Source organism: Rhinolophus ferrumequinum, chromosome 16 (assembly GCF_004115265.2).
Source record: "Rhinolophus ferrumequinum isolate MPI-CBG mRhiFer1 chromosome 16, mRhiFer1_v1.p, whole genome shotgun sequence".
In the NCBI taxonomy this organism is placed as follows: Eukaryota; Metazoa; Chordata; class Mammalia; order Chiroptera; family Rhinolophidae; genus Rhinolophus; species Rhinolophus ferrumequinum.
In genome coordinates this window covers 47,556,852-47,675,553 of record NC_046299.1, presented here as the reverse complement: position 1 = coordinate 47,675,553, position 118,702 = coordinate 47,556,852, and the positions used below count along the sequence as shown (strand labels likewise).

General features: G+C 42.8%; 2 protein-coding genes across 2 annotated transcripts; both read right to left on the bottom strand.

Moving 5' to 3' along the window:
- Positions 1 to 33,912: 33,912 nt before the first annotated feature.
- HKDC1 (hexokinase domain containing 1) lies at positions 33,913 to 77,955 on the bottom strand. The gene is made up of 18 exons (XM_033129678.1): positions 77,779 to 77,955; positions 73,169 to 73,331; positions 66,983 to 67,131; positions 66,765 to 66,884; positions 62,882 to 62,977; positions 61,706 to 61,805; positions 59,378 to 59,561; positions 56,373 to 56,528; positions 55,082 to 55,315; positions 53,956 to 54,260; positions 52,117 to 52,262; positions 51,905 to 52,024; positions 47,092 to 47,187; positions 46,807 to 46,906; positions 45,297 to 45,480; positions 43,245 to 43,400; positions 39,164 to 39,397; positions 33,913 to 35,066 (listed from the first exon to the last, which is right to left on the bottom strand). The coding sequence occupies exons 1-18, from the start codon at positions 77,839 to 77,841 to the stop codon at positions 34,919 to 34,921; spliced, it is 2,754 nt and encodes a 917-aa protein (XP_032985569.1). The 5' UTR covers positions 77,842 to 77,955; the 3' UTR covers positions 33,913 to 34,918.
- A 10,279-nt stretch (positions 77,956 to 88,234) lies between these two features.
- On the bottom strand, positions 88,235 to 113,950 carry SUPV3L1 (Suv3 like RNA helicase). The gene is given in 18 exon segments (XM_033131198.1): positions 88,235 to 89,617; positions 89,620 to 89,676; positions 89,679 to 89,869; positions 90,706 to 90,854; positions 92,647 to 92,823; positions 93,173 to 93,253; positions 94,829 to 94,998; positions 95,001 to 95,047; positions 95,745 to 95,838; positions 96,369 to 96,549; positions 97,538 to 97,629; positions 98,691 to 98,768; positions 101,297 to 101,408; positions 103,591 to 103,759; positions 104,899 to 105,013; positions 105,982 to 106,089; positions 106,668 to 106,745; positions 113,621 to 113,950. Coding segments are annotated over 18 exon segments (2,355 nt in total). The 5' UTR covers positions 113,895 to 113,950; the 3' UTR covers positions 88,235 to 89,435.
- Positions 113,951 to 118,702: the final 4,752 nt, after the last annotated feature.

The following is a 118,702-nucleotide window of genomic DNA, read 5'->3' as shown; positions in this document are numbered from 1 at the left end:
CTTTGGGGTTCTTTTGGTGTTCTATTCATTTACTAGGGTCACCCCTAGCCATAACAAAATACCACAGACTGGGTGGCTTAAACAACAGAAATTTATTTTTTCACAATTCTGGAGGCTGGAAGTCCAAGATCAAGGTGTCAGCAGGTTTGGTTTCTTCCGAGGCCTCTTTCCCTGGCTTGCAGAAGCCTGCCTCCCGCACACGGTCTGTTTTCTGTGTGCGCACATCCCTGACGTTGTTTTGTAGGTCCAAATTTTCTCTTCTTAGAGACACCCGTCAGACTGAATTCGGGTCCACCCTACAGACCTCATTTTAACTTAATTACATTTTTAAAGACCTGATCTCCAAATATGATTACATTCTGAGGTAATAGGGGTTAAGACTTCAAGATATGAATTGGGAGGTGGGGACACAATTCAGCCCCTAACAGGTTTCATATTAAAAAGCCATTGCTGGGGCGGCCAGATGGCTCAGTTGGTTAGAGCGTGAGCTCTTAACAAGGTTGCTGGTTCGATTCCCACATGGGATGGCGTACTATGCCCCTTGCAACTAAGATTGAAAACAGCAACTAGACTTGGAGCTGAGCTGCGCTCTCCACAAACAGATTAAAGGACAACTACTTGACTTGGAGCTGATGGGTCCTGGAAAAAAAACACTGTTACCCAATAAAAATTAAAAAAAAAAAAGTCATTGTATTTACCTAACTACCGTTTAAAAAAAGAAAAAGCCATTGCCAAATCCAAGGCTCACAAAGATTTATACCTACGTTTTCTTCTAAGAGTTTTACAATTTTAGCTGTTGTATTTAGGTCTTTAATCCATTTTAAATTAATTTTTGTATATGGTTCAACTTCATTCTTTTGCATGTGGATATCGAATTGTCCCAGAACCATCTGTTAAAGATGTATTCTTACCTCCATTGACTTGTTTTCATGCCCTTATCAAAAATCAAATGACTATAATTCTGGATTCTCAGTTCTGTTCCGTTGACCTGTATGTGGATCCTTATGCCAGGACCACAGAGTCTTGATTACTATAGCTTTACACGTTTTGAAAACAAGAAATGTGAGTTCTTCAACTTTCTTCTTCTTATTTAAGGTGTTTTAACCATTCTGAGTCCCTTCCATTTCCATATGAATTTTAGGATTAATTTATCAATTCCTGCAAGGAAGCCAGTAAGGATTTTGACAGGGATTGTGTTGAATCTGTAGATCAACTTGGAAAGTTTTGCCATCTTAATAACAGTAAGTCTTCCAATCCATAACATAGATGTCTTTCCATTTATTTAGATCTTCTTTATTTCCTTTCAAGTTTTCAGAGTGCAAGTCTTGTACTTTTGAAAAGTTTATTCCTAGGTCTTTTGTTCTTTCTGATGCTATTGTAAATGAAATTGCTTTCTTAATTTTATCTTTGGGTTGCTCATTGAAATGTATAGAAGTACGATTAATTTTTGTATATTGATTTTGTATCCTGCAACTTTGCTGAATGTGTTTGTTAGTTCTAATAATTGCTGGAGGGGGGAGGGAGGGTGCGGATACCTTCGGATTTTCTATATACAAGATCACGTAGGAATAAACTCTTGATACATGCAGCAATATAAAAACATTGAAGCCAGGTCAAAAGAGCACATGTGTGTGATTATATTTACATGAGGTTCAAGAACAGGAAAACTAAACTATGCTGATAGAAGTCAGAACAGTTTTAACCTCACAACAGGGGGTGGGAAAGTAGTGACTAAAAAAGTAGATTTTTGCGAGTGATGGAAATGTTCTATGTAACCAGGTGATGGTTACATAGGTGTATACAGTCATACACTGTATGATGACATTTCGTTAACGATGGACCACGTATATGACCGTGGTCCCATAAGATTATAATGGACCTAAAAATTTTCTATCACCTAGTGACGTTGTAACCATCGTAACATCATAATGCAACCCTTACTCATGTTTGTGGTGATGCTGATATAAACAGACCTACTGCGCTGCCAATCGTATAAAGTAGAGCACACACAATTACAGTAGTAGGCGATGCCATCCAGGTGTGTGTAAGTGCTCACTGTGATGTTCATATAGCAAAATCGCCTCACGACGCATTTTTCAGAATGTATCCTCGTCATTAAGTGGCGCCTGAGTGTACATGAGTTCAAACTGATTGAGCTGACACTTAGAATTTATGCATTTGACTGCTAGTAAATTATACTTTAATTAAAAAATAAAGAGATAACAATGAAATAAACTTTTAAAATATGGTGGACTAGGGCGGCCGGTTGGCACAGTTGGTTAGAGCGCAGTGCTCATAACACCAAGGTTGTCAGTTCGATTCCCACATGGGCCAGTGAGCTGCGCCCCCCACAACTAGATTGAAAACAATGAGTTGACTTGGAGCTGATGGGTCCTGGAAAAACACACTGTTCCCCAATAAAATTAAAAAAAAAAACTCTAAAAAAAATGTGATGGGCTAATATTATCATTAGCTAATTATCTCAAGGCCCTCTGTATACATAGGGATTAGCTCATCACTAGCAATACACAAAGTAAAGCCAGAATTTAAGTAGCCTTACTCTTTTATTTTATTTTATTGGCTGATTACTTACTATATCTGATCATATCTTTATTTTCTCTTAACCCCAGGATGTGGCTGATGAGTAGCTTGTACCAGGGCTAGGAAAATTGTCAGTGCTCTTATTTGCTCATTGTCCATTAGCTTCAACACACAGTTTCTATGCAGCAATCTTTCTAAGCTACTTGCTTATTTTGTGAGTCAGTTCAGTTAAAGCCAGATAACATGACACATAAAACTACTTCAACCAGACAGTTATAAAACGGTAATGCCTTTAAAACAATGCCAAAAATGGCCAGGAAACAAAGGAGGGAGCCACGATTAGCCCCTGCCCATTGTGTGAGACCCTGGGTATAGGGTAACACAAGTAACCATCTGAAAGGCTGACTAAGCAAGGCTACCAGTGTTGATTGGTCTTTTAAAAACTGGTAACAATGGAACTTGTAATGCTTTCCTCCCACTCTGAGGTGGATCACCTTGCACACACACCTGCTCTGGAGATCTCTCTATATTTTTCCCCACTGCCCCCCGTCTGGTTTCCTGAATGCCCAAGGCTCATGCTCCCTGTCATTGCCAGACAGAAAACTTAATCACATGACTCTTCAGTCTAAAAGAGGCTTTGGCCCACCAAGAGAGTTCCTTACCCAGACACCCAATGCCAGCCCCACCCAACTTCATCATAACCACCCCCCAACCCACTCCCCACCAGCAACACACCACGCAGCCTCTCCAGGATTCGTTTTATCCTTCAAGACTCTGCTTTTGCACTTGCTGTTCTCTCTGCTTGGAATGTCCTTCCTGGCTTTGCCAATTTCTTCTGCCATCCAAGACCCTCTACAAATCTCACCATCCGTCCAACCTTCCTTATCTCCACAAGACAGGGTTGATCCTTCCCTCACCTGGCACTTAAGGCACATGTCACCCTACGTTGTAACTCGTTTTTTCTTGGTATGTTGTGTTTCACTTCTCAGCTATAAGTCCTCGGAGGCTAGAGACTGCGTCTAATTCATTCTCGAAAGAAGAAGAATATAGCTTCTCAATCAGTGCAATGAGGAGCTGGATAGAGGCAGCTATGAATCAAGACCCAGGCTTGGTACCAGGTAATAGACCCAAATGCAGGAGAAATTGAGAGTCACTGTACTTTCCCCAGCAAGTTGGCTCTTAGAGACTCTACCTTACCACCTTCGCATGAAGCAACCTCCCTCAGATCCACTTTATTGTAAAATCAAAGGCCTGGTAAGGTACCAGCGTGGGGGATGGGAGGGAGGGTAGGAGACCATCATAAATAGCAAAGAAGACTCTCTAATTTGGACCATATGGGATATATTTCAATAGGAAACACCTGAAACTTGTCCATTTTCAGGTGCAGAGGGAGGGTTGCCAATTTCCTGGCATCCCTGATTCTACACACTGGAAAAGAGGGCAGAGACTGTTTTATTCCCTCTCCCAGAGTCTCTTGGAGTATGCCATATAGCTCCAAAGCAGGAGGGCCCTGTATTTAGCTCTGATACTTAGCATTTTGCTAAGAATGGAGATTAGTAACCAAGAACCCCTCAGAAAGCACCTGCCCTGGGGTGGGTCGGGCCCAACAGTGGGCCGGTTACAGGTAAGCATTCTTCCTTACCCTGGGATTGCACTGCAGGGCGGCTTGTCTTACTAAAACCATAGTCAGAGTTCCCACGGGACATTGCCATACCATGTCTCTCTTTTACAGAAAATGTTACAGAGGGAAATGCAAAGAACAGTTAGGTTTCTTACCTTATGTTGAGTAAGCGGGGGTTGAATTGTACTTTGACATGTTTGGTCCTTAAAGGAAGACAGGACAAGATACGGTGTTACAAAGGCATCTTAGCAAGTTCCATTCACGACATATTAATGCTTATAGCTAATCAATTAGGCTCAAAAAGTAAACATAATTACAAGTAATCTTGAAATAACTAAGCAAATTTTAACACAATTAGAGATTCTCTGGATGAAACTCAGCTGAGCTCAGACATGTCCAATTCATGAATTGATTCACATAAACATTTAGTAGGTGCTTACATAGGTGCCAGGCACCGTGTTAGGAGGGGGAGATTCAAAGATGAAAAACAACAGTGACTCTTCCTACAGGGAGCCCACAATCCACTAGAGAATACAGATATGTCAATAAAGAAAGCATAGCACTGGCTGAGCTATTAGAGGAGTGTAGGGGAACTATGGGTGTCTGTCCCTGCTGAACCATTGTCCCCATATGTCCCCATGATTGCAGAATGCAATGCTTCCCAGATGAGCGTGGAGGGAACATGGCCATCTAGCAGAGACCAACTCTTGCTGGGGTCTGGGAACAGCTGAATCATCACCCTGCCTGCCCTTTCATCACTTCCCATGTCTCACAGATTTTGGAAGCTGCTGCCTGCTAATCAAGAGAGGGGCCCATGCAGATTTCTTCATGATGGCAGCTGGGAAGGATAAGAAGCGTGTAGTAAATTTTTTGTTAAAAAAAAAAAGCAGCCACAACAATTCTCTTCCCTGTACACCCACGCGCTCCTGTAATCTCCAGCCACCGTGATCTGGGGTTGGCTGTGTGACTCGCTTTGGCAGAGGCTGGAAAGACACTTGTGTTTGCCCTCTCTTACTGCTTTTGGGATTCTTGCAACCATCACCCGCAGTGGGTGGAAAAGGATGGAACCCAGAGCCACAGAGCACAAGAGGCAATCTTACTTTATAAAGAGACTGAGATTTCTAAAAGGTTGCATAGCAGCCCACAGATGGACAGCCAGCAGTTCCTGTGAAAATCAGAGGTAAACCATGTATCCTCCCTGAAGGGCAGGTACCATCCTTTCAGCACTTCTTGTCCTTCCTCGCATAGGAGAGCTGCTCAATAAATGTTTGCTGTTCATAAACTGAAAAGCCATGCCCTCTTCTATGCAGGCCCCAGATCAAAGCAGCTCCGTAGAAATCATGATTCTAGGGAAGCAAGAAAAGGCATCCCACAGGGAGCACGAGTGACCAGGACAATTTACGCAAATTTTCAACCAAGGCCCAAACAGTGTAGGCCGTACATCAAAATTAATCTCCATGAAAGCAAACTTCCTGCTGAAAGAGTTCTAATCAAGCCTTGCAGATACTTACCGGCCTATGTGAGAACTGAAAGTAAGGCAACATGAAAAACATTATCTGGGGCTTGGAATAGCCAGGGAGCCGAGGAGAAGGAAACTGAACGGACCGTACAATTTTGGGCTCTGCTGTAGATTAAGAATGGGGATTCAATACCCAGAGCACAACATTTCTAAACTTGGAACAACTCGAAAAATAACTGTCCTTAGGAAGTTGTGGGCGGAGTAGCACACCTCACCTTCAGCCTTCAGTTTATTGCGGAGGTAGAAAAAGTACAGGATTAGGGCCAGGGAGACCTGAGTTAATGCCCTGGATCTGCCACTGACCAGCTGGGCAAACTTGGGCAAGTACTTTAACTTCTAAGCCTCAGTTTCCCCGTCTGTAAAATGGGAATGATCCCTACTTTTTGCTGCCTTTGTGAAAATGAAAAGAGATCCTGTAAAGTGGAGTGGCTGGCGCAGAGCAATCGCTTGTTACGTGGCAGTAGCTACAGTAAAGATCATGGTTGCAGAGAGGCACAGTAACTGCAATAACCCAGGGCTACTTGGGGGTCAAACCAATTTCCAGCTCCTGGGTTTCCATCTTGTGTCTGAGACCCGAGAGCCCGTGTTCCGCTCTCTGGACCCCCAAGTACCAGCCCAAGCCTGCTGACTGCCACGTGGCACCTGTGATACTGGCTGCTTTGTGCCAACCTCCCCAAGGCTGGCCTGGCCTGCTTTAAACTCTTGGTGGCATTCTGCCTGGAGCTGGCAAAGCGAGGCAGGGGCAGGCAGGGGCAGGTGGAGGCGGTGGAGACCATGAGCGGTGGCAAGGACATCTCCGACAAACCTCTCGGTTTGAAGGTGCCCTGCATTTCCCAGAGCAGGCAAAACTTTTTTTCCTGGTGAGTAAAACAGGGCAAGAGGGGCGAGAGGCATAGGAAGTCCAGGGGCCAAAGGAGTCTTCAGGTTTATATATTTAGTGGCCTCCACTTGCCACTGGAACCCAACCAGTTGCCTTGGAGTGTGCAAAAGAGACTGAGACTGAGCTCCGGTTGGCTGTTAGAAACGGGATCAAATCCAATTCTGACAAAGCCGCGTGCCTCTGGGCGGGACTTTGCAGAGCCGCCCTCAGAGATGATGAAGGGGAGAGTTTAAACCAGTCCTGCAGGGCTGAGGCGAAGCTGCCTGCTGCCTGCGGAGTGCCCAGGCTCCTCACCGCACAGCGGCTTCTGGAGCTTGCACTTTCCCTTCCCACTTCCAGATGCTAATGGAGAGCTAATTTGTCGTCCGCGGGCTGACCAGGGAAAAGTCTTCACCAGACCAGCAGGCCAGGCCAAAGCAGTGATTGGATTGAGATGTCGCTCTCAGTTCTGTCCCCAGGGCACTCCACAAATCCTGGCCCTGTGTTTGTCGTGGGGCTTAAACCACACTGTGCCTCAATTTCCCAAGCTGTAAAAAGGGAGCAACTATAGTTCTTGCTCCAGACGGGCCTTTGGAAGCACAGGTAATTTAAATTGAGCCAGCTACTCAGGAGAACGTATTAGGTTGGTGCAAAAGTCATTGCGATTTTTGCAATTATTTTTAACCTTTTCAACCGCAATTACTTTTGCACCAACCTAATAATTTGTCCTGTAAACCTTCTCCAGGGTTTGTTCAACATCCGGGGGAGAAGCAAAGCTCTCTCTAAAAGGCAAGAATGAGCTCTGCTTTTACATGGCAATGTAAAATCCAGCCAAGAGAGAAAAAGCCACACTCCTGTGTTCAGCACACGTTCTTGACTTCACAGCGTAACCAGCTAGGAAGTGATGAACCAGATGGGTTACGTGAGTGACCCCTGAGTTCCCCTTGGTCAGGACCTACCTGGCCCAGGTGAGAATTAACCTGCACAGAGAGTTAGAGGCCCAGTCTGAGGGGTTCCTGCCTTGTCCCATAACATGTCCCTGCTGTGCCCTTGGTCTGGGGTTTCCCTCCTATAAAATGGACCCCAACTTAACATACTGCCAGAAAGAATGGGCCGAGCAGGCCGTGGCACCTGTGACCATGTAAAGTCAGGGAAACGCTAGAGGAGATCTTACCAATGCACGCTGGCAGCTCTGCCCCATGGTGGGAGGACACCTCCTGGTCTGGGTCCTTTCTTCTCCTTTGCTTTCAGCAGCAGGGCCTGGGACTCCTGGAGAAAAGCAAAGCCCAAAGGAGGCGATATTAGGGGTTCTCGTTCATGTCTTCAACAATTGAGCCTAAGCCTGGATACTGAGGATCCTGGGCAGAGGGGAGATCGCTGTTTCCAGAAAGATCCATAATCCCAAGTTAAAATGATATAAGGATTCTGGCAGGATGTTATTCTAGAACAAATTCCCTGGAGCCTGTCTGCAGGTAGTACCCCACCACCATCTACAGCCTGCTCTGCTTAACATTTTTGCTGCGATGTTCGACTGTAGTCGAATGATATTTCCATGCCACTGACGGCAGCGTTCGACTTTACCCCATGAGCTCAGTGTTCTAGAAAGGAAGTTTAGGAAAACTGATGTACCTTTTTCTATATTTTTGCGTTTTTCAAGAATGAATACAAATAGGAGTATTTTATACTTTAATCAATTTATTTTAATAAAATGTAGCACCTTAACTGTATTTGCTTAAAAATATAAATATAAAAATGATTTTCTGTGGAGTTTTGACACATTTTGGAGAACAAACTTGAAATCAATTAATGCAGTTAAGATGAGGTCTAAAAAGGGGTAGTGCTTTGGGGAGGAAGTCAAATGGAAATGGAAATTAGTTGATCTCATCATAAATTCCTAACTGGGAGGGACACGGTGGGTAGTCACACCTGTAACTTCTCTAGTGAAAGCTTTTAAATCAAGCCCTGTCCATTGTTCTTGTGCATCTAGGTTAACACACCTTTGAAATACCAGAAATAATACCCCTCCAAAAGGGTGTTAACCCCCAAGACAGCACGTAATCTAGTAAACTATCCTGTATCCAATCCCTGCCTTGTTTTCTCCAATTTTCTATATATCCCCTCCTTAATTTCAAATACATAAAACAATCAGCAAAACAGTTATCCTCTGGAGTATTTAAGATCTTGCTCCATGGCAGGTTATCACCAGTTTGGGTCAAGTAAACTCTCATAAAAATATTTTTTAAAAAGTTGGAAATTAGCCAAGATAGTTTCAAAAGGCCAAAATTTCACAAGTCTGATCTTTATCACAGTGTCCTCCTTTCCCCGTTTAATTAGAAACAGGATAGGGAAGATCTCTGGGTAAAAGTTACTCTTCTATTTATAATAGCAATGCTAACTCATCACCAAGAAAGTCAGAAAATATAGGCAAGTAGTTTAACAAGTAAAATCACCTTTATTCCTAGAGAAAGAAGTTCTATTAACATTTTGGTATATATCCTTCCTGATCTTTTTCTCCAGAGAACTACACAACAATAACAACACAAAAAAACTGGATCCGTGCTCTTTTTGAATCTACTTTTTAAAAATCTCTTTTTAAATCTATTGTTTTTCCATGGAATAATACATTATGAAAATCTTTTCATGTCAATAAATATAGATCCCGACTATTTTATGGGTTACAGTGGGTAGAGATTTTATAATTCATATATTGAAAGGCTAACTCAAGAGTCCCTGTCCAATAAATGTCAGATATCCTAAGTTAAAATTCATTACATTATTAAGTCTCTGCCATATCCTGAGCAGCTTGCAGATGTTATGTGATTTGCCTAACAATTAGCATGTTGCAGCAAATCCAAAACCTCCCTACTATTTAAGGCCTTTTCAGCTCTAAGAGAGGAAGCGAAGAATCCAGCCTTCTAACACTAGCATAACACTGGGATTCAGGGGAATCCCAGCAGCTCAGGCTTGGTGAATTCTGCCAGAGTTGGTCTTGGCAGGATACCTGTCACCCCTAATATCCCAATCCCCACTCCACCCAACCCCCCGGCCCAGCTCAAAGGCATAAACAAAATTTGTGGGGAGTTTTGTTATTTGTTTACATAAACAAAGTTTAATTTAAAGCTCATACTTAATTCCTTCATCTGAGGGGTTCTGGAAGAGAGAAGACACAGAACTTCGTTGTTATATACAAGGTCGGACAATTCAGTTCGTGAACTCATCCTAGAAAAAGTGCTACATCCCTCATTACTGAATATCACTATGGTCACCTTCGAAGTACTCCCCTTGGGAAGCTATGCACTGACGCCAGCGCCTAATCCACCCTTCAAAGCAATTTTGGAACTCTTTTTCTGAAATGGCCATCAGAGCTGTCCTCGTATTATACTTGATGTCCTGAATGTCATCAAAATGTCTCCTTTCAATATTTCCTTTATCTTTGGGTAAAGAAAGAAGTCATTGGGGTCCAGATCAGGTGAGCAGGGAGGGTGTTCCAATACAGTTATTTGTTTACTGGGTTAGAACTCCCTCACAGACAGTGCCGTGTGAGCTGGTGCATTGTCGTGATGCAAGAGCCATGAATTGTTGGCGAAAAGTTCAAGTTGTCTAACTTTTTCCTGCCGCGTTTTCAGTACTTCCAAATAGTGAACTTGGTTAACTGTTTGTCAGTTGGTACAAATGCATAATGAATAATCCCTCTGATACCAAGAAAGGTTAGCAACATCATTGCAACAAGTTCATGAACTTAATTGTCAGACCTTTATTCCTCAAAGAACTTACAAGTATCAGTACTAGTCTTTTATTTACTTCAAATTGCACCCCCTCCCCAGTTAGAGGAAGAGCTTTCAGGGGGCAGGGACGTAGGTATTGAACACAGCCTCCAGCTGCTTTGTTAGAAGCCTTACTCAGTCCCGTAACAGCTTTTACTCTGGAAAAGTTACATAAACTAACTGAACTTTAGTTTTCTCAGCTGTAAAATGGGGTAATAACAGTACTAGTAGAGCCACATAGAAATGTGAGGTGTGTGTACGTAAATAGAACACTTAGAATAGTGTTTGGCACCTAGTAAGTACTCAATATATGTCATTTAACAATTATTATTGTTGATTGATTAGCAATTTTACTGAAATTCAAAATATTGTGAAAGCAAAAAAGGGCTCTTACTAAGTGTCATAAATAGCTTATAATTGGAAGCACAGCCTATTCAGAGGTGATTTAAAACAGCGGGTCCTCAGAAAGCATGCGGGACAATTTGTTGGAGTGAGGGAAGACAATATTAGAAATTTTATTTATGACTTTTTAAATTCTTGCCCTATAACTTTTTCAGGCTATTCTTTATCATGTATACATTATTTTAGTATATTATTAAATGTATATATTTTTAAATTGAGATATAATTCAATACTGAAAGAGTCACCTTTTAAAGTATGGATACAATTCAGTGGTTTCTAGTATATTCATAAGGTTGTACAACCACCACTACTGTCTAATTCCAGAACATTTTTATCACCCCCAAAAGAAGCCCTGTCCTTATCAGCAGTCACTCTCCTCTGGCCTCCTTCCAACCCGTCATCTACTTCCTTTTCCTCTATGGATTTGCCTGTTCTGGATATTTCACATATGTGGAATCATAAATGCATATATGTAATCTCAAAATAATTAAAATACATGTACTGGGGAATGTGTCTGCAGAAATACTTTACTGATACAGTGCATGACCGAAACGGTTTAACGAGCCCTGGCTGAGAGGGTAAAGCCTTCCTAGTTTTATCCCTGGCTCCTCTATTAGCTTGTTCTCCAGGCATTCACAGGAGGTAACGGCTCCGTCAACCTGTGCTAATGACACGCCAATAGCGGGCACAGTCCAAAGCAGAATGTGATCGAAACATAGTATGTATTTTGCTTTATAATTTATGATTTAATTTTGTTTTTATAAAATGATGTTCTACAAAAATGATAACTGTGAGGTGATGGATATGTCGATTAGCTGGATTTTGATAATCATTTCACAGTGTATATTATGTCAAAACGTCATGTATACAACTGTACATATTTAAGGTAAAATGTATACCTTAAATACATACATTTTTAACTTGTCAATTATAGTTCAATAAAGCTGGGGGGAAGGGAAAAAATAACAGAAAAAAATGATGTTCTAATTATGCCAGACAGGCTAACAGTTAAAATAGCAATGCAGCCTGGGATCTGGGTTCTAATCCTCGCTCTGCATTTACGGAATGTCTCTGCGCCTAAGTTTCCTTGTCTGTAAAAGGGGAGGTCATAATAGGCGAGAATTAATAACCTTTCCCCTTTACATTAGAATTTGGCCTTAGGTTTACTCTCTAGCTCTGTTTCCCTGGTTACCTGATAAAGGGTCCCACGTCAAATATATTACTGAGCAATATTTCTTATGATAAAAATGATCCTTGGTTAATAGATCACTTGTGTGTCAGAAGAACTGTAAATAGTAGATGGGATGTCATAGCTTTAGGCTCCCCTGACTGAGGTGACTTTCGTCTTGTCTCCTACATGGGGGCAGGGACATAGGTATTGAACACAGCCTCCAGCTGCTTTGTTCCCTTTGTCCCTGTGGAGTTGTTACAGGAAAATTTGGCTCCTGTGGGGCAGGAAGCTTTTAAGCAGAAGGAATCCTGCTCCTGCCCGGTGAGATCTGTCTCCTCTCATCTGAGCTGCTCTGCGTGTGGACTGCTGCACCAACTCGCTCAGAAAAGGCGCACTTGACATCGCCCTGTTGCCAGTCTGTGGTTCCTGCCTTAGAGCCTGGTAGGCAGACTGGGGCCAAGTGTGGCCTGTGGCTGAGATGCAGGAGTGAGCCCAACTGAGACCAGCCATGCCTGGCTCAGATCTACAGAACCACTGTGATACTGTGATTTACAGAAAGATATGTTTGGTCTTTGTTCCTGTTCTTGGCACACAGCTCCTAAAACCCTCGTGATTTTCTAAGCGATAAAAGCAATGGGCAAATCTTTTGTTATAATAAATATCATTACATTATCATTGTTCCATATTGTATTATATAATATTATAATATTATTTTGTCCTCAAATAGCTCCAGCTCCTAAAATAACTCCAGAGTGACAAAGGTGAAAGAAGTGTCTTGTTATTCATGACAAGCCCTTTTCTTTTTCTTTCTTTCTTTTTTTTTTGCTTAGGTAAAATGGATATGAAACATTACATGGGTTTCAGGTGGACAACATTATAATTCGACATCTGTATACACTACAAAGTGATCACTCCCAAAAGTCTAAGTACCACCCATCACCACACAATTGATCCCCTTCACCCATTTGGATCCCCACCCCATTTTTCTTCTGGTCAACCACCAATATGTTATCTGACTTCCTGTTTTATTTTCCTTGTTTTTTAGATTCCACATGAGTAAAATCATGTTATTTGCCTTCTCCATCTGACTTATTTCACTTAGCATAATACCCTCAAGGTCCATCCACATTGTTGCAAATGGCAAGATTTCCTTCTTTTTTATGGCTGAGTAGTATATACTTGTATATTTATTAGGTTGTTTCCATATCTTGGCTATTATTAATAATGCTGCAATGAACATAGGAATATATATACCTTTTTGAATTAGTGTCTTTGTATTCTTCTGGTAAATACTCAGAAGTGGAATAGCTGGGTTATATGGTAGCTCTTCATTTTGGGGGGAAATCCAAACTGTTTTCCACAGTGTCTGCACCGATTTACGAATACATCCCCACCAATAATGTATGAGGGTTCCCTTTGCTCCACATCTTCTCCAACACTTGTTATTTCTTGTATTTTTGATACTAGCCCTGCTAACAGGTATGAGTGATATCTCATTGTGATTTTGATTTGCATTCCCGTAGTTATTAGTGATAGTGAACATCTTTTCATGTGTCTTCCTTGGAAAAATGTCTACTTAGATCCTTTGTCCATTTTTTAATTGGGTTGCAAATTAATCAAATGTGAGGAAGGGATTGTAGGAACTTCCAATCTATAGCCAGTTGGTCAAAAGCACCGGTGACAACCTGAACTTGTGAGTGGCATCTGAAGTGGGCAGGGGGGCAGGCTTGCAGGACGGAGCCCTTAGCCTGAGGCTGAGGCTGCTATCTCCAGGTAGACAGTGTCAGAACTGAGTTAAATTATAAGATACCATAGAATGGCTTGGTGTGGGAAAGAAACGCCACAGATTTGGTGATCAGAAGGGTCAGAGCGAGTAGTGAGAAGGAGACACCTGGTGGAATGTTTCTTCCTTTACAATCACCAGCTGAGCCCAGTGTAGCTGCGGATAAGTGAGCCCAGGCTGGAGTGGAAGAGCCATGAACTAGGGGTGAGAGAGCTGGCCCTACGCCTGGGTCCACCACACGTTACCCAGATGCTCTCAGGGAAGATGCTTAGCTCTTCCAAGCCTCAGTGTCACCTGTGACGAGCACTCTCCTGTCTACCTCACAGGGTCATTGTGAAGGTCACACACAACTACTTGGATCCCTCAAGGGAGTTATTAGCATGGCCTGAATGGAAGCTGGCAGTGAAAAACTTTGTGGCCCAATTATCATTAAAAATGCCCTAAGAAGAAAGAGTTACATTCGCAGAGTACTAACTGTGCATCGAATTTCTTACACATTTTCTCATTTGATCCTGGTAACACTATTGTCAGGGGGATGATACGATCCTATTATAGACGAGGATGCTGACATTGAGAGGGGTATTGGAACTTGCCCAAGGTCATACATACAGCAGGACATGAGGAGACAAGCATGGGCTCAGATCCTACGGACTCCAGGCTCCGTTTTCTTTCCACTGTACATGCTGCCTCTCCTCCAGAGTCTGTGTCATGTCTTCCACTCCTAGAGCCTCAGCTGGAGTGGGGTAAACCCTGCGCTCCCCTGCTCTGGGCTCTCTGCAAGGAGAGCCTGCAGAAACTCAGCTGCCCACTAGCATTCAAAGCAGGTTATCAACAAAACCCACATGCATTCTTGCCTTCCTTTCTGATACCCAGGCAGCTTCCCAAGTCTAGATCAAAAGCTGGTCCAGATCACCAAAGCAACCTTACAGAGAATAAATGCTACATGTTTCCCACTGGCCTTTATTTATTCAAGTCCCCATAGATCTGTTGTGTGACAAGGTAAGATTACGCTATCATTCCCTTGTTCCGTAGCTCACACTACCTGCTGCTACCGAGGAGGAGACAGGACTAGAGGAGAGAATGGAGCCCTCAGGACTGGCCCAGAGCGCTCTGAAGGTCATTCAAAGCAGCTTTGCTTTCTGTCAAAAAGACTGTTTGGTCTAGAATTTATATCGAAATTGGTGGCATTTCCACTGGCCCACCATGTTTCCATTCTGCACGCACACCCTACTTCATGCTGGGAGCTGGCATTCCCCTGTCACTCCACTACCCTGGAAGCCCATTGGTGTTCTCTGTGGGACTCACACAGATCTCTCTAGAACTCCCTCTTCAGAATCTAAAGCATCTGTATAAACCAAGTATTGTCCTTCCCCAAAAAGCTGGCACAGGCACCACTATAATACAATTTCAAAATAGATGCTTCATTTCCTGTGTTATTTACCTACATGTAGGGATCCTGATATCCCAGCATTTTAATAACAGAAATATCCACAATTCATTTGCATCTGCTAATGGCTGGACTCCTTATCCGTTTCCAATGATGCTTTCTTTGTATCTATCGGTTTAGCATCTTTTTCAGGGAGCATGCATTCCCTAATCAACTGACTTCCCATCTCTCTCTTAAGCCACTTACTTGGAAGTAATTATAACTAGCATTTATTGAGTGCTTATTATTTGTCGGTCACTACTACAACTCAAGGCATTAATTCACAAGAATCCCTTATAAGTAGCATCACCCCATTTTGCAGATAAGGAATCTGACACTCAAAGAGGTCAAGTAACTTTCCAAGGTCATATAGCTGCTGGTAAGTGGCAAAGCTGAGATTTGAAATCAGGCTCGCTCCAGCTCCTGTGCTCTCAGTCACTGTATTACTCCCCCTCAACAGCACAGCACCAATTCAGACACAGAAGTTAATAGAGAAGGACCAATGAGTACTCGGGGGAAGAGGCCTTTTACAGTTTATTAAGCTATGATGAACACCAGCATAGCCTTTGCCCTTTTCTAAAGACCTAACTAACTAGAATGAGTTTTGGTCCAGTAACAAATCATTGTGTAACCCTGGGAAAATGTTGTCCCCATCTGGACCTCATCAGTGAAGTGAGTGAGTTTGAACTCCAGGATCTTCCTTTTGAGATCATGAGACTTGGCAATCTCCTTATTCATCTTCGTTTACAGAGAAGGACAGGAAGCCACTTAATGCAAAAGGCCAGGGAAGGTCTGGCTCAGGGGGGGTGACACCAGCGTGGTTCAGCCACCCATTCACTTGCCTTGGGATGATTTGAGACACCTCTGCTGGCTTGTCACTTGGTCTCGCTCTCATTTTTCCAAAAGTCCAACATATGATGTCCTTGCAATCCAACTGTAGATTCTTGGCACAAAGCAGGTGTGGGTGGGTTTCTTGGGTCTTTTCTTCCTCAGGAACAATGCTCTGAATAACACTTATTTAGTTGGTTAGTTGGAGTCCTAAGAACAGAAAGGGACAAAAGATGCATTTGTCATAATATCAAGAGCCACCGAAGGACTAAAGGGGGAGATCCTGAGTTGGCATCCTATAGCAGGAAGGGCACAGGCCTTAGGTTCCTAGTTAAGAGTATGTAGCTGCAGCCTTGTTGGCGTGGGTGGGGCACTTGGATGCCCTTGACATTCAGACAGTGCTTTATGGTTATGAAGTTCTTTGTCCCACTGAGACCTCACAGAACCGTTGGGTTGAGGGAAGGACAGGAATGGTGACGATGGTGAAGAGGATAATAAAGGTGACGATGACAATGGTAGCTCATGTGCATTGAGTCCTCATGTATGCCAGGCACTGTGCTAAAAGTTTCCTATGCATGGACTCCAGAAGCTTCCAATGTCAGGAAGTGGAAAGCGTTTCCACATGCTCCGGGAAGCTCAGCTTCGAGAGGCTACATCGCATGCTCATGGAAACGCAACAGTAGCAGAGCTGGGTTTTGAAGTCAGTGCTCCCCCATCCTACAGCTTTAGCTCTTTATTTTATAGGTGCAGTAGCTGGGGCTGAGGGCTAGCAAGTAGCTCAGAGCTAGTAACAACTCAGGCTTTAAAATCTGTGGAGAAATGAAAAGCCCAAGTTGGTAGAAAAAAGAAAGAAGGCAAACCTCTGGTTGGTGCTAGAGACAGCTAGGGTAAAGCTGAGAGAAAAGCCCCAGTGAATGTCTCAGGCCCCCTCCTTCCTTCCTCCCCCCTCCCGGAGGTGCTTCTCTGGAGACAAAAACCCCTGCTCTTCTACTATCTTCCACAATCCTGGGGGTGACCCATCACCATTCCCCAAGCCAACCACCTCGCCTCTTTCCTACTGTTCTTAAATCCTGCCCTCGTGGAGCCTATAGTCTCTAGGGGAGAGAGATATGAATTAAGAAATCACATGAATTAACAACTACAAACTGAGCTGTGTGTGGTAATTTTCCCAAAGGAGCCGTGACAGCTAATCCCAAAGGTTCGTGCAAGGCTTCCTAGAGGAAGTGACTTTGGATCTGGATCCATTGCTCCGGGTCAGAGTTTTCTTTGGAGGTTCCTAAGGAGGGACAAGTGAGCCTTGGTACTAGAGGAGAAAGCAGTGGAAAAGGAGGATGATGTGCCCTAATACTTATTAACCTGCCCCCTCTAGATTTGGGCCTCCCTGCGAAGGATGGCTTAGGTCTCTATCCTCTAGGGGAGTGGTTCTCCAAGTGTGGTCCATACAGCAGCATTACCTGGGAACTTGTTATCCACGTACATTCTCGGGCCCCATCCCACACCTACCAAATTGAAAACTTTGGTGACAGAGCCAACAATCTGTGCTTAACAAGCTCTCCTGGACATACTGTGACCTGCTAACTGAGAGCCATGTTCTAGATGCCTATAGTCAAGTGGATTCACTCGTTAAAAGTATAATAGACTTTGGTTCTCTCCCACTCTCTCCTGTTCTCCACATGGAAGAGAAATTCATAAATGGTATCCTGAGGGGAAGCCTGACAGGGGTCTGCCACTATCAGGCAGAGAGAAACGGGACAAGTTATTCGATAGGGGATAAAACACAAGGGCTTTGTGCCAAGAATCTACACAAGGATTTTATCAATTCAGAGATTAATTGCCCAGGAGATGAGACTCCAGGAGCTAAAAGCCTATTCTTTGAAAACTGAAAAGAACCTAGCACATCATATTCCACTCCTATCCCCATCGAAGACAAGATCCAGTAAGTGGTATCTCGCCCTTCAAAGCAGCCCTTTCCATTGCCAGCTGGTTATGTCCAAAGTGAAATCTTCCTTCCATTGGCCTTAGTTCCCGGGATTCAATCACTGACCAATCAAAGTGTACGAGAAGACCCTAGACTTATAAATGCTTTTATTAAAGCAAGGTGAACATAATAGAAACTTCAAGCACACGTGCCCTTCCACTGGGCCTGCTGTTGTGAGGGTGTCTTGGCAGATTAGTCTACATTTTGGAGAAAGTTAAGTCAAGATCACAGGAATTGGATCCTAATTCTGACCCAAGCCTCCCTAGCTCAGTACCACATCTCCTATGTGGTTTCTACTAAGTCCTGCCGTCATGATTTAGCTGGTGAGGAAGAAATTTTGTGGGACTGTGCATTGAAAGTGTCAATGCTTTTTCACAGGTATTAACTACCTCACAGATCAGGATCTACTTAGTTTCGGGAGGAAACAGCCTTCAGAACATGTTTCCTGTGCCATTCTGAGGTTCCTCATCACATCCAAGCAACTGTATGTTCATGCACACCTTCATTTAACCAATCTGCCTAGCGAATGTCCACCCTCCTTAGTCTACCTGCAATTGGGCATTACCCAATTTCTTCTTCAATCAAGAAACCAAAGTCAACCCTAGACAAGTTCTACTCCAAAGAAACATGCTAACAAAAGACCCAACTCAGAGAAAACAAAATGTGGCAGAGTATAAAAGGGCAGCTTAAATTCTCTTTTGCACTTGTACTGTCATGCTCTCCCAGCATCCTTTGTAACATGAGGACGAGGGCAGAGACGATTAGCCCATTTCAGAGACAGCCAGACCGAAGCCCCGGAAGAAATACAACACAGGGACGTGCCTCTCAGCCTAGTCATCTCACCACCCGTCAGTGTCCCCAGGCCTGGAGACAACATTATCTGGAAATGACATCAGCCCTTGAGTGACAACAGGAAACTTACCAATCAAAGCAAAATGTCAAAAGAAACTTACTATGAAAGGGGGCTGTGACACTTCTTGTTGTAAAGATGGTCTTTGGAGAGTCACATCAAGATAAAAGTTCACTCTTCTAAGGCTGGAATCACAGTTTCTCTGTGCTCCTGATGATGTGGGACCAAAATGTGACTTCATGCTCTTAAACTGGCTGTTCACCAACAGAGAGAGCGCTCATCTGCCCACCACCTTGTAACAACTGGAGTCAACTCTGTTTCATTTTTCAAAAAAACAAAAAAACAACAAAAAAAGACTGCATCCTACCACAAACAGTCCATTGAATTCCAGCCTCTTCACAGAGGAAGCAAAAGACTTCCTAATCTCAAGCACAAAAATGTCAGCTATGTGCTCCCACAGGGTTCCAGTGCCCTGGTGGCACAGGGCACCAGAGCTATCACAATAACCTCTCAGCTGATCTACAATTCAAGTCTCTTTTGTGCAAAAGTCCAGACACTGTGCAACAGTTCCGATCCAAACTTCAATCCCAGGACAGTCCAGCCTGTCCTTGCCCCTGAAGCTTTCCCTGACCTGACAGACAGACACAGAAATCTAGACGGACTGGGCTCTGAGGTTCAGAGACTGACCACATAGCTCTATTTCTCTTTGAGAGGAGAGAGGGATTTCCAGATGCTCCAGTGAGTGCTGCCTTCTGTGTACCAGGCACCGGAGGGAAAAGGTGTGGGTGAGTGGGGGGAAGGGGTGAGGGGCAGAGATTGGGGGGCAGAGTAGAATTATGAATCCCTCCAAGAGCTGATAGACAAAACACAGATTAAGCACATACGTATATACCCACCATGAGCAAGCCAGGCAGCCGTAAGGTGAGTAGTAAGTGCTTTCTAGTAGGTGCTTTAGGTGTCAGAGGAAATGCGGGGTGCTTCCAAAGTGGATGCTGGGATGCTGGCTAACGCGTCAGTTTCCCTGGAAAATGTCAATCTCCTGTCTTCTGTCCCCTCAGCCCTAATCTCACCGTCATATTTATTTTTGTGTCCAGCCCTGCCTTCTGTCCCTCCACAGTTCACTATAAAACAAATTTTTTATCAGCACTGTGATACATTATGAATCACATTTTACTTAGGCTTATAAAGAGCCATAAAAAAAGAAAATATGACATAAATCATAATCATTATCCATGAAGTATTGTTGTGAACAAAAAAATAGGGTTCTATGGAAAGCCACCTCACAGGGCGATCTGATCGTTAAGTCCCTAACTGGGCAGGTCACGGGGATAGGCCCCAGGCCTGTACCTTCTTTAGTGAAAGCTTTTAAATCAAGCCCTGTCCATTGTTCTTGTGCATCTAGGTTAACGCACCTTTGAAATACCAGAAGGAACACCCCTCCAAGCGGGTGTTAGCCCTCAAGACAGCACATAACCTTGTTAAGTATCCTATAATCCAATCCCTGTTTTGCTTTCCCCCACCTCCATGTAATCTTTCTTACTTCCCTCCTTAATTTTAAATACATAAAGGAAGCTACAAAACTTATTCTCGGGAGCATTTGAGTTCTTGCTCCCCAGCATATATTGCCAGTTCGGCTCAGATAATCTGTTATAAAAATTATTTAGAGGTTTGGATGTTTCTTATGGCAATATTGTTAAACCAAAAAAGCTAGATACAGAATAATGTGTAGAGTAGAATTCCATTTTTTTACCACTGCTACAAACAAACTATATCCATATATGTCAATCGCACCATATGAAATGTCTGTTTTTTTATAGTTGAAAAATGACGTAGTTAACAAAAGAGGAATTTAAAATCTGTTCCTGCCTCTCCCAGCATATAACCTGAGACAATCCGTCCTGCTCCTTCATTAGGGGCAGGAATATTTCAGACCCCAGTACAGGGGTCCATAAGTCCTGCCTGGGTGAAAAGCTGGGAAAACAGGTGAGGGTTGACTAGCCGCCCGCATCACTCACCCATCCCAAGGGCTGGTAGATGGTAATCCAGTGGCGTTTCCTCTAGACAATACTTCTCCCTAAGAGGCGAAAGGCCAATCCCTAAAACCCTGACGAAGGGAGACACCTGAGGCTAACAGGAGTATTTCACTGTGGATTGGGGGGGTGGGGGGCAGGACTCTCCATCTCAGAGCTTTTCTTCTCCCTCTCAAGGAACTCACTGGGACTGACTCAGGCTAAAGTCCAGCCTTAGGCTCTGACTCAATACACATTCCAAGAGAAAGTAGTGGGTAATCCTTGGGTGAATATAACTTCACCAGGCAAAACTAAGTAGACATCTGAGAAACAAAACTATCTGAAAAGAACATCAATGAACTACACAATATATACTATTTGAAGCAGAAATAGTATAATAGGCAGATTGAGAATATAAAATAAGTATGATAGATATCCTTAATGAGATAAAGGAGAGTCACTTGAAATAAGATATAACAATATTTAAAAAACTATTACATGTGGAAAACATAATATAGATAGCTGAAAAAATAACATAATAGAAAATTAGGCCAAAAAGAAAGAAAATTAGGCAAATATCTCTCAGGACACGAAAAATACATGCCATAAAAGAAAAAAATAATAAATTAGACTTTATTAAAATTTAAAACTTTTGCTCTTTGAAATACACTGTTAAGAAAATAAAATGCAAAATGTAACAGATGGACACAGCTGAAGAATGAATTTCTAAATTGGAAGATCAGATTGAGGAACTCTCCCAGTGAGCAATAGAGAAAGAAAAAGTTAAACCATATGGAGGATAGAAGTGTTCATATCAGGATAACAGGAGTCCCAGAAAAAAAAAGAGGAAAATAATAAGACAAATAGAAAATATTTGAAGAAAAAACAGATACATTTTCTACAATTAAGTGAAAACAAATAACCTCAGATTGAAAGGACCAGAGAGTACTAAACAAAATACATACGGGAAAATCTACCCCGTACTATAGAATGTCATAGAAAATGTCATAGAAAATTCCAAAGGCCTCTGGAAAGACAGAGTATATCACCCAAAAAGGAACAAGAACCAGACTGACATTAGGCTTCTCAACAACAACAATGAAGTAAGAAAACAATGGAGTTAAATATTTAATGAGTTAAAGGGAAGGATGCTTGAATCTAGAATTTTATAGTATCACTCAAATATAAGGGCACAGTGATATTTCCAGGCACATAACTACTCAGTTTACTACATAAAGGCTCTCCTTGAAAAGACTTTTGGAGAAAGCAGTCAAACAAATGAATGTTTATAAATAATAACACAGAAGCGAAGTTCTAGACAATGTCAACATGAACGTGGTGGGCTACAGGGCTGGGAGAGACCAAAGTACATAAAAGCGTGCTGAAATAGTTGTCTTCTTTAGAGAGATCCAAAATAGTAGAGTAGACAAACACTGTGCCTGCTTCCTTCTGTGAACATTAAAATTACAACTAAATTACAGAACAATCAACCCAGAGAACCATCTGAAGTCTGGCTGAACAGAAGTTTTATAACTAAGGATATAAAGAAGCCCCATCGAGACTGGTAGGAGGGGTGGAGACGCGAAACGGGCTGGCCCCAAACCTCCATGTGGCAGCTGAGAATCAGGAGGGATATCTCGGCCATGGAGGCTCCCCCCGGAGGAGTGAGAAACCCCAGCTCCACACTAGTGTCCTCAGCCCAGAGCACTGGTGCCGGGGAGAGGAGCCCCCACAACACCTGGCTGTGAAAAACAGTGGGGATTCCAACCATCCGGGTAGGATGGAAGGCTGCGGGAAACCCAGACATCCTCTTAAATGGCCCGAGCACTTACCCTCTCACTCGTAGGTGCTCACCTTGGGCTCTGGTGAAGGGACAGTAACTCAGGGGGTATTGGAGGCATTCGGGGACAGACTGAAGTGCTGGAAAGCAAGGGCTGGAGGACGATCACCATGTTTCCTGTGTGAGATCCTCTTCCATGCAGCCAGGTGCCATCTTTCCTGTGTTGAGCCCGCCCCCCACAGGCCAAATCTGTATCTGACTCACCTGGTGAGCTCTGCTGCTCCACCTTGCTGACTCCCTGGGACCCCATCCCACCCAACTCACCCCAAACCAGAGGCACTTTCTCCATGAGCAGCCAGCCCCACCCACATTGCACTCTTTCTTGAAAAACTATCGAAGTATGCAAACCCAGGTGGGCGGCAACTAGCCTTGGTGTGCTCTGAGACTTTTTCTGAGTAGCTCCAGGCTCAGCACTGGCACCAAACCAGAGTCTACATTAACCTTGTGACCACAATTCTTCCCACTCTGGTGACTCACTGAGACTCCACTTCACCCAATTCACGTACCGCACAAGGCTTTATCAGGGGCTGAACCTTAACAGAGTCGGCAGGTGGCAGCAGGCCATGGTGTATCCTGGCTTTTTGCAGAGCTACCCCAGGCCTGGTATTGGTGGCACCTGTTCACAGCATGGCCTTTCCCACATGCCTCCAGGATTAGCACAGACAGTGAACAAGTACAATTGCTTTATAGCTCCTGCTAGGTAGTCTCTGGTTGTTCACAGGTAGGAGGTGACCTGGGCCTCCCACTGGAGCCCCTTGCAAGAGGCTCCAGAACCAACATACTTGGAGGTTGACTTCAGATCACAGCAGGGCACCACCCAATTAGCCCCACAAGTGGCACACCCAAAGGGCGGTCTCAACAGGCACCAGAGCCTGCTGGAGTGAATCCCCCAGTGGAGCAAGCCCCACACACAGCAGCCTGTAAGCTGTGGATGTGGCCAAACCCCCCAGCCAATCAACCTGGGGGTCAATCCTACTCACTGATGTGCCAATAGCAATCAAGACTCAACTATAACAGGAGGGCACATACAACCCACACAAGGGACACTCCTTGAGCACCCAGTGCAGGTGACCTGGGAGACTGTGCCACAGCCCCACAGGGCACCTACTACATAGGCCCACCTGACCAAGACTGGGGGACATAACAGATCAACCCAATACATAGAAACAAAGAGAGGCAGCTAAACTGAGGAACAAAGAAATATGTCCCAAATGAAAGAACAGGAGAAAACTCCTAAAAAATAACTAATGGAGAACTAAAATGGAGGCAAGTAACCTACTAGATACAGAGTTCAAAACAATGGTTATAAGGATGCTCAGGGAATTCAGTGAGAACTTCAACAAAGAGAGAGCAAGCATAAAAAAAGACATAGAAACCATCAAAAAGAACCAGTCAGAAGTGAAGAATACTGTAACTGAAGTGAAGAATGCACTAGAAGGAATCACCAGCAGACTACATGAAGCAAATGATCAAATCAGCAATTTGGAAGAAAAGGTAACAGAAAACACCCAATCAGAACAGCAAAAAGAAAAAAGAACCCCCCAAAATGAGGATAGTTTAAGAGACCTCTGGGAACATGAAGCATAACAATATTCGCATCATAGGGGTACCAGAAAGAAGAGAAAAAGCAAGGGATTGAGAAGCTATTTGAAGAAATAATGACTGAAAACTTCCCTGACCTGGTAAAGGAAACACATACAAGCCCAAGAAGCACAAAGAGTCCCAAACAAGCCCTCACCAAGACACATATAATTAAAATGCCAAAGGTTAAAAGACAAAGAGAGAATCCTAAAAGCAGCAAGAAAAAAGCAGTTAGTTACCTACAAGGGAACTCCCAATAGATTGTCAGCTGATTTCTCAACAGAAACTTTGCAAGTCAGAAGGGATTGGCATAAAATATTCAATGTGATGAAGAGCAAGGACCCACAACCAAGATTATTCTAGCCAACAAACTTATCATTTAGAATTGAAAGACAAATAAAGAACTTCCCAGATAAGAAAAAGCTAAAGGAGTTCATCACCACCAAACCAGTATTACACGGAATGTTAGAGGAAATTCCTTAAGATGGAAAAAAAAGAGAGAGATCAAAATTATGAATAATAAAATGGCAATAGCTACATGTCTATTAACAACTACTTTCAATGTAAATGGATTAAGTGCTCCACTCAAAAGACATAGGAGGGCTGAATGGATAAGAAAACAAAACCCTTACATATGCTGTCTACAAGAGAATCATTTCAGATTGAAAGACAAACACAGATAGAAAGTAAAGAGATGGGAAAACATATTTCATGAAAATGGAAACAAACAAACAAACAAACAAACAAAAAGCTGGGGTAGCACTACTTATACCAGACAAATGGACTTTAAAACAAAGGTTATAACAAGAGGCAAAGAAGAACCCAGTAATCCCACTTCAGGGTATTTATCTGAAGAAACCCAAACACTACTTCAAGGGGACCTGTGCATCCATATGTTCACTGCAGCGTTGTTTACAATGGCCAAGATGTGGAGGCAGCTTGGGTGCCCATCGATAGAAGAATGGATAAAAAGGAGGTGGTACATATATACAACAGAATATTGCTTGGCCGTGGAAGAGAATGGCTTCTTGCCATCTGCAACGGCATGGATGGACCTGGAGGGAATTGTGCTGAGTGGAGTATGTCAGAGAAAGACAGATGTAATGTGATTTTGCTTATACATGAAATCTAAAGAACAAAATAAACAAACAAACAAAAAAAACCCCACAAACTCATAGATACAGAAAACATTTTGATGGTTTCCAGATAGGAGAGGGGTTGTGGGTGAGTGCAAAAGGGGAAGGGATTAAGAAGTACAAATTGGTTGTTACAAAACAGTCATGGAGAGGTAAAGCATAGGGAATATGATCAATGATATGGTAATAACTATGTGTAGTGCCAGGTGGGTGCTAGACTAGTCAGGGGGATCACTTCTTAAATTGTATAAATGTCTAACCACTATGCTGTACACCTGAAATTAATATAAAGTAATGTCAACTGTAATTGAAAATTTTAAAAAGGGGGGAAGGTGAAGGAAAATAAGAGGTTCAAATTTTCAGGTATAAAACAAATAAGTCATGGAGATGTACAGCATGGGGAATATAGTAATAACATTGTGATAGCGTGGTACGGTGTCAGATGGTTGCTGGATTTATCATGGTGATCACTGCTTTAGGTCTGTAAATGTTGAATAACTATGGTGCACACCTGAAACTAACATAATATTGTATGCTAGCTATATTTTAATAAAAATCTTAAAATAAAATTAAAAATAAAATAAAATACTTGTCTTCTTTGGGAGAAGATAATGTATCAACCTTCCATCCCCATCCAAAAAAGGGAAGAAAGGAAAAAAAGGAAATGTATATAAAAAGATTCATAGGTAAAAAATAGACTAAATAGACATAAAACTAAAATAATAGAAAAAATTCAAATATATTAGCAGTTACAGAAATGAAAATGTACTGAACAACAAAGATACTGACAAATGCCATTTATAAGAGGCATGTCTAATGCCTAAGGACATCTGAGTTGAATGTAAAAGGATGAAAAAAGATATATCAGGTGAATACTTACCAAAAGAAAGCTGATGAATTATCAGACAAAACGGACTGTAAAATGAAAAGCATCATTACACAAAGGGGGTCACTATAAGAATGATAAAAATTCCATTCATAAAGAAGTTTGTTAAAATTCTAATAAATTGGCCTCTAAATATTGAAAGCAAAAATTATTAGATCTATAGGAAAAAATGTGACAATTCCACATTTTAAGAGGAGATGTGAACACATTTCTCTCTGTCGTCAGGTCAAACAAAATCCACAAAGATATGGAAGATTTAAACAATAAAATCAGCAAGTTTAATCTAATAGACATATATAGAAGACTTATCTAATAGAAAACATATATTTATTTCAAGCACACATAAAATATTTACAAAACAAGCCTACGGGTTTCTAAATAATAAAGTATAGACCAGGAGCTAGCAAACTATGGCCTACAGGCCAAATCCAGCCTTCCATCTGATTTTGTAAATAGTGTTTTACTAGAACACCACCATACACACTCATTTACACATTTTCTATGGCTACTTTTATGTTATAGCGGAACAGACTGTGTGACCCCCAAGGGCCCTTTACAAAAAAAGTTTGCCAACCCCTAATATAGACCATATTCTATGAACAAGACACAATTGTATTAGAAGTTAATAACAAAATGATACATTTTAAAACTTCATAGTTTTGGAAATTATAAAAGTACAAACTTAAGACTCTTTTAAATAACTAATGAGTGAAATAAGAAGTCATAATGGGAATTTTAAGTATTTAGAACTGGTGCTTAGGACACAGAAGGTAGAAGCAGACCACTATACTCACTGTAACAATTAGGAAAAAAAATAAGCTGAAGAAATTATATTTCTTTTTAGAGGCACTGGAAAGCTATGATTACAAGGAAGTGTAATAGAACTAGTTTCCAAAGCAGAAAGAAATTTTTCAAGGTGACTGGAGATGGGTGATTGCATTCCTCTCTGAGGGCATTTGCTAAGTCTGCGCATGGGTTAGTAGAGATTGGACTTTCAGAGCAGAGGCAATCCCGTGCTGAGAGAGAATGAGAAACCAGCCATCTTTTCACAGCTCGACAAAGTAGAATCTGGAGAAGTCTCAAATACATAGTTGGTTTTTCTCACCTGCCAGGAGTCCCCAACAGGATTTTTGCTATTTGCTGGGCAGTAGAGGAAACTGGGAGCTAATTTAGAAATTCAGAGAAATGTTTCCTAAAATATTATTATGTTTGGGAAAGAGAAGTCTGCTTGAAGGGAGGGCCTGCGATAAACACAAGATAGGCATCACTCTTACAATATCTGAAACTAAAGGTAAACTGACACAGCTCAATATCAGACTGGATTGAAGAAATGAGTCCATCATCTTAGCTGCCTCAAGAAGAAAGGGTTCTCATCTACTTCAGACTCTACAGTTATTATACACAATTACTAGATAGGTACATAGATACATATTAGATACATATATCACACAAAGTAGTAGAAAAATGTGACTCATAAGCAAGAGAAAAAATAGACAATAGAAATAGTCCTATAGCCCTTCTGGGTATTTATCTAAGGGAAATAAAATCATTAGCTCGAAAAGATACCTACACTTCCCTGTTCACTGGAACATCATTTACAACAGCCAAGATATGGAAACAACCTATGTGTCCATTCAAGAAAATGTGAAGAGGGTAAATGGGGTCAAATATATGGTGATGGAAGGAGAACTGACTCTGGGTGGTGAACACATAATGTGAGATATAGATGATTATTTACTGAATTGTACACCTGAAATCTATGTAACTTTACTAACAATTGTGACCCCAGTAAACTTTAATTAAAAAAAAATGTGGTATCTACATACAACGGAATATTATTCATCATAAAAAAGATGGAAATCCTGCCATTTGCGACAACATGGATGGAACTTGAGGGCGTTATGCTAAGCTAAATACTCAGACAGAGAAAGACAAACACCGTATGATCTCAATTATATGTGAACTCTAAAACATAACAAAACTGAATCATAGATACAAAGAACAGATTAGTGGTTACCAGAGACGGGGAGGGTAGGGGAGTTAAAAAGCTTAACAAAAGTAATGGAAAAGTCTAGTAAAGTGACTGTATATAAGATCAATAATAAAAGTCAATTGCATTTCTTTGCATCAGCAACCAAACAATTAGGAACTAAATTAGGAGTAAGTCTATGAAAAAAGAGTGCAAGACCTATGTAGGAAATTACAAAGCTTTTTGGAAAACATTAGAGAAGACCTACATCAATGCAGAATCATCCCATGTTAATGGCTGGGAAGAAACAACACCTTAAAGCAGGGGTGTCCAAACTGCGGTCCGCGAGCCAACTGCGGCCCGCAATCCATTTTTAATTGGCCCGCAGCAAATTCCAAAAATATATTTAGTTTACTTAAATAAACCAGGTGAGGCAATACGTACTTCACCTCGAGTGAGTGGCCCGGCTGTTTGTGTATTTTACTGCATATGGCCCTTGGTAAAAAACGTTGAAAAAAATTTGGACACCCCTGCCTTAAAGAGACCATTCTCCCCAAATTGATCTATAGATGCAATGCAACATCAGCACAATTACCAATAGGGATTTGTTTTTGTTTTTGTGGAATTTAATCATTTATGCCAGTATGTCATCAGTAGAAAAAGCAGGGACTATTTTAAAAAAACAGAGCTTGCAAAACTATCTGTATGGGGAAAAAATGAAATTTATTTCTAATCACACCACAGATAAAAATATCATCTCCACTTAGACTAAGAACTAAATGTCAAAAACAAAACTAAAATGTTTTAGAAGACAAAACTGTTAAAATCTCTCTGACTTTGAGGGGAAGGAAAGATTGCTCAAACAAGACGAAAAAATGCTTACTTTTTAAACAAGGTTGAAAATCTTAATAATATTAAATTAAGAACTGTGTTAATCAAAACCTACAAGAAAATAAAAAGACAAAGTAAATGAGAAGATATTGGATGTGCCTAAAATCAACAAAGGACTAGATCCATAATAAATAAGGAACTCCTAAAATCAATAAAAAAGAAACAAAGAGCTCACTTAAAAATAGACAAAAGCCATGATTAAGCATTTCACAGAAGAAGGGAAAACATTTGGTCAGTAAACATATGATAAGATGTTGAATCTCAGAAAAATACAAATTAAAACCACAATTATAAATCACTACCCACCTATTAGAATGTCTAAAATTAAAATGACCAACCAATCCAAGTGTTGGCAAAGATGTAGAGAAACTCGAACTCTCATATACTGCTAATGGGACTGTAAAATGGTTTAACTATTTTAGAAAATAGTTTTGTCTAAAAATTTAACCAAACGACCTAGCTATTTCACTCCTAGGCATTTACCCAGGATAAATGAAAGTATATGTCCATAGAAAGACTTGTATAGAACATTCATAGGTGCTTTATTTGTCATAACCCAAAACAGGAAACAGCCCAAATACTCATGAATAGGTGAATGGATAAACAAACTGTGGTGTACCCACACATTGGAATATTCAGCAATAAAAAAAGGAACTTGCAACGACATGTGTCTCAGAATAAATATACTGAGTGAAAGACGCCAGATCAAAATTTTTTAATGGTGATGGATCTGTTCTTTATCTTGATTGTGATGATGACGTCATCAAAATGTTATCAAGTAATGGGGCCGGCCCGGTGGCTCAGGCAGTTGGAGCTCCGTGCTCCTAACTCCGAAGGCTGCCGGTTCGATTCCCACATGGGCCAGTGGGCTCTCAACCACAAGGTTGCCAGTTCAACTCCTCGAGTCCCGCAAGGGATGGTGGGCTGCGCCCCCTGCAACTAAGATTGAACACGGCACCTTGAGCTGAGCTGCTGCTGAGCTGCCGCTGAACTGCCGATGAGCTGCCACTGAGCTCCCGGATGGCTCAGTTGGTTGGAGTGCGGGCTCTCAACCACAAGGTTGCCAGTTCAATTCCTCGAGTCCCACAAGGGATGGTGGGCTGCGCCCCCTGCAACTAGCAACGGCAACTGGACCTGGAGTTGAGCTGCACCCTCCACAACTAAGACTGAAAGGACAACAACTTGACTTGGAAAAAAAAGAAGTCCTGGAAGTACACACTGTTCCCCAATAAAGTCCTGTTCCCCTTCCCCACCAAAAAAAAAAAAAAGAAATCTTAAAAAAAATGTTTAAAAACAAAACAAAACAAAAAGTATTAAGTAAATTATATAGAAACAGAAAGCGAATCTATAGTTACCTGAGTATGGAGGAGGAAGTAAGAGGTGGGAAAGAGAGATTGCAAAGGGTCACAAGGAAATTTTTGATGGTGATGGATATGTTCTTTACCTTGATTGTGATGATGATGTCATCAAAACGTATCAAATTATAAACTTTAAATATGTACAGTTCAGTATATGTCAGGGAATCATGTTTGCTGTTTCTTGACTCTAAGGGAACAGAATAATTCCTTTTAGAGAGAAAAATCCCCTTTTTTTAAGTCAATGGTTCTTTTTGGTTGGGAAAGGCAAGGGACCTTGGGCTGGCCTAGGGGTGTGTTGATACCACAGGAGAGTCACTTGCTCTGTAACATAAAGCAAGAGGAACTTTTTATTTTATGGAAGTTGTCCAGAATTCAGAGAAGAGGGGAATATGAGAAAGAAGTCTCCAGAGAAAATGGAAGAATTCATACAAGATGGTAGCCAGCAGAGCCTATGGAGAAAGATGGCCAGTGAGAAATTCTCTGGGGTGGGGATAATCATGGAACTTTGTTATCTGATATTCATGTTTAAATTGTTTCTTATTCTGTGAAGTAGTCTCCCTCCACAATCCTCAAACCTTTAGTTAAGTCTGTTCCAGACATTGGCCTTGAGTTAATGGTGTTTTAGGGAATCAAAGAGGAAGGGACAGTTCCATACATCAGCTAAAACAGAGAGAGAGGCAGCAGCTGCAGGAATTTTGAGAGCAGTTGAGAGGAGTGAGAAGCAAGCTGGAGCAAGCATTAGAGGAACTGGAGGATATAAGCATTCCCTTCAGGAATTGTTGAAATACTATGGTGGGAGATAGGCCTCGCTGTCGTGTGTGGGATGGAGAAGTGAGCCTTTTTATTTGAGAATTAAACTTGGGAACATCCAGTTACTCTTAGAACACACTTTGGGAAAAGCCACTCTAGTCCATGCTAGCTACCACAAAGGTGACTCAAGAGAAACTGAGCCTCACATATAGCCTATGACGGGAATGACACCCCCTGGCATCGTCCCTTGTGGTATTAGTGCACCCCTGCTCTTCAGGCCAATGCCTCAAACCACTGTCAATGACCTACCTTTCTTCCCATCTCTCTTTCCTTCTCACATTAAAAACAAAAGAAAAAACCCACGAAGATTTTCACTTTCTCCCCACTTCTCTTCCTGGCTGGACCAGAAAAGAATTCAACTCTTCTTCTCTAACTGCCCTCCTAGTTCACCGCAAATATGAGCTACTAAATCCCTACTTAGTCAACTTCTCCCAAGTCCCTTCTTACCTCTAAGCAAATCCGATTCACCAAGAATTTCAACTGAAACATCAAGAAAGGGAATATCAAGACAGTGGGGGTAGAGGGAAGTGGGTGTGAGAAACTCGTTAGCCATCCACATGTCTGGGAACACCACATGTCATGCTGATGTTCAGGTTGCTCATCCAATAATAAGATGGACCCCCTAACCGCAGCAACAACCATAACACGACTACCTTACACATGTACAAGTGGCTCACAGCTTATCCACTTGTCTACACATGTAGCTTGTGCAGTTCACATCACCTCGTTAGGCTGTTATATTATTCTCCTTTCTCACATGAGGAAATTGAAGCTCAGGAAGCATGCCCAACTCTTCAAACCACTGTCTCTCTACCATCTAAGATGCTATCCCTGAATAAGTGCCAAGTCCATGTGCACATTTCAGCCAGCAATTATTAACTTGGGCCGCCTTGGTTAAACCCTCCAGAGTCTATAAACTTTTCTGTGAAAAAAATTACTTCACTTTCAATCACCTCTACTTGAAATTTGGCATTTCCTTCCATTATGAATGTGGGCAACAATAGTGCCAGCAGCAACTGTGACTTTATCTCTAGGAGGAATCACAGACATTTTCATATCTGCGCTGTTGTTGTGAATGTCTCAAAACACTGTTTATACCATCAGGGCTTCAAAATGATGGTTATTGTTTGGTTTCTGCTGACTCTTGTTACAGAATGCATAGATAAATGAGCACATATATTACTGTATCACCATTTTATTATTCTAATAACTGTAATTCAATACCATTGGCTTCCTTGGTAATCCTAGGCATTTTATTTATGCATTTTAAAACATTATTCTGTGAGAAGGATTGCCAGAGGGGTTTGTGGTGCATCCTTCCGATCTAAAGGATGCAGGACATGGTTAGAAACTGCATCTTCATCTTGTTTCTGTTTATCATATTGTATTGCAGATATTTACATGTCTTTCCTTCCTTGCTAGCCTCTGAGTTCTTACAAAGCAAGAACAGTGTCTTATATTTCTTTGGGTCCTCAGTGCCTAGAACAGAACTTAGCATTCATTGAACCATCATTTATAGAGTATCTACCGTGTGTAAGTCTCAAGTCCCATTGGGTGAGGCACTAGAATGGAGAGATTCAAAGGAGAGCAATAATTCATTCCCGTGTTTGTTTGAGCATTCATTCATTCAATCATTCAATTATAGAACTGTCCAATAGCTACTCAATGCCAGCCACTGTGGTAGGATCTGCGGACAGCAACAAAAATGAGTCTTTCTTCTCATGGGCACCCATTTAGCTGATGGGAAGAAGAGAAAACAAGATTTCTGAAGACAGACAACTGGGAAGCAGGTCACTTGTTCTGCAGAGTTAGGGTAATGGGGAAAATGTAGTTCTAAAATCTATGCTCATTAGCTCTCTTTAGCCAAAAAGTTACAGGGAAAAAGTAACCATAGGACTAGATATAGATGAAGATGCTCTTCCCAAGAGAAAAAGTCTGTGGGGTCCATTCATAGGGAAGGTTTACCTTTGTGGTTGCTGATCTTGTTTAGCAAACTGAGAAATTAGTTCTTCATCAGCCCAGGTGTTTCAGGGACTGGCCTGTCCAAAGAGAGCAAGATGGATGTCTGCCCTCTCTGAAGTTCCATTGTGGTTCAAGGATTCTATGATGCTATCAATTAGTCAGAATGTACAGGTTGCCTGGATACCTGGAGGCTTCTTTCTCTTGTAAGAGACCAAAACTGGAAGGCAAAGAGGCTGGGCGACCTCCTCATCCTGCCAAACGTGCTGAGAGACCAGGTCGTGGGAGAACATGGTGGCGCCGCTACCTGAATCGCTGGGCCAGAGAGACCATCTCTCCAGGCGGATGGCAAAGGGAGAGACCCCAGCAGAACCAAGGGAAAGAGGGACTAGGAGCTGGAGCGGTCTTACCAAGGAATGAGAAAACTGGGGACAGATCACAAGGGCAACATGGTTTGGGGGTCACTAAGACAAAATCTGATCAGGTAAAACATTTGCCCAAAGAGACATAACTTCAAAATTCAAAAAGGATAAATTTAATAAAGTCATACAACCTCTCTCCAAAGAGGTATAATCTTAAAATACAACGCAGGTCATTTTGGTAAATCTAGGACCTGCCCACGGCAGTATTTCCATACGTGTTTACTAAATGTATGAAGAAGAAATTTCCCAGAGAACCTCAACTCTCTCATCCATCGCCAGTCCTGGCAGGTTTCTCACCCTTATAGATTGTAAGATCATGTAATGGAGTCACCGGAAGTATTCATTCAAATAAAATTTAGATAATCTGTTAAAGACATTGTAGAAGATATGCCGTGTATTTCCTCTGTTGGTAGGAAGTCTGGACTGGAGACATGCTCTCAGCAACTTCTGACTCTCTGTGCCCCTTAGTCCACGGCAGAGCCTGAAGTTACCAAGCGAGCCTCCCAGATGAAATATTAATACTTCATGCAAAGATTCTTGGGAAATCAAATATTTTTTATTCATTTACTGGATTTCATATAACCAACAGTCCTTCAAACAACAATCAACAGCAGCGACGCAAACCACATGTAAAATGAAAAACAGGTGCCCCAAACAGTGACACACATATTGAGACACAGAACCCTCCAGGGTGCTGACTTAACTCCCTTTGAGAGTGAAAGCTTCCTGCAAGCCTCCCTGGCAATCGATCCTTCTTCATCCTGGGGCTGAATACTCCAAAGTCTTTGTTCTCGCTTCACATTTGAAGACAACATGACAAGTTAAGGACAAGTTAGATTAAGTCTCCGATTTATTGCAGGAGTCCCTAGCCCCTGGAGCGTGCAGCCCCAAGTAGAGGACCCAACCGACTACAGTGACGGCCGAAGCATACCAGTGGGACCTCAGCCAGCCAGGCCCCATGGGCAGACCGCACATCCATTGCCAAGGCCAGCGACCACAAGACCCAAAGCCATAGAGAACTGACAGGTCAGCCTCAGCTGAAAGTTTTGCTGGAAGGAGATCTCTCGAGCCACACGCATGCTTTGATTTTACAAGCTGGCCCACCTTGGGCCCAACTATGCCACACAGAGATATCATTTACTGCCCTTGAAAACCAGTAACAAACTGCTAAGAATACCCAAGAACCTTGGGTTCTCTTTCGGCCGTCTAGAAGGTAGTCAGCCAGAATCTTGCCTGTTGGTCCCTGACCGCCTTCTCTGCCAGAGGAAAGGCTGGTCGGTATCCAAGGCTCCTCGGGCCTGACCCTGACGGGCTCCTAGTTCTCCTTCTGTGCCTGCTGTAACCTCTTGGCCACAGCAGTGATCAGAGCGGCTCCCTTTCCGCTCCCATCTTCTGACAGCATGAACGTCACGTCACAGCGAGGGGCTAATTCTTTCACAGTTTCCTGCAATATCCAAGAAAAGCTATGAAAAAGAGAAAAAAAATATATCATCAGCACTTATATATAGAATCAGCGTATTTATAAATGATTCCAATCTAGTTTGTTCCTTCCCGCTTGTTTCTCGAGGCTCTAGAACAGCTTCTTCAATAGCTGCTGTTACGTTACCTTTTATTGAGAGACTACTAATGCCAGAGACCATTCTAGGTGTTTTACATACAAACATCAAAGTGTGACAATAATAGTTTGAAAGTAATTGTTACTATCTTCACGACATAAATGAGTTGATGCTCAAAAACTAAGAATTTGTCCACATTTGCACAACTAGTAAGTTTATTAGGATTTGAACCAGGCCTGTCTTTTTCCAAAGCCCACTTTTTTTTGGTTCAAATTTTCCCCAAATTTTTATTTCAAACTTACAGAAAAGTTGAAAGCATAGTTCATTGAACACCTGCACACCTTCTGCCTAGACTCAACAAAGTGGAAATTTGGCCTTGTTTTCTGTATCCATCTATCCATCCATTAATTTCCCCCAAAGCACACAGTCGTAATCACAATACTTGGCCTCTCTCAAATCCTTTGCGATATTAAAGCCACTTGGATTGACACCCTGGGAACCGGTTACCAGGCTGGTCTGTGGGATCGAAGTGTGTTAACCAGAGGCTGGGCGTCCAGGCTTCGGGTCCTGGGAGCCGGGGTTACCATAACGGTACAGACGGCGGTCAGCTCTGGGGCCACCATGGCACAGCAGGTCTGAACCCAACGCTAATGCACAACCAGTGGGTAACTCTTGCCAACCCCTGAAGCTCCTTGGGGCTCTGCTGCTTAAGGGGGAGGAGAATGTTGGAAGTCTTATTGGAAGCACAGTAAGGATGTTAGCCCCAAACTTCCTGGCAGAAAGGAGAAAATGGCTTGGCAGTCACTGCTCAACCATGTCTTTTTTAAATGTGTAATTTAGTGGGGTTTAGTGTATTCACAAAGCCGTGCAACCAGCGCCACTATCTAATCCCACAACGTTTTTGTCATCCTAAAAAGAAACCTCACACCCATTAATAGTCACTTCCTATTCACGGCACCCCCCCCCCCAGGAAGCCCCCAACAACCACTAATCTACCTTCTATCTCTATAGACTTGCCTATTCTGGAAATTTAATATAATGGAATCCTATAATATGTGGCCTTTTGTGTCTGGCTTCTTTTACTTAACATGATGTTTTTCAAGGTTCGTCAAAGTTGTAGCATGTGTCAGTACTTTATTTCTTTTTAGGAATAATATTCCATCATTTGGATATTCCACATTTTGTCCACCCATCCATCAGTTGATGGACACGGGTTGTTTCCCCTTTTGGCTACTAGGAATAATGCTGCTACGAACATCACCGAAGGTTTTGTGCGAACATGTTTTCGGTTCTCTTACATACACCTAGGAATGGAATTGCTAGGTCATATGGTAACTCTATGTTTATATTTTTTAGGAACTGCCAAACTGTTTCCCACCAACAATGTATGAGAGTTCCAATCTTGTCACATCCTGATCGACACTTGTTATTGTCACTCGTTTTTATTATAGTCATCTCAGTGGATGTGAAATGGTATCTCATGGTTTTGATTTGCATTTTCCTAGTGACTAACGGTATTGAGCATCTTTTCCTGTGCTTACTGGCCATTTGTAGATCTCCTTTGGAGAAATGTCTATTTAAATCCTTGGCCCATTTGTTAATCGGCTTACTTGTCTTTAGTGTTGAGTTGTTTTAAGTGTTCTTTGTATATTCTAGATATAAGGCCCTCATCAGATACAGGATTTGCAAATATCTTCTTCCAGTCTGTCTTTTCACTTTGTATGGTGTTTAATTTTTACAGTTCTTAATTTTGATGAGGTCCGATTTATCTATTTTTGTTATTGCTACTTATGCTTTTGATGTCATATTTTAAAACATTACCTAATCCAAAGTCACAAAGATTTACATCTATGCTTTCTTTTAAGAGTTCTTTAGTTTTCAGCTCTTAAATTCAGGTCTGATCCATTTTGAATTAATTTTTGTTCATAGTGTGTGGTAGGAGTCCAATTTCATTTTTTTACATGTGGATATCCAGTTATTGCACCATTGGTTGAAAAGAATATTCTTTCCCCATTGAATGATGTTGGCATCCTTGTTGAAAATCAATTGGCCATAAGCGTTTGGGCTTATTCCTATCTTCTCAGTTCTATTCCAACGAGCTGTATGTTTATCCTTAAGTCAGTACCAGATTTGTCTTGATTATTGTCACTTTAGAGTAAGTTTTCAAAAAGAGAAGTGAGTTCTTCAACTTTGTTCTTCTTTGAAGATTGTTTTGACTATTCTGACTTCTTTGCATTTCCATATGAACATTAGGAACAACTTGTTGATTTCTGCAAAGAAATCTGCTGGGATTTTGACAGTGATTATTCTTAGTTGGAAGATCAATTTGGGAAGTATTGCTATCTTACTATTAAGTCTTCTGGTCCATTAACATGCGATGTTTTTCCATTCATCTAGGTCTTCTTTAATTTCTTTCAATGATGTTTTGTAGTTTTCAATGTACATGTTTTATACTTATTTTGTTAAATTTATTACTATTTTGTTCCTTTTAACACTGTTGTAAATAAAATTTTCTTTCTTAATTTCACTTTTGGAATATTCATTGCTAATACATAGAAATGCAATTGGTTTTTGTACATTGATCTTGTATCCTGAAACCCTGATGAATTTATTAGTTTCAATAGGCTTTGTGTGTGTGTGTGTGTGTGTGTGTGTGTGTGTGTGTGTATGTGTGTGTATTCCTTAGGATTTTCTATATGCCAAATTATGTCATCTGCAAACAAAGATAGTTTTACCTTTGCTTTTCCAATATGGATGTCTTTTACTTCTTTTACTTGCCTAACTGCCCTGGCTAGATTTACCCTTGAATTTCCCCTTGAGATCACACATTTTCATTCTGGTTCCTACAAACCTCTCCTTGAATCATGATTTCACTAATTAGAATCATGATATGAGACAAAATCATACACCCATTTGGAGGCATCATTAGAAGCAGTACAATGCTGAATAGCAATGGGAGAGTGGGCATCCTTGCCTTATTTCTGATCTTAACGGAAAAGCATCCAGTTTTTCACCAGTAAATATGATGTCAGCTGTGGGTTTTTCATAGATACTCTTTACTAGGTTGAGGAAGTTCCCTTATTCTTAGCTCGCTGAGTACTTTTACTTTGAAGGTGTTAGATTTTATCAAATGCTTTGTCTGCACCTATTGAAATGATCCTGTGGTCAAGTCTTGGTTCAGTGGAGAGACTTGCAGAAACCACAACAAAAATATGTGACCCCGAGGGGCAAACCAAGAGAAGATACCAGTCATTTTGGCCAATTAGCATCACAGGATGGCCTAAGCATCAAGGATTACAATAATAAGTTCATGTATACATTTCAACATGATTGGAAATGTGTATAAGCTTGTTAATACTTTTCCTGCTCACCCAAACAAAATGTAAAACATTAAATAAAAATAATAGCTTTCATCATTGAAGTTTTTGTGATGTGCCACGCACATTACACACACTATTTAATTTAATCCCCACAACCATCTATGAGGCAGGCATGACTTTTGTCCTCTCTTTACAGAGTAAGAACTGAGGCTCAAAGACAGTAAAAAACTGGCCCTAGGCCTGCCAGCTTCTAAGTGGTAGAGCCAGAATTCAAACTCACATTGCCTGTGAGGGCTCTTAATCCTTCTGTCCACTTCTTCTGGGCTAAGAAAAGTACAACTAGCTCCTACTTGTCAATGCTCTCTGTCATACACAATATTCAGTTCTCAGTAGTCCGCTGTGAGTTTGGGAGGGGATTTGTTAAAAACTGCATTTACTGAGCACTGTGTGAAGCACTTTATAGGTATTAACCCACGAAATCCTCAGGCAGCTCTATGAGGCAGAGGTTATTACTGCCTGCGTTTTACAGATGAGGAAGCTGGGGTTCATCAGTGACGACGGTGCATCCTCCCACGTCATACCTCTAGCAAGCACAGTCACCAGGGCTCAACCTTGTCTGCCAGAGTCACGAAAGTCCACGCGTGGCCTCGGCACCCTCCCACCCTGGCCTGCTCGGGCACTCACTGAGGGTGCAGCTTGTACAGGGTTCCGTCCACGCCCACAGTGATCGTCAGGCGCTCCAGCCCCTGGTCTTCCCTCCTTTTCTCCACGATGGCAGCCATGCCAGCACCACAGAGCTGGGCCGCCCGGCGGGACACAGCTCCACACACCTCCTTCACCACGATGCTGTCCTCACAGGTGCTGTCCAAGCCGAGCTGCTGCAGGATCCCCCTGACCTGCAGGAGGGCCAGCCGATCGCTGCAGGGAAGCACAGCAGGAAGTCAGGACCTGCTTTTTGGGGGCCCTGGAACCTGCCCCACGTGGCTCATAGACCCCATCCCTAGATGTCCTAGCAGGAGGGAGGAGAAAATGATCCAGACAATAGCTAAGCTGGGGGTACAATGCCTTAAAAGTTCTGAGACTTAAGAAGTTCTGCCATGCCAGAAAGTCATATCATCTTTAAAAAATAAAGTGTAAGCACCTCTTGGGTTAGGCATATTCCAATCTATTAGCTCACTAGGAGCCATTATTAGATTCAGCAACCAACACACCAGGTACCCATTTTTCAGAAGCGGAATGTGAGGTTCAGAGTGCTAGAGAATAGAGAGGGATTCAAACACACACCTTCTCACACCACGTCTAGGCTCCCCCGCGGAACACACCAGCTTCCGATATTCTGGCCCCATTCAGTTGGAGGCCAACTTTCCTTCCTTTTGACTTTCCCTGATCCTGTGCTTTCTCTTCCCAGCTAGACTACATTCTCTTTGAGGGTAAGATTGTATTCTCAATAGCACAGCACAAGGCTGTGTACATTCAGTAGGCAAATGAATAATGTATATACAATGTACAATTAGCATCTTAGTAAACGGGAACCTGCTAGGACCATAAGTACACGCAGAGAACCACCCTCCATGGGGACAGGTTAGCCTCGAGTCTAGACCCTGCTTATCTCACAGTGAACTTACAGAGCTCCCAAGCTAAACAACATGAAGTTATAGCCTTGACCGTCTCAGGTAACACTTAAGGAAGGAGAGTATTATAAAGAGAGAACAACTGAGAAACAACCTCTGTGATCAGACAGCGGATTCAATGGGTCAGTGGGGGTGTAGCCAGACAGTAGAACCCTTTTGTAGACCGTAACGATGAGTTTGCATGAGAATATTTAATGCTATGGACAATGTTTCTGATGCATTGAGTGAAAAAATAAATCATAAAATACTATGATCTTGGTTTGTTTTGGTTTTTTAATAATGTTTGTCCTTGTACAGAAAAAGAGAGCAGAAGGAACTCTGTCCAGATGCTGGTAAGATTACCAGTAATTCTTAGTTTCTTCATTACTCATTTCTCATTCTTCATTGTATAGGAAGAATAAAAGTGGGATTTTTTTTTTTTTTTTTTTTTTTTTTTAGGATATATAAAAATAAAACCAGAAATTCCTTTCACAGTCTAGCCCTTCACAGGTTACCTAGTTCTTTCATGTATGTTCCCTTACTCGATGCTCAGGACAATCCTTGGGGTTAAACAGCAGAGCAATTATTTATCTTATAAAGAAGAAACTTGGGGTCCAGAGAGGTGAAGCTACTTGCCTCAGGTCACACAACACAAACAAATTAAGTGGTAGAGACAGATCTTAAGCTAAGGCTCTGAGATTGTAAATCCAGGGTTCTTCCCCTGAGAATCACTGTCTCATCCATACAACATGCTTTGAAATGGCCCACAGTCAGCATAGCACCTACCATCTTCCCATTGGCACTAAATGGGTTTGATTTTCTCTTAATTCCATAAGGGGTTTTTGTTTTTGTTTTTAATGCCTGTAGAAATCAAAGCATCCAAAGCAGACACATTTTGTGTCAGAAGTAAATATTTCTGGAGGCACATAGCTCCTTTCAACATGCTTTGTCCAGGAACACCTTTCTTTGTATTCAGGCAAAAAGAAAAAAAAAGGCAAGGCAAAGATAAATCAATTTGCTTATCTCTTGCACACGAGGGAGACTTTATTTCCTCCCACAGCAAAAAAAGACCCTTCTGGTCACCAAAGGTGATAACTTTTAACTTGCACTTTTGGATATGATGGGTTGAAGACCAGACCAAAAAAAGGATGCCGAACATTTGCTACTCAGCACTTCAAAACTACAACATTGCTGCTGCTGCTGCTGCTTCCCCCATCTCCTCCTTAGACAGCAAGAATTTCTTTGCAATAGTCTATCTGATTTCCCTCATTAAGTACACTGTTTTCATTTATAAACAGGTTTTTTTTTCCCCCACTGATTTTTGGCTTGCAGGCACCTGGCCATAAAGACCAGGAGAATTAAATGAATGAATGCAAATTGAGAGAAATTCCAAAACAAAGCCTCTAATAACATCTGGTGCTGGTATGAAAAGCAGTGAAACTGACATTTGTACATTACTGGTAGTGAGGGAAACTGGAACTACCTTTTAAAAAAGTGTGTCCATAGGGAAATGCTTCTACTCCTAAGGAAATAATTCGTGAGATACAAATGACTATATGTACAAAAAGCATAGTTATGGTGTTACTCAGAAGTGCAGAAATCCATACATTACAAGCTAGACATTTTATACCAAAGGGAGAGTTCAGTCAATAATAGTACAGAAACAACGTTATGGTGACGGAAGGAGAACTGACTCCGGGTGATGAACACACAATGTGAGATATAGATGATGGATTACGGAACTGTACACTTGAAACCTATGTAACTTTACTAACCATTGTCACCTCAATAAACTTTAATCAAAAAAAGAAAAAAAAGAAACAATTTAACATAATGCAGCCACTTAAAATTATAATTACACCAAAGAGTTGATATGGGAAAATTTCTCTTTCTAGAAGTATCCCAGTTAACAAATGCAGAAGGAGTTGACAGCATTAAATTATCGTCATTTTACAATTTCTAGTGAAATCACAGATCTAGGTAATGAGCATTAATGACGCTAATACCATAAAAGAGAGACCGACAACTCAGTGTCACCTATGAAATACTGCTGTCCAAAATTCAACACCAAATCTAACATCTAGGTCTAACTATGAGTTTGAAGGAAATAAAAGGGACAGAAGAAAATGCTGGCTGCTGCAATCAGCAAAATCTAGAATATAGGAACCTCATAGGATAAAAGAATATAGTTTCTTCATCAATCACATTCCAAGGAGAAACAAGAAAGGGAGGGGAATTCTATTAGTTAAAAGAGATTTAACAAACATACCAAGCAAATGCAATGCATGGACCTTGTCTGGATACTGATGCAAACAACTCAACTGTAAAACCATTCTTTTTAGGCAATTCGGGAGGTGGGAACACTGAGAGGACGGTTAGGACGTTGAGGTGTATCATTCGCTATTTCACGTGTGGTGGTGGTATGGTGGTTATGCTTTTCTTAAAGAACTCGTATTTTACAAATATGTTTTGAAATATTTATAGATAAATTAATAGGAAATGTGGAATTTGTTTCAAATTAATCCAGCTTGGGGGTGGGGAAGTAGGAGCACACAGATGAACCCACTTTGTGCATGAGTTGATCATGTGGAAGATGGCAATGGACACGTTCGTTCACTTTACTATTCCCTCTACTTTCGTACATGTTTAGGACTTCATAATAAAAACTCAAGTAAGAACCAGAATCGTAAATGAAAACGCCCATGAACAAACACTGAATAAACAATATACAGAATGATATGTGTAAGTATGATTGCAATCACAAAAATGTTTCAAACATTCAAGCACTTGAAAGGGAATATAATATGCAAAATGAAAACAGCTGTATTTAGTAGTGCGCATAGGGGTGATTTTTTAAAAAGACTTTTATATTATGGGCACATTTTCTTTTCAAGAACAAGAGGATCATTTTCTAGGCTAAGCTAACTCTTGTGTAACAGTTTAGGAACCGTGAGACTCAGACTGGCTGCTGGCCCCTCAGCTGTGTGCACACCCCCGGGCTGTGGTCCTGATGCAGCTGGAGAGAGGGGGCAGCCCCGGGAGGCAATCCCCTGCTTGATCTCAGCCTCACTGGTTTTATTTTTAAATCTCAAACGTACCCAACCCTCACATGAGAGCAGCACCCCCAAAACAAGGTGAACCTGATCACACATCACCTTTCAATCTGGGACAGGAACTTGGTTTCAAAGATGCCCCTGGTCCGGAGACGTTCTGAAATCTGCCCACGGAAGAGGAGACCCTGCTTGGTCAGGTCAATCAGAATCTGCCGCACAATCTCCCCCAGGTACATCCCACTGGTCATTTTCTCATATCTGTTTGTGGAAGAGGGATAGGCTGGTGAGAGGAGGAAACTCAGTGCTGGTGAATGATTCCCAAAAACCAGTGCTGGTGAATGGTTCAAGGTTGGGATGTGGAAGGCACGTCTAGTTCGGAATGTTTCAGAATGCGCTGCAGGGCAAGAGAAAAGCAATGCCTAAGACAGCATGATGTGGAAAAGCCAGGTTTTGGAGCCTTTTGACCAGGAGCCAGGTCCCAGCTCCACCACATATTAATTGTATGGCCTGAGCGAGTACTAAGTCATCATCCACGAAACAGGGAGCAAAACACTGACCCCACAGGACTACTGGGCGGCAAGCATCTGGTGTACAGCAGGAACTAAGCAAAAGTTAGTCCCTCTCCTGGACCCAAAGCCAACTGGCTTTGTGTTACAAATCTGTTCTACTGAAGATTCTTGTTGCTTTATATTGGAAGAAATCTGTTCCACTAGAGATTCTGCTCCATGAGATGACACATTTAAACTGCACACACCAGGCGTGGTCCAAAAAATGTTAGCTTCCTTTTCCCTTTCTACCAGGCTGTGAGCAAAATGACAGAAGGAACAAGAGAGGAGAACCAGCAGGCACAGACAGGTATGTGTGCCGGTGTTAATCACAGCGATGCAGAGCTGGAGGTCACTGCCTGCAGGGTCAAATGGAAATCGGAGACTTCTGGGCTGGACTTGTGTTCTCTTAAGTGCTCATGTGAAACCAAGGAAGCAACACGAAACAGACAAATTATGGCAGCAAATTCAAATGTGCTGCCCCCTTAAACTCTCACTCCAAAATTGTGAGCCTCCAGTGGAGTCAGAGATACAACAAAGTCTGGAGGAACTCACTCATTGAAAAGAGCCATGATACTCAGATGCCCAGTCGTGGGACTCCGAGATAAGTTCCCTTCTTTTTGGAGCAATTCCTGCTTTAGCTGGACTTACCACAGCTCCCCTGCCTTCCAGCTACAAAGACAGGTGCCAAAGGAAGATGAGGAACCACCGGGGCCAGACTCGGCCTTGTCCGAGTCCCTTCGTGTATAGTGGTACCTTTCCTATCTGCTCAACTTCTCCACTTGGCTCTCACTCATCACAGTAAGTCTGTATTTCCACCTTATTTTATGTATTAAGACACTGAGTCTAGTTGTGACAAAGACAATATGGCCTGATCATACTACATGTACCCTCTGGTCCGTTACAGAAAAAGTTTGCCAACCCTGTTCTAATGGACAGGCCGGGGTTAACTACCAATCCCCAGTGAGAGAGCGCCATCCACCTCTACTCTCTCTCCTACTCAAGAAGGTATACAAGAATGCAAGTGAAAATGGACTCTTTTACTTTAGAGAATCATTCCTTATTTTCAGTATTTTCAGTGTGGTTGGCAATTGGAATACACCTCACAAGTGACTACGACCCATGTTGGGACACAATATCATGGCTGAGAACCACGATTCCCATCTTTCACCAGCAGCCACTTCTGACCCCAGAACAATAGAGGTCAGCAACCTGGCAGCCAGTTCTTGAAAGGCTGAGAATGTTGACTCCTAAACTGGACCTACTAGCAGCCATCCTGAGAGGGCCCACGGAGTCACCATGTCCTTGCTCTGTGACACCAGCCCACTGTGAATGGACTTTCCAACAGCCTCTGCCTCACTTCCAAAGCCACCACTAGCCCTTATGGTATCTTATGGTAATTAGAAAAAGGCACCTCTCTTTTCACTTATTAGAAAGTTGTCATAATATTTTGCTTTCATTCAAATAAGAGAGTTCACTGACATCTGACAGAGTTGTAATAAACATATAAAGCTGTAGTGTCTATGATGTGGAAATGGCATCCCCCGCTTAGGTCCGGTAAAGTCCTATACTGCACAACCTGCACAAGTGGACACATCCACCTTCTCACCTCTGTTTGCCAGGATTCAAAGAGCCCTCATCCACCTCCTTGTCGTATTGGGTCTGGATGTCATCTATGCAGCCATTGTCTCCAAATCCTCCCCACTCGGTGTTAATGCACATCTTCCCTTGGTCCCCTTCCACCAGCTCTATGTTCCTTAGCTCCTCCATGTAGCACATGTTGCTGCCTGTTCCTAGAAGGAATCATGAAGAGACTTTAGTCTTCCAGAGACACCACAGGCCTTAAAGAGCAGCAGGGCGTAGTGGGTAGGAATGTAGGCTCAGAGTCAGATACAACTGGGGGTGGATCCCAGCTTTACACTCCTTGCTGAGTCACATTAGACAAGTATCTCATCTGTCAGAGGTCCAGTTTCTTCATCTGTAAAGAGGAAATAATACCTGCCTCGTAGATTTGTTATAAAGAAAACAAAGGAGATGATGCCCAAAAGTTTCCTCCCCGGAGTAAGTATTAAGTACATGGCACCTGTGATACCATATCATCATCGTCACTGTCACTGTTAAGCAACAGGCACAGAAAGTGAGCTTCCAAGCAGTCACAGAGTTAGCAATCAGAGCTGGCACCGACCGTGAGGAATCATCCTGGATAAGCAAACGCTCGGCCTCTATAAGCCATCCTTTTCTCCTTTTTCCATGACCTGGCCTCAGAATTATTCCCAACACAACAGTCCAGGCAACTATTATATTCAATTAAACAAGTCTCACCTCTTTCCTCTCCTAGATCTAGCCCACCCCCTCCCACAGATGAGGGAACTCAAGTCCAGACAGAATTAAGTAACCTGCCCAAGGTCACAAAATGGGTAAGAGTTAGAGTGACATGAAACCTCTTACGTGGCATTGAACACACCTCAGTATGTTCCCATCTTCTTGGTCCACCTACTATTCACCTCCAGGAACCCCAAACAACTGAAACAACTTTCTCAGATTCTGTCATTACTTAACCTGTGCCTGTCACTTGGAATGCCCTTCATCCCTCTCCACCTGTTCAACTCCTACCTGTCCCCTCACTTCTTAGAGTCATCCCACTAGGATCCACCCTGGTCCTTAGTCACTGCCATACTTCTCCCAAGACCCCTAAGAGGCCTATCTTGCCTCAGGCCACTCCCTTCTCCTCTCTTAGGTTTCCTTCCAACTCGTCCCCCTCCTGTGCGCCCTGATAGCCACAAAAGGCCAGAGAACAGAGGAGGTATATGTTGGAGCCAGATCAAAATCCCGCTCCCTCAGCCCCAGGCCACCATGATCCAACTGAGGTCTCTTTCTTCCTGAAAATCCCCTCTTCCTATGTCACTCTCCTTCTTCAACAGAAAGGACCCCTTTGACTTGGGACCCTTCATGGAGAAAGATATTAAGTAAAGACTTAAAAATTAGGGGACCTGGAATCCCAATCTTAACTTCATTTCTGCCTTGGACAAAGCCGGCCTCAGAGCCTCTGAATGGAACGACGCCCCTCCCCTCACTATGTTACAAAGGGACCTCCAGATGTGACACGCCTGACCACGTACCTGCAATCAGGCCAATCTCACAGTTAGGATCTTCATGGGCACAGGTCATCATCGTCCCCACGGTGTCATTCACAACCGCGACGATATCCAGGTCAAACTCCTACAAAGGCAACAGTTCTGCTGTAAGTAGAATGGTCAGACCAAACAGGCTCAGGGAGGGCACGTCGGCCCTGTGTGTGGGGGCGGGGGCAGAGGTCAGGGTCACAGGGCTGGGCATAGGATGGCCAAGCAGAGGGCCTGGGAGAAAGGGCAAGGTCAGGCATGAGCCCCAACCCCACAGCCTACGTTTCTCCTCTTGATGGCTTCCCTGAGCATGTCCACCACGTCTTCCCCTTCACAGTCAGTGGCCTTAAAGCCTTTGGTCCACTCAATGAGCGCTCCCTGAAAGAAAGGAGGGTAAGTTCTTTTGAGCAGTAGTTTGAGGGATCACTACACAACCTCAACATCTAATACGTAGTTGACTGCTAGTCAGATGTGTGTGCTTTTGGCTACGTCCATTTCTGCAGCCCTAACCCTGGGCCCAGAGGCCTCCCGAAGCATGGTGCTCAGGCAGGGTGCACTGCCAAGTGGAATAATTGTCGCACTTAGTATTTATCAGGGGTCAACTTATGTTCCCTGGCCATGGCTGCACAAAACAAAGGTCTGGATCGTAGGGATCCCACTTCTAATTTAGCCAAGGACAGATTAAGATGTGATTAAAGATTAAGCTACAAAATGTTTATCAAAGCATTGTTCCACAGTAAAAAACTGGAGGCATCCTTTCATTCCAACAAAACGGATCTATCATCTTGTATTATACATCAATATAGGAAATGTTACACAGCCATAAAAACAATCGTGTTGTAAGAGAACGTTGGATGTTAGAGAAAGATACCATACACTGTTCACCATACACTGTTAAGTGAACACACATTAAACAAAAAAAGATGGTGAATTATTCTATTATTCTTTTTAAAAATCACACACACACACACTTGATTCTGACAAAAGTTCTGAAACAACACATATTCCAAGGGGTTGATAGTGGTTCACTCCAGGTTCAAGATTACGCGTGTCTGTATTTTCTAGTTTTCCTAAAATTAGCATGTATATATATATATATATATTTTTATAATAGGAGAACTCTGGAATAGGAGAGGTGGCCAGCAACTCTGATGGAAGAGCCCCCAACCTTTGGGCCGCCTCACCTGAGGCCTTCAGCCCCAGGCCCCCTCCTGCTCGCCACAGTGCTTGGGAAGCTGGATTCCCTTGGTCCTTTCCTGCTGGATGTATGTAGAATATTAGAGATTCACTACCAACGAAAAGTCTGTCTTATTAGTTGTCATTACACAAAACAATATTTTAAATTTAAAAGCCTCTTTTTTTATCCCCAAATCGGTGGTTTCGTTCCATTGGTCTCCCCCTCACTCTAAGCTGTGTCTTCATGAGCCCATCAACTTCTGGGAGAGAGAATCCTGGGGGCCCAGTGTCCTGGATCAGGAGGGGAAGCTGTGTCCTGGCATCTGCTGGTCGTTCAGGCCTGTGGACAGCTGCATGTGGCTCCTTTCCCCAGGGTGTACAGGTAACCCCCGTATCACGGCACTTCTATAACACGGTTTCGCTCTAACACAGTTTGAGAATTGGAGAAATCCCCAAACAATGCGGAGCGTAATAAGAGTTTTTAAGAGCAAAAGGTATCTCATTTGAAATTTTTCATTCAAGCGTGGATGTCATATCAGATTTGACTGTAGAATTTTAAAATTTATTAGAATTCTAAATCCATTTTGTTTGTGGAGTATTAAGTTCAGAGGATGAAGATATCTGGTCAAAAAGAAGACGCCATCCGTTAACAATGCTTAGTAGTGATGATGAAGAAAACATTATTTTTCTTTTCCATTTTTTTTAAGGACAGGACTTTATTGGGGAACAGTGTGTACTTCCAGGACTTTTTTTTCCCAAGTCAAATTGTTGTCCTTTCGATCTTAGTTGTGGAGGGTGTCGTTCAGCTTCAAGTTGTTGTCCTTTCAGTTTTAGTCGTGGAGGGTGCAGCTCAGCTCCAAGTCCAGTTGCCGTTGCTAGTTGCGGGGGGCACAGCCCACCATCCCTTGTGGGAGTCAAACCGGCAACTTTGTGGTTGAGAGGATGCGCTCCAACCAACTGAGCCATCCGGGAGCTCAGCGGCAGCTCAGCTCAAGGTGCCCTGTTCAATCTTAGTTGCAGGGGGCACTGCCCACCATCCCTTGCGGGACTCGAGGAGTTGAACCGGCAACCTTGTGGTTGAGAGTCCTCTGGCCCATGTGGGAATCGAACCGGCAGCCTTCGGAATTAGGAGCATGGAGCTCTAACTGCCGGAGCCACCAGGCCGGCCCCAAAAACATTATTTAATACATATTAATATGTTATACTTTTGGTGAAAATTGCTTTAATAAAGGTATTTCTCTTAATTACAAAAATATAATAGTATGTTTGTTTAATTTTTGGAAGCTAACCCCCTTTTTTGTACTAGTTCTTTGTTTCGTATAACATGGACTCACATAACACGGCATTTTTAGGAGCCTAACAACTGTGTTATTAATTAAGGGTTACCTGTGTTATTAATAGCAGCAATAGAGGAATGCATTGCCTTTGCAAAAAAACTAAAGTGTTCCTAATAATGATAAAGTCCCTTTAACTATCTCCCCAATCTGAGAGGTAACCTGTATTATCAGTCTGATATGAATACTTCTGGGCCTTTTTATGTTTAATGTATTTTTAAATGAATTCATTCCATGTGTGGACTGCTGGAATTTGTTTCACTCACTCAGTAATGTGTCCTCTAGACCTTTCCAGGTCAGTCAGTATGGATCTGACACATTCCTTCATTGAGCAAAATATTCCCCAAATATAATTGTACAGAAATTTTAAAAATTCACAAAACATACCTGTAGAATAAGTACTATTGTTATCTCCATTTTTCAAATGAGGAAATCAAAGTGCAGAGGGGTCAAATAACTTGCCCAAGGTCGGACAGCCAGGAAGTGGAGAAGCCCAGATTCAAATCGAGCAATGAGGTCCCAGACCCCTGCACGCTCGTAACTGTTAGACCCTGCTGTCTCCCAACGGGGTAGGAAATATGTGTGAGGCACTTGGAATGCTGCCTGACACAGAGCAAGCACGATGGCTGTGTGTGTTAAATAAAAATTAAGTGATGAAATGTGATTGATACACTATAGTTCATTTATTTAGTCTCCATTGCCAGACATTTGGGTGATTGCTCATTTTTCATGATTAAAAAGCAGTGCTGCAGTGAACACCCTTGTTCCTTTCTCCTTGGGCACGTGTTTCAGAAATGAAATCTTGAGAAGTAGATCTTCCGGCTCGTAGCGTTCTGGCATTTTTCATTTTGAGAGGTCAGCCTTATTACCCGATAATTCAGTCTTTTGAGCCCATTTCTCCCCATTCTCTGAACGACTGGAGTGGGGTGGGGAGGGGCCTGCTGAAGCGTTTGTTTCCATGGTGTTCTCAGAGCCCTGGAGAGCTCCGTTTCAGTTCTGATTTCGCACCTACCCCTCAGATGAGACCTGCATGCCTCGATTTCCTCATGTGAAAAATAAAATAGGATAGGAAATAGAGCCTAACACACACAACAAGGATAAGGATTATTTCTTGATTTGGGGGGGTTTTGATTATATATATGCAGGTTTACTGTGCATTAAAACCAAAATGGTTCACAAACACTGGCATCGAAAGTACGCCTTCTGGGCCCTGGGCCCCACAAGGGCAGAATGCGAGAGCCTGGGCTCTCAGAGCCATGTGCTGGGTTGGAGCCCTCCACCACCATTTATAAGTGTGGCAACTTGGACAACTTACTTAACCTCTCTGTGTCTCCATTTTTCTCAACTGCAAAATATTGATTAAAAACAGTGTGTACATGCACAATGGAATACTATTGAGCCTTAAAAAGGAAAGAAATTCTGACATATGCTACAACATGGATGAACCTCGAGGACATTATGCTAAGTGAAATAAGCCAGTTACAAAAGGATATAGTATGATTCCACCTATGTGAAGTACCTAGAGTGTTCAAATTCATAGAGACAGAAAGTTGAAAGGTGGTTGTCAGGGGCTGGCAGGGAGCGGGAATTGGGAGTTATCTGTTTAATGTACAGAGGTTGTTTGGGAAGGTGAAAAAGTTCAGAAGATGGATAGTGGTTAAGGTTGCACAGCAACCTGAATATGCTTAATGCCACAGAACTGTACACTTAAAAATAAAGTGGTAAGTTTCATTTATGTGTGTTTTACCACAACAAGAAGTGGTAAAAAGCACAACACCACAAAACAAAAACAGTGGATTAGACAAAATCTTAACAAATCTCTGGTACCATTCTTCTCAATATTGTCATGAGCTCTCTCTGGTTGACCTGCTGCGCTGACCTGCGTTCTCCCTGGAAATTCAGGAGTGACATTCTGCTTTTATGGTTTGGTTGGTGAAATTCTATCAGAGACAGGGAGCTCCATACTCCATGAGCTGGTGAATGGTGTTTTCATCCAAGCATTCCAAGAAAGGCCTTGTCATACATGTTTCTAAATTATTATGAATAATGTATTAAAATTATTATCCTTGATGTTCTTCTGTGTCAACTAAATAAGTGTCCATGTGATAAATTCCTTCTGAAAGTCTAATATCAAGAAAGAAAGGCATTTCTTCTAACGCACTGGTAAGCTTTTGTTCATCAGACGAGAAAAACCCTGCAAGCCATTGTGTTTCCCTGTTTACACTCAGTGCCCAGAAAGACACACAATACGACTGCCTGAGTGTTACAAGTGGATTTATCTGGTCGCTACCTCATTCTATCTCTCCACAATGTGACTTCACCTCTCTTTTAACAGTACTCTTATGCATGTGTCCCTATATTGTATACTATCCTCAATTCTTTTGTGAACTTCAATCCAAAAAATAATAATGAAAATGCAACATAATAAACAGAAAAAATTAAAATGGTTAAAATTCTGCGTCATGTTTCCCCAGTGGCCCTGAGCCTAAGGCCCCCAAATGAAATGAACACATGTCTCTTGAGATTCCGCTGGTGGAGGAGGGAAGCCCAGCGGGCTGGTGGCGAGTCCGGCGGGGCTGTCTTACCTTGTCGATGCTCGTCTGCCGGCAGGGGAAGGAGAACGTGAAGCCCAAGGGCAGCTGGGCTCCCTTGAGGCCCATGTAGTCCAGGAAGTCAGCGATGCACTGCACGATGTGGTCAAACAGCTGCAGGGAGAGAGTGCCCGTCATACGGGGCTGGCGGTGGCCGGGGGCGGCTGGCTGGCCCCTCGGAGCAGGAACCCCAGCCTGGCCTTTACCTCCTCGCCGGTCCCCTGCATGATCTCCAGGGGAATGGCAAAGATCTTGTTGTACATTCGCACCGACCTCCGCCCGCTTCTGATCTTCACCAGGAGGACGCGGAAGTTGGTTCCCCCGAGGTCCAGGGCGAGGAACTTTCCTTTCTCTGTGGTGGAGAAAGTGGGGCTGCATTCCACCCGCACACACACAGCAGGGACCCGTGGGGAGGCACTGGGAGGATGAGGAGGTGCAGAAATGGAGCAGACCGGAGCCTGCACCCGAGGGGCTCCCAGGCCAGAGGAGGGGGGTGGTCACGGAGCACGGCGTGGGAGCCCTGGGCAGGCACCTGGGGCCTGTCTGAGGCCAGCGTGACTTCCTGGTATGTAGTAAAGGCCGCACGTGACACTTATGCCCAAGGAGCCTCTGAGGCTGCGTCCGGGCCAGGCCACCCTGACTGCAGTGCACTCTGGGAGGTGATTCTGTCCTGTCTGTACGGCCTAGAGGAATTGTTCATCACTGGCATGAAACGATTCTTCCTGCTCCTGTTCTCCCCTTCCCAGACACCCACACCCACACCTGACTAATAAGAAACCATATCAAGTGCGACCCCCAATACCATCCATTGCCTCTCACTTCCCCAACGCCGCAGAGCATCACAGTCTGTTCTGGGAAGCCTTCACCTTGCTCTCTGCCCCACTCACTCTGTTCTAATCGCACTGGTCATTTTGCTATTCCTTGAATCAGTCCCAGCCAGCTCTCTTACCCCTTACCCTGCTCTGTTTCTCTTCATAGCCCCTGTCATTACACAGCATCATACCGTGCTTGTCGATTGTCTGCCGGGCTAACAGAACGTAAACTCCACAAGAATAAGGACTTGTGTTTTCCTCACTGCTCTATCATGTGCCTAGAACACAGCTTAACATATAGTAGGTGCTTAAGGAAAGTTTGAAAAACGAGGCAGGAGGATAAAAGGGAAGAAGGAATAAATAATTGAACAGTGCCTTTTCTTCTCTCAGTTTTTTCCCCCCTTATAGACTCAAAGGAAGATCTGGAGAAGATCTTTGTTGTTGAGAGACCCAAAGTACAGCTGTGTGAGTTTGACCATGTCATCTAATCTCTCTGAGTTTCCATTTTGACATCCATAAAATGAGAATCATTTTCTCTTTCTGTAACATACAAAATGGTGGTGACAACATAATGAAAGTAAAGGTTCAAAAGCCAACTACAAGACATAAAGCATTTCACAAAGGTTGTTATTTCTGGGCGAGGTTCATGCGGTTCAAAGAGGTGAAGTAACTTATCTATGAGTTTTTGTTTCTCATTTGTTTGTCTTGTTCTTTTGTTGATTTTGGTTTATAATAAATCATTAATTGCCATGAAGTAACTTATCTAAAGGACGGCCTGCACTGTTGAGTGGCTCCTCTTAGCTGATCACAGTGGACCAAGAAGAAGGATCAGGGGTTGTGACAGTCAGGGGCAGAAACCGATGAGAGAGGACAGCAAGAGAGGCAAGCCCCAAGGGAGAAGAGAAGCAGAGAAGCAGGCAGGAGCACAGGACAGGCAACTCCAAGTACCCAGGGGACAGCATCTGGGTCCCGTTTGCCAACAACATGGGGTACACTCCATGTTCTCAACTACACAGACACACACGTACCCTAACTGGGGTATTCTTTCACTGCAATTGCCTTGGATCAACCAAGGCAAATATATTCAGGAGCACCAACCGTCTACCCTACTCCCCTTCCCTCCATTACAGACAAGAAGTCAAAGCTCTTAAAACAAAAAGCCTTACTGGATGTAAGGACTTTTGATGGGAGCCCTGGGGGACCGTTCAGAGAAAGGAGCTGTGCAGGGCCCACCTGTGCCGTCCGGCATCCCGCACACATAGGTGGGCAGCATCTTGACCGTGGCCTGTGGGTGGGTGTCCTTCTTCAGCCCGTACTCCAGCTCCGCCCGCATCTTGTCCCGCACTCGCACGAGCTGCTCCGGGGTCAGCCGCAGCAAAGACAGCACCCTGTCAATCTGCTTCCGCTGGGCCTGCACGCGGGAGGCCACTGCCGTCACCATGGCGGCTCCCTTGGTGCTGCCACTCTCCGACAGGAGGAAGCGGACGTCACAGTTCGGGACCAGTCTCCTCACGACCTTGTGCAGGCGTTTGGGGTATCTGAAGACAGGGGTGACGGGAAAATAGGTAAGAATCATAAAGGCCTGGGCCCAGCCGGTGGGAGCAGACATAGGGTAGCAGTGGAACGGGGTCCTGGGAGCCCGCTAGGCCAGGGCTCACCCCTTTAGTTGCTAGACAGAGGAGAAGGAGAGGGGTGAGCAGGGGGAGGGGCTGGGGCAGTTGGAGCAAGTGGGTGGGACATTTGGGAGGCTCATAGAAGTGGCTATTTTATGGCTCATATGTTACCCAGCAGGGCATGGCCATGCATAATGTATTAGCTGAATAGCATCTCTGCCCAAAGGGGAAGGGTTCTTTCCCCAGCTTTTTCCAGGGTGTACCCACCTGACTTCCAATACACCTCTGAGAGCCACAGGGGCTTTCACTCTCCCGCTTTCTGGGAAATTCTCATTTCCCTGTGTTTTCCTACCAGTATCTTTCATATGAACTTGGAAACCTCTACCAACTCAATTTTTCTCCGTCTATAACTGAGTATATCTTACTTTCCAGTCTTACCACATAACAGATATTCAATACCAATGGATAGATCGATGACTAGATGGATAAACACACAGATGGGTGGCCTTGCTAGTCAGGCAACTGGCATTAGCAGAATATTTCTTTAAGAATGATTCCCCTAAAGCAACCCAGCCAGCTAGACGGATGTAGTCTCCAAATTTACCCTTTGCCCTATATTCTTAGAACTGGTAGGAGATGGAAGGTTCCCACAACCCAGAGAAGCATAGTTTAGAGAGAACACTGGGGCTCTGCTCCAGGGGAGACTCATTTGTGGGGGGGGGGGGGCACTGGCAGGTAGCACTCACTGAGGATGTATCTTGTAGAGTGTGCCATCCACGCCCACCGTGGTCCGGAGCCGCGCCAGCTTCTTGTTCTCCCGGAGGCGTGTCAGGATGGCTGCTAGGGCCGCTGCACAGAGGTTGGCTGAGCGGAAGGAGATGATGGTGCAGACATGCTGAACCGCAATGCAGTCGGCCTCCGAAGGCTCCAGGCCCAGATCCGTAAGGATCTCTCTTGTATTGGCAAGGCCTTCTTTATACCTGGCCAGGTGACAGGAATGAGGGGACCATACTTTTCCATTCCATGGGAGTCCCCCTCAGAGAACCAGCTTTCTCACCTCTCAGGATGGTGAAAATCAATAGGCTGGCACACAGTAATAGAATGATGATAATAATATCACCAATGATCACAGCAGCCACCATTGATTGAACACTCACTATGTGCCAGGCACTTGTCTAAAGACTTGACATGGGTTAGCTCAATCCTCACAACAGTTCTGGGGGAAGTACCATGTTCTCCTATTGTACAGAAGTGAGCCCTGAGGCACAGAGAGAGTAAGTAACTTGTCCACAGTCACACAGCTAGTAAGTGTGAGGGCCAGGATTTGAACTCAGGCAGTTAGAGTACATGGCCCACCCTTTTACTCACCCTGTAATATGCTGCCTTTTTCTGAAACTCAGTCCCTGCCAAGCTCTGCACAGACTCTGAGAGTCAGATGCCACTTAGATTAGGTAATCTAGTAAACGACAAAATCCAGGGTAATGCCAGGGTTTCTACACCAGAGGAACAGGACCCTGAGTTGACTGGGGTGAGCCCCCATTGCAGGGACCTGTGTATGAGGCCTCAAAGCCAAAGCTAGTCCCCCACAGTACCAGGTAGAGCAGGCTCTTGCTATAGCAGGAGTTCTTAACTGGGATTCCATGGGTCAAAGGATACCCTGGTATTATAAGCAAAACTGTGTGCAAATATACAATTGGGGGTAAAGGGTCCAGAACTTGAATCAGATTTTCAAAGGGGTCAGTGACCCTAAAAAAGTTATAAATCACCACTGTAGGGTGAAATAAGGCAGCAAAACATGAGGCAGGGGATGGATATCCATCAGCAAAATCCTAGGCTGATGAAACCAACAAGAAGCCACATCTGAGTTTCGGCCGGCTTTGCTGACCCACCTGAATCTGTGCCCAAGTCTGAATCATCCTGGTGAATGAGGAAGACCTGGTCCCTTCTGCGTATCACTACCACGAGCATAGCACACCTTGGCCACCCACCCCATCCCTCTGCAGAGTCAAGGTAGGAGGGACCCAGCCAGCAGCTTACTTCTCCATGAGAGCCACATGCCGTGTTTCAATCTTGCCCTTAGTGAGGAGAGTGGAGGATTTCTTGCCGCCAAACAGGAGGCCTGCCTTGGCCATCTTCAGTAAGACGAGCCTGACGAGTTCGCCTAAGTACAGGCCGCTGATCATCTTCTCAAACCTACAATTTGGTGAACAGATCAGTGGCAGCAATGCCTTTGGTTGTGCAGCATCCTTTCCCAAAGCCCATGAGCCATGGCCCGTAGTCAGGAGCATGAGTGGTGGGAGGGCAGGAGGCCTAGGTCCCTGTCCCAGCTTGGGGTGTCCTTGGGAGCCCACTTATCCTCACTGAACCACTCTCCTCACCTATAAAAGGGGAGGACTAAACCAAAGGAGATCTAAGATTCCTTCCTGCTCACAAAGCATTTGATTCCAAGAATCTTTATCTCAACCACCCCTGGCCATGGGGGTGCCATTCTCCCCTCCGAGTACTAACCAGGCCCAACCCTGCTTAGCTTCCAAGATCAGACGAGAACGGGCGCATTCAGGGTGGTATGGCTGTAGACAAGGGGGGTGCCATTCTCATGTTAGGTTTTAGGAATTAACCGCAGAGCCTTCACGTACTTTCCCAACCATGCCATGACAAACCCACATTTCAGATGCTTCCAACTCCTACACCATCCTTCTGCCCAAGAAAGATGCTGTGTCTGTGAGCAGGGCGTGGAGAGCCCCAGAAAGGTTCTACAGTCATGCGGAGGAACTATCCCAAGAGACCACCCAAACCTAGACTCTGAGTCTGCATCTAAGAAGAGAGATTACTAATTGTTTCTCAGGTAAACTATTAAATACAGTGTTTATTTTCCAGATATAATAGGGCACAAAATTACGGACAGCCTATTTCCTAACCAGTTTTATCTATTTCATTGTAAAAAGTCAGAGCATTGCAGAAACAGAAGACAAAAGAAAAGAAATCCAGGCTGACTTTGGGGAAATGGAATTTATTTTAAGGGAAATGGAGAGGGACGGGATGACAAAGCCTAAAAAGCAGGCACCAGTTCCTTGGGCTGTGACTGCTCTGTGTCACCAGGGAAATGGGTGTGTGCTGGGGAGCAGGCACATCCAAAGCAGAAATTTACTTTCCAGCTGTTCAGTTCTGTGTTTGAATGATTTCTGGGAGGTACTTAAAATATTTATCCACCAGGGCTTCTTGAAAAAAATGGCTGCTCAGTGCATAATGGCTGAAAAAATGCACAATGAGCCTGGAGCATCTTACTGCGCCAGAGAAAGTGATGAGAACATGTCAAAAGGACATAGGGACCAGCCTGAAGGGGCTTCTGCTAGCCAAATCTGAAAAAATTTGAACATCAAAATAAATAATGGTAGGAAGAAATTATAACCCATGAAATAAAAGTTTAAAAATCCATTAGTCCATATTAGTGTAAACAGATAAGAGGAGGGGATAGGAGCGCTCTTCCTTACAGTAGAATAACACTAAACATAGAGGGAATGATGGACTTAGAAATTCATTAGTGGAGGCTAAAACTAGAAACTGAAAGTTTAATGAGAAACAGGTATTTACATGGCCCGAAAGTATCTCTTCACCAGATACTTATTCATTACAGAGGAAATCGGAATAACCTTATGGTGGAGAAACCTGCTGCGTGTCCCCGTATCCCAGTGATTCACGGTGGCGTCCCAGTAACGGAACGAACATGTGCCTCCAGGTGTGACGCACTGAAGAGGACACACATCACCTGTGGGATAGTCCTGCCAAAAATGCCTCACCTGAATCTAATCAGGAGGAAACAGACAAAGCCAAATTGAGGGACATTCTGTAAAGTAAATGACTTCTATGCTTCCAGATCATGAAAAACAAAGAGCTACTACAGAAGTTTTCAAGATTAAAGGAGCCTAAAGAGACCAGCAGCAAAATATTAATACAATGGGTGATCCTGGATTGAAGCCTGGACGATTTCTTTTTCTTTTTTATTAAGGACATTAGTGCGTCAGCTGGTGAATTTTGAATAAGGTCTATAAATTAGATATTAGAACTGATTAAGTGTTAATTTCTTAATTTTGATTGCACTTTGGTTATGTTAAGGGAACGCACTAGTTTTCAGGTAATACACTCTGAAGTACCGAGGAGTGAAGGGATATTATATTTGCAACTTAGTTTCAAATGGCTCAGAAAAAATAATTTTATACAGACGTACAGAAATACATGTGTATTTCATATGTCTTATATATACATATACACACAAACATACAGAGAATGTTACTATTAAGGAAATCTGAGTGAAGGGGAGTTTTGTACAATTTTCTTTTCACAACTTTTTATAACTCTGAAATAACTTTTTAAATTTTAAATATTTTTTTGCATCCAACAGACACTTAATGAGTTGCAATAACGTGTAAGACACTATGTATAGAAAGGAAATAAAAATCACACGTGTAGCCTGCCTTCAGGGAGCTCAGCATGTAGACAGAACTGAGCCAAAATGGTTGTTCCCAGGCTGGGGCTGGGGCAATGCACATAATACCCCCTTAGTAAACAGTTCTCCCACAGGTGAGTGTGGGACAAGAGCTGAGAAAGGCTGCACGACACCTGAGGCTGGGAAGGAGTCACACCCGGTGCTGTGTGAGTCAGAAAGCAGGGTGGCCGGGAGGGCTGGAATGTGGCTGAGTCCTGCTTCCTCGGGCTGCACTGGTTTGTTACGTGGCCGCTCTTCCAAATGAGCCAAGAGGGCAGGACCCGAGTCACCTGGTTTCCAGCTGTTATCTCCCCTGCCTCACACATATGTGGTCCAGAAATGTGGACTGAATTTAGAATTAGGGTATGACCTAGGGGAAATCACGTCCTAGGCTTCCGTGTCCTCATCTGTCCCATGAAACTGAACTACAAGCTTTGCCTCAAAAACTCTTGTGATGGATAACTAGTCACCACGACAAAGCCTCCCAGGCCTAAAGTGTCCCCGAGTGCTTGGGTATGTCCTGGGGCTGACGCGCAGGTGAGAGCACGCAGGGACTCACAGCTGCTTCCCGGGGTTGAGCGAGCCGAAATCCAGATCCCGGTCAAACTCGGTGCGGATGTCCTCCAGGGCGCCGTCGTCCCCAAACGCCCCCCACTCGGTGTTGATGCACATCCTCCCCTCGTCGCCTTCCACCAGGTCAATATTGCTCATGTCCTCCATGTAACACGCGTTGGTGCCGGTGCCTGAACAAGGGGTCAGAATGAATATGCAGAGAAGGCAGTGTGCCTGGCTGGGCAAACGCAGAGAGGATTCATCTGCCTGAGAGTCCTGCCCAAGCACCACCGAGCGCCTCTGATCCATTCCCGGGACTGGTTCTCGCTGAGGGAAGCAGCTTCCTGCGGCAAGCCCGGGAAGTTCCTGAGACTTACAGCTGACATGTGGAGTCTCTACTCCTCAGGGTGTTAATAGTTTGCTGTTCTGAATGGAGTCAATTGTGAAAAGTGCCTGATGAATATGTATTGAGAGCTGACAAAGCACATTTACAGCAAGGAGGGTGAGTTAACCTCAACCTAATAGGTATATTTTTTTTAAATCACCAACCCACAGTAATTTTGAAAAATCCTTTCCTGAAGCTACTTAACCTCTTCTCTATTTGATACTAAAAATACGCTTTCCTCATGGCCTGCCACAAATTGTTCCTAGCATAAGCTACAACCTTATCTTTGACAGTGATTAGCTATCACCTAAGAAAGCAACACTCCATTATTCAAACACAAAATCACTCCAAGGAAATGCCTCAAACACTCGAGTACTGGGAAGTGACTGCAAATGGGCACAATTTGTTTGGGCCGATTGGGATGATGGAAATGTTCTAAAATTGGGTAGTGGTGATAGTTACAAAACTCTGCGAATTTATTAAAATTCATTGAATTGTACACCTAAGACAGGAGAATTTTTATGCCTCAATAAAGCTCTTTGTGTGTTTTTAAAAAAAAAAAAAAAGAAATTTTTTTTAAGCATCTTCCCCTGGTTGATACTCTGGCCTGAGGATTTTAAAGCCAGCATGAGAAATAAGAAATGCAGAGAAGCAGAATGTAATACAATATTTGGAAGAAGCTTTTCTCAGAAAAGCATGAACACCATTTAGGCATGGCACCCAATCTGCGGGTTACCTAACATTGTCACTAAGAGACACAGTGGACAGTAGCTGGATGCTGTGACTGGCAAGTGCTCATCTCCTTCTGAGGCGTGGGGCTCCAGAAATGGCAGCGCAGATGAAGGCCCTCAGGTATAAAGATCGTATGCTTTGGGAAAGTCGGGCTGAGGAGAACATGGTCAGAAATTAAGAAGAAGCAATTCAGAAAACTTTTCCCAATGGTGGTAAGGAACCGGGAGGTGGAAGGGTATACTCAAGAACAGCCTATGACTGCAATCCATAGCTTTATTGTCCCCTAAATAGCCTTCCAACAGACCCCTCCTGCAGAGCCCCTGCCAGCTCAGGGACCCCCCCACTGCACACCTCCACCGCACTGTCCCCTCCCTGGTCCAGGCCGCCACCCATCTTGCCTGCACATCTTGCCTGCACATGACCTCCTGGCTGGTCACCTGGCTTCCACTCTTGCCCCCAGTAGTTGATTCTCCACACAGCAGCCAAAACGAGCTTTTGTAAAAGTGCACACCCACCCCATTCATCCATCCCTCACTCGGGGTAGCAGCCAAAGACCCTACAGTGGCCGTGTCCGTTCTGTACAGTCTGCCCAGCCCCGTCCACTCCTCTCACCCGAACAGCCTACTCCCCTCAGCCTTCACTCACTTTAACTCAGCCCCCAGTCAGCCTTTTGGGGTTCCTCAAGCACTGGACTCCTTCCCCTCTCAGAGGCAATACGCTTCCTCTTTTCTTTGCCAGGGATTCTCTTCCTCTTGATCTCCTCTCTGCTCCCTCCTCCTCATCACTGTGGTTCCTGCTCAGATGTGACCCCTCAGAAGGCCTGCCCTGACCACCCTACCCCACTCATGCTCAGTCACACCACCCTGCTTCATTTTCATCCCACTAACCACCACCTGAAATTACCTTTAGGCCTTGTTTGGCCCTTTCACCCACCGCCCCACCAAAAGCTCTGTGAGTCCAGGGACCTTTGATGCTAACTCACCACTGAGAACCCAATACCGAGCACAAGGCCTGACATAACAGGCACCCAATGAACACTCTTTCAATGACTCGGTGAATGCGTGTGTTCATTTTTCATCTTCCTATGTTGTTTCTCCTAGATAGAAAGTACCAATACCCTTCCACGAAAGTTACTCAGAGCTTGCTGAAACTAAGCCCCACCCCAGCCCCTCCCCCACCCCTCCCCCCCTCCAAAAAAAGCAAGTCAAATTGAGTTACCAAGGATGACACCAACTTCACAGTAGGGATCGTCATAGGCGCACGTCATCATGGTCCCCACGGTGTCATTGACCAAGGCCAGGATGTCTACGTCGATGTCCTGTTGGAACATAAGCCCAAGAGGGCGTCAGCTGGTGGGAAGAAGACGTTAGCCCTTTACCTTTCCCCACGCAGGAAGCAAAAGCAGTGAAGGTGACTGGGTGAGATGATCACTAGATCTTGCCCGCGGGGCCTGCCTGAAAGATGCAAGGCCTTTGTCAAGGTTCAGGGGTCTAGGGGAAAGAAAGAGCAGGTGGGAGCTGAAGAGGGGAACCCATGCTCCTGCTTTGTGGTTGAAGGCCTCTGTGCAGTGGAAATATGCACAGTCTACCACAACTCTAGCCCTCATTTGAGGACCCCGGGGAAAGCGTGTTTATCCTGGGAGCAATGGTGTTTTCAGGAAAAAAACACCAAAGTCCTCATCTCTCAGGACATCTCAGCCAGCTTCAGCCACGTCCTCTCTGTAGGCAGCACCTTTCTGCCAAGTCACCCTGCGTTATTGCACCACAGTTCCCCAAAGCTTGGGGGAGTATTTCAAAGTAAAATGAAAATAATAAGAGAAAAACACAGACTACAAAGAAAACGATCACAGCGTTAAAGAGAAAAAAAGACTGGAAGGGTATCTATCAAAATAGTCCTCTTGCTGTCAGGGTAACAAGTAATGTGGGTTTATTTGCGTACTTTTCAGTGAGCAAGGAGCATGTCTTGCTTTTGGAGTTATTTAGATTATTGTAAAATTTATTCAACAAAAAGAGACATTCGATGAATAGAGAGTAGAAAGTGGAATAGAGAGCCAGACTTGGAAGGAAAAGAGCCCTTTTAAGCCTCAGAGAGGAGAGGTGGGGGTGGGGCATGACACACAGCATGGGGGTCTAACAAGAAGGCCTGAGGGCGCAGCAGCAGCTGTGAAGGCCCCAGGGAGGAGCGCCCAACTCTCAACAGTAACTGGAACAAGCTCCACAGACCAAGGGCCACCAGTGGGTTTATCTAAGTTGGCCACACCTGTACTACAGTGAGACTTCCCTGAGATCGATTCCTTCTCTGATTCTCCTTCCAGGGCAGGCACAGTGTGAGACGCCCCCTCAAGAGAAAGGGGCTAGGCCTGGGGGGCTCCCCATGCTGAGGCGAGCTCCTCACCTTGTGTTTTTTTATGGCTTGGGTCAGACGGCTCACTACATCTGTGTCCTGGACTCCCCGAGCCTTAAACTTCTTCGTCCATGAAAGCAGGACACCCTAGGGGACGAATTCAGATCCAGTCAAAACAAAGAAAGGTCTGAAAATGAGCTGCAAGAATTTTATGCTTCAAGTGCATGCCCCCCCCCCCCGCCCCAATCCGGCCTTCTCTTCTTTAAGCTGAATCACCCCAATTCTTTCAACATTTATTCACAGGCCTTTTCTGATAACTTAAACATCATTACTTCTCCCATCTGAGCAGTCTGAAATATGATACACAGCAGCAGAAAGAACAACTGCTGAAGAGTCAGAATACTTGCATTCACAAGCCATTGGACAAGTCATTCAACCTCTCTGACCCTCGATTTACTCATCTGTTAGATGGAAATGTCCCTTCCCAGCCTCTGTCACAGGAATGCTCTGATGGAAATACCTGGTATTTGGTAGATACATACTATGTGTACAGAATGCAGTTTGCCAGGTGCACAAAACAGAACTAACATGGTGTTAGCTTGTGGAACTCCCTCAGGATCTTAATTTCAACTTAGAAAAATGGTTCTCAACTTGCATCATCAATTAGTTGCTTAAAATCGGTGTTTCCCAAGAGTTTCGTTTCTAAAATAGCAAATAATCATAGAATTTTTTCAGACTGGAAGAGAACTTGGAGTTCAGACTTGACCAAGGCCACACACAGTTAAGAGTGGCTGAGCCCAAACTCACGAACACCTCGACCACACTCCCCCAATCCCCTCAGTTTATGGATAAAGAAGCTGAGATGTAGAAAGGAAGGAAACTGCTCTGGGTCTCAGAGGGAGTGAAGGACAAAACCAGCCTGGAAAACGTTTCTCACTCGCCAGTGAAGAGCAGCTTTTCCCTGTACCACAGCACCACCTAGTGGTAGCTCTCCTTAACTTCTGCTCTCATAGGCCATGGTAACATCCCTTCTTCCCCTGAGAGATTCTGGGGTGGCATCCCCCCAAAAGGTGCTAAGCACAATGTGGGACCGATGGGGGGGAGGGTGTATGGCGGAGTGGGGAATAAATGCTTGCGATGTACTGTTAAGTGAAAAAAAAGCAGTGCATACAACCATATATTTTTTTAAATTGTATATATAGCATAACATCCGTATTTAACATAGATATAACTGAAAGGAAAACCCAGTAATTCTAGTAGTGGGTATCTCTGAAGATTGGAATTAGAGGTGATTTCTATTTTCCTCTTTAAACTTTTCGGTTTATACCTTCTTTTCTCTACCTCTCTCTTTTTTCTTTCCTACCTTGAAGAAGCACTACCATTTTATCAGGAACACACACATGCACACAAATTTCTCTTCGGCTAAGACTTTTCTGTTCCCTCATTAAAACAACAACAACCACAACAGCAACAAAGTGACCTCCTTTAATGCCCATGCCCTGATGTGTAATCATTTTTAGTTCCACAAAGGCACCCTCCACCAGACCTCGAAGGCTTCCCCCTCCCACCTCCTTCTGCACGCATATGGCTGATCACCCTCGTCTCCAAGAGCCCTTATTTTTGTGTCACAAAATCTACACCTGCAGCAGAACCATGGTTAAATAGCTATGCCCACACCCAGTTATTGTTAAGGCATTTCCTTGTAGCTGAAGCTATTCTACTTAATTTTAGTCTTCACTAAAAGGGAGTTTTGGGGAAAGTTTTATAAAATACAAGCAATTCAACTAGACTTTGATGAGAAAAAGCATTTCTCCCTTCGTTGATATAATCAAGCACCATGCTGTAGTCTAAATGTTACCAGAAAATCCTCACTGGAATACGATTAAAAAAATGGGCCAAAATGCTTTCAGGCACCTGCTGGCATTTTTAAAAACATCCTAGAGCTGTGTCTTTCTGGAAAGATGGTCTGGTCCAGGAGTTAGTGAGCATGGGCTGAGCCACTCTTGGTCACGTGGCCTTAGACAAGGCTCTTAGCTCTTCTGAGCTTCAGTTTTTCTCAAATATAAAATAGAAATAATCTTACCTACCTCATATGATTGTTTGGGGATTTTAATGAGATAATACACATAAAGAGTTCAGCAGAGTACAAGATACAGTGTCAAAATCTGAGGTACAGTGTTTTTTATTATTATTATTATTATTATTATATTATTATTATTATTATTATTATTATTATTATTGAAAGGTGCTGGTGGATACTTGACTTAGGTAAATGCCGAAATCCTGGATGGACAAACCATACACTCACCCTCCATTTATCAAGAAAATATGCAAGTTTGATTTTCAACTCCCACAGAGCTTGAGAATTTTCTCCCGTCTTCCTGGGGTCTCTGTTCCTCAGCTCCAGTAAGAGGTGTTTAACTATTTGGTGAATCTGATCTCCAGGCCTGATTCCTCCTCCGCCTTCCACTTCGACTCCTGGGACCTCTGCTCTTCTAGCCAGCAAAGATGATGCCACTTCAAAGCAAAGTGCCACCTGGCCTCTTCTAACATTCCCTGAAACCTTCATTATACTATTTCCCCCAATCCTTTCTTTATAAACCTCAGCCCATCCCCTGTATAGACAGAGGATGGCAAATTCCCATTCAATGGAATCAGTAAATGATTGATTGTACTTTACAATTTCCAGTTATCTGACACCTGGGAAATACAAGACGTTGTGCTAGAGACCCTGGGGGTGGACAGGAAGAACAATATAAAGCAGTGCTTTCCCTCCAGAAACACCTGCAGAATTGGGGACAAGGCGCAGAAGCTGAAAGAGCCGAGTCACTCACGTGGGGACAACCCTCCTAACCGTGCAGCCACCATTGATACAGCAGGCCCGCACTGGGCACTTGCAGATGTTTGGTCTCAGCCCCACAAGTGGGTGTTATTATCCCTGTTCACAGCTTGTGATGTACAGTGAAAGCCAGGGCTCAAGAAGTTAAGTAACACGCCCAGGGGACACAAGTTTTCTGAGCCACGATTCACAGCCAGGTCTGAGGGATGGGAAAACCCACTTCCTTTCCACTATCTGACACCCATAAGTGGCTCAAGCCATAATATCCAACACATCCCAAGTTGGTGCATGATATCAAGGTGGTCTGTGCACTGACTGCCAGCTGGGTGTTATGACCTGTACGCGCAGTTGGAGACCACGGGCCACCACCCCAGACCTGACTCTTACCATAAACCCCAGGACCCAGAAAGCTCACTATCCTTTTATATGGTCCCTTATTTATCTTCATAGATTTACAAAAGAATCGGGTTTTTACATCTACGTTTACACATTGAAATTGGAGGCACACCGAGATGGCAGGTGGCACAGCCAAGATGGCAGGTGGCACACCCGAGAGTGTACACCCAGGTGTGGTGTCTGCTCAACAACACTGTCATTCCAGGGCCCCCCCTCCCCCCTGACTCCTCCTAAGGGCTCACCGTCCAGGTGAGGTTCCCTGAGCTTCCCCACTCTGCTTACTCTCATCTGCTGTCAGTGGTTCTGCCATATGGTCCCCAGACCAGCAATATCCGCTATCACCAGGGAACCTGTTAGCAAATCTCAGGCTGCACTGAGAAAGGAAACCCCATGTGGGGCCCAGCAATCTGTGTTTATCAAGCCTCCCCCGCCGCTGGCCCCCCAGGGGGATTCCAATGCAACTGAGGTCTGAGAACCCCTGAACTCCGGGGCGAGAACCTCACTGTTCTCCTGTGCTGTGCCCTGTGAAGTGCAAAATCAAGGCCGCTGCGATAACAAGTTTTATGCCTCACATTTCCACCTCATCAGTTAAAAAAAGAAAAGGAAAAACAAGCCAGAAAACTGCTGCTGATCGCTCCTGTTCCCAACCTGCACAGACTCCAGTCTTGCAGCTTCTTCCCTCCGCACCACCGGCCTTACCTCTTCCAATTTAGTCTGTGCGCATGGAAAAGAGAAGGTTAGGCCCAGGGGCAGTTTCTTGTGCGTCAGCCCTTTGGTCCTCATGAAATCCGCCAGACAGTCAGCTACGTATTCAAACAGCTGCAGAAGCAAGAAAGCACGGGCCACTCATAAACTATATGTCCAGGCCTTCCGACACCCCACCCCAGCCCCGCTTTGTAGAGCCCCTGCCCTGGTACCTCGGAGCCAGGCCCTCGGATAATTTCATTGGGTGTCGGATAGAACTGACTCTCCATCTGGACGTTTTGTTTCCCCTCTTCAGAGACTTGCACCTTCAACACTCGAAATTTGGATCCTCCTAGATCCAGGGAAAGGAACTCCCCATTTTCTATTAAAAAACAAACAAAAGAGTTATTTACTGAGGGTATGCTATACAGCAAGCTCTGCGTTAGAAGCTGGACATGCAAGAGATGTCATTAAGTCTCACAACCACCTCCGAAGCTAGTACTATTATCACTTTGTGAGGGGTGTAAATGTCTAATCATTATGCTGTTTTGTACACCTGAAACAGAGAACAATCTGATGGTTGCCAGATGGGAGGGGGTTGGGGGTGAAAAAGGAGAAGGGGATTAAGTCTAAATTTCCGGTTATAAAATAAGTCATGGGGATGTAACGCACAGCATAGGGAATATAATCAATAATATCGTAATAGCTACAGATGGTGTCAGATGGTACTAGACGTATCGTGGTGATCACTTAATAACGTATGTAAATGTCTCATCACTATGTTGTATACCTGAAACTAAAAAATATTGTATGTCAACTACCACTGAAAAATAAATTTAAAAAAAAAACATAAAAGAAAAAAAGCCAGGTATCATTCTGTGTCCTTACTGAGACTCCAGAAAGCAGCCGCTGCCATGCGCCCTCCCCATAAGGGGCAGAGCTGGGGCGTGACCCAAGTCTCTCTGACTCTGCAGCCTGAGCCCTGCCCACGGGGCTATGCTATAGGGAGGAAACGTGTTCCTTTGGAGAAGGCAAATGTAAATTCAAGGCAGGTAGTATTAGAGATGGGCATTGAGCAGGGAGTCTATCCTCCCTCCTCAGGAAGAGAGAGCTGGTACTCCAAGCACGGGGCTGAGCGGGGAGCTGGGGTGGCAGGGAGGATACTCAATATGTGGGGCCAGAGTCACTCCCAAGTGAGAAAATGTAACACGACCCAGCCCAGCGCAAGACAGATGCTGTTAATAAAAAGGTGGAAACGATACACACATTGCAGCAAGGCCGCCCACCCTGATGACGTCAACTCAGGCTCCAGACAGAATTCCTGCCCAGAACCCTGCCAGGACCTTTGGCGTCGGTCACAGATATGGGCTGGGAACTCAGGTGGGCAAAGCCTGGAACCAACAAGTGTTTGTATAGAATGTACAGACCTCAAGAGTGGCTACCCGTACCAGGCATGCTTCATGCTATATGCCCAAGGTGTGTGTAAGGGAAACTCCATGCCCACAAACCTGGGATCCCAAGTGGCCTTGTTTTGTACTATGTGACCCCCAGGTACAGCTAACTTGGTGGATCTAAGGGGCCCACTGGCCATTCAGATTCACTCTTTACAAAAAAAAAAAAAACATAGAGGGAAATTGCTAGTAGGCGGTAAAATCGGAAATGGAAGCATCTTGCAAGCCGAGGTCAGCAGGGCAGCCAGGGTAGCCCCACGGATATCGCCGAAACCATGGAGGCGCAGTCCCTGAGTGGACCACAGTTCCTGCCCTCGGAATCCCACGGGATCAGGTGTGTCTCCTTTCCGGTTATGTGTCCTTGTACAGAAACCCCCAACCCCCTTTCTTGACCTGGCTCAACTAGGTTTCTCTGTTCCTGGCAGTCACAGAGCTACAAGCAGGCGCTCCTGGTGCTCTTCAAACTTGAATGTGCACGTGGATCTCCCAAGAATTTGGTTAACACACAGACTGTGATGGAGCGGAGGTGGTGCTTGCGAGTTTGCCTTTCTGAACAAGCTACCAGGTGCTGCTGCTGGTATGTGGACCCGTCGGAGTAGCAAAGGCTTCGGGTCCTCATTTACAGACTCAGCCAGCTGGATCTTTTGTTTCAGTGGAAACGTCTGGATATTTTGTTTCTGTGGAAACATCTGGAAAGTGAGATGCTTATCTCCCTAGGTCAGCCCCAAAAGGAGCCATTTATTATTCCAACAGGGAATACAGGGACCTACCTAATCCTGAGCAAATTTTGTTGGCACATGATGATGTAGCAAGCAAGAGATGTTTTCACAGATGTTACCTTGTTGCATAGGAAGTACCGTAGGGTAGATCACACAATCCATGTACAAATATTTACCGAGCACGACTCTGTGCCAAGTAATGTGCCAGGTGCGAAGGGTGCAAAGACAGAAGACTTTGGGAGCCCATCAGACGTACGGGCAAGTAAGTCACTTCCACACAGTAGCGAAAGTGCTCTGATCGTGGGAAGCACACGGAGCGGGATCAAAGTCAGAGCAGGAGTAAACAATCCAGAAGGGACGATACCGAGCTGAGTGCTGAATGAGAGAGAATCAGCCAGCTGGACAGGGGAGGGGAAGGGTGGATGGATCCCAGGAAGAGGAAACTGAGCAAAGGAACCAGCTCACACCGGGGTGGACGGGTGGACGGGAGAGGGCAGAACCTGTGCTTCTGAGGAAGGAGGGAGGTGTGACAGAAATGAGGCTGGCAGGTAATCTCAGGGTAAATTAGGAAGGATTTAGAAAGCCGCCCCACCCCCAAGGAGCTTGGGCTTTATCTGGAAGGTGAGGGGGAGCCACAGAAAGACTTTAAGCAAGGTCCGATTGAGATTCTGGGAAAACACTTCTGGCACCCCGCAGGCTAGACCAAAGGATTTTAATAAAAGAGGAGGCTGCCGTGCACCCGTGCAGACGGGAGGTGTGTACAGACCTGGTGTGGTGTCAGCATGCACGCATTTGTTCCTCGGGCCACCAGCACCATTGCCAATCACCTCGCCCCACCAGTGACTCAGGGCACTATTCATGGAAACCACGCGCTATGATCCCTTCCATGACTCTGCCGCCAGACAGAAAACTCATGGGAGCCCAGGGGAGAACCTGCCCGGAAGAGGGCAACAGCGGCAGTGGGACCATCAGGGTCTTCACAGAGATGATTATGACCTCCCACCACAGGGATGTAGTTACAGCATGGTGACTGTAGTTAATAACACTGTATTGCATATTTGAAAGTTGCTAAGAGAGTAGATCTTAAGAGTTCTCATCCCAAGAAAAACATTTTGTAACTGTGTCTGGTGACAGATGTCAACTAGACTTACTGTGGTGATCATTTCACAATATATACAAGTGTTGAATCACTGTATTGTACACCTGAAACTAATATATGGCATATATCAGTCATTTCTCAATAAAATATAAATTAAAAAGAATAACAATTAAAAAGAAGAAAATGACCTCCCAAGAGGGTGAGATTTCCTGGACAACCTGCCCACTGTGGATGCCGCTCCCCTGACCTCCCAGTGGCTCCAGGCTGCCGCGGACACTGGGAGTTTCCTCCTCCTAAACCACGGCCAAAGCTTGTGCCTCTGGCCCTTCCCCACCCGCTAGTGCATCGTCTGGCAAAGGCACATACGTTTGAATGTGTAGATCCCTGGAGGTTCAGAATCTCCGGGGGAGACGCCTAGGAAACCATGTGTTTAGGAATCGTGCCAGGTGAATCTGATGCTCAAGCAGGTATGGGACCCCTGCGCCTATCAGCCAACTGCCTCGGGGCTCCCCGGGATCACCTACAAGGCTCATCCTCCAGGAGGCCCAGGAGGCTGCCTGGAGAAAGAGGCCAAGAAGGGAGGCAGCTGGGGTGCGGCCCCCAGAATCAGTCCCCTTCCCAGTCAGTGGACACTTCCCTCGTGATGGTAAAGGAGATGGCACAAATGGTAACAGTTGTCAGGTACTTTGTGAGCACCGTCAATGGCAGCTCCCCGACTGAAACACTGGGAGGCAATAAGCTCCAATAGTTTACCTCCTCTCAGGTAGGTTCCGGTGGCAGGAGGGGCAACTACAGAGAGCGGGTGCACTCAGAGGGTTTCTTTGGAAACTGCATACATTTCTGAAATGGAGGCCCTCCAGGATTAAGAGAGTGCTATTTGTTTGGTCTTGTTGGTTAGTAATCATGAAATTACATCACTAGCTGGTTCACAGGAGCTACAGCAGACTTGGGACAACATTTCATAGATTTTAAAACACTCCTTCCACATGACCTCATCTGATCCTAATGACCCTGCGTGTCGGTAGGACAAACTGGCCACGTCCCTTTACTGATGAGGATAGGTGTACCGTGGTCCTGGGACTCCCCACGGCCACGTGGCTTCATAGGGACTCTGCCACAGGATCACTGGTAAGATGCATTGTGTGATGAGAGGCTTTGAGGAGACAGTGAAGAAAGGAGGTGGCCTAAGGAGGAAGGAGTTTCCAAAGCTTTCTGAAGCAGCCAGGGCCAGGAAGGCACATCTGGCCCAGCATCCTCCCAACCATCAAAGGTCACCTCCCCTTGCTTCTGGGGACAACCTCAGCAGGAGGCGCCACGCACAGAGAGCCAGGAGGACTTCACCCTCCCCCCGTGGCTCCCTCCCTCCCCCCACACACCCCAGGACTCCACTGCTTCCTCCAACTAGCCCTGGATGACCCGTCAAGGACCACAGTCCCCTCAGCACTCTCAGAACAGTGTCAGGAACCAGGCGAGATTTCAAAGCAGGACTGTCTGTCTCCAAAGCTTCTGTTCCTCTGGGGTGGTACACTGCCTGCCCTGTATACTACCCACCAGCAACGGAACAGGTCTCTCTCATCAGTTCCCAGGGGCCTCTCAAACCGCAGAGCCAAGCTACTTTGACCCAGGCATTGTCCCAAAGGGACCCGGAACCTGGCTAATCTAACATAAGGCCCCTGAGGGCTCCCCAAACTTCAGTCCCTCTTCCTTCAAGAGTTCCTGAGCTCTTGCTGGAGCCTGGATGGAACACTGGGACCCTGACCCTGGGGTAGCCCCTTGGTCCTCAGTTCTTTCATCTGTCCTGGGGATAAGAGGTACGCCACGGGGTTCTTACGGGGATTGTGTGGGACAGTGAGTCCCTAGCACCCCTTGACTACAGGAAGCGCCTGGTAGATACCAGTTCATTTCCCTCCTATGGCTTTTCCCAGGGGCTGAGAATGGAGGAGTTGGATGAAATCTCACAGATTCCTTCTAGAGTTCTCTAGACTGTGTAAGCAAGATAGTGGTCCCCCAGAGTTGTCCACATGCTAATCCCCAGGTTTTGTGAATAATACGTTAGTTCATAGAGCAAGAGGGAATTAAGGCTGCAGATGGAATCAAACTTGCTCATCAGTTGAACTTGAGGTTGGGAGATCATCATGGATTATCTCAGAGGGCTACATTTAAATGTGGAAGATGCAGAAGGGACTGAGTCAGAGAGAGATTTGAAGATGCTACACTGCCGACTTGGAGATGGAAAGGGGCTTGAGAGAGGAATACAGGCCGCCTCTAGAAGCTGGAAAAGGCAAGGAAACAGATTTTCCCCTCGGGCCTCCGGAAGGAACCCAGCCCTGCGCACACCTTGGTTATAGCCCCGTGACACCCACTCCACAGCTATGAGAATAAATTTGTTTTGTTTTAAGTTGCTGTGTGTGTGGTAATTTATTACAGCAGCAATAGAAAACTAACATATAGGCCAACTCTGTGATTTTACAGGTAGAGAAACTAAAGCTCAACATTTTGCCAAAGGCCACCTAGGAATGGCAGAGCTGGGCCGGCCTAGAACCTAGATGTCTTGAATTATCATTTAATATTCTTTCTCTTATATCATGCTGTCTTCCATTACTTACTATTGATAGCCTAGAACCTAGATACCTAGGCATAAAATGCCATTTATTAGCCAGTCAAAAACCTCCGGGCCTAGCATGCATCTGGCACTATGCCAGGGGCTCAGAACACGGGTTGGAGAAGCCCCAGCCCAGCCCTCCTGGAGTACTGGTCCCTGGGGAGACGGTCACACACAGCAGGGTGATGGGCACTGCCAAGTACCTGATCCAGCACAGGAATGCTTCCCAGAGGGGGGAAGTGGTCTCTGCACTGAGATCAAAAAGCTCCATTGGCGTTCACCAGGGGAAGAATGCTGGGATGTTCCGACAGGAGCGGGAACAGAATGTGCAGGGCCAAGGCAGGCAGAGAACAAGCCAGGTACGTTGAAACTTTGGTTCAAAACTTTTGGTATTGAGTCTGATTGATGCATCGAGAGCTGGAGGCGGGGGAAGGTGTGGAGAAAGGGCTGGAGCGATAAGCCAGGGAACAGGAGCAAACGTCAGGTACCCAGCAGCTAAGAAGGACCCGGGAGAATCAGGACCCCTGGAAGCCCCCAGCCCTACTCACCTGAGCCATCTGGAATGGCCCTGACAAAGGTAGGCAGCATCTTCACCGAGGCAGTAGGGTTGGTGTCCTTCCCCAGACCCTTCTGCATTTCAGCCTGGAAACGAGTCATGATGTCCAAAAGGGTCTCATCAGACAGACGCATGTGATACAGGAACCTGTCCACCTGGAACAGACACCGGGGTGACCAGGGTTAGCTGCTGGGGGCACCTGCCCTCCAGCTGAGGCTGTAAATTCCCACTACGTGGGGACAGCTTCGTGATGTGGATTCCCAAAGGTTCTTTGCCTGACCCCTTATCAAGCTGGGGACGAGGTGGGGGTTAGAGGAACAGAATGGAAGGCTGGGGTAGGTGAGAATTTATTCCTCTAAAGTGTAAGCTCTTAGGAAGAACCGATTCCCCCATTCTTATGATGGGTCAATGAAGGGGCAAAAACTAAGAAAGATTTAGATTTTCTAACGCCCAGTTCAGAGCCCTCACCCTTGATGCACTGCTTCTCTGCTAGAAAATACTAGCGATTAATGTATCTTGAACCTTGAATTCCTAAACATGTAAGCTCTTTCGTCCAATGATGACAGTATATGTCCAAACATGTTTCCCTTTGTTTATGAGCTGCTAGGAAGCTCAGAGCTAACCCCATTTCCAACTGCAATCTCTAAAATCTAGTCCTTTAAATTTCCATTTTGTTTTTATCTGAGGCTGCTCTAATTAAGAGGAAGTTTAATTTTTAATGCCAGCACGAATTGCTATTGGAAATCAGTGGATATCATTCAAGTAACCAGAAAATTGAGGTACAGGACCCCCAAGTTATAAAAATCACTATCAGTTATAAAAATCACTATCTGTCCACTTGAAGGACATATGTCACATCAGGAAAAGCAGAACAGCTTCGTCCCCGCTGCTAATCTTTTGGTGGGGGCAACCTGGATTCCAGGGCTCCCTGGGGTGGATTATTGACAAGGGCTGGAGGAGGGCCAGTGGCCTAAGTGCCCTGTATTTGCCACCTGTGCTTTGTATACTGAGGGGCCTCTCTACCCACCCAGGTCACAAGAAGGCTCCATCCTAGCCCGTTCCTGGAGGAACGCTCTCCCACGCTTTTCCCTAAGGCTAAGAACATACATTACAGACTACAAAGTGCTTTCATGCCTGTCCCCTCATTTAATCTCAATGATATCCCCTTGAGGCAGCCAGGTAAGACCAAAATTCTTGTCCCTGATGGAGAGACGAGGACCCCAGGGCTCAGAGTCATTAAGCAGCACTAGGGGAGCTGCAGGTAAGTGGCAGCACAGGGACTGCGGGACCCCCCCAACCCCAACAGACAGACTACACCAAAAGTGCAGGGGACACACGACCTTAATCACAGGGCAGGTGCCTGGCCGCCAGCTAGACCTAGAGGACGGGCAGCCCAGCGCAGTAGGGGCCAATACAGAGACCCAAGCCAGTGAAATGGCCATGGTTCCAGGGACTTGGGGGCAAGAAAGAAGCCAGAAAAGCATCAGAGAGCCATTAATAAAACAGGACAATTGGGCTGTCAGCACATTTGAGAAGACAGTATGGAACCAGGTCAGGCTTCACTAAGGGCTTCCTGTTCATCCTGCATTTGTTCATGACTAATTGGTTGGCACTGCTGCTCACACAGAGAAAGCTGATGACAGGGAGGTGACCCAAGTAATTTGGGCTTGGGAAAGGCGAGATGTACCACACAGGAAGGAAACTTCCTCCTTAATCACCCAACGCCTCTGAGACAGTGGCCCTGAGCCGATTGCTCATGTTCAGGCAGCCCCCGAGTATAAAGAACCTCTCTGGTCATCCCCATAGGGTCCTCCCGTCTGTGTAAGTAATGGCTTTACAGCTGCTTGGGTCATTTGTGAGCTGCAGTTTAACAAAGTCATTCAGGACTTTGTGTTACCGCTCCCACTGCTTCAATAAGTTAAAGTTATGCAAAAAGAATGTCAATTTAGCAGCAGTTTCTTGTTTATTCTTTGTATCTTGCAGTTCCTGGTACAGTAGCTAGAAGGGAAGACTGAAACGTATGTGGGGACAAAGGAAGAACATCACTATATTTTCAATGCAAATAGGAGATCTGGGGCTTGTGTAGCCAGGCATACATGTTGTAAGCCCTGAGGGAGGGAGCTTGAGCTGCAGGAGCCAAGCAAGCCCGCTTCTGGAGTGGCTCCCAAACCATGCATGGCACAGCTTCTGAACAAAAGAGCCAGCAGGCAGTGTGTTTAACATAGGAAGGGCAGATTCTCAAATGTAAGCTCAGCGTTTACAGAATTATGGGAGGTGGGAGCTGCAAGGGACTCAGAGATCACAGTCCAAAGGTCCCGGTTTATGAATCAAGAGTCATAAAAAGGGTCAACTTTTGGACCCAGTGATTTCACTTCTGGGAGCCTTTCGGAAATAATCCCAAAGGTGGAGGGCATTAAATACATACCAATGTTTAGCAAAGCAATTTTTAACTGTCAAAAAAAAAAAGGCATTAAAAAAGTTAAATTATGGCATATCCAAATTGATTACTAGGAAGATATTCACATAATTATAAAGAAATGGAGAAATGTACATAAGTGGTTACAATATAACGATAAATGAAGGACACAAGTTCAGAATTGTATACACAATATAAATATAAATGTAAAAACACACACTCTGAGAAAAGGGAGCGGTGGGATTAAAGGTAACATTTCCACTTTTCGTAATGTTGACTTACTAGACTGTAAAAAGGACACTTTGAAAACCTAACCGGTCCTTCTCTTACAAGTGAACAATCTACAGGTCAGTGGCCAGGCCCACCCCAATGCTATGAATAAGTCAAATAATATCAATATATTAAATTGGAAGAGAAGCTGTCAGAGTAGTTTCTCTCTTCTTTCTTTCTTTCTTCTTTTCTTTCTTTTTCTTTGTTTTATTCTGTATGGTTTTTATTTTAATGTTGGTATAGAGAGATTTTAAAAAATTGTTCCAGGGTCTGATAGCAATCCTAGCAGTCAAGTAAGCTCAGGATCTTGGTAAGTCTAGAGACCGGAAGCACAGGAACTAAGAAGGGGACTGTCTACCTGACACCAGAGGGAGAAGGAGCCTGTGCCTTTTGACCAGGTGTGTTTTCACCACTTGGAGAAGTGAATGAGCCAGTGTTCTCTGAACCTGTGACTCATCCCAGCAATCCATAAACCAGCCTCACATACTACCCCAGATACCGGCTGGGTCACTTCCTTAAGGTGGCTACAAAGTCTTCCGGACCAGCCCTACTCAGCTCCCTCTCACAGGCTTTCTTGCCCGTCATAGGGAGAAGGTAGGTCAACCCTAGGCCTTGACAAAGGCTGACCCTCCAACCAGAAGAACCTGGAACAGATCAGTGGAAGCTGCATTTTCAGTCACAGAGGCCTCCTGAGACTGCACCTGGGCTGGTGGACAAACACGTCCACCTGATTCTAGGGTGTAACAAAAATTAACTACCACAAAGAGGCCCAAGGAACGAAAATTAATTTGCAGAACCTCAGATGTCAAGGTTTCAAAGACCCCCCCTTGGGGGTTGGAGAGATACCACACAGGTTGCATCTTTACCAAGCAAGCAATAACAGAAAGTGAATTCTTAAGCAGTGCTGTAGAGCATGTTTCCACCTCCTTAAGAAGCCAGTAAACGGCTCTGGGAATCTAATCAACAAATGTAAATACAGGTTACATCTGATTGATTTATGATATTTTAAGATTTGCTATAACTTCTAACCCTACTCTCTGATGAACAGGATTTAGTGGAAGTTTATCCCACCGAGCATGAGGGCTGCCAGGGACCATCTCCTTTTCTCTCAGTTTGAAACACCAGGAAGCATCATGGCACAATGGAAAGAATGCAGGAGCAGGAGTCGGTGACTTTGGTTTAATATCCCCAGGGCCACTTTAAACATCTGGGTTACCTTGGCTAAGTCCGCCTGCTGGGAGGACTTCCATTGAGAGACAGCTCCTGTATATTGGGAGCTGGTATGGCTGGAGTCGCAGGCTGGGTTTCTTCCAAGCTGCCAGGAGGAAATGCTGACGGCCCCCAGTTGAGCCTCAGCAAATTTTAAGCAGCCCACCTTGGCATGAATTCTGTCGGTGAGTTTCTTGGGCAAAGTGGCAAAATAATGCACACCATGACTAGCATACCCTTGGCAAACAGCACACGCCAATCATAAGTACTTCGATTACTGTACATAAAAACTCACCTCCCTCTTGGTGCTACATGTATATTCTTTCAAGCACATGAAAAATCACAGGACTTACTTTAAAAGATCTCAAAATTTCTTTTATAATGATTCTCCTCTCTTCTGTAGCCTTCTCCCCAAACATGCCTTACATCAAATAATACAAATGGTTTCTAAAGGCTTTCATCTCATCCCCTTGCCACTCGGGGATCTGCCAGGAAGTTCTGAGTGAAATTCCAGGCTCAGGACAATATGCAATGCCCAGCCTGCGGGAGACTTACTTCCTCTTCCCCTTCTGTGAGTTTTGTTTCACCGTTCCTGTGCTCCCTCTATGTTTTTAAATAAGCTCTCTTAAATCCTTGCGAAGAACGCAAGGTATCAGGTCTGTCAGTGAAGGGTGAAGCACGCATGTCTCAGCTTTGGGAGTCCTTACCTTTTTGATCTGATCCTCCTTCATCTTGGTGAAGTAAAACGCCATCAAGTGTACCGCAAACATTTTTCCCAAGTTTGGTTTCTCCTGAGATGGGCCGAGATTTCAGGGCCGTCTCCGGAGTGCTGCCCACTTCCAGTTCAGGCTGGAGGCCTGTGGGGAAATAGATGCTACCGATTACATACTTCCAGGCTGCTGAGGACAATGATTAAACTTCGCCCCCTCTCTCTGGCCCCTCCCTCCTGCACACTTGATTGTCTAGTAGGAGGCTCAGGATGGTAGCTGAGAGTTGGTGGAGGGGAGGCAGGGGATGGGTTGTGCTTGACTCTGAGACTCCAGTGATACAAAATCTTGTTGCTAAGCAACACTCTCAAGCCAGGGCTCCACCAAGCCCACTCAGCCGAGGAAAATCTTCTGAGAAGTTGGGTGTTAAACAATACCAACTTTCAACCAGCTGAGCTGCTTTGCAAATGTCTAGGCTTTTCTCTTTAGCCCTTTTCTCCTCAACCCAGCAGTATAACTCCATGACTCCCTGCTCCTCTGTAGCACTGTTTTAATTAAGACTAAACATTGCCCTGGTCGGGGAGATTTCAAGAATGCTGGGACAAATGGCTCTGTTTGTGACAGATTAGATCTCTTAGTTAACAGTTCACGGTAATGGAAAATAATCGATTAAGGTTTATCTATTCACAATGTTAAACCAGAAAACCTTGATTTCACAGGTAGTGATCCAGAAAAATATAGGCAAGAGAAAGATTGAACTGAAATCAGCAGGACTCATGGGGAAGGAAGCTGCTGCTGGAGAGAAAAATTGGAAGTTACAGGTAGGAAATGCCTCATGCTGCGAAGGTATTTGGTTTACTCACTTGATTATCTCCCTCATCACACGTGATGTGAGAAGGACCCAGAAAGGGGCCAATGTGTGGGTACAATAGACCTTCCATTCTTTCCACAGTCATTGGTCAGCTAACAAAATCAGCAACAATAACAATGGTGTTGACAACAGCAGCTAACACGGATGGAGCACTTACTATTCCCATTTTTAGATGAGAAAACTGAGGCCCAGAAAGGTTAAGTGACTTATTTGAGATCACAACACTTGTAAATGGTACAGTGAGAACTCAAATCCAGGAGTTCAAGTCCAGGGTCCAGCTCTTAACTAATGCATAATATTGCCTCTATTCTTTCTCCTTGCAATAAATGCTCAATTGGTAACTATTAGTAGCAGCAGCATTCTGCTGAGTTATTATCAAGAATTCCAACTACTCGGAAAACTATGTACAGTTTAAGGAATTCTTGGCCATAACTTCCCAAATACTAATGAAATGCTTCCTAAAATGTTTTTGGTTTTTTTGTGTGTTTTGTTTTGTTTTGTTTTGTTTTTTAAAGATTTTATTGGGGAAGGGGAACAGGATTTTATTGGGGAACAGTGTGTACTTCCAGGCCTTTTTTTTCCCCAAGTCAAGTTGTTGTCCTTTCAGTCTTAGTTGTGTCGGGCGCAGCTCAGCTCCAGGTCCAGTTGCCGTTGCTAGTTGCAGGGGCACCGGCAACCTTGTGGTTGAGAGGACGCGCTCCAAACAACTGAGCCATCCGGGAGCTCAGCGGCAGCTCAGCTCAAGGTGCCGTGTTCAATCTTAGTTGCAGGGGGCGCTGCCCACCATCCCTTGAGGGACTCGAGGAATTGAACTGGCAACCTTGTGGTTGAGAACCCACTGGCCCATGTGGGAATCGAACCGGCAGCCTTCGGAGTTAGGAGCATGGAGCTCTAACCGCCTGAGCCACTGGGCCGGCCCCTAAAATGTTAATGAAGGTTGCTGGGCACCCCAATGTTTCTCGCTCCTATAATTCACTTCCTCTTCGATAGGAGAGAAAAAAACATGTTTTCCTGCCAGCTTAGCAGCCTCAGCTTTGTTTCCTTTCCTACTGCACGATCTCATTAATCAAAACAATTACCAAACAATTGCCTGGTGAGAGAACCTTCAACAGTGGTCTCCCCAAAAGACTGATTCTCCAATCAGTGCTCTTTTTATCCCATCATCATGTGGTTCAGCCACCGGAAGTCTAGTTTAAGCCTACGCTTGGTCAAAATTACTCCAGGTACTTTTATAGATTGATATCTGAGAAATAAAAATCAGACACTGTCTCCCAGATTGAGAAACCCAACCCTTTTCAGTCTGTTTACCCCTCAGACTATGAACTCTCTTTTAGCTCCTTTACTTTGTCTATTAGACAAGCAAACAAAAGTTAACCTTCGGTTGGTGGAACTATTCAGTTCCCCAAAGCATGTGGACTTGCTGGCGTTCTGAAACAAGCGTGCTATGCTTGAGTCTGCACAGGCTGAGGAAAACATCCCGGGGCTGGCTGCCCGCCCACAAATGATAATGGTACTTGTCTTAATTCCTCCATTTAAAAAGTAACCTGTGTGGTGCAGTTTGGCTCCAACTGTCATTGATTTATTCAACATAGGGATAAAAGGTTACAATGGCCAGTGGACAAAAGGACACAAAGCCATAACCAAAGGTCTCTGCAATCTCATGGTTGCTTATATGTGCCAGATAGGCAGCATATGGAATTTTAATCAGGCAAGTGACACTCGGCCACTTTCATCAGTGACATCATTCCATTTTTTTCTAATCAGATCAACATTGTCGACTGGACAAATAATTTTCCAGGTAGTCCACCAAATGAGCAGTTTATCCGGGAAAAGAAAAAGAAACAAAGCCACCGAGGAGTATGCGAACACACATTTCCCGGACGAGGTCCAACACGCCACACATGTGCAAAAAAGTCCCGATTCCAAGATGGCTTCTCTATTTATTAGTGTCCCTCCCGCTGGAAGTTACCACAAAGTTTAACAGGAAGTCAGGACTAGAGAGTTAACAAGGGGGGGCGCCCAGCTCCACCCATAGTCCTCCCAGCTCTATGGTTAATTATCTTACGATGCCAGTTCACTTTTATCAGTATCCACATTACAGGTGTGAGCCTACTAAACCAGGAAGCTTAATGATTATGAAGACCATATGCATTTGGAGTCATCTAGCTCAGCCCCCTCACTTTATTGAATAAAGACAAAAATAATTCAATTCTTTTATCATTCCTCATCTGACTATTCTTGTCTAACCCTTGGAATTTTTACCCTTATCAAAGCTCTATGTATGTATTCAAGGATATTTTAGTGTAAGTATTATAAGCACTTGGATTTTCCTTAAGAATATCCATTTGAGGGTTGGCACTGCCAAGGGACATTTTAGTTAACGTGTATTACTCATCTGGCCCAAATCTTCCATGTAAGAAAGGAAATGCTCTCACCTCTATACACGTTTCCATAGAGCGCACCCTTTAAAGGAAGTATCTGCTTTCCTTTAATACTGAGCACGGTAATACTGACTAGGTAAGAGGACTGGAAGTCCAATAGAATTTACCGATTTATTTAGTAAACACTTGTATAGTGTTTACTAGGTGATTTACAGTATGAATTCCCACAGCAACTATCATTCTCTCCATTTTACAAATGGAGAAACTAAGGCACAGAGCGAAACTGGTACATGGTGGAATAGATATTTAAATGTGGGTGGTGTAGCTGCAGAGTCCATGCTTAATCACTGTGTGACACCGGCTCTCACGAACCTGGAAGCATGTTTCCCCTGGCAAGTGCACAGGCCCTGGGTTCCCACTCTGCCCTCACTAAAGAAGGCCCCAAGTTCATATCTGTAAAGGGTTTGTAGCTACCTCAGTAGTCATTATGAGAATGAAAGTAAATGAGCTCACATAAGAGAAGGCATGTGGCCCACAGTGGGCAAGCTAAAAGTATCCCTTTAATCTAAGCCTTCACCTGCCTTGGGACCCTTTCTTAAAACTGCTATTTCATCTCATCCTATTAGGATAAGAAAACGCATGCAGCCCTTTCAGTATATTCAGTAAAATGTAACCATAAACCATTAGAAGGTACCAGTTCCATTTACTGGAATGACAGGAAGAGTTGGGAATTTTATAAATATTCTATTCCTGTTACTAAAAAAAAAAAAAAAAAAAAAAAAAAAAAATAGAGCTCAATTCTGTCCCATATTCTTTTTAATGGTAAGTCCAAAGTTAAGTTGTCCATAATATAAATCAGTCCGACCTGCTGGTATTCCACTTGCTGCAAAAGAAGAAGACACTGTTAGAGAGCAAACTTCCATTAGAAGAGTCAATGCAGAAACTTCCAAATCCTGCCCGTAGTTACAGTTACTATGGTGTCTCCATGGGAGCAACCACAAATGAAGCAGAAATGTTAACCTCCGCTAATTTCAAAAGAAAGCTACTGATAATCTTTTATAGGTTTATTCCTGACACAAGAGAAGACAGGGAATGCTCATGAGGAAATCAATTGTACACACTTATTTTTTATCCCAACTGTACATTAAGAGCTGTGTTTGCAAAATACATATCAAGGAAAGACAAGTCATACAAGGAAATGTGGCTTTTAACATTTTTTGGAGTAATTACAATCACAATTGCACAAAATAGAAAACTTCTAAAAGCAAATGAGACTTCTGGTTAAATGTAGCATAAACACACTAGGACAAAGAGAAATGAAATAGTGATTGATAAGGGATTTTAACATAATTTTGGAAGACAGAAAGCTAACAGAAAAGTAATGGCTGAGCAGAGGAAACACTGAAACCTAACAGCTTGCAATGATTCTGTTGAGAATGAGGGATGATATTTGTAACTCTAGAAATGTTCAGGAATTGGAGGCCCAGATACCTCTGCAAAGCACTAGGAAACACCCGAAAACAGGAGATTGGCTAAAAGTCTATATAAAAAGGCAGTTAGGGGCGGACGGGTGGCTCAGTTGATTAGAACGCAAGCTCTGGGCAACAGGGGTGCTGGTTCGATTCCCACATGGGCCAGAGTGTTGCACCCTCCTCAAGTAGAATGAAGTCAATGAGCTGCCGCTGACCTCCCGGGTGGCCAGATGGCTCAGTTGGTTGGAGAGCGGGCTCTCAACCACAAGGTTGCCATTTCGACTCCCGCAAGGGATGGTGGGCTGCACCCCCTGCAACTAACAATGGAGACTGGACCTGGAGCTGAGCTGCGCCCTCCACAACTAAGACTGAAAGGACAACCTGACTTGGATGGAGCTGATGAGTCCTGGGAAAAACATACTATTGTTCCCCAATAAAAAGTCCTGGAAATACACACTGTCCCCCAATAAAGTCCTGTTCCCCTTCCCCAATAAAATTAAAAAAAAAAAAAGCTAGTTAGGCCACAGTTAGGCCACAGGTGTGCCCCTCCACCTAGAGCAATGAGTGACCACCAACCCCTGCCCCTATAGGAGACTGGGCATTTATTCTCTGGAGAGATTGAACCCAAAAGCCTCTGGACTTGGGACTATCAGGCACCATGTAAAGTGAGACTGAGAGACACAAGACTGAAAATAGGGCCAAAGTGAAAACTTCAAGCTGAACAACAAGACCCCAAACTACTTTTTTCTGTCTGGTTTCCACCAGCAGACATCTAGCTGTATACAACCTTTCCTCCCTCACTGGGAAGAGTTGGGGGACCTGTTTTTCCTCTGGTAAAACTAAATGGCCTCAGAGAAAAATTTAAAAACCTATGGATATGGAAAAGGCAAAATAATAGAGATAGTAAGCATATCGGTGTTCCAGATGTTTGGAGAGGGGGAGGGTGAATAAGCGGAGCACAGGGGAGTTTTTAGGGAAGTGAAACTATTCTGTACGATGCTCTATCAGTGAATACATGACACAATACATTTGTCAAAACCCACAGAACTTTACAGCACAAAGAATGAACTTTAATGTATGTGAATTAAAAAAAAAATATTTAGGAGACCAGGGATGTAATACAGACTGACAAAAGAACCTAACTGTATTACAAATGTATGAAATAGCCTCTCTGAAGAGGATGGGAAGATGCTGACCTAATAATCTTGGAAATGAGTGGAGTCAGCAAGACTAAAGGTAAAAGGAACTGTACGTAGCACTGTGGCCTGGTTAATAAAGCTGTTTCCCCCAGGAGCATGGCTGAACAAATCTGCAACCACTATACATGTACACTGGAATTGAACAATTACTGGAAATGAAGGGTGGGTAGTGGGAGGTAGGTTTCTCACTGTTGGAGCGGAGGGTGACATAAAAGCAAGGGGAGGCTAGGATGATTTGTGTCACTGGATTAGAGTTGAGAACATCAGTATAAACTCATGTTTAGCTTAACATAGAGATGTATACATACATAGATGTAAATATTTGTAGATATGTGCATACGAGGTCAGACAAATAAGTTTGCGAACTCATCCTAGAAAAAGTGCTACATCCCTCATTGCTGAATATCACCATGGTCACCTTCCAAGTACTCCCCTTGGGGAACTATGCACCGACGCCAGCGCCTAGTCCATCCTTCAAAGCAATCTTGGAACACTTTTTCTGAAATGGCCATCAGAGCTGTCATAGTATTACCCTTGATGTCCTGAATGTCATCAAAATGTCTTCCTTTCAATATTTCCTTTATCTTCAAGCAAAAACAGAAGTCACTGGGGGCCAGATCAGGTGAGTAGGGAGGGTGTTCCAATACAGTTATTTGTTTACTGGCTAAAAACTCCCCACAGACAGTGCCATGTGAACTGGTGCATTGTCGTGATGCAAGAGCCTTGTCGTGATGCAAGAGCCATGAATTGGCGAAAAGTTCAGGTCGTCTAACTTTTTCATGCAGCCTTTTCAGCACTTCCAAATAGTCAACTTGGTTAACTGTTTGTCCACCTGGTACAAATTCATAATGAATAATCCCTCTGGTACCAAAAAAGGTTAGCAACATCGTTGCAACAAGTTCGCAAACTTAATTGTCAGACCCTGTATACATAGGTTAATATACTCACATGTGTTTCCTTGCTCTGCCAGCTAAGAAACCCTAGAGGCAATGACACCCAGTAGCAATAAGCACATATAGTGCCCAGATTTCGGTTTCTAATATCACTCTGAAAAGAGAGAGAGAGAGAGAGAGAGAGAGAGAGAGAGAGAGAGAGAGAGAGAGAGAGAGAGAGAGAGAGAGAGAGGAGAGAAAGAAACCAGGGCCCCTTGGAAAAATGGCTATTCTAGACTGGGGCAGGATATATATCCAAGATGGACTAAAAGAATCTTGTAGTAGCAGAACGTAAGGAAATACTAAAACAAACAAACAAAAAAACAACCCCAAACAAACCCATTTTAGAGTTCTTAATTAGTTTTGAGCAGTTTAAATTCAGCTAATAAGATAACAGCATCTAAGAAATACTATACTAGGGTTGTCTGTCATTGAAATAAGGTAAGACGCATACAAATACATTATTAACTTTGCTATAACAATATATGATGTATTTCGTTGGTAAGGGAAAAAGAGTATTAGCCTAGGAAAACACAGAAGACAAACTCAAAAGTTTTAAGATCTAGGCAAGATTTAGAGTTAAAAGAATATGTGAAAATGCATGAGTTCTAATATTAAAAATTCACAGGAGGCAAGAATTGATAATTCAGCTGAAAATCATTTATATGAATTTGTACTGTAAGTAAAAAGTCATGGAATACGAACCAGGTAGTAATGAAATTGAAATTAAATTGCTGTGCAGAATTTCGGAGACTAAGTCATAGGAGGCTTTTTTTCCAATTGCGGTTTGAAAGGTTAAAAATAGTTGCAAAAACCGCAATTACTTTTGCACCAACCTAATATTATGCATTCCTTTAAATACTTACACGTACAGGGAATTTTATGGATAGAATGTGATCAACATCCATTCATTTATCAATTTTAAAAGGATCACAATGAGTGATAAACATATTAAGAAAATAAAAATGTAGCTGTTAAAAGAATAAGGCAATTTTTGAACATTACAAATTATTGAAAGAACTTTAAAAAAAAATGATCTTGAGGGGCTGCCCGGTGGCTCAGGCGGTTAGAGCTCCGTGCTCCTAACTCCGAAGGCTGCCGGTTCGATTCCCACATGGGCCAGTGGGCTCTCAACCACAAGGTTGCCGGTTCAACTCCTCGAGTCCCGCAAGGGATGGTGCGCTCTGCCCCCTGCAACTATGATTTGAACACAGCACCTTGTGCTGAGCTGCCTCCTGGATGGCTCAGTTGGTTGGAGCATGTCCTCTCAACCACAAGGTTGCCGGTTTGACTCCCACAAGGGATGGTGGGCTGCACTGCCTGCAACTAGCAATGGCAACTGGACCTGGAGCTGAGCTGCGCCCTCCACGACTAAGACTGAAAAGACAACAACTTGAAGCTGAATGGCACCCTCCACAACTAAGATTGAAAGGACAACAACTTGACTTGGAAAAAAGTCCTGGAAGTACACACTGTTCCCCAATAAAGTCTAAAAAAAAAGTGATCTTGAGCTGATTACAAGCCCTTGAGAAAAACCATTTTCCAGCAGGGGATTATCAATTTCACCACAATTTATCAGTGTGTGCAATGGCGATTCACAGTCCCGGGTTACAGGACTTTGCCAAGGCTCTGTGAGCATCAGGAGCATTTCAAGGGCAAGGAGTGGATAGCGAGCATGTGATAGACTCTTTGGGTAGATTCTAAGAGTATAGCCTTAAAGGAGAAGTTCAAAATTCCCTCCTCTACCAAAATTTGCCCAAAATAGCTTCTGTAATTCAGTCCTCAAAGGCTGATTCTACCTACTTCACGAACTTTTTTTTTCTTCTCTAGCATCTTTTTTACCATAAAGACAACTACTGTTTATCAGTTCTGTGTGGAAATGTCTATGTTCAGTGATGGGTTTTTAGATAACAACTCAGAAACATGTTTATAAACACTGCTATCTCTGTTCAAGTTTATGTATTTTATAGCTGTAAAACAGAGGGAAATAACTAGACTCACTTATTCATTTGCTTGTCTTTTTAGCAAACCACAACTTTTCATTATGTCCTAATGGGTTTGCTTTTGTTTCTTTTTTTAATTGGGGAAGGGGAACAGGACTTTATTAGGGAACAGTGTGTACTTCCAGGCCTTTTTTTTTTTTTTTCCCCCAAGTCAAGTTGTTGTCCTTTCAATCTTTGTTGTGGAGGGCGCAGCTCAGCTCCAGGTCCAGTTGCTGTTGCTAGTTGCAGGGGGCGCAGCCCACCATCCCTTGTGGGAGTCAAACCGGCAACCTTGTGGTTGAGAGGACATGCTCCAACCAACTGAGCCATCCGGGAGCTCAGCTGCAGCTCAGCTCAAGGTCCTGTGTTCAATCTTAGTTGCAGGGGGCAGAGCCAACCATCCCTTGCGGGACTCGAGGAGTTGAACTGGCAACCTTGTGGTTGAGAGCCCATTGGCCCATGTGGGAATCGAACCGGCAGCCTTTGGAGTTAGGAGCATGGAGCTCTAACCACCTGAGCCACCGTGCTGGCCCCTAATGGGTTTGCTTTGAGGTGGATACACATAGAATGACCGCACCATAATTAGACTCCCAGTTCTGAGCTGTAAGACTTCACTGATTTGTCGTAGTTTTGTATGCTTGTGAGTCACAGTAAGTCATTTTTCAAAAGGCCCCATTTAATTTTGTAGATTTACTCTCGTCCAAATATAATGTACAAAGCATTACAAGTCATTGGTTATTATTCCTAACCAGTTATTGTACTAACCACATTTTATTGAATTACCCAGCTCTGTACTGACGGGAACTGAGGTCAATATCTAAGTCTCCGTTGACGCTCCATGTTGATGTTCAGCTGAATCCACAATAATCCAAACAGGGCTTTCAGGCAAGTACTTCAAAACCTGTTAGAAAACTGCAAGAAAAAAAAAAGTTGTATTTTGGAAGGGTTGAGGACATGACTTGAGTGAAATATACGCCTGGGACTTAGCTGACTCAGAAGCCCTCAATGAAAGATAAATGACATGTCAAGCTTGCATAGAAGGAAAATCAGGTTGTTTTCATAGTGAGTTTTAAGCACTTTGCAGAGAATTATTCAGGGCCACTCCAATTATGTTTCACTTGATTGCATTTCTTTAGTCTCTTCTTGCGCCTAACCACAGAGCTTTCTGTCCCCCCCAAAGGTGAAAGGTAAACTATCACTATTTATAAACGCTCTAGCTCAGTGCTCAAGCAGCCCTTCCCTTACAGCATTCCCCACCCCCACTCTTATCTGAGGCCTTACCAACATTTAACTTGCCGAAGTTTGCAAGTCTTGTCTGTCTGCTCTGAATTACTAGCTTTGCCCCCCAAAATGGAAAAAGTGGGAGAATTAACCCTCTACGTGATATACCTCATCACTTAAATACAATGAGACCAAATCCATTATCTAGTTCAATTCGTGGGTATTTCTTGAGACCATCTGGGCAAGAAAGGACTATGTCTGCTATGATGTAAGTCACAGGGGAAGACAAACTCTATGAACTGTTGTCCAATGCAGAATATCTAAAGAAATATGCCCTTCCAGGCATTTCACTACTGTTTACCCACAAGCAAGGAAGAAATATAGTCAGTGCCACCTGTTCAGCCTTTATTTCCACAGAGGCAAAGGTTACAAGAATAAAGCTTGACATCTCAATTAAATGAAAAATCATATGAACTCAGAACTACCAAAGAAAAAGGTAGAGAGATGACTAGCTTGGCAAACTTGGCTGTCCCTTGACCCAATTTCCGAAACCAATTTAATCCCTAGTCTGAAGTCAGACTGGTTAGCAGTTGCTCAAGAAATTAGTTCAGTTCTTGAAATCAGCTAAGAGCCCAATTCACAGCCCAGAACAAACCCCAACTTTCAGTTTCACTGATGAAACACTTCCTTATACACCAGGTACTGTCAAATGCCACCTCATCACATTTAACCTCCCAAATAACTCTGTAGGCATTATTGTCCATCGTCTTCTGATAAAGAGACCAAGCCCCAGAGAGGGCAAGGTCACTGAGCTGGTAGTGATGAGAAACTGAACCCAGGTCTGTCCAACTCCAAAGCCTGTGTCTTTATGCTCCTTTTAGCTGTCTCTAAAGTGTGCTGAAAACTTTGTTGGACAAGTAGAGGCCACTGTGCATCAGACTGGCCTTTGGACACAGAAGACCTCTGCATCTAAAACAGCCCACTGCTACCACTTGTCGTCACTCTCTTCCCTTATTCTACTTTATCCTAGCAGTTATCTCTGAAATTACATCCATTCATTTAACAAAGACTGATTGTGCTTCTACTATAGTCTAGGTACTAAAGAGATTGTAGTCAATAGACAGACAATCTCAGCCCTCACAGAACTGACAGTATTGAACTTATTCCTGTCTGTCTCCCATATCAAAATCTCCATATGTCTTCCTTACTGCATATTTCCAGCACCTAGAAGAGCCTCTGGTACATGCAGTATTTGTCAAAGAATTCCATCCATGATATCCTCAGCAGCGGTGTTGGAAACTGGTCACACAATTCATCATACTGATTTTATTCCCATGCAGAGTTCCTTATAGTGCATTATCTTAGTTCTATACTACAAATGGCCATTAGCTAAAGCTTTAAATAAAATCCCTTAAGACATTCCGTATATTTAAAATGTAGAAACAAACAGCAGTTTACTCATTTTTAAAAGTTCTTTTTTCTGGGCAAAACAAAAACAAAACAATAAGAGATAGCCACAATACTACAGTACACAGTAAATGCAGATAAGGAAAAACAAGGATTTTAAAACAGATTTTATTTCCAAAAATAAAAATAAAACTAATCCGAATCAGGTTCCTTCTTCTTTCTTCTTGTCCCTTTTGAGTAAGTCCCAGATTCCGTTCTTTCTCTGCCATACTCAGTTCGTCGTGTCAACCACTCTTTTTCTAGCTGTTTCAGCATGTCTGCAGTAAGGAGTCCTTGCTGCACCAATCTGGAAGCAAGGGATTTCTCTGCTGCACTGGAGTGGGCGGTACCGCAGCTTTACTCTCCAAAGTTTTGGTAAGACGCATCCTTCTAGCTGGCTCTTTAAGGTTCCCGACAAACGAGACTGGCTCTCTGCTGACAAGCTCTCCAAATTCAATAGCTTATGTGTCTCTGAAATTTTAATCAGTTTGGTGATGTTGTGTACACCATCTTGGATAATACCATCTAGTTCTTTCTGGAGGTCTCGAACAAGGCTGGCATCTGGAAACATATCTATAAACCGATAGCTGGGAAAAAGACATTGTGTTATATAGCAACAGTTCTTTTTCTATAGTCGCTAATCTCAATGACAGAAACATATCATGACACTGATTAATTCCAAAATGTTAAGTTTTTGCAAAACCTGTCCAGTGCCTTTGCTCAACCTTTATTTCTGCCCCAATACACCTGAGGAATATGTCATTATGAAGATAGGGCATCACTCCTATCTTAAGTGGTTCCAATATGCTCCCCTAGTGGGACATACCCCTCTTTTTGAGAAACCACTAATCTAGAGCAGTACAGCAGGTCCTCAAATAACATCATTTTGTTCAACATCATTTCATTATAACATTGATGCAATACTAGAGGAACTTAACTCTTGTTTACATCAATCAGCCCACGGTAAAATTGGTTTTGTTATATACACTTTTGCTTAAAATCTCAGAATCTATCGCAACGTTGATTGAGGACTTACTGTACTTCTCAAATGTTAGTGTGCAAATCAATCACCTGGGGATCCTGTTAAAATGCAGAATTTGATTAAGACTGGGGTGGGCCTGATATTCTCTATTTCTTACAAGCTCCCAGGTGACACCAATGCTTTTGATTCAGGAACACCCTTTCAGTAGCAAGAACCTAGTGGACCTTCTCATCTACCTATCTTAACTAGAATTGTAAGAGGAACTTCTTAAGTCATTTTTGGAAAGAGAATAAACCAGGATCAACTGCTTTATTGACAATAAACATAGAGTACCCTGCAAATATGTGCCTAATTTGAAAGAGCAAAAGACCATCTATAAAACCTTTAACTTGCCCTATTACTTATAAAACTGACAGCACAGAAAAAGGAAAAATTTGATACCTTAGCCACAGGTAAAGATCCAAGACATCATGGACAGCTTCAAGATCCATGAGGTCTTTAATATTCTTAGGTGGAAGTAATGGCCATTTCATATATCGGCGTAACCACGTGAAGGTCAGGGGCTCGTTCCTGCTATACTGCCTGGCAAACTAAGAGAAACAGCAGAAAGAGTTTGGTATGAGAATCAGAATTCACTTAAGTCTGTGATTAGAAAACAAACAAACAAAAAGAAAGAACAAAACATTAACTATGGTTGTGTTTCAATAGGCAGGCTGGTTTCTTTCCTTCTTTATACTTTTCTATTATTTTTAAGAACATTTAATGTTTTATAAACCTACTTTTTAAAAAAGGTGGGGAGATAATGTCCTTCTTTTTGCAAAACCAGGACAATACTAAGTGCATCAGCAGTTGTATAAGAACTAACTTTCCAGGGCCTAAATAAAGTCTGATAACTTTTATGATTTAATGTTCTAAGTTCTGGGCAGAAAGTACCTAAGACTCTCATTTCTTAGTAATGGTCCTATAACCTCTAATATGAGCTTCATTTTCTCTATCTTATTAATGTCTTCCCTTATTATAAAGAAACTCTTTGAGGTGGCTTGGTGCAAGGCTGGTCATGAGTCCATCAAACCAGTAAAAAGACTCTGCCTCTTTCCTAGTTGTGTGATTCCGGCTAAGTCACCATCGTGTGCTTCAGCTTCTTTGTCAGTCCCGTACGACCACCATCCCACCTGCCTGAGCCGCAACACACTGCTGGAAAATGTGCTCTGAAAACCATGCTGCCCCCCAGACAACATCAGGCATATTACACATCACAACATACTACGAGACAGGAATACATCCATGTAAGACCTTCTAAGCAAGAGGTTAAAATCATTAGCATCAAGAATAAGCTGATTTCAAATGGTTCATTTCCTAATTAAGGATAATTATCTCTAAATGTTTAACCTAAGCAAGGCCAATATTTCAGAGAGGGAGAGCAGTTTTAGACTAATTGTGGTAAAATATAGCAATCCTCCCTTATCCTTGGGGGATATGTTCCAACATCCCCAGTGGATGTCTGAAACTACAGCTAGTACTGAACCCTACATATTCTGTTTTTTCCTATATATATATTCCTACGACAATGTCTAATATATAAATGAGGGACAGTAAGAGATTAACAACAATAACTAGATTAACAACAATAAAACAATTATAACAATATACTATAATAAAAGTTACACGAATGTGGTCTTTTTCTCTCAGCAAACTAGCACACATTTTTTTTCCTTCCTCACAATTTCACGGGTGTAAAAGATTTCGTTATTACTATAGATCTTAGCAACCTCAGCATATGGGTTTAGTGGGGTGAGGAGGGCACCCCAACAGGGTAAGGGCCCAGGAGGAGAAAGGACACGGTGGGGAGCTGGAAGTTCAGCTTCTACTGTCCTTCCCTGGCCCCCTTGTTTGGATGAACCCTATGCTTCTCAGAGGTCAGAGATTTATACCCCCATTTAAGTTAAAAGAAAAGAGACTGAACCCTTGACACCAAACTCATGCAAGACAGCAATCCCTGGCTCAGTACCTTATAGTTTTTAAAAAATCTGAATAGTATTGCCACCACTAAGCCCCCAATCCCTGCTCCCTTCCAAAAACTATTACCCAATACCAATAAGGAAATAGTGTATCATCATGCAAAGAGGTCCCCATCCCTTGAAAATAATTGTATTTAATTTTTGTTTTAGCTTCTTCACAAAAGCTACCATATATGCCCAAATACAAAGTAAAGGTTTCTCCTTTCCCAAAAACTTATAAGAAGAGTCATTTACATTTAAGTTCTTCTTACATAGTTATCTCATATTAAAAGGTATTCTCCAAGTGTTTTGAGTAACAAAGTATTGTTTTGGGGAAATACATCAACCTGGAACAACTTAAAATACCATAAAAATAAAGGCTTACCTGTAACAGTGAAGAACAGACAAAAGGCTGCTTCTTGTTGATAGGGGCTGTGCAGAAAACATACCTCACCCGTAGACTTAGTGGAATATGCTGGATCAACTCTGCAGAAAATTTAAAATCATCCAAATTGCAGACAAAATATTGGCCATCAACTTGTGAAAAGTCTACAAAAATATCCTAGAGGGAGGGGGAAAGACATATTAAATTACTGGACTGCCTAATTGGGCATGAACAAAGTACTCAAGTCTACAAAAGACAATCTCTTTGATCCATATCAGACTTCTAGAAAGGCCTGCTTTATTCATTGCCTCCTCAACCTAAGAGATTCCCCCACGGCCTTCCCAACCTGAAATACTCAGACAGAAGTTCCAGGAGATTTTGAAAGTTTTCGCTTTCAATATGAATTTCATAAATATTAATAGCAAATTCACAAAAACAGACCATCCATTCACGCCCATAAGGTTAACCAGTAATTGTCTGACATATCATTTTTTTAAAAAAGATTTAAAAGGGAATTTCTACTTACAATGAGATTAGAAAGCGTTGTGTCAGGGAGATGGTAGGCAAACATTTCAATCTGTTCAGCAGTTGGATGAAGACCAGCTGCCTTTAGTAAAAGAAAAAACCAACCATAAGTTCATTTTTTTAAAAGGATAAGTTTTCCTAAGTTATTTCAAGATAAAGTCCTATATAAGAATTTGAGTAAAATGGAGACGAGCATCATCGTTTTCCTATTACCAATTAGGAAAGCTAATGAGATGATTACGTAAAAGTAACCAATTATACCCACTGAGTAATCAATCTTTCACCTCCATTTCAGTTATAGTTCTAAAATCTATAATGATCTGATAGAGTACCAACATGCTTTCCAGGGTCTCAATTCTTTCCACTGAACAAAAATGAATAAGGAAAACCTAATTGCTTTAACCAGCACAATATAACTGACATACATACATACATAAGTACATGAGAACATGTCTAAACTGGAAGTCAGTTATCTTTTTAACTGTATATTGCAGTGTTAAGAAATGGGGTGCCTGGTTAGCTCAGTGGGTTAGAGCATGGTGCTAATAACACCAAGGTTGCTGGTTCGATTCCCCGTGTGGGCCACTGTGGGCCAAGCAAACAAAGAAATGCCTACAGGTAAGAATAAGCTAGAAAAAACAGAGAGAAGGAATGAGAAAGAGAAAGAAGGAGAGTGATATGAGTCATGGTGGGAGGGAAGAAGAACATGAGCACAAGAATAAGGTACACAGAAGGCAAATGGGGGTGTGTCATTATTAACCGCACTCTAACAAAAGCTACAGAAATGATTTTAACCACAGCTTTTCTCAAACAACTTTTTTTTGAGAAGTTGTATTATCTCATTTACATTCCCCTTTACCTAGGGCAGGGGTGTCCAAACTTTTTTCAACGTTTTTCACCAAGGGCCATATTCGGTAAAATACACAAACAGGTGTCCAAACTTTTTTCAACGTTTTTCACCAAGGGCCATATTCGGTAAAATACACAAACAGCCAGGCCACTCACTCGAGGTGAAGTACGTATTGCCTCAACTGGTTTATTTAAGTAAACTAAATATATTTTTGGAATTTGCTGCGGGCCAATTAACGATGGATCGCGGGCTGCAGTTTGGACACCCCTGATCTTGGGCCACTGAAAAATGAGAAGAGCCACATTAGGTAAATTTTACAGGCAACTTTAAATTGTTAAGTTAGTTTGTTTAAAATACGTACATTTCTTCCTCATTAACGACACTAACCAAAACTTAACCTTGTCCTCACTGACTCAAAGCTGTATTGCTTAGCGCTGTTTTGGCCCCACACTCAAGGGTTTCTTCTACATTCAAACTTCAGGCAATTTTTCAGTCTGCTGACATAGCTGTGTGCCCACCTGAAGCAACTGTGCCCCTATCGCCACCTGCGGCTCAATAATAGGAAGAACTAAAGGGAAATCAGGTTTACTAAACATGTTCCATCTGGATCTTTCATTTGCACACCCTTCTCAACCAGGGGGTCTCTCTCTCTCTCCAAAGCAACAAAGTAGAGCTTCCTTGACATGATTTTCATAGCATAAAATTTTTCTTTTGTTTCCAAGTGTCTGAGGCAAGTTTGGAGGGTAGGTGAAGAAAGGAATGACAGTCCTCCACAGAGAAGTAATTAACATGCTACATATACCTTACCCTTATAGGATCCACAGGCCTATTCAAAATTTCCTTTAATAAACGGAGGTCTTCTCGATGCATCGTTGTAACCTCTCCTTCTTTATATTTTGAACTGAATCTACCAGCTCTGCCAGCAATCTGCAAGGCTTGAGAAGTGGTAATTGGTTCTATTTCCTTCTCTCCCTTTCATTGATACTCGGCTTTATAAGGGAGTAAAAAATAATTCGTCTTATGCTCCTGAAATAGAAGTAAAAGTGATCTCACAGACAGTATATGCAAAACCCTCCATCGTTGGATCATTGTAGAAATGACTCTGATTCTACGTTAGGCCTATTTGCAATCTTGCCCACTGTTTTCAAAATAAGGAAAAAAAGTTTGTTGGTAATTCTTTTTCTTCCCTTTAAATAGTATTTTTTAACAACTGTGTAAATTTACTAAAAATCATCAAATTGTACATTTACAATGGGTAAATTGTACCGTATGTTAGTTATCCCTCAATAAGGCTACAGAAAATAAACTTTTTCACAAAGAAACCACATAAAGTATTCTCAGGCTGCGTTTAAAAGCTATTAATGGCTTTGAATCGTTTTTTGAGTCATTCCCCAGAGAGGAGCATTTAGGCTTAATACTGGTCCCCCTAGAGATAATGGCTAGCCCCACAAACATAACAGGCACTCACACACTTGTTGACTGAGAAACTGAAAATAAAGTGAGATAATGCACAGGTTACCAGCAGCAGGGAGCAGCACTCACAGTCCTCGTGCTACATGACATTTTCTTTTTACTCCCGTAACAGACAGAAGCTACACAAATCTCAGCTCTATACTGTGATACCCGCTCTCCTAAATTAAAGGGTTTGGTCTAACACCAACTATAAATTTTTAAATTGCCATCTAACCCACTGAATATCCATGACCGTTAACAAATGACTTACAAGTTAAGTCCCATGCCAATTGCGTCCGTAGCAACCAGGATTTTGCAGGGATCATCAGGATCGTTAAACTTTTTTGCTTGAGCAAGTTTGGTCCCTAAAATAAAAACAGTTTATGTTAAATCAGTGTTCTCAATTTTTTACTATTTCACACTAAGTAGATCTTGGAAACCTTCACCTCCTACTCTCCATTTTCATGGATAAAACCCTTATTCTTTCAAACTTATTTCTTTATATCCTCTAAGAGCCACTTATCCTTTATTTCCACTCCTTTACATATCCCCCCAGAGAGCAACACAACCCCCACACTAGCCTTATCATTTCTGAGGACACATATTAACAGGTTTCAGGACTACAACCTGAAGAATAGTACCAAGTTCATATTTTAATGACATTTCTGTAAGAGAATCATCAGCTCAACATTTATAGTCTAATGACAAGAGCTAGACATAATTAAAATTCTTCTATCCTCACCAAGATGAACTAGAGAAACATTTATTTTATATGACTTACAACAAATTACTAATATATCAAGCAACTTAATTCAGTATCTTTTACTGTGTTTTCTATACATATCTCAACAGAATTTCGATTTCAGATTCTGTCATGATGAAAGCCAACAATTACCAGGTGGGAGGCTGCCATATATAACAGCTGATTCCAATCCCCGAATTTCAATCTGTCGACTCACAGAATAAATATCATTCTTGCTAAAACAGACAATGCAGTCCCCAGGCCGAAGGTTGTCTAATGATTCTAGAGCATGATCCAGCACAGAAATGGGGGTAAGCCTCTTATAGGTTCGAACCTTTAATAAAGACATGATATTGTAAAATAACACACTTAATTCAACTTCTTGTGACTAATAATTAAGTGAAAAACTTGCAAAGCATTTAAAAGTAGCTAAAAACTGATAAGTTCCAATGTTTTTCAAGGGAAAATGCAGAAAAATATTTATTTTAATATCATAAATGTTACTTTCATTTCTCATTGGTATTTCTAAATTTATAAAAGGTTAAAGTGTTTCATAACTTTTCAAAGCACTTTCACATATATTTGATTTTCGTGGCAACTCAGTAAGTTCAGAAGGGTTATTAACTTATTTCCATTTTATAAAAGAGTAAAACAGAGTCCAATAAAAGACCAGGTCTGATGAGGATTTTTCCAGGTCTACCCTTCTGTGATTTGCCTACGAACACTAAGCTAGTAATAGCAAAACTAAGAAAGACTAGAATCCAGAACTTCTTCCTCTACATTTCACTATTTCTCTCTGAAATATGAGCATAAAATTAAAGTAATGGACCATTTTAACAGTATTTCTTCATCTTACTATAGAACACTAGTAAAGAAAATGAAAAGTAGGATTAAAAGAAAACCAGTTACTTCCGATTCTAGGAATTTGAGAAAGGGATACAAACTATCTCTAGTAATTAGATGTATATCAAAGGCCCCAATTATGCAACATTTGAGACTTTAAAAACCACAAACTTTTGCTGAACCCCAAACTTCCAACACTACTGATTTATTTAATTCTAAAGCTATCTGCTCAAACTCCAGAAGGTTTTTGTCAGGAGAAAATGAAGACTTTGCTGCACTTTTGGAAGACGCAGGGTGTGATGGCCACTCGGTCAGAACTTCAGCTCATGAGGTTCAAATATCTATGATCTAGTCAACTACGAGGAAACGAAGCTTTCTTTGTAGTCAAGCTCTGATTTTGCCACTGTCTGGTGCCTATGAAGCCCCTGCCTGGGTACTCGGGGCTGTTTGCTGTGCTGTCTTGAGAACGAAGCATGTACCTCTACTTCCTCCCCCGTCGTGTACATCAGCTCAGTAACCAGGTCAATAGCAGCAGCTTCTCCACATAAATGGACTTCTTCAGCACAGAGTCCTGTTAAAGGCAAAATCATAATTTTTAAAATTTTAAAGATATAAAATTAAATGTGCAACACTACATAGCAAAAATAGTTTGTTACCTTTTGCTTTACAACTTTACCAAATGTTTTCATAAATATTATCCCTTTTAATCAAACCTCCAAACAACTTTCTAGCGGGCAAAGATTATCTCCATTTTTATAAATCTCAGGGCTTTTAAATTGCTTTGGCCAAGGTTCAGAGCGTGATGCCAGCCAGGACTAGAACCTGGCGTTTTATGATTAGTACTGAACATTAGTCCGATACTTGTGCTTTCCAAATTAGGCTCCGTGGAATCACTGAGGTGCCTCAGAGGCTGGGTGCTGGAGGGTAGGAGGAAAGGCTTCTTTATCCCGTAGCAGATACTCTTTCATCGATTTTACATTATAGGCTTCAAAGAACACTCTTGTTTGAAGAAAGAGTTCAGCTATTTGTTCTTAAATTTGAAAACACCTGACCTACAACATGCTGATAAAAAATTCACTCCAGTAACATTCATTCACGTCTGTGGACCTCAAGAACTCCACTTCCAGGAGCCTATCCTAAAGAAATAATAAAATAAAATAAAAAGCTATGGCCACAAAGATTTTTATTGCAGCATTATTCATAATAGGGGAAAATGTTCAACTCTGTAGAAAAAAATCATGGAGAATATGCAATATTAATATGTGGTACAAAAAATGTCTAAAATAGATCTGAAGAAAGCAAGATACAAAATTATAGTCACAAAACACCATATGCGTAAGAAAAAAGACTGGCATGAAACACACCAAAATCTTAATAGTGGGTGTGTAAATATGGTGAGATTTGAACATTTTAACTTTAATTCAATGGTTATGCTAACTTTATAACAGGAAAAACAGTCTTCCCATTATAAAAATAATATATGGAAAATAAAACTCACACTTAGCTGACTTTTTTGTTTGATGTGTCGAAAAGAAAGGACCTAGCTGGCTCTACTTGGCAATGTCAAGCAGATAAATGCATCTCAGTGCAGATGTCACAAAGCACAGGTGTTACAGCATTAAGACCACCAACCTAGAAGTGCTCTGGTCCAGGCCCATCCTCTGGCTGGATCTTTAATCATTTGAATTTCATCAATCACAGCCACTTCATCTTAAAATAAAAAGTTACTGTGAGCAATATGATCTACGCAAATAGTATTATAAACAAATTACACCACCAAAATTCAAGCTTTCATCACCACCATAATCATCATCGTTGATCATTAAGTGCTTCTTTTCCGGCAGTCTTGTTCTAAATGCTTTACAATGACACTCATTTAATCCTCACAACAAACGTATGAGGAAAGTCATCATCATCTCCACTTTGAGGCCCAGAGAAGTTAACTCACTAGCCCAAGGTTACACAGTATGTGCAGTTAAGTGTAAGATCAAAAAATATGAAATTCAAACCCAGGCCATCTAGCTCCAAAGTTTATACCCTTAACCACTCTGCTGCACTGCCTCCCAAATTAAGCAGGTTCATTTGTCCTATTTTCTGCAATCTCAGAGGCAGCCTGAAGAATCTGCCTAATAAAAACTAACACACATATACAGCAGTAAAAGAAAGTATCTATGCTTCCAGGAACCAGGAGTATACAGCCCTGTAGTAAATGAAGCATCTCTACCACAGGAACCCAGACAGATGCTAGGAGCAGAAAGTAGAGTGCAAAGTGTAATTACCCGAGCTCCAGCTTCTTAGGAGTTTTAAACTCATCACTACAGCAAAAATTAGTGCTTCCTTTTATTTTCTGATGCCAAAATGCTTCCAACCATATTATTTTATTCTAATTTATTTTAAGTCATATAAATTATATTTTAATTTTCTTCCCAAAATACCAAAGAGCTAAGAAGAGCACATTAAATTTAAAAAATTTAATATGCATGCAATGACATTTAGAAAACAAAAGAAAGCTAATTCTATAGAGGGTGCCAAAAAAATGTATACACATTTTAAGAAAGGAAAACTGCACTAAAATTGTAATAATATATACCAATAACAAAAGATGAATACAAGTCACGTTTGACTTCTGCAATTACAAGAGGTGCTCAAAGTGGTTACCATCAGTTACCATCAGAAGCGTCCAGACACTTCTGATTAGGGCGAACTAGTGCTTGAGCAACGTTGACCAAAGTGTCCACTTGTATACATTTTTTTGGCACTCCGCACCCCGGTATACTGAAAAACCATCTCATTTAAAATTACTTATCACATCTGAGTATATGCAAACAAGATTAAAAAAGAGAGAGAAGGGGGAATTTTTATTTATAAACTTCTGTGCTATTTGAATTTTGACATGTATTATTTTATAATGAATTAATTTTTAAAAATCTATGCATTTACTCAGAAAGATGATAAAATTTAAAAAGCTACTAAATAGTATATAATGTGCTCTGACACATAATAGTACACAATGTATAATCCCTATTTATTTAATATACACACACAATATGCAAATAAGTATATGCATACACAATACAAACACAAATGCAGGAAAAAATCTGAAAAATATACACCATAGGGTTAACACTTCTTGATTCTCAATGGGTGGGACTGGGAGATTATGTATTTTTTTCCTTTTCCTTTGTGTTTATTTTTATGTTTTCTGTATGAAGATATAATTGCTTATGCAATAAGAAAAAGTTAGTTTTCATTTAAAATATTTTCAAAATGACTATTAATACAGACTTTATACAACCTAAATATCCTTTAATAGAGGAATGAGTAATTTTAGTCATAAGATGGAATACTATATAATAGTTTAAATGAATAAACTTTATATATATATATATATACACACACATATAAAATAAGACTAGAATAAACAGCAAGTTGGAACAATAATACAATAATCATGTAAATGTTTTAAAACACAATCTAGGGGATATAAAATACAGTATAGGGAATATGATCAATAATATTATAACTGTACAGTGTCAGATGGGCAATAGACTTACTGGGGCGATCACTTTGTGAGATACATAAATGTCTAATAACTATGTTGTGTGTACACCTAAAACTAAAATAATATTATATGTCAATGGTAACTGAAAAATAAATTTTTAAAAATTAAAAAATGGCTCCAGAAGAATAAATATATATAGTTAGAGAGATAGAGATACAGAAAATAAAGTGTCTACTGGGGAACCCAGGAGACATGTATATAGGAATAGTTTGTGTTGTTCTTGTCACTTTTCTGTAAGTTAAATTATGTTAAACATTTAAAAATGAATCAATACATAGAAATTTTTTTTAAATTAAAAAAACTCCCACAATCTATAGTATTGATAGCTAATATATATCAGTGATATAAAAAAGACAGGAAAAATATACACCAAATACTTGACAGCAGTTGGATCAAAAGAGGGGGGAAAGAATTGAAGTGAGCAGTCGTACAAAGGTAATGTCATACTTGTTACCATTATAGTTCTTATAAGAGAAAAAGGGAAAGAACATTCAAAGGTGATGGAGAGTTTTGGGCATTTATAAGTGATAGGAGGTATTGGGTATTCATTGTATTATTCCCTTATTCACCTCAATTTAAAATTTTTTTCACAATAAAAAACATTTCATATACTCATCAGCATTTTAAAATTAAGAAAATACTAAACCATAAAGCTTTTTAAATGGTATATACGTACAAGGAGTTGTGACACTGCACATCTCAACAGTACAAGCAACATGGGCCGCCTGCTTCCCATCTAGCCCTACTGTCACGCGTTCTTCACCGGTTACCAAGTCACATGGTACACCCTAGGATGAGAAAAAGAAACCTGGATTATTTTCACCTTGAAAACAACAGCAAAAAGTTTTGGATGTTTACTAGAGTATTCTCTCCATTACCATCAAATTTATTTGTCTAATAGCTGAAACAAAATATTTCCAATCCTTTAAAATTTTTTTTTTTAATTTTTACTTTCTGCAATTTTATTCTTTCATTACCAAACTTTTCATATTTGTAGCTAACAGCCTCAATGCCGATTCTGTTTCAGTCTTTTTTTTAAAGATTTTATTCGGGAAGGGGAACAGTGTGTACTTCCACTTTTTTTTTCCAAGTCAAGTTGTTGTCCTTTCAGTCTTAGTTGTGGAGGGCGCAGCGCAGCTCCAGGTCCAGTTGCCCTTGCTAGTTGCAGGGGGCGCAGCCCACCATCCCTTGCGGGAGTTGAACCGACGACCTTATGGTTGAGAGGACGTGCTCCAACCGAGCCATCTGGGAGTTCAGTGGCAGCTCAGCCCAAGGTGTCTTGTTCAACCTTAGTTGCAGGGGGCGCTGCCCACCATCCCTTACTGGACTCGAGGGATTGAACTGGCAACCTTGTGGTTGAGAGCCCACTGGCCCATGTGGGAATCGAACCGGCAGCCTTAGGAGTTAGGAGCATGGAGCTCTAACCACCTGAGCCAAAAGGCCGGCCCCTAAAAAAATTTTTTTCATAAAAAATAAAATAAAAGCTACTCTCTTATATAACTTAGGTAAACTTGGAAACACCTCAAGCCAGCTGACTTCTCAGATAACAAAAGCATGAAAAATTGTAGCAGTTTCACTTTTTAACTTTGTACGTTTCTGTACTTTCAGTTTATTAAAATAAAATGAACATGAATTGTTTCTATATTCAAGAATATTATAAATAAAATTTAAAAATGTAAAGTCCTCCTAATATAATTCCTTGAGAAGGACCAACATCAATGCCAGGATATATATTACAGTGATCAATCACCCTGTTTCACGCAGCATTGAGGGGTTTCCCAAGACAAATGATTTTTGGTGCTAAATCTGGAAAACTCCAGGCAAACTGGAACAGCTGGTCTCCCTAGTGGCCTGAAACTAATCATGAGGAAACATCAGACATATACAAATTGAGTGACAGTTTACAACACAAATAACCTGTAGTAGTCTTCCAAAGTGTCAAGGTTATGAAAGACAAAGGCAAACTAAGAAACTGTCCCAGATTAATGGAAACTAGAGACATGACAATGAAATACAGTGTGAGACCCTGAACAGAATCTGGGGGTGGGGCGAGCAGCAGGGAAAAGGGGAAGGGGAATGTTGCTGTTGTTATTGGACAATTGGCAAAATTAGAATATAGGCTGTGGATTAAATACTAGTATTCTATCAATATTAAATGTCCTGCTTTAGATAAATACCCTGTGATTATGTAAAAGAAAGTCTTTGTTCTGAGGCAATACTTTAAGTATTTATAAATAACGAGGCAATTATGTAAGCAAACTACACAAATTATTCAAAACAAAAAAGAAAGAATGCAAATTACCTACCAAAACTGGGTAATCTCACATTATAAAGTCATGATAACAATGAGCCAAATTTTGGCCTGTTCAGTAAAATGATGCCTCAGACCACAGGGCATTCAGGCCTTTTCAGGTCTGAAAAGGTGGCTTTAGTCTTTATCATTGGTTCTAGTTGAGAGTATCAGAGGTCTAATTAAATAAAGGTAAATTAAACATTGTAACAGAGTAGTGGTTGTAACTCTGAGGAGGCAAAAGGTGTTCAGAGAGCTTCAAATGGATCAATTAATTTTATTTCTTAAAAAAGTAAATAAAACAAGTATGGCAAATGTTAGAATCTGATGGGAGTTGGCTAGTGGGTTTAGCTTATTTGTGTTATTCTCTGCATATCTCTACATGTGAAATATTCTGCACTCTAATATTTTCACATTTAGTGTCTCTGAAATCAAGACACATCTTAACAATTGTTGGCATGTCACAGTTCAGTTAGCAGTATCTTTTTCTTTCTCAGTTGTACATAAAACAATAGCACATCTTACAATTGATGGTTTCTTAGGTGCAATGAAATATGGCAATTTCTGCTAACGGTGAATTACTACATATGCCCTTCCCTGCCTCCCATCTTCACTCTTACCACCCCCCCCACACACACAAAATTAACAATACAAAGAGTGAATATTTGGTAATAACTGACAGCAGCATTAGTCTTTTCGAAGATCTCATGTGCCAGTAATTTTAAAGGACCACAATACACTCCAGATTTTGCTGACAAGTATTTCTGGATTGCGTGATAAGTCTTTCCACTGTTTGTGGGGCCTGAATGGAAGATTATCTTCCGCTGTATGGCTCTGGCTTCTGGGTACCTAAAAGATGAATAGGTAAACAGCTTAATCTCAAAATCCATCTTGGCCAAGTTATCAACTAAAAAAAAATTCCAATGAAACATCCTCTTAACATGCACAAGATAACATATTTGAAGAACTTAAGTGAAATGATGAGTTTCATATCCACACTAAAATAATGGCTGCTTTCTAACATTTACTAACTAGAGGACAGAAAACTCCAAATGCAAATTAATTTCTTGTATATTTTCCTTTTCCTCAGGGTTTACTTAAAATAAGTTTGAACTGCTATCCGCTCCATAGATACATTCACATCATTTCCACAGCTCTAAACACATGACCCTATAAGCAAACATTCCCAGGCTTCTGAATTTTAACGTATACAATATAATGGCCACGTCTTCTGCTTCTGGCCATGATGGACTTGCCTTCCCACCATAAAAAGTATAAAACTAGACTAAGTAAACAGCTGCTTAGGGACATGGACAACAGGCAGTGCAGGACTACAGGCTCTGAAAGAAGACAACACTTGAGATGAGCCCTTCTGCACCCCATAGGGCACAGAGACGTGGAACCCAAGCACTGTACAATAGTCCCCGAGCTGAGCAGCAGAGATCAAGTTCAGAGTTGCTGAAGCAGCTCGAATTTCCAGGACAGAATGTGGAAGAGAAGACAAGGTGCAGTGGAGGGGAGTCTGGAGGTCTGTGTGGGAGTTACCCGTTAGTGGGTCCTTGGCCAAGGGCTGGGATGAATATATACAGGCCCCAGGAGAGGACGGCTTGCTAAGGGTTTGAGCAGAAAGTCTCAGTGAGGTGCCTAAGTGCTAGGAGATGTCGGCGTTCCGGCCACAGTACTGGTGAGAGAGCTCACTAACACCCTGTCTGAGACACCAGACAGGCCACACCTTGTAAGGACAACACCCTAAGGTAAGGGCTGCTCTAGATCTGTAGTAAAAAAACCTAAAACCAAGCTGGATCAGGATCGAGGGGAGAGACACCAGTTAATTTCCTGCCAGGATAAACTGCCTGATTTTCCAGGGAAAACAATACAATCTGTACTCCTTATGATTTAGCATCCAGCATTAATAGAAAAACATAATAATCATTAATCTCCCAAGATTAGAAACTTAAAATTTCAAATCCACAAATGAAGACACTAACCAATTAGGAGGTATTCTTAAGTCACTGATTTTACGTAGATCATCCTTACATTCCAACACTGGAAACATCTGCTTCGCGTGTCTCAAGAAAAATGGAAATAAATCATCCACATGAGCTGGAAAATAAAACACTGTATTAACATGTGCAATTTACATGTTATCCATAGCTAACTTAGTGAAACCTTTTTTCTTAGTGAGCTAAGTTAGAGGGACACTGACAGGATAAAACGAAAAACCCTGGAGCGAGGAACTGTACCCTTTCCTGAGATCCTGCTTTGTCTTATGTTTGCCTAATTTCACTTCTATTTTCTAAGGAAACAGAAAATTGGCTCCCAACCACCATGTTCTACTCCTTCCATGCAAACAGGTAAAAGATCAGCATTGTTGAAAGTTAAATTAAAACTAAAGAACCTGGAAATATACATTAGAGAGGCCTGTGGTTACTGAAGAGAATTGCGGGTGCAAAGATTTTTTTACACTACAGAGACCACGGCAAGACAAAACATGAAAGTGAACTGATTCCCCAGCAAGAAGTCTCCACACCTAGTCGTGGGTCTGAGGAGGCTGGGCAGTGTCACATTCGGCCGTGTACCCAGGCTCTACCTCAGCACCCGGCAGAGCGTAAAGGTCTAATAGTTAAATACATTTAAAATACATAACCAAGGCCAAGCTGCCCACAGGATCAAAATAATGATGCTCTTACCTTTTTTTATTTTATGGCAAGAGCTCTTTTCCTGATATGAGGAAGAAGCCAGTGGCAGAAGTAGATGGAATCTGCTATGCATTAATTCTATCTTGTGTGAGAGTTCATTTCACTATGTCCTATATTAACACATAGTGAAGAGCAGATGGTGACAGATCAAGTCTACGTCCAGTCTCTGACACATGGGTGATTTAATAACTAGCTCAGGGACCCACTATAAAGCAAAAAGGATCTAGACAGCCTTCTAATCAAGCATTGAATTATTTACAGAGAATATTAATACGGCCTATTCTAAAATAAATTAAGCCCTGACTAGAGAAATAAACATGAAACAGAAAGTATGTTCAACAAGGATTTTAAAAAGTCGTTATAAACACTTGCCTGCACTGAAGCAAATATCATTCAAAATAATGTGAATGTCCACATCCAGGGAGTGAGACTGCATGATATAATTTCTAAAGCTTATGAAAGCTTGGTGGAAGAGACGAGCTACAGGAAACACAAAAGCAAAATAGGCAGGGCTTAGTTTTCGTTTCATTTCTCACTTTAAAAGGTACATATACAAATCACACCTAACTCATCAAGTGTCTTTTTTTGTTTGATAGTATAGCTGGTTTATTATGATCTGGGCTAAAATTGAAATTCTAGCACAACATGAAGGAAAGCTGAACACACAGTTTCTTTGCAGTGTGTCTGGTTCACCAGGTATCTAGCCAATCTCCTGCCCAGACAGAAGCAAAGTTTAGGGATGCCCTGTTTCCCCGAAAACAAGACCTAGCTGGACAATCAGCTCTAATGCGTCTTTTGGAGCAAAAATTAATATAAGACCTAGTTTAGATTATATTATATTACATTATATTACATTATATTATATTATATTATATTATACCCAGTCTTATAGTATATAAGACCCGGTCTTATATAAGAGTAAAATAAGATTGGGTCTTACTTGTTTTCGGGGAAACACAGAATGCACGTATGTCCAGGCCACACAAGGTGCCACACAATACTGACAAAGCTGTAATCTAAGTAATAAAATATCTCTAATGGAACGTTATTAGCCTTACCATCAAGTCCATAATCAGCACCCAACTTCTGAATTTCTTTCCTCTTGTAAAACTTGTCTAAGATCTTCTTTACTTCATCTGGAAGAAAGATATCAAAGTTTAACATTTGTTTCCCAGAAAGAGAAATGCCCAAAAAGCAAAAGAAACTTGAAGTCTTAAGACTCAAGGTAGCAGTCTACTGAATGTTACAAGAACTTAACGGTTTTGGGTGATCACAAGCTCTTTATGGTTTAAGAGTGAGATGAAGTGACTAGAAAGATTATAAAGTCAAACTGCAATATTTCTGTTATACTGCAGAGGTATAAGCAAGGTGCTACCGGATGAGATATCGCCCCTAGCCTCCATCAGGCCACTTTTAGATAACCATGTTCTGTTTTGTTTACTTACAACCATTCTGAACATCTAAGAGTGAGCAGCTAAAAGGTGTCTAGAAAGACAACCAATACTGCAAGGACCAGATCATTATGCTTTTATGCAAATGATTAAAGGAGCCAGGGATATGTTTTAGTTTGAAGATGATTTTAGGGAGAACAGATTACTTATTTTGTTCTAGATCGCAAAACTAAAGTCAGTGGGAAGTGAGGGAAGCAGATTTCAGTGGAATTTATATAAGAACTTCCTAACAATTAGAACAGTGGAAAGGGATTGCCTCACAAAAGTGCCAGCTCCTTGTCACTAAAAGTACTCAAGCAAGGCTTAGATGACTGTATTTCAAGGGTGACAGCAGGGAAATTACTGTGCTGTAGGAAAGGTTGAATTAGATGCCTGCTGACGTAACATGCCACTATGAATCAAAAATGTTATAGGTGAAAATATTTGAAATCAATCAAGCTGAGATTGTATTACCATTGTACATGTTAAAATAGTACTGCATTATTCTGTAGAGATGAAACATTTTACTGATCCAGCCTCACACTCTGCATTTCTGGGAAAGCAGGCCAAAACTAAAGATACGGTCTTTGCCCGTGAAACACAAAAAGTAGCCTATATTTCTACCTCCCACAAAAGTACGAACCACATTTTCATGCTACAATACATACAACACTCACTGAAGAAATTAAGCTTGAATAAAGCATCCCACTAGCAAAAATTTGTTCTGCAGAATGAGGGAACTTCAGAATCCTGGTTTAGCCACTATGTTTGCCCACAACTGAATGCTATACAGACACCTACGCCCTACCACAGGCAGTTATCCTGATACTTCTGGGTTTCTGTTACTTTGTATCCACCGGGGGCAACAGTTTCTCTGTAGCAACAGTAGAAAAATCAGTGACAAAAAGACTATAATGAAGCACATGCAATTACTTGGGGAAATTCTGCTAACCTATAAACTAATAAAAACTGAAGACATCAAATTTATTTAGAACTAACCCATTTCCTATAATTAAAACATTCCAGTGTTATGCAAGAATCACAATATTTTACTCAATTTTAAATGCTTAAAAAATATGAGGTTTCTCATGCTAAGTGAAAGATAGTCAAGAAAGGCCACATACTGAATACTATTTATATGAAATATCCAAGCAGAAACAATGTGGATTAGTGTACCATGGGCTAGGCGGAGGGGAGTAGGGGCTAGGGGAATGGCAAGTGATTGCTACTGGGTATGAGGATTTCTTTTCGGGGTGATGAAAATGTTCTAAAATTAGATTGTGGTGATAATTGTACAACCCTGCAAATATACCATTTAACCAGACACTTTAAATGGATGAACTTTATGGTATGCAAATATTTTAAAGCTGTTTTAAAAAATGAATACTACCCACACAAAAAAGTGAGCTTTCGGGTGCCAGTTTGCTCAATGGTTAGAGCGCAGTGCTCATGACACCAAGGTCACCGGTTTGATTCCCACATAGGCCAGTGAGCTGTGCCCTCCACAACTAAATTGAAAACAACGACTTGACATGGAGCTGATGGGTCCTGGAAAAACATACTGTTCCTCAATACTCCCCAATAAATTTTTTTTTTTTTTTAAAAAGTGAGGTTTCTCTTTTATCAATACTTTATTTTATATAAAAGGATGTTTGGAAATCCACTATGAATTTTTTAAAAATAACTGCAAGAACATTAACACAATGGAAATGACACAGAAAAATTTTAATCTACTACAGAAGTATATGGAAACAGCTTTGTTTTTCATAAAAATAAGTTTTAACTGTGTCACTGTTGTTAACACAATGACCTGATTTTTTTTACTTCTCATTAAAATTAACAGTGATTAAAGAAGACACTCTCTGGATTTCAGCCACAGTAGAAATTACTCAGTCACTACAAGTTTTAACCAGGTAACAGCTTTCTTCCAGCTTCCTGTAATAGGAGCCTGGCATTTACTATGGCTGTATTGGGATTCAAAACTATGTATGCTAAAATTAAAAAGCCCACTATAAACTCTAAACCAGGTGTATTGTGTTTTAAATGATTACATATTCTTCTGAAGAGAAAACAAAATGTTCAAGACAATCCATCAGAATAGGTTCTTTTCTAAAATCTAACACTACCTTCCAAGAATCTGTACACAAAAATAATGATCCACATTACTCACTCCACTTACATCCTGATGAAGAACAAAGTAGCTATTATGGGCTTGGGACTGCTTAAACCTTATGATTTACCCATTTTCTTAAAATGTTTTAATTCACTTGTTGCACTGGACTCATCAGTAATCAACTAGAAGTCCATCTCAATACACAGAAGCTACGTGCTCATTTGAAGGTTGGAGAAGAAGATGGGAAAGTATGTGATTTAACCTCTTCATAAATTGAAAAGTCCAAAGTCACAGTGGAAACAGGTGGAGAGAAGTGATCAGAAATAGGCTAGAAAATCTCTAGGATCCAAAGAGAAAGGCAGAATCAATCCTGAAGAGACTGTATCAAAAGACTACTGAGTAGTGGCATTTAGTTCCTTCCCCTTTAATATTATAACTAGTTTTAGTATCCTTTACTAATACTAGTTGTAGTATTAAAGGGGTAGGAAACACACAACTTTACTACAGACAGTGAAGTCATTAAAATTGTTCAAGATTTTGCTTTTCTTGGTTCAGTCATCAATTCAAATGGAAACTACAGCCAAGAAATCAAGGCAGACACTCAGAAAGACGACAATGGAAGAATTCGGAAAGGCCACCAAGAACAAAGAAGTGTCATTAGAGACCAAAGCTAAGATCATCCACACACTCTCATATTCCTGACTACTATGTACAGATGTGAAAGTTGGACAGTGCAGAAAGCTGACAGGAAAAAAAAAATGATTCATTTGAAATAGGGAGTCTATGGTTACCCTGGACCACCAGAAAGACAAACAAGTGGGTACTAGAGCAAATTGCGCCTGAAACATCACTGGAGGTAAAAAGGACAAAACGGAAGATGTCTTACTTTGGGCACATCATGAAAAGGTAGGATTCTTTGGAAAAAATAATAATGCTGGGAAAAACAGAAGACAACAGGAAAGAGGCAGACCAAATATGAGATGGATCGACTCCGTAACAGACACGGTAGGCGTGAGTCTACAGGAGCTGAGCAGGGCTCTTAAGGACAGGACATGGTGGACACCACTCATTCACAGGGTCCCCAGGAGTCAGAGCTGACTCAGCAGCACATAACACACATTACTACCCTTGTCATTGAATATTAAGATGTGCCTGAATATTGTTCTCGGGTAGGAACTCTGCTGAACCCTTCATACAATCACAAAGAGAGTTCTAGAAAGTGGTACTAGCTTTACAAACGTTGCCACTATTGCAGCAGATAGCTGTATTAGAAGAAATGCGTCTGACTTTTCTGCATCTAGCTCAGGTGACAGCGTGACAGCAGCATTAAGACTCAGGAGCCTGAGCTATTTATTCCCTATACTCCGAAATGGGTCTGTACCCAATAAACTTACAGCAAATTACAATGACTTCCTTACGTCTCTGCTCTTTCACAAGGTTCTTCTCACAACCAACAGCACGACTCTCATCCAGGAAGCTAGCTGGATGTGAAGTTAGGAAAGTATCCCCTAAGAGCCTATACGGGGCCTATCTCCGCAATCTTGAGCCCCTTGCATTACACCCTAATTTTGTACTCGTACTTCGTCAGTGGTATGCCAGAATGTATCAGTGCAGGTGTTCTGACAAGCAAGCTTCCCCCAAATTCTGACTCCAGTTCACCCTACTAATAGGGAGGCGAGTGGCGTCAACACTCCTGCCACAGCTCTAGGAATCCAAGTTCCACTCTGCATCTCCCCATCCACCAGGACTAGAATCCGTGAGGAAATTCCCACAACCTGCCTCAATTAACTGATAGCCTCCCTCAGAGTCACACCTGCTAATGAAATCGACCGTCAATGTCATTTGTTGCTGCCACCCTCCTATAAACATGCCAGTGACCAATCAAAAATCAGGAGATCATGCATCTGTCACCGGTGGTGAGCCAGGGCTCCCCTGGCTGAACTCAATGTCTGGGTGCTATAGTGTTTCCCCGAAAATAAGACCCAGCCGGCCCATCAGCGTCTTCTGGAGCAAAAATTATACTAATACTATTAATTATACTAATACCCGGTCTTATACTAATTTTTGCTCCAGAAGACGCTGATGGGCCGGCTGGGTCTTATTTTCGGGGAAACACGATATGTCTCATTGTATCCCCTTACTGGAAGCATCTAAAACATTTCCACTTTCAGGTAAGTTGGAATCGCTGCATAAGATAAGGATTTTTCTATATTTAAATCTAATAAATAAAACAAATTATCTCACGTAAGTTACTGTATCTTTTTTTTAAGGCTGTGACCTGTATCTGTTTTATTTTAAAAACATTTGTTCCTCCACTCAGTGCACAGCAGAATCTTAAATGCCACTGAAAACAATGGGCAGACACGCTTAGGGTAACCTGAGGAAGCACCTTTTCCGTTGCAGAAAAGGTTCCTTCCGTGTCCCTGAGAGCATGGCCCCCTTCACTGGAGGAAAAAGCGTTGGTTGGTTCTGCCCTGCACTCAATTAACCCGCTCAGTCCTCACTGGCGCAGCTGTGTCAGAGGAATGTCCGTCCGGCTGAGCAAGCAGGGTTCGGGCGTCCAGCAGCCCCGGAGCTTCAGCGGGTGAAAGTAGCCCCCTGGTTCCAAAATCCCGATACAAAGGTTCTGGACCCTGTTTTTTTAATCCTTGATAAACAACCTGCTGACTCTCGCCTCCCCGAGCAGACCGACTGCGAGGAGGGAAACAACGCCACACCGCCCCCTCCAGGGGAGAGGGCCAGGCCAGCGCGCGGTAACCCCTGCCGCCTGCCGTGCCCGCGTGGCCTGCCACCCGACGCCTCACGCGCGGGGTTTGGGGGCCATGGCGCGAGAGGAACCCGGGACGCACCGCGTTTTTCCGCGCGCGCGCGCCAGGCCTTCTACCTCCCGTTCCAGACGCGCCGCGTCCCCGCCCCGCGAGAGCGCGCGCCCTAACGCCGGCTCGGCTCTGGAGCTTCAGCCAGGGCCGTGGTCTTGGCCACGGCTCTCTAGCCCAACAAATTACTGTATCTTAAAAAATGTAAAATAAATGGGGATGAACACACATGTGATACATAGATAATGTATTACAGAATTGTATACCTGAAATCTGTGTAACTTTACTAACAACTGTCACCCCAATAAACTTTAATTTAAAAAAATCAAAATGCATATTGTACTTGAAAAATAAAATAAAATAATAAATGGGGAAATTACCTTTAATGGGTTTAGAGTTTGAGTTTTACAAGATGCAAAAGTTCTGGAGATGGGTTTTACAACACCGTAAATATACGTAACACTAATAAACAATACCCTTAAAAATTAGTTGAGATGGTAAATTTTGTATTTTTATCACCATTTTAAAATAAATAATAAACAGTAATATAAATAATTACACTGTTAATCAAAATAATATAGCCCCCAGCTCCAAGAAAAGTGAAAGGGCTTGCTTAACAGTGGTTTGGAAGACTGGTTAAAGAATAACAAACACGGTGCGAGTTCCATCACATTTTCAGTGAAAGCACTGTATCTCTGTTCCTGAAAAACAAGACTTGACCCATAGCATGTTGTAGTCTGTATTTTAAAGTGACAATAGAAAGCACCAATGTCGCTTGTTGAAGTGAAATGCCTAAAGATAGCTCCTGGAGAGCTAGTGCCCTGGGAAGCGATAGCGTTTCCTCAGCCTCCCAGAGCTTCCTTTGGGCAGAGGAAACTGCCTCACCTCCCTAATAATCATCCAGAAACGAGTACAGCCTTATAATCCGAGATTCCCCTTGTAAACGTTTACACGCCTCCCTGCTAAATCCATCCAAAGTTAGTTTGGGGGACCAAACCCACGGCCACTTGCTGATGCTAAGCGATTTGTTCTCTGGCGCCCGGGATGATCACGGTGCCTACCACCTTTGGCAAGGACACCCATGTCATCTTCTACCTTGTTATCCATGTGCCCTTCCTGCCCACCACACGTAAGTGTCTGGAGAGGAAAAAATCTGGCTCTGAATCTGGTTGCTCTTGGCAACCACCAGACCGCCTCACACAGTGTCTGGTTTGCGTCAGTGCCCAGTCAGTGACAAAGAACCCTGAAAGAAGTTCCTCCTCCAGCTTCCCTTTGACCCACTCACTCCCCTGCCCCTTCTTGAAGACAACAGTGCTGGGCAGCGGTAAGAAACAAGGATGCTAGAAAATTGGTTGCCCACCTAACGAGTGAAAAAAAGAAAAGGTGAATCGCCCCATCACAGGAGGGTTTAAACCATTGAGAGGAGAGTGAAAGGGAAAAGGCCCTTTCTGGGCGGCACACAGAAGGATCAAACAGACACAATCCCAAGTTCTGAGGGCTCACAAAGCAGCGAGGCAGACAGACACTGGCAGGCACGATGACAACGCTCGAGAGGACCTCGGGTCTCCAGGGGAAGGGGGTGCAGCTTCCCTACGGTCGCCGGTCGGCCCTAGAGACACCACCCCGACACCCTCGCTAGCTCCTGCACTCACTCTTGTCCAGAGGACGGGTTAGCTCGGCCCCGACATCGCCATCCGCGCTAGGGCCCTGAGGTTTCACAGTCAGCGGCACGAACAAGGATGTGTTCGGGGCTTTAGAACCCCCTGAGGCAGAGGAGGAGGCGGAGGCAACGGCCGGAACGCGCCCCAGAGACCCAGGAAAGAGCCCCACGTGGGCGCGAAGGGCAGAGCAGACGGCTGCCGGGTGGCCAGCGTGGCGCCCCGCCGGGAGCCGAGCCCACAACAGGGCACAACGAGGGAAGGACATCGAGGCCACAAGCCCTAAAGGAGACTGGCTGGAGCAGCGCAGGGACACGGCGGCGAACAGTGACGCACACCGCCAGCGACGACTGTTCGGAAAGACCCAGAGAGAGCAGGAAAGCTGCCCAGGAAAAATCCCGATCACGAAGGAAAAAGTACTGGTGCCGTAAGATTGCTCATAAAAGGAAGGGAAAGCTTAGAAACGAAAACTAGAAAAGACAAGTTCTTGTTCTCTCTCTTTCATTAGAAATTGGAGCCAGCTTCCCTGAAGAAAATAATCAGGCACTTTTGGGGTTGTCACCGGTGAGAGGACGGGGCCTGCGAGCTGTGTCACGTGACGCAAGCTGGCGCGGTCAGCAGCACGTGGGCAGCGCGGTGAGTTCAGCAGAGGCGTTTGATGTAGAAGCAGCTGTACCGTGATGACCAGCTTGGCTTGCTGAATCGAGCACTAACCAGCATTTCTCAAAAGTTTCTTGAATTATTGACTTTCGTTTTCTGATAGAGTAGCATTAGCATAATTTGACATGTCCTACAGGAACGTTGCCAAGGAATTTTGTTCTACAGTTTCTTAAGGAATACCTTTCGTGTGACGCCTGTTAAGTACTTGCACTGTAATGTGAGCAGTTTGTGTACATCATCCTAGCAGCCAGTATGTCACAACCGCATAACAAAAAGCTGTCTTCTGTACCCCTGCCAACCTTAGTTTCATTTGCATTGGTTGTGTACATACGAGGTTGCAACATTAATTTCAAAATATGCTGTTAGATTTTCCACCTGTCTCTCTCGTTATACTTAAAACATTAAGACTTTGTAACTTCAAGAAATGTGCCATGAATATGCAATACTATGTGTCATAGGATTCCAATAACAGTTTGCTGTGTGCCTTTGATTCACAAAATACTTTTTAAACATCAGGGATACAAATCGAGGGACCCTTGCCCTCAAAGAGTTTCTGATCTGGTTTTGATGAAAGGAAGTGTACACGTTAAATAATGCAAATACTTATTATTCTTAGGCTAATGAGAATTAAAAGAATGAGCACTGGGCCAGCCCGGTGGCTCAGGCGGTTAGAGCTCCGTGCTCCTAACTCCGAAGGCTGCCGGTTCGATTCCCACATAGGCCAGTGGGCTCTCAACCACAAGGTTGCCGGTTAGACTCCCTCCAAGGGATGGTGGGCTGCGCCCCCTGCAACTAGCATCGGCAAACAGGACCTGGAGCTGAGCTGCACCCTCCACAACTAAAGATTGAAAGAACAACTTGACTTGGAGCTGATGGGTCCTGGGAAAAACACACTGCTCCCCAATAAAAATCTAAAAAAAAAACAACAGAATTTAAGTAGAGGACCTGCTCCTGGTAGGGAGCTATCCTTATACTGGATACCTGTAGTTTATTATGAACTAGGTGTGATAGGCAGGGAGGAACCTAGCAAGACCCATTTGATCAAAGTCCTCTCTGTATCTCATTGTTAAAGATGGCCCAGCAAACATTTACCAAATATTTGCTGTTCCATCTCCATGTATATTGCCTTCCTTCTTTGAAGTCCCAATCACAACCAAACACCCCCTTAGCTCATAGCATGTAATCCTATGTGGTCTCTGTCTCATTCTTGGAACTCTTGTATGTATATATACATAATAAATGGGGTAATTTTATCCCGTTAATCTGTCTTCATGCTAATTTATTAGTCCAGCCAGAACGTACAGGAGGAAAAATTATTTTTCCTCCCTCACAACTGGAACCCTCCCCCGCCCAAAAAAAAGAGGAAGGAAAACCAATTATAACTATAGCAAATGTTCTGGGTGAAGATGGTGGATTAGCATCTGAATTATGGTAGAGACCATGTATATGGAATGGACTTTACAAAAGAATCCTTAGACGATTTAGTGACTGTGACAGAATGGCATTAAAGAAGGATGTCTCATCATATTTGGAAACTGGGAGAATAGATAAGCCAAACTTTTAATATGCATCTGAGGCTAGTGTTATTCCTTTTGTTAATATACCTGCAACCATTTATATTATTGGGCCAGAATCAACAATTGTTGCTAATCTTATGAATGTAGTAACATACTCTAATATAGTTTTGCAGAAAAATAGATCGTAAAACTATTTTAACTGGTAACTTTGTACTTCCTTGCAGGAATAAAGTACGGTGTGAATTTTATGATAAGCATGTATACATTTTCCTCTTCAGCAATTCATAAAGTTTCATAAACACTGAAATGGAAAAATTCAACATAAATATTTTGCTTTTACAGGATAGAGCTGTCATTCCCTTTGAGAGATATTTATAGCACTGTTATCAGCACCTGCACATATTAGAGCGTCCTTATGTGTTTTGTTTGTTGAAAAAAATAAATGCAATAAACATGTAACTGGTATCCTTGTCTGTCAAGCCTCCATCCATACTTTGCAGTCACCACAATCTTTTCAAAATACAAATCTGGTTAAGTAACTCTTGCTTAAAATGCTTCAGTGAATTCTGAATAAATGTTCAGGTAAAGCCCATATTCCATTCATTTGTGTAGCATCCAAGTCCCTTCCTAAATTGGCTCTCCTTATACTCCTCTTCCAGCCTAATCTCCCTACTCCCCAAATTTATTATTCTGTTTATGCCAGAACTATGTACCAGTTGTCATTTCTCACCTCCACGCCTTTGAACACATTGGGTGCATTTCCGGTATGCCACAGGACCTAGTACACCACTGTCATAGCACTAGAACTCTATCCATCGTTTCTATAGTAATTCTCAAACTTTAGGGTGCATCATCATCATCTGAAAAGCTTGTTAAAAACAAAGATTGTTGGGCCCTATCCCCGGAGTTTCTGATTCCGTAGGTTTGGGGAGGGGCCCAAGTTTGCATTTCTAACAAGTTTCCAGGTGTTGTTGGTCTGGGGACCACACTTGGAGAACTACTGCTATAGATGATAGTTCCTTCAGGGTGGGAAGGAACTATACTCTGTAATGAAATAGCGCTAATTAAATACTCAAGAAACATGCTGAATGCATTGCGTAAATACAGAAATAAATGGGAGGGGGGAAAGGAAGTGGGAGAAGATAACCCAGGTGGTAGGGAATAAAACGAGCAAGTTCTTCTCTCTTCTCTGCCTTTGCTATTAACAAAACCTGGGATAGGTTTCCCAAAAGCACATCCTTGTAGATTTCTCCGCCTCACATCTTGCCTAAACCAAATTCTGTAATTTGAAGTTTCCTGTATTTTTCCTATGTAAGGTTATCATCTAGATACTATATTGTTTATCCTAAGTGAATGTTTATAAATTTACTCTTAGAATCATGGAGTATTAAAGCAAGGAGTCTTGACAGACATCGTCTCGTCCAGTTGCCCCAAATCTAGGGAGGGGACAACTATCAGATGCATTTGTGGAACTTGTAGATAGCACCCACATGGTCCTGTTCTGGTTTTGCTTTCTTCTCCAAGACCTGGTAACACTCCTACGGAAGCTAGTCTGTTTCCTTTATTCTAATCCTGAGGGGCATAACAGTTCTCATCCATAATTTTATTGCATTTGGAACCGTATCTTTTTCTAAAGGACACTTTTATCACTAGGAAAATTAGTTTCATCCATTTATTCAGATACTGAGTGTATATGACAGGCACAAAGTATACCAACACAAACCAGGCTGAGCCCTTGAGAGGCTTCAATCCATAGAATTAACGTCTTGTAAATGTGGTAAGCAGTCCTGGAGGTGTGCAGAGCGTGCCTTGGCAGCACAACAAAGGGACATCTAACTCTGTGACTTAGAGTTGAAGATGGTGTCAGGCAAGACTGGCCAGGAGAGCCTTACTACAAGTTAGCTGGAGTGCAGGAAGGAGGGTGGGCATTCTCCATGGAGTCTGGCATTAACTGGAGCTAAAGGTGTTTGGTAATACGGAACTTCAACTTTATCCAGGAATTGAGTCACTAAAAGATTTTAGATAGGGGAATGACATAAGAATTATGCTCATAGAAGACCCCAAGCCTAAAAAAAGGATATATTTAAGGGCGCACATTTTCCTTACTATGCCTTTACCTAACTTGAAACTTAAAATATGCTATATTCTAATCCAGGCTAGTATAAACCTTTGGAGTATGCCTTTATATATGTCCAACAGATTCAGCTGACTATAAAGGAACGTAATTAAATATGACTTTACTGACTCACACGGTAATTATAATTGAGTTTCCAACTACCTGATCCATATTAGGAGTCCAGAATATACCACTGTGGCATAACATTTGAGTAGAAGCCATCTGAGTTCCTGAAATCTCCTATCTGCCTAAAAGCGGAGCCTCCCAAAAGAACTCAACTGTCATAAATCCCCTCAGGGAGCAACCAGGCAAGATTAACTTCATCACTACAGTGAAAAGTTGGTACCATACCTAAACCAACTGTCATAAAACTATTATGTCTACCATCTACAGAGGGTGCCAAAAAAATGTACACACATTTTAACAAAGGAAAAAACTATTAAAATTGTAATACTCAATGTATATCGATAACAACAGATAAATACAAGTCATGTGTATACATTTTTTTGGCACCCCTGGCATTCTCCTAAGGGCCCATGTTTTTCCTGAAAGTGATTTGCTTTCCCCTCAAGTGCCCTTTCTCCCCCCAATTCCTCTAAGTCATTTATGTCCCTCATCCCCTTTCCCTTATCAAGATGACATGTAAGCCCCCAATTCTAACCACCCCTTTAAGTCACATTTTTGTGAACTCCCTCCTACTCAATTAAATCTCTTTTCTCCTAATTTTTGTCAGTTTAATTAGCAGGTTCCCAAACATACAAAAAGTAGATAAAAAGTTTTTCT

Excerpts from the sequence above, each read along its gene's own strand:
- HKDC1 (XM_033129678.1), bottom strand. The coding sequence starts at position 77,841 with ATGTTTGCGGTACACTTGATGGCGTTTTACTTCACCAAGATGAAGGAG. Across the intron at positions 52,025-52,116 it reads TGCAGGGGACCGGCGAGGAG|CTGTTTGACCACATCGTGCA; the intron begins GTAAAGGCCAGG and ends CTCTCCCTGCAG. Across the intron at positions 43,401-45,296 it reads TTGAATCCTGGCAAACAGAG|ATATGAGAAAATGACCAGTG; the intron begins GTGAGAAGGTGG and ends TTCCACAAACAG.